Source organism: Pyrus communis, chromosome 7 (genome assembly GCF_963583255.1).
Source record: "Pyrus communis chromosome 7, drPyrComm1.1, whole genome shotgun sequence".
Taxonomy (NCBI): Eukaryota; Viridiplantae; Streptophyta; class Magnoliopsida; order Rosales; family Rosaceae; genus Pyrus; species Pyrus communis.
The window spans coordinates 22,029,993-22,174,171 of record NC_084809.1 but is presented as its reverse complement, the minus strand read 5'-3'; the positions used below and the strand labels follow the sequence as shown (position 1 = coordinate 22,174,171).

Genomic DNA, 144,179 nt, shown 5'->3' with positions numbered 1-144,179 from the left:
GTTTTGTTTTTATAACTCCGAAAAGCACATAAAAATTTGAAAAATTGTTTTGAAAAGCCTAAAAAGAGTGTTTTGAGTCGTTTTTGTGAGTTTGTGTCTTAGGGTACCTTCCAACACAATGATAAGGATTTGGTTTGTAATTGCATGACTGTTAAAAAGAGTTATGAACATAGAGAAAAGTTTGATTTACTCTTGGTTTATGCTTAGTTATGGTTATAATGTATGACTTCACATGCAATCATAAAAGAAAAATTCGTTTTTGTAACATGCTTGAAGGAAGGAACTCAAACAAACGCTACAACCCTGTGAGACTCGAGACATTACCTTCTTTGGAGAGTTATTTTCTGTGATTCTTTGTTTTCTAAAGTTGTTGAATGATCTCATTATTCCTTGCTTGGTTGCTACTTAGAATGCAATTGTATCATGATAGAACTAAATGCTAGAACTTATATCCGTTTCATTCAAAGCATGACATTGAAATTGCATAACATATATCAAGATGAAGTTGTGTAGTTGCCACCATAGCCAAATAGCGTTACTTCCCATATTTCGTATATGTTGTAAGTTTTACCCCCGTTGAGCCTTGTTTAGCCTTTATTCTTTGTTTACCCACATTATCCTCACCTAGCCTAGTGTAGGACAGTCCACACCCTTGTTCTTAATTGATAGTGAGCATGACTAAAATGAATTCCTTTTGAGTACATTATGCAAGAAAATGAGTGTGGGGGAGTAAAAGTTTGTTCTTACGTTTATATGTATGTTTTGAGATTCAAAAGAAAAAGAAGAAAAAAAAAAAAAAAAAAAGGAGTGAAAATAAGTAAGAATGAACTCACGAGCGTTGATGGTTGAAGAAAGGGTCCAAAAAAGTTGAATATGGCCCTAAGTTTTGTGTGACTTTCCCTTGGGTGTTCAAAGTTGACTTCTGCGTTCTTAAGGGAATTCTAAGTGCCTAATTCAATACTTTGCTCACTATTGCTTTAAGAATGTTTGTTTATCCTTCACCTTTCATTGTTAGCCAACACCTTTAGCCCCGTTACACCCCTTTGACTTCTATCTTGATCGTTATGTGTTCAATAATGTGGAGTTTGAAATTGATATGAGCTTATGGAATCACTGGTTCTCATTCTAAGTAGTAGCATTCCATTCATGAGATCATATTCATGTCATTATCGTAAATCCAGAAAATGCTTTCCTTGTTATAACATATGTGAGTGTTCGTCTACATGTTTACATCAATCTTCTCACATATAACTAGTGTAGGGTGTGTAGTCAGAAAATCTGTGTGAAAAACGAGTGCATATCTTGTAAGGATTTGAGCAATTTCTCTAAGGCATGTTACTGCATTCGAAATGTGTTTTAAATGTTTAATTGTGAACTAGTATGTGGTGACTATGATTAAGAATGTACTTAAGTGTAATGATGGCTAAAATCTGTGGGAATAATGATTTTTAACTTGTCATGTGCTTTGGAAATCCCTGAGACGTTTGTTGGAAGGTTTAGGTTGTGTTTTACTTGTTCGTTTTGTTTTGTTTCTGGTTTCTTTTGTTTTGTTTTGCTCGAGGACTAGCAAAAGATAAGTGTGGGGGTATTTGATAGGAGCTTATTCATGCGACTTAAATGGCTTGTTCTCGTGCATTTACGTTATGTTTCTTTAGTTATTTTAGTACTTTAAGCTATTTTCGTGTGTTTGTAGGCCAAAAGGGCTAAAGGAGCAAAAAGATGCATTTTGGAGACGTTTGGAGCACTTTTGGGCTAAGGATGGAAAGCTTATGCTTGGAGCCAAAGTGTTGGACGAAATTGAAAACCTAATTGAAGACCAAAGTGTTGGAACCTTGTTCCCTTTAGTTTTAGGATATTTAAACCTTTCCTATATCCTTAGTCGTGCATAACATTCCAACATTCCACTCCTTCATTCACCACTTATCATATCATACACTTATCTTATCATCACCACATATCATTCATTTATTACTTATCATATCATTCATTCATCTACATATCAATAACCACTTATCATTCATTTATTACTTATCATATCATTCATTCATCTACATATCAATAACCACTTATCTTATCACTCAACATATCATTCATTTATCACTCAACATATCATTCACTTATCACTTATCTTATCATTCACTTACCACTCAACATATCACTCAACATATCATACACTTATCACTCATCACACTTCATCATTACACCACCTTCTCCATCTTTATTCCACATGCATTCATCATAATTCACCCTAGCTACCACCATTCACACACACATGCACTTATTCTTTCATCATTGCACCACCATTCACCATTCACACACACATGCACTTACTCCTTCATCATTACACCACCTTCTCCATCTTTATTCCACATGCATTCATCATAATTCACCCTAGCTACCACCATTCACACACACATGCACTTATTCTTTCATCATTGCACCAACATTCACCATTCACACACACATGCACTTACTCTTTCATCATTGCACCACCATTCACACACACATGCACTTACTCTTTCATCATTGCACCACCAATTCAACACATGCATTCACACACCAACAACCTAGCTCTTTTTCCATCATTATTTCATCCACATGCACTCTCAATCATAACAACCACATTCACTCTTAAACAATCACCCACATATTCCCCCATTCCCCCTATAAAAACCCATGCATTCATACACAAAAATCACATCTCATTTCATACACAACACACCACAAACACTTCCATTCCTTCTCTTTGCCGTGAGTCCCCTTAGAATCCAAAACCATCTTTCCATTTCCATCACTCCTCACTCCATTCCACATTTCCATAATCCCCCAAACCTCACCTTAGACCTTGTGCTACAACAACGAGGAAGAGAAGAGGACCTAAACGTTCATACAATTCAAGTTTGAGTTGTTGGAATGTTTAGGTGATTCTTTGATTTCAATGTTTCATTTTAATTCTCTTTGTTTTGTACGTATAAGGAATGGAAGAGAAGAGTGCCTAAACGTTCATACAATTCAAGTTTGAGTTGTTGGAATGTTTAGGTGTTTCTTTGATTTCAACGTAATGAGGAACTAAAACCCCCTTTAGCTAGGGGGTGATTCGAAATAAATGTTTATGCTTGCATTTTGATTTGATTACTTCTAATTGCGTTTCATAAGTTGTGGTTCAATTTGTTTAACCGTTTGATTGATAACTTATTTATGTATGTTTATTGAGAGTGTACACTTAATTTTCATGCATGAATATGACGCTAGAATATAAGTGAGTTTCACCTAATAGTTACGAACTTATATTCACAAGTAGTGGAGGTTGCTTATAAACAATCGCGTTAAATGAATTCTTGGCATAAGTTTCATGCGTATTCCATAGTAACGAATGCCTCGTCAACACTTAAAGTTTTCATGATGCTTAATGATTTTTGATTGTATCTTTATTGTGCTTTTCACGTAAAGGACTTTTGGAGAATGTTGTGAATTGCGTTGCGCTAACCCATCCAATTCATTAACTTAAGGAAAACTTGACGGTTAATTTAAGCGGACCTAATTGACCCGGGGCGTTGAGAATTAATGATTTGTTGAAATGCAATTGGAAATCTTTTTATTATGCAAGTGTAACATGTATGGAGATGAACCCCTTAGCTATTCTATCATCCATTCATTCCATTTCATCAATTCCATATTTACATTCTGTTTTAATTTGTTCATTTAATTTAATTTCGTATAAACTTAAATCCCCCTTTACTTTAATGTCAATTTAGTTAGAAATCATTTTAGTTTGTGTTTTTTTTAAAGCATTTTGAGTTTTTGGTTTGTCTTAGTGTTTTAAACTTTAATTTTGCATTCTTTGAGTCTAGTTTAGTGTTTTAAACTTTATTTTACATTTTTGAGTCAGTTTCCAAGAGATTTGCATTCCCTCCTAATCCCCGGTCCAGAACGATCCCTACTTATACATATACTACAATTGATAAAAAGAGGGTTTAATTTGTGTGCGTATAAATCTCGCATCAAATTTTGGCGCCGTTGCCGGGGATTAGCAACTTTGCTAATCCCTTGGTTCTTTTCTTTTTTTTTGGTTTAGTTGTTTTCGTTTTAGTTTCTAACTTAGTGTTGTTTTCTTTGTTTGTTGTTACTTTTGATTTTTGATTTAGTTCTCTTTCTTTGATTTTAGGTACGAGAGAAGTAAGATATGGATTTTGCTAGCATTCAAGCTCAATTGTTAAATCTTACTTCTAAATTGTCGCCGTATGCCGAAAGGACCACAATGCAGAGTGTCCCTACATTTGGTGCTTCATATAGGCAAGGATTTCAAGCCAATCAATGTCCACAAAGAGATTGGAGGGATCATTCAAACTCTATATGGTGGGAAGATCAACAAGTTCAACGTGAAGCATATTGGCAACCATATGAGGAGTTCTATTCAACACCTATGCAGCCACCACAACTTCATATGCAATATGCTCAATTAAATTCAAGTTCGCCAGTAGATTATATTCAAATTCTTAATGAAATAAATTCTTTGGCGCAGGGGTCACAAAATCAAGCCAAGGAGGCTCAACAAGAAGCATATTGGCAACCATATGAGGAGTTCAATACAACACCTATGCAGCCACCACAACCTCCCCCACAACAATTCCAATCAAGTTCAAGTATGTCCATGGATAATGATAAAAATTTTCAATTACTAACCTCTTTGACGCAGGACGAACAAAATCAAGACAAGAAGTTGGGTAAATTGGACGAGCAATTTGGGCAGATTATGGAGTTCATGAAACAAATTCAAGAGCAAAGTGAACTTTCCAACTCAACTATTGAAAACTCGAAGGAAGATTTTGAAATCCATAATGCTATCACTTTGGGAAGTGCTATGGAGGTTGGAGCTGACCTAAAAATGTCCAAACATAGCCTAGAAGTGGATGAAGAGCTGCTAATTGAGGAGGAGGAAGAAGACATGCACACGGCAAGGGTAGAACAACCCTTGCCGCAGCCCCCTAAGCCCTCTAAACCACCCACCACCAGTAAGGACGTCCCAATTTCATGTTATTTTGATGTTATTCCACCCAATGTCCCTTTTCCTAGCAGGTTTTTGATTCCCAACCAAGAAGAGAGTAAAAATGACATCGTGGAAGCCTTCCCAAAGGTGCAAAATGCTATTCAAATTCTTGGTGCAACACAGCAAGTTTTAGATGGTGTTGAATTCTTCAAAGGACTTTGTACACCAAGAAGAATGATTCAAGAGAAGGTAGTGGCTGGAGAAGATGTAGAAGGCATCAAAGAGGACAAATTTGAAACCACAATTCCCAAGGAAGTTGGATTTTATGACACGGGACAAGTCATAACTTTCGAAGGGGTGTTTATTCTGGAGTTCATTTTGGAGCACACAGGTAAGCCGCCTCCCCGAATTTCAATTTTCTTTTATACTAACATGTGGTTAATGATTCAGGCACCCAAAATGGAATTTAAACTATTACCGGATCATTTCAAGTATCACCGCCCATTCAAAGATAAATTCCATGCCGTTTGATTTTATTTATGTTAATAAAAAAAAAAAAAAAAAAAATTTGAAAGAAAGATACTAAACATGGAGAAAGGTGGAGCTTCACAAAGGTTGTTTACGTGAAGCCCCACTACGAGGCGCAGAAGCGGAAGGCGCAGAAGCGGGAGGCATAGAAGCGGGAGGCATCGGAGCGGAAGCCATCGGAGCGGGAGGCATCGGAGCTAGAGCATTCCAGGCCTCAATACTTGGCCAAGCGCTGGATGACCCAGGAAAAAGGTGCCTCTGGAGATAAGACGCAAGCCTTTGACGGTCACTGTGAATTCGACCCTCAGATTCTTGCAGCTCATCAAGCTTCCTTTTCATCCCCGACGAATAGTTATTTGCAAGCACATGCAAACTTCTATTCTCGTACTTAAGCTGCTGGATCTCTTGCTTAAGTCTTTCCACCTCTGCCATCAACGATTCCACCTGACGAGAGCGGGCAAGCAGGCGTAGGCCCATGTTGGACACAGAGCTCGCACACTGAACACTAAGTGCGAGGGACTCTTGAACGGCCAACTCATCAGACCGTCCTGACAGCAGCCTACTATCTTTTGGTGTGAGAAGGTTTTTAGCTACTATTGTAGCTGTTGTGGCGTCCTGCATCACAGAGTCTTCACCTGAAAGAGGACCGTTAGAAGATAAAAAAGAAGGGCGCCATACATTACCTTGACGCGGCGCGCCCGTATCACTGCTAAGGCTCAATTCCAAGCTAAGGTTCGATGAGTTTGCCATTTTTTTTTTCAAAGGTGTTCAAAGATAGGGGTTGATGGAGTAAATTTTCAAAGGGTCGGAGTCGATTTTCAAGAATGGGAATTCTTCAGAGTGTGTTTGTTGTGGTGATCGATAGCTCTATAAGAAGCCAAGGCGACGCGTCCACCAATTCAAAAAGCCGGAATTTCCGGCGTAATTTAGGCGACGCGTTCTCGGCTTTTCAGAAGACGCGTTCAACTTTGTCAAAAGATTTCTGACAAAGCTGAAAACACGTGGAGGCCATCATCGCAACTACACATCTTTAGCCGACAAGCGCAAAGTTCGGCGACGCTTTCTCTGCTTTTCGGAAGACGCGTGCAGCTTTGTCAAAAGGAGTCGCATCTGCACTACCACGTGTCGTTCAGAAAGCGAAGGGGCGTCGTTCAGAAATCGAAGGGGCACCTGCTCAGAAATCGAAGAGGCGTATTCAAAGATCGAAGAGGCGCCACTATTTCAAAAAGCCGGAATTGCGGGATCAAAACGTTTGTCGACAAGGGTAAAAAGTACCACCACTTGATATTATCTCTATATATGTCGACCTTCGTCTTTTATGGCAGGGCAAACCTGAAGAAAATGCCCAACTCTCCCTCACCTCTGAGGGCGCACTCCCAGCAAGGCCTTTCAAAATACTCAATTCTTTCTTCTTCCCCAAAGATGATACCAGATGCCTGGAGTACATATGACCCAGGAGGAAACGGCGGATTGAAGCATGTGCTGATTCATCCACCGCTTCTTCAAAGCAAAGGTATCTCATATCATCAAGGTCAAAAGCAAAAGTATCTCATATCATGCTCTTTCCCTGTCTTTTTCTTTGTCCTTGTTCTTACTCGCATGGCAAAGTAAAAGAAGCAATCAGCCGGCACTTGGAGTCAATCTTCCGATCTGGAGCCAACTGCCTGGAATCTATTCCTGATTGCTTACCTAGCGTTGCTCTCGAGTAGTCATCTTCAACGGTTGATACACTTCCGGAGAAGGGACCACTTCTGCAAAGGGGAGCGAGTAAGGCAAGTGAAAACGATACATTGAAGCATGTGGAGACAAACATAGGCTGAGTTATCCTCCAACCCTTTTCAATACGAATTGGAAAGATTGAACAAAGAAACAGACCAAAAGGGTATGCTCAGACCTTCGGGGGAGACCAAAAGAACCATCCTGCTGCCCAGTTCAAGAAGTAGCACAAAGGAAAATCAATGATGGGCGGAAACCAGTTCGAGAGTAAGCCTGTGGAATCATCAAGATCAAGCCTCAATGCAATCAACAAAGAGAAGAGGGAATTTACACTCCATAACCAGATTTGCGTCCCTAAACTCTTCTCTTTGTTAATTACATTCTGCCATGTTTAGTATGTTAGTTGTTGTTTGTGTGTTTACTTATGTTTTGTGTGAATCTATGCTTAAAACATTGAGGACAATGTTTGATTTAAGTGTGGGGGGGTAACTAATGTTGTTAATGCAAATTCGTGGGATTTTATCACCCATAACTTCAAATGTTGTTCCTTGCTGTTTTAAGGTGTTTTTAAGTTGTTTTAGAGTGTTTTAGTATGTTTTGTTTTTATAACTCCGAAAAGCACATAAAAATTTGAAAAATTGTTTTGAAAAGCCTAAAAAGAGTGTTTTGAGTCGTTTTTGTGAGTTTGTGTCTTAGGGTACCTTCCAACACAATGATAAGGATTTGGTTTGTAATTGCATGACTGTTAAAAAGAGTTATGAACATAGAGAAAAGTTTGATTTACTCTTGGTTTATGCTTAGTTATGGTTATAATGTATGACTTCACATGCAATCATAAAAGAAAAATTCGTTTTTGTAACATGCTTGAAGGAAGGAACTCAAACAAACGCTACAACCCTGTGAGACTCGAGACATTACCTTCTTTGGAGAGTTATTTTCTGTGATTCTTTGTTTTCTAAAGTTGTTGAATGATCTCATTATTCCTTGCTTGGTTGCTACTTAGAATGCAATTGTATCATGATAGAACTAAATGCTAGAACTTATATCCGTTTCATTCAAAGCATGACATTGAAATTGCATAACATATATCAAGATGAAGTTGTGTAGTTGCCACCATAGCCAAATAGCGTTACTTCCCATATTTCGTATATGTTGTAAGTTTTACCCCCGTTGAGCCTTGTTTAGCCTTTATTCTTTGTTTACCCACATTATCCTCACCTAGCCTAGTGTAGGACAGTCCACACCCTTGTTCTTAATTGATAGTGAGCATGACTAAAATGAATTCCTTTTGAGTACATTATGCAAGAAAATGAGTGTGGGGGAGTAAAAGTTTGTTCTTACGTTTATATGTATGTTTTGAGATTCAAAAGAAAAAGAAGAAAAAAAAAAAAAAAAAAGGAGTGAAAATAAGTAAGAATGAACTCACGAGCGTTGATGGTTGAAGAAAGGGTCCAAAAAAGTTGAATATGGCCCTAAGTTTTGTGTGACTTTCCCTTGGGTGTTCAAAGTTGACTTCTGCGTTCTTAAGGGAATTCTAAGTGCCTAATTCAATACTTTGCTCACTATTGCTTTAAGAATGTTTGTTTATCCTTCACCTTTCATTGTTAGCCAACACCTTTAGCCCCGTTACACCCCTTTGACTTCTATCTTGATCGTTATGTGTTCAATAATGTGGAGTTTGAAATTGATATGAGCTTATGGAATCACTGGTTCTCATTCTAAGTAGTAGCATTCCATTCATGAGATCATATTCATGTCATTATCGTAAATCCAGAAAATGCTTTCCTTGTTATAACATATGTGAGTGTTCGTCTACATGTTTACATCAATCTTCTCACATATAACTAGTGTAGGGTGTGTAGTCAGAAAATCTGTGTGAAAAACGAGTGCATATCTTGTAAGGATTTGAGCAATTTCTCTAAGGCATGTTACTGCATTCGAAATGTGTTTTAAATGTTTAATTGTGAACTAGTATGTGGTGACTATGATTAAGAATGTACTTAAGTGTAATGATGGCTAAAATCTGTGGGAATAATGATTTTTAACTTGTCATGTGCTTTGGAAATCCCTGAGACGTTTGTTGGAAGGTTTAGGTTGTGTTTTACTTGTTCGTTTTGTTTTGTTTCTGGTTTCTTTTGTTTTGTTTTGCTCGAGGACTAGCAAAAGATAAGTGTGGGGGTATTTGATAGGAGCTTATTCATGCGACTTAAATGGCTTGTTCTCGTGCATTTACGTTATGTTTCTTTAGTTATTTTAGTACTTTAAGCTATTTTCGTGTGTTTGTAGGCCAAAAGGGCTAAAGGAGCAAAAAGATGCATTTTGGAGACGTTTGGAGCACTTTTGGGCTAAGGATGGAAAGCTTATGCTTGGAGCCAAAGTGTTGGACGAAATTGAAAACCTAATTGAAGACCAAAGTGTTGGAACCTTGTTCCCTTTAGTTTTAGGATATTTAAACCTTTCCTATATCCTTAGTCGTGCATAACATTCCAACATTCCACTCCTTCATTCACCACTTATCATATCATACACTTATCTTATCATCACCACATATCATTCATTTATTACTTATCATATCATTCATTCATCTACATATCAATAACCACTTATCATTCATTTATTACTTATCATATCATTCATTCATCTACATATCAATAACCACTTATCTTATCACTCAACATATCATTCATTTATCACTCAACATATCATTCACTTATCACTTATCTTATCATTCACTTACCACTCAACATATCACTCAACATATCATACACTTATCACTCATCACACTTCATCATTACACCACCTTCTCCATCTTTATTCCACATGCATTCATCATAATTCACCCTAGCTACCACCATTCACACACACATGCACTTATTCTTTCATCATTGCACCACCATTCACCATTCACACACACATGCACTTACTCCTTCATCATTACACCACCTTCTCCATCTTTATTCCACATGCATTCATCATAATTCACCCTAGCTACCACCATTCACACACACATGCACTTATTCTTTCATCATTGCACCACCATTCACCATTCACACACACATGCACTTACTCTTTCATCATTGCACCACCATTCACACACACATGCACTTACTCTTTCATCATTGCACCACCAATTCAACACATGCATTCACACACCAACAACCTAGCTCTTTTTCCATCATTATTTCATCCACATGCACTCTCAATCATAACAACCACATTCACTCTTAAACAATCACCCACATATTCCCCCATTCCCCCTATAAAAACCCATGCATTCATACACAAAAATCACATCTCATTTCATACACAACACACCACAAACACTTCCATTCCTTCTCTTTGCCGTGAGTCCCCTTAGAATCCAAAACCATCTTTCCATTTCCATCACTCCTCACTCCATTCCACATTTCCATAATCCCCCAAACCTCACCTTAGACCTTGTGCTACAACAACGAGGAAGAGAAGAGGACCTAAACGTTCATACAATTCAAGTTTGAGTTGTTGGAATGTTTAGGTGATTCTTTGATTTCAATGTTTCATTTTAATTCTCTTTGTTTTGTACGTATAAGGAATGGAAGAGAAGAGTGCCTAAACGTTCATACAATTCAAGTTTGAGTTGTTGGAATGTTTAGGTGTTTCTTTGATTTCAACGTAATGAGGAACTAAAACCCCCTTTAGCTAGGGGGTGATTCGAAATAAATGTTTATGCTTGCATTTTGATTTGATTACTTCTAATTGCGTTTCATAAGTTGTGGTTCAATTTGTTTAACCGTTTGATTGATAACTTATTTATGTATGTTTATTGAGAGTGTACACTTAATTTTCATGCATGAATATGACGCTAGAATATAAGTGAGTTTCACCTAATAGTTACGAACTTATATTCACAAGTAGTGGAGGTTGCTTATAAACAATCGCGTTAAATGAATTCTTGGCATAAGTTTCATGCGTATTCCATAGTAACGAATGCCTCGTCAACACTTAAAGTTTTCATGATGCTTAATGATTTTTGATTGTATCTTTATTGTGCTTTTCACGTAAAGGACTTTTGGAGAATGTTGTGAATTGCGTTGCGCTAACCCATCCAATTCATTAACTTAAGGAAAACTTGACGGTTAATTTAAGCGGACCTAATTGACCCGGGGCGTTGAGAATTAATGATTTGTTGAAATGCAATTGGAAATCTTTTTATTATGCAAGTGTAACATGTATGGAGATGAACCCCTTAGCTATTCTATCATCCATTCATTCCATTTCATCAATTCCATATTTACATTCTGTTTTAATTTGTTCATTTAATTTAATTTCGTATAAACTTAAATCCCCCTTTACTTTAATGTCAATTTAGTTAGAAATCATTTTAGTTTGTGTTTTTTTTAAAGCATTTTGAGTTTTTGGTTTGTCTTAGTGTTTTAAACTTTAATTTTGCATTCTTTGAGTCTAGTTTAGTGTTTTAAACTTTATTTTACATTTTTGAGTCAGTTTCCAAGAGATTTGCATTCCCTCCTAATCCCCGGTCCAGAACGATCCCTACTTATACATATACTACAATTGATAAAAAGAGGGTTTAATTTGTGTGCGTATAAATCTCGCATCACCCTTCCAAAGGTGACAAGTAGGGAATGTCATGAATCCATCAAAGAGGACGTTCTTGAAACCACAAAATCCAAAGAAGTTAAATTTGATGACATTGGACAAGTAATAACCATCACTTGCAATCTGGCCAAGTCCAATATCCCTGAAACTTTCAAAGGAGTAGTATTTGTCATTGAGTTCTTGTCGGACAAAACAAGTAAGTATTTTTTTCCAAATTCCATTAGATTTTATACTAACTTGCTATTTTTTTTGAATCAGGCACCTACACTAGAATTCAAACCAATGCCGGTTCACTTCAATTATCACCGTCCATTCAAGGACCAATTCCATGCCGTTTGATTTTATTTATGTTAATAAAAAAAAAAATAAAAAAAAAAAAAAAAATAAAAAAAAAAGAAAGATACTAAACATGGAGAAAGGTGGTGCTTCACAAAGGTTGTTTGCGTGAAGTCCCACTACGAGGCGCAGAAGCGGAAGGCGCAGAAGCGGGAGGCATAGAAGCGGGAGGCATCGAAGCAGAAGGCATCGGAGCGGGAGGCATCGGAGCTAGAGCATTCCAGGCCTCAATACTTGGCCAAGCGCTGGATGACCCAGGAAAAAGGTGCCTCTGGAGATAAGACGCAAGCCTTTGACGGTCACTGTGAATTCGACCCTCAGATTCCTGCAGCTCATCAAGCTTCCTCTTCATCCCCGACGAATAGTTATTTGCAAGCACATGCAAACTTCTATTCTCGTACTTAAGCTGCTGGATCTCTTGCTTAAGTCTTTCCACCTCTGCCATCAACGATTCCACCTGACGGGAGCGGGCAAGCAGGCGTAGGCCCATGTTGGACACAGAGCTCGCACACTGAACACTAAGTGCGAGGGACTCTTGAACGGCCAACTCATCGGACCGTCCTGACAGCAGCCTACTATCTTTTGGAGTGAGGAGGTTTTTAGCTACTATTGTAGCTGTTGTGGCGTCCTGCATCACAGAGTCTTCACCTGAAAGAGGACCGTTAGAAGATAAAAAAGAAGGGCGCCATACGTTACCTTGACGCGGCGCGCCCGTATCACTGCTAAGGCTCAATTCCAAGCTAAGGTTCGATGAGTTTGCCATTTTTTTCAAAAGTGTTCAAAGATAGGGGTTGATGGAGTAAATTTTCAAAGGGTCGGAGTCGATTTTCAAGAATGGGAGTTCTTCAGAGTATGTTTGTTGTGGTGATCGATAGCTCTATAAGAAGCCAAGGCGACGCGTCCACCATTTCAAAAAGCCGGAATTTCCGGCGTAATTTAGGCAACGCGTTCTCGGCTTTTCAGAAGACGCGTTCAACTTTGTCAAAAGATTTCTGACAAAGCTGAAAACACGTGGAGGCCATCATCGCAACTACACATCTTTAGCCGACAAGCGCAAAGTTCGGCGACGCTTTCTCTGCTTTTCAGAAAACGCGTGCAGCTTTGTAAAAAGGAGCCGCATCTGCACTACCACGTGTCGTTCAGAAAGCGAAGGGGTGTCGTTCAGAAATCGAAGGGGCGCCTGCTCAGAAATCGAAGAGGCGAATTCAAAGATCGAAGAGGCGCCACTATTTCAAAAAGCCGGAATTGCGGGATCAAAACGTTTGTCGACAAGGGTAAAAAGTACCACCACTTGATATTATCTCTATATATGTCGACCTTCGTCTTTTATGGCAGGGCAAACCTGAAGAAAATGCCCAACTCTCCCTCACCTCTGAGGGCGCACTCCCAGCAAGGCCTTTCAAAATACTCAATTCTTTCTTCTTCCCCAAAGATGATACCAGATGCCTGGAGTACATATGACCCAGGAGGAAACGGCGGTTTGAAGCATGTGCTGATTCATCCACCGCTTCTTCAAAGCAAAGGTATCTCATATCATCAAGGTCAAAAGCAAAAGTATCTCATATCATGCTCTTTCCCTGTCTTTTTCTTTGTCCTTGTTCTTACTCGCATGGCAAAGTAAAAGAAGCAATCAGCCGGCACTTGGAGTCAATCTTCCGATCTGGAGCCAACTGCCTGGAATCTATTCCTGATTGCTTACCTAGCGTTGCTCTCGAGTAGTCATCTTCAACGGTTGATACACTTCCGGAGAAGGGACCACTTCTGCAAAGGGGAGCGAGTAAGGCAAGTGAAAATGATACATTGAAGCATGTGGAGACAAACATAGGCTGAGTTATCCTCCAACCCTTTTCAATACGAATTGGAAAGATTGAACAAAGAAACAGACCAAAAGGGTATGCTCAGACCTTCGGGGGAGACCAAAAGAACCATCCTGCTGCCCAGTTCAAGAAGTAGCACAAAGGAAAATCAACGATGGGCAGAAACCAGTTCAAGAGTAAGCCTGTGGAATCACAAAGATCAAAAGCCTCAATGCAATTACCAAGGAGAAGATGGAATTTACACTCTATAACCAGATTTGCGTCTCTAAACTCTTCTCTTTGTTAATTACATTCTGCCATGTTTAGTATGTTTAGTTGTTGTTTGTGTGTTTACTTATGTTTTGTGTGAATCTATGCTTAAAACATTGAGGACAATGTTTGATTTAAGTGTGGGGGGGTAACTAAGTATGTTGATGCAAATTCGTTGAATTTTATCACCCATAACTTCAAGTGTTGTTCCTTGCTGTTTTAAAAATGTTTGAAACTGTTTTAGTGTGTTTTGACTAAAAAATTCGAAAATCCCATAAAAATTTGAAAAATTGTCTTGAAAAACCCAAAAAGAGTTGTTTTAAAGTTGTTTTTGTGTGTTTGTGTCGTAGGTCACCTTCCAACACAATGATAAGGATTTGGTTTGTAATTGCATGACTGTTAAAAAGAGTTATAAACATGGAGAAAAGTTTGATTTACTCTTGGTATATGCTTAGTTATGGTTATAATGTATGACTTCACATGCAATCATAAAAGAAAAATTGGTTTTTGTAACATGCTTGAAGGAAGGAACTCGTACAAACGCTACAACCTTGTGAGACTCGAGCTATTACCTTCTTTGGAGAGTTATAATCTGTGATTCTGTGTTTTCTAAAGTTGTTGCATGATCTCATTATTCCTTGCTTGGCTGCTACTTAGAATGCAATTGTATCATGATAGAACTAAATGCTAGAACTTATATCCGTTTCATTCAAAGCATGACATTGAATTGCATAACATATATCAAGATGAAGTTGTGTAGTTGCCACCATAGCCAAATAGCCTTACTTCTCATATTTCGTATATGTTGTAAGTTTTACCCCCGTTGAGCCTTGTTTAGCCTTTATTCTTTGTTTACCCACATTATCCTCACCTAGCCTAGTGTAGGACAGTCCACACCCTTGTTCTTAATTGATAGTGAGCATGACTAAAATGAATTCCTTTTGAGTACATTATGCAAGAAAATGAGTGTGGGGGAATAAAAGTTTGTTCTTACGTTTATATGTATGTTTTGAGATTCAAAAGAAAAAGAAGAAGAAAAAAAAAAAAAAAAAAAAAAAAAAAAAAAAAAAGAGTGAAAATAAGTAAGAATGAACTCACGAGCGTTGATGGTTGAAGAAAGGGTCCAAAAAAGTTGAATTTGGCCCTAAGTTTTGTGTGACTTTCCCTTGGGTGTTCAAAGTTGACTTCTGCGTTCTTAAGGGAATTCTAAGTGCCTAAATCAATACTTTGCTCACTATTGCTTTAAGAATGTTTGTTTATCCTTCACCTTTCATTGTTAGCCAACACCTTTAGCCCCGTTACACCCCTTTGACTTCTATCTTGATCGTTATGTGTTCAATAATGTGGAGTTTGAAATTGATATGAGCTTATGGAATCACTGGTTCTCATTCTAAGTAGTAGCATTCCATTCATGAGATCATATTCATGTCATTATCGTAAATCCAGAAAATGCTTTCCTTGTTATAACATATGTGAGTGTTCGTCTACATGTTTACATCAATCTTCTCACATATAACTAGTGTAGGGTGTGTAGTCAGAAAATCTGTGTGAAAAACGAGTGCATATCTTGTAAGGATTTGAGCAATTTCTCTAAAGGCATGTTACTGCATTCGAAATGTGTTTTAAATGTTTAATTGTGAACTAGTATGTGGTGACTATGATTAAGAATGTACTTAAGTGTAATGATGGCTAAAATCTGTGTGAATAATGATTTTTAACTTGTCATGTGTTTTGGAAGTCCCTGAGACGTTTGTTGGAAGGTTTAGGTTGTGTTTTACTTGTTCGTTTTGTTTTGTTTCTAGTTTCTTTTGTTTTGTTTTGCTCGAGGACTAGCAAAAGATAAGTGTGGGGGTATTTGATAGGAGCATATTCATACGACTTAAATGGCTTGTTCTCGTGCATTTACGTTATGTTTCTTTAGTTATTTTAGTACTTTAAGCTATTTTCGTGTGTTTGTAGGCCAAAAGGGCTAAAGGAGCAAAAAGATGCATTTTGGAGACGTTTGGAGCACTTTTGGGCTAAGGATGGATAGCTTATGCTTGGAGCCAAAGTGTTGGACGAAATTAAAAACCTAATTGAAGACCAAAGTGTTGGAACCTTGTTCCTTTTAGTTTTAGGATATTTAAACCTTTCCTATATCCTTAGTCGTGCATAACATTCCAACATTCCACTCCTTCATTCACCACTTATCATATCATACACTTATCTTATCATCACCACATATCATATATTTATTACTTATCATATCATTCATTCATCTACATATCAATAACCACTTATCTTATCACTCAACATATCATACACTTATCACTTATCACTTCCATTCACTTATCACTTATCACTTCCATTCACTTATCACTCACCACATATCATTCATTTATCACTTAACATATCATTCATTTATCACTTAACATATCATACACTTATCATAATCATTCACTTATTCTTTCATCATTCAACCACCAATTCAACACATGCATTCCCTTCACATTCACCCACATGCACTCCCACTCTTTAATCATATGCACTCCCATCATAATTCCACCACCAATTCAGCCACAAAACATTATCATTGCACCACATTCAACCACTCCACATCCCTCACCAAGAAATTATTCAACACACATGCATCCTGAAATTCTTTGCCATGCAATCACATGCATTTCCCTTGACATTTTCAGCCATCACACTTCATCATTACACCACCATTCACTCTTTAACCCACACACACTTCACACAAACAACATTCACATGCATTCACATGCATTTCCAACACAAAACACACTCAAAACCGTGGCCACCTTTGCATTTCAGGATTCCCATTTGCATTTTCAGATTTCCAGCTTTCCCTTTTATTTTCCAGCTTTCATTCTTCATCATTGCAGCCATTCCACATGCAATTCTCCATCATTCCTCCACACAAACACCTTAAACAAATAGCCATATACATCTCCACTCCTCCTATAACTACCCTTGCATTCCCATCATTCAAAACATCTCATTTCATACACAACACACCACAAACACATCCCTTTCTCTCTTAGCCGTGAGTCCCCCCTCCCTACTAATCCAAACACCAACCATCTTTCCATTTCCATCACTCCTCACTCCATTCCACACTTCCATTCCCCCAAACCAACTATCCTTAGACCTTATGCTACAACAACGAGGAAGAGAAGAGGACCTAAACGTTCATACAATTCAAGTTTGAGTTGTTGGAATGTTTAGGTGATTCTTTGATTTCAATGTTTCATTTTAATTCTCTTTGTTTTGTACGTATAAGGAATGGAAGAGAAGAGTGCCTAAACGTTCATACAATTCAAGTTTGAGTTGTTGGAATGTTTAGGTGTTTCTTTGATTTCAATGTTATGAAGAACTAAACCCCCTTTAGCTAGGGGGTGATTCGAAATAAATGTTTATGCTTGCATTTTGATTTGATTACTTCTAATTGCGTTTCATAAGTTGTGGTTCAATTTGTTTAACCGTTTGATTGATAACTTATTTATGTATGTTTATTGAGAGTGTACACTTAATTTTCATGCATGAATATGACGCTAGAATATAAGTGAGTTTCACCTAATAGTTACGAACTTATATTCACAAGTAGTGGAGGTTGCTTATAAACAATCGCGTTAAATGAATTCTTGGCATAAGTTTCATGCGTATTCCATAGTAACGAATGCCTCGTCAACACTTAAAGTTTTCATGATGCTTAATGATTTTTGATTGTATCTTTATTGTGCTTTTCACGTAAAGGACTTTTGGAGAATGTTGTGAATTGCGTTGCGCTAACCCATCCAATTCATTAACTTAAGGAAAACTTGACGGTTAATTTAAGCGGACCTAATTGACCCGGGGCGTTGAGAATTAATGATTTGTTGAAATGCAATTGGAAATCTTTTTATTATGCAAGTGTAACATGTATGGAGATGAACCCCTTAGCTATTCTATCATCCATTCATTCCATTTCATCAATTCCATATTTACATTCTGTTTTAATTTGTTCATTTAATTTAATTTCGTATAAACTTAAATCCCCCTTTACTTTAATGTCAATTTAGTTAGAAATCATTTTAGTTTGTGTTTTTTTTAAAGCATTTTGAGTTTTTGGTTTGTCTTAGTGTTTTAAACTTTAATTTTGCATTCTTTGAGTCTAGTTTAGTGTTTTAAACTTTATTTTACATTTTTGAGTCAGTTTCCAAGAGATTTGCATTCCCTCCTAATCCCCGGTCCAGAACGATCCCTACTTATACATATACTACAATTGATAAAAAGAGGGTTTAATTTGTGTGCGTATAAATCTCGCATCACCCTTCCAAAGGTGACAAGTAGGGAATGTCATGAATCCATCAAAGAGGACGTTCTTGAAACCACAAAATCCAAAGAAGTTAAATTTGATGACATTGGACAAGTAATAACCATCACTTGCAATCTGGCCAAGTCCAATATCCCTGAAACTTTCAAAGGAGTAGTATTTGTCATTGAGTTCTTGTCGGACAAAACAAGTAAGTATTTTTTTCCAAATTCCATTAGATTTTATACTAACTTGCTATTTTTTTTGAATCAGGCACCTACACTAGAATTCAAACCAATGCCGGTTCACTTCAATTATCACCGTCCATTCAAGGACCAATTCCATGCCGTTTGATTTTATTTATGTTAATAAAAAAAAAAAATAAAAAAAAAATAAAAAATAAAAAAAAAAGAAAGATACTAAACATGGAGAAAGGTGGTGCTTCACAAAGGTTGTTTGCGTGAAGTCCCACTACGAGGCGCAGAAGCGGAAGGCGCAGAAGCGGGAGGCATAGAAGCGGGAGGCATCGAAGCAGAAGGCATCGGAGCGGGAGGCATCGGAGCTAGAGCATTCCAGGCCTCAATACTTGGCCAAGCGCTGGATGACCCAGGAAAAAGGTGCCTCTGGAGATAAGACGCAAGCCTTTGACGGTCACTGTGAATTCGACCCTCAGATTCCTGCAGCTCATCAAGCTTCCTCTTCATCCCCGACGAATAGTTATTTGCAAGCACATGCAAACTTCTATTCTCGTACTTAAGCTGCTGGATCTCTTGCTTAAGTCTTTCCACCTCTGCCATCAACGATTCCACCTGACGGGAGCGGGCAAGCAGGCGTAGGCCCATGTTGGACACAGAGCTCGCACACTGAACACTAAGTGCGAGGGACTCTTGAACGGCCAACTCATCGGACCGTCCTGACAGCAGCCTACTATCTTTTGGAGTGAGGAGGTTTTTAGCTACTATTGTAGCTGTTGTGGCGTCCTGCATCACAGAGTCTTCACCTGAAAGAGGACCGTTAGAAGATAAAAAAGAAGGGCGCCATACGTTACCTTGACGCGGCGCGCCCGTATCACTGCTAAGGCTCAATTCCAAGCTAAGGTTCGATGAGTTTGCCATTTTTTTCAAAAGTGTTCAAAGATAGGGGTTGATGGAGTAAATTTTCAAAGGGTCGGAGTCGATTTTCAAGAATGGGAGTTCTTCAGAGTATGTTTGTTGTGGTGATCGATAGCTCTATAAGAAGCCAAGGCGACGCGTCCACCATTTCAAAAAGCCGGAATTTCCGGCGTAATTTAGGCAACGCGTTCTCGGCTTTTCAGAAGACGCGTTCAACTTTGTCAAAAGATTTCTGACAAAGCTGAAAACACGTGGAGGCCATCATCGCAACTACACATCTTTAGCCGACAAGCGCAAAGTTCGGCGACGCTTTCTCTGCTTTTCAGAAAACGCGTGCAGCTTTGTAAAAAGGAGCCGCATCTGCACTACCACGTGTCGTTCAGAAAGCGAAGGGGTGTCGTTCAGAAATCGAAGGGGCGCCTGCTCAGAAATCGAAGAGGCGAATTCAAAGATCGAAGAGGCGCCACTATTTCAAAAAGCCGGAATTGCGGGATCAAAACGTTTGTCGACAAGGGTAAAAAGTACCACCACTTGATATTATCTCTATATATGTCGACCTTCGTCTTTTATGGCAGGGCAAACCTGAAGAAAATGCCCAACTCTCCCTCACCTCTGAGGGCGCACTCCCAGCAAGGCCTTTCAAAATACTCAATTCTTTCTTCTTCCCCAAAGATGATACCAGATGCCTGGAGTACATATGACCCAGGAGGAAACGGCGGTTTGAAGCATGTGCTGATTCATCCACCGCTTCTTCAAAGCAAAGGTATCTCATATCATCAAGGTCAAAAGCAAAAGTATCTCATATCATGCTCTTTCCCTGTCTTTTTCTTTGTCCTTGTTCTTACTCGCATGGCAAAGTAAAAGAAGCAATCAGCCGGCACTTGGAGTCAATCTTCCGATCTGGAGCCAACTGCCTGGAATCTATTCCTGATTGCTTACCTAGCGTTGCTCTCGAGTAGTCATCTTCAACGGTTGATACACTTCCGGAGAAGGGACCACTTCTGCAAAGGGGAGCGAGTAAGGCAAGTGAAAATGATACATTGAAGCATGTGGAGACAAACATAGGCTGAGTTATCCTCCAACCCTTTTCAATACGAATTGGAAAGATTGAACAAAGAAACAGACCAAAAGGGTATGCTCAGACCTTCGGGGGAGACCAAAAGAACCATCCTGCTGCCCAGTTCAAGAAGTAGCACAAAGGAAAATCAACGATGGGCAGAAACCAGTTCAAGAGTAAGCCTGTGGAATCACAAAGATCAAAAGCCTCAATGCAATTACCAAGGAGAAGATGGAATTTACACTCTATAACCAGATTTGCGTCTCTAAACTCTTCTCTTTGTTAATTACATTCTGCCATGTTTAGTATGTTTAGTTGTTGTTTGTGTGTTTACTTATGTTTTGTGTGAATCTATGCTTAAAACATTGAGGACAATGTTTGATTTAAGTGTGGGGGGGTAACTAAGTATGTTGATGCAAATTCGTTGAATTTTATCACCCATAACTTCAAGTGTTGTTCCTTGCTGTTTTAAAAATGTTTGAAACTGTTTTAGTGTGTTTTGACTAAAAAATTCGAAAATCCCATAAAAATTTGAAAAATTGTCTTGAAAAACCCAAAAAGAGTTGTTTTAAAGTTGTTTTTGTGTGTTTGTGTCGTAGGTCACCTTCCAACACAATGATAAGGATTTGGTTTGTAATTGCATGACTGTTAAAAAGAGTTATAAACATGGAGAAAAGTTTGATTTACTCTTGGTATATGCTTAGTTATGGTTATAATGTATGACTTCACATGCAATCATAAAAGAAAAATTGGTTTTTGTAACATGCTTGAAGGAAGGAACTCGTACAAACGCTACAACCTTGTGAGACTCGAGCTATTACCTTCTTTGGAGAGTTATAATCTGTGATTCTGTGTTTTCTAAAGTTGTTGCATGATCTCATTATTCCTTGCTTGGCTGCTACTTAGAATGCAATTGTATCATGATAGAACTAAATGCTAGAACTTATATCCGTTTCATTCAAAGCATGACATTGAATTGCATAACATATATCAAGATGAAGTTGTGTAGTTGCCACCATAGCCAAATAGCCTTACTTCTCATATTTCGTATATGTTGTAAGTTTTACCCCCGTTGAGCCTTGTTTAGCCTTTATTCTTTGTTTACCCACATTATCCTCACCTAGCCTAGTGTAGGACAGTCCACACCCTTGTTCTTAATTGATAGTGAGCATGACTAAAATGAATTCCTTTTGAGTACATTATGCAAGAAAATGAGTGTGGGGGAATAAAAGTTTGTTCTTACGTTTATATGTATGTTTTGAGATTCAAAAGAAAAAGAAGAAGAAAAAAAAAAAAAAAAAAAAAAAAAAAAAAAAAAAGAGTGAAAATAAGTAAGAATGAACTCACGAGCGTTGATGGTTGAAGAAAGGGTCCAAAAAAGTTGAATTTGGCCCTAAGTTTTGTGTGACTTTCCCTTGGGTGTTCAAAGTTGACTTCTGCGTTCTTAAGGGAATTCTAAGTGCCTAAATCAATACTTTGCTCACTATTGCTTTAAGAATGTTTGTTTATCCTTCACCTTTCATTGTTAGCCAACACCTTTAGCCCCGTTACACCCCTTTGACTTCTATCTTGATCGTTATGTGTTCAATAATGTGGAGTTTGAAATTGATATGAGCTTATGGAATCACTGGTTCTCATTCTAAGTAGTAGCATTCCATTCATGAGATCATATTCATGTCATTATCGTAAATCCAGAAAATGCTTTCCTTGTTATAACATATGTGAGTGTTCGTCTACATGTTTACATCAATCTTCTCACATATAACTAGTGTAGGGTGTGTAGTCAGAAAATCTGTGTGAAAAACGAGTGCATATCTTGTAAGGATTTGAGCAATTTCTCTAAAGGCATGTTACTGCATTCGAAATGTGTTTTAAATGTTTAATTGTGAACTAGTATGTGGTGACTATGATTAAGAATGTACTTAAGTGTAATGATGGCTAAAATCTGTGTGAATAATGATTTTTAACTTGTCATGTGTTTTGGAAGTCCCTGAGACGTTTGTTGGAAGGTTTAGGTTGTGTTTTACTTGTTCGTTTTGTTTTGTTTCTAGTTTCTTTTGTTTTGTTTTGCTCGAGGACTAGCAAAAGATAAGTGTGGGGGTATTTGATAGGAGCATATTCATACGACTTAAATGGCTTGTTCTCGTGCATTTACGTTATGTTTCTTTAGTTATTTTAGTACTTTAAGCTATTTTCGTGTGTTTGTAGGCCAAAAGGGCTAAAGGAGCAAAAAGATGCATTTTGGAGACGTTTGGAGCACTTTTGGGCTAAGGATGGATAGCTTATGCTTGGAGCCAAAGTGTTGGACGAAATTAAAAACCTAATTGAAGACCAAAGTGTTGGAACCTTGTTCCTTTTAGTTTTAGGATATTTAAACCTTTCCTATATCCTTAGTCGTGCATAACATTCCAACATTCCACTCCTTCATTCACCACTTATCATATCATACACTTATCTTATCATCACCACATATCATATATTTATTACTTATCATATCATTCATTCATCTACATATCAATAACCACTTATCTTATCACTCAACATATCATACACTTATCACTTATCACTTCCATTCACTTATCACTTATCACTTCCATTCACTTATCACTCACCACATATCATTCATTTATCACTTAACATATCATTCATTTATCACTTAACATATCATACACTTATCATAATCATTCACTTATTCTTTCATCATTCAACCACCAATTCAACACATGCATTCCCTTCACATTCACCCACATGCACTCCCACTCTTTAATCATATGCACTCCCATCATAATTCCACCACCAATTCAGCCACAAAACATTATCATTGCACCACATTCAACCACTCCACATCCCTCACCAAGAAATTATTCAACACACATGCATCCTGAAATTCTTTGCCATGCAATCACATGCATTTCCCTTGACATTTTCAGCCATCACACTTCATCATTACACCACCATTCACTCTTTAACCCACACACACTTCACACAAACAACATTCACATGCATTCACATGCATTTCCAACACAAAACACACTCAAAACCGTGGCCACCTTTGCATTTCAGGATTCCCATTTGCATTTTCAGATTTCCAGCTTTCCCTTTTATTTTCCAGCTTTCATTCTTCATCATTGCAGCCATTCCACATGCAATTCTCCATCATTCCTCCACACAAACACCTTAAACAAATAGCCATATACATCTCCACTCCTCCTATAAATACCCTTGCATTCCCATCATTCAAAACATCTCATTTCATACACAACACACCACAAACACATCCCTTTCTCTCTTAGCCGTGAGTCCCCCCTCCCTACTAATCCAAACACCAACCATCTTTCCATTTCCATCACTCCTCACTCCATTCCACACTTCCATTCCCCCAAACCAACTATCCTTAGACCTTATGCTACAACAACGAGGAAGAGAAGAGGACCTAAACGTTCATACAATTCAAGTTTGAGTTGTTGGAATGTTTAGGTGATTCTTTGATTTCAATGTTTCATTTTAATTCTCTTTGTTTTGTACGTATAAGGAATGGAAGAGAAGAGTGCCTAAACGTTCATACAATTCAAGTTTGAGTTGTTGGAATGTTTAGGTGTTTCTTTGATTTCAATGTTATGAAGAACTAAACCCCCTTTAGCTAGGGGGTGATTCGAAATAAATGTTTATGCTTGCATTTTGATTTGATTACTTCTAATTGCGTTTCATAAGTTGTGGTTCAATTTGTTTAACCGTTTGATTGATAACTTATTTATGTATGTTTATTGAGAGTGTACACTTAATTTTCATGCATGAATATGACGCTAGAATATAAGTGAGTTTCACCTAATAGTTACGAACTTATATTCACAAGTAGTGGAGGTTGCTTATAAACAATCGCGTTAAATGAATTCTTGGCATAAGTTTCATGCGTATTCCATAGTAACGAATGCCTCGTCAACACTTAAAGTTTTCATGATGCTTAATGATTTTTGATTGTATCTTTATTGTGCTTTTCACGTAAAGGACTTTTGGAGAATGTTGTGAATTGCGTTGCGCTAACCCATCCAATTCATTAACTTAAGGAAAACTTGACGGTTAATTTAAGCGGACCTAATTGACCCGGGGCGTTGAGAATTAATGATTTGTTGAAATGCAATTGGAAATCTTTTTATTATGCAAGTGTAACATGTATGGAGATGAACCCCTTAGCTATTCTATCATCCATTCATTCCATTTCATCAATTCCATATTTACATTCTGTTTTAATTTGCTCATTTAATTTAATTTCGTATAAACTTAAATCCCCCTTTACTTTAATGTCAATTTAGTTAGAAATCATTTTAGTTTGTGTTTTTTTTAAAGCATTTTGAGTTTTTGGTTTGTTTTAGTGTTTTAAACTTTATTTTACGTTTTTGAGTCAGTTTCCAAGAGATTTGCATTCCCTCCTAATCCCCGGTCTAGAACGATCCCTCACTTATCCATTCTACTACAATTGTCAAACGAGGGTTTAATTTGAGTGTCAAGTAAATCACGCATCAGTTGCAAATGCTTTGTCAATGCTTATGGTTTTCATTATTCTTAATGATCTTCGATTGTATCTCTATTATGATGACATGTAGGGAACTTTTGAGAATGTTTTGGGTTGTCGAATGATGCCATCCAATCCAATAATATAAGGAAAATCTGAGGGTTAACTAGTGATGTCACGGTTAATTTGGGGCATTGTCGTTCATAATTCAATGAAGGAATAACTGGAAATTGATTCATATGCATAAATATCATGTGTAGAGAAAGAACCCTTAGCTAGCTTCCCATCCATTCATTTCCGTCAAATCCATATTTACAATTTGTTTTGTTTCCAAGTATTCATTTTAGTTTAAATTCGTCCAAATCCAATTCCCCCCTATTTCGTTGAAATCTTAGTCTTAATCTTTCTTATTTTTAGTTTTGCTTTCTTCGAGCATTAAATAGTGTTTTATATTGTGTTTTTATGTTTTTAAGTCAATTTAGAAGGTTTTAGCAAGCCCTCCTAATCCCCGGTCTAGAACGATCCCTCACTTATCCATTCTACTACAATTGTCAAACGAGGGTTTAATTTGAGTGTCAAGTAAATCACGCATCAAAAGCATACAAGATAATAAACTAAAAGTCCTTGGTCTTAAGGAACAGAAAATAACTTAATGTAGACTTCACCCATCTATGACAATCCTTTGATAACAAGAAGTCAGAATAACTTGGGGCGCAAGTAATCAACTTAAACACACTTGTTCTACATCTGCCATACTGAGATGGCAGTGACATGCCTAAGCACTTAGCTAGTTTTAATTGTGAGCCTCAAGGCCTACACCTTAGACCCTACAAAGGCACATTTCAGAACTAACTTTGTTGTCTTCTTTCAGCCTCTCAGCAAGAAGGAGCTCGACAACCAACTAAAGTGCTAACTCGTCGGGGAGCTGTGTGCTCGAGCCAGGGACCTTTCCCAGTGAAATTCCTGCCCGAACAGGTAGAATAGGCTTGTTTTAAGTCATTTACTATTAAGAGTGAATGGTAACTACCCTATCCTACCTCTGCCCCTTGCCATGACAAAACGGGCGGACTTGCTCTTATAGCAATTATTCAGTATTCGACTAATTCCCCTAGTAGTAGTTTGCAATTTGAGACATTTATGTGCAGCTATAGAAATAGAAGATACAAGTATAACTATGAACATTTTTTTTCCTTCTCAATATGATATGAGTACATATATATATGCATGCTAGAAGTCACGAGGGTCAACAAAAACCACCGATGAAGAAGATCGAGTGTTAATCCAATCAAACTGGCCGTCATCAGATGATGTCGTCTTCTCTCCTTGCTTTGCTTGATCAGCAAGCTTCTTAACGCACCACATATCTTCTTCCCACGACAACTTTCTCCAATGTGGGATTGCCTTTCTAACTGGGTCCCTCTGGCTCACCTCAGTCACCACAGCAGCACAACCATCGTCTTCTCTAGCCATGTTATGCACAAAGTTGCACAAAGCCTTCATGAGCCAATTTCCGTTTTTACCCTCCCTGTGTAGTCCGTACATGAAGTGGACCCCAAACTGCTTAAAAACGTTGGGAAACGAAGGCAATCGCAGCCATGGAAGCCATGCATCTAAAACCCTAGTCCCCACGCAGCATGCATACGTTAGGCTTGACACTCCCTTCACTTGCAACTTGAACACTTCTTTCGTGTTCCAAACACTGAGGATGGCAAAGTTTGTAGGCAGAGTAGTGTCCCTTTGTGGATCAAACTTGAGGAGGGACTTTTTCGGTAGGGCCATGAAAGTACCCAAATTGAGGTGACTAGATAAAATGGTGTGGATATCTTTGGGGAAAAATTCTGACTGGGCAAAGAGTTGGCAATAGATTGACTCGGCTAGCTTGGCTGGAATTTGAACGATTGCAATTTTGGTCGAGGATATTGGCTTCTTGTGTGCATGGACTGGTTGGACCAATATTGTGGGTGTGCGAAACTTTTGGTATGCACATTTTATTGTGAACAGATTGATAGAAGCCTCGTTTGTGCAGTCTGTGGCCATGTATGCATAGTTTGCTCCGTTTTGCTTGCACCATTCTTCCAAATGTGTGACCAGTTTTGTACCAATGCCTAGCCTCCTGCATGGAAATTAAATACGTCACAACAATAAGAAACCTTTTACACTCCTTAAGGGATTCCACTCGCGTAATAGATAGTACTCTCGTATTAACTGTTTCGTGACCACATTTTTTCCCGTAGAACACTTGTATATTGTGGATCCAAAAAAGGGCAAAAGTAATGAACTCTGAATGCTCTTTACGTAGCATGTACTTCGGCCACGAAACAGTCAATAGAAGGTCACAATCCTATCCCGCTCAACGAACAACGGATATGGAATGGGATATACCTACTATGAAGCTAATTTATAAGTATTGCAAATTAATCGGCAGTTTCTTAGCACTCTTATATGCTAAGATATCAATTTATTTTTTCAGCAGGCTCGCTTTACATCCAAGGGAGGCTTTGTCTATAGGTAGTGAAGAAAAAAAGAAAGAGAAAGAGGAATCACAAAATATTGATCAAAAGGTGGGGTGGATAGTAGAGCAAATGCACTGTGTGGATAAGGTAATATAGGAGAGGTTTCTTCAAGTATCGGTATTTTAGGGGTACACCACATGTTATAATACAATTGGAGAAGATAATTTTTTTAAGACGATGCACTTATTTTATGACACATGAAATATCTGGTTGAATATTGGACAATTTGAAAATTTTCTCGTAATATAATAGCTACGAGACAATATGGATGGTAGAAATAAGGGAATAGGGGGGAACTACATTCCATCTAAGATGTCATTTACTTTCTTTAATTTTTTTTTTTTTGTAAGGTCGCTGGTCGATGCATGTGTCGAGGACAGGCTAACTACCTAGCTAGTTGCATGCTTTTGCTCCTTTCCATGATACGAGGAACATCGCATTTCTCTTTTTGGTAGAATCTAATCTCCCTTTAAATCACTCTCACCTTATTCCTTTCTTTTTTTTTCTCTTTTTATTTATTTATTTTTTTGGTGGGTTGGGAATGAGATTAGAATCAACCACGTATCTATTCACATGAGAGAGAGAGAGAGAGAGAGAAGAAAATAGTGAAAACTACTGTTGTAATTTCTTGCCTTCATAGCTAGCAAAAATTCATGCAAATATTAACATGCCGATCGATACCAAGGTTTTGGTCACTCTTATCTTCCTAATACAATTTTGTGGTAAATGATATGCTTGTTCATGTAGTTAATGGATTAATGGAATCAACATATTGAAGTTAGAGAGAGAGAGAGAGAGAGAGGGAGAGAGAGAGAGAGAACCTGTGCGTGGGAGAGACCCTAAGTCCCAAAATATAAGCAAGGCTTACAAAAACTGAATTGCCTGATGTTGCCTCTTTTACACAACCCCTTATCACACCAACTATATTTTGTTCTCCGTACTCTGCAATCTGTTCACAACTGCGTTTTATTAATTTTAACGAAAAATAAAAAATGAACAAATATTAAAATTGTATTTATTTATATATATTGTCTATCATGCTCTAATTTTTTTTTTCTATTTCTTCGCATACAAGTAATTAAAAGATGAAATAAAATTAGGGAATTATTAGTGACACTTCAAAATTCTAATTGTGCATGCATTTGAGATTTTTTATATTTAGAAAGAAAATACACTAGTGACGAGTGCACAATGAAATTTTTGGAGTGTCAATAAAAGTTGTCTAACATTAAACAATTAAACTAGGGTTTTACTAGCTAGTAATTTACATATACCTAGCTAACCAATATGTTATGGAACTACCCAATCATATACAACCACATTATTTAGTTTGCAAATGTGGTTTAAAAATTTGGTCTACTTAGCATTACTCCATGTATATATATTATCTGTTTTCGAAATAAAGTGTTAATGACGTAGAGGTTAATTACCAGCATAACGTGTGTCGGGAAACGGCGAATGCGACATATAGGATCACCCATGAGATCAGTGACTAAAGAAGGATTTCCACGCTGCTCAAGTTCACACTTCCTTTCCATCTCCTCCACCGCCGTCTTATCACGTTCTTCATCCTACTCTCTCACCACCAGTTGAAGCAAAGGCACCCTTATTGGCGAGTTTTCAGCAGCTACCTTAGTTAGCACCATACTGGCTAGTAGTTTTAGTAGAGAAAGAAATTACAAATGCTCGCAATAGGTCTTCTATTGTGTTTCTCTGTGACTCTCTCTCTTCTTATTTATAAGTAGAGGTATGCTGATGGCACCGATAAGTTTTTGTACTGGGTACAGCCGCATGCATGATATATGTACTATACTTCATTTGGTGATTGACCACATGTTGTACCAATTATTGGCTTATAAGGTACATGATGACCATGCATATGCAGCGCACACAAAATATAATAATTATAATAATGAAATCAACATCAATATAGAAACTTAAAGGAACGAGAGAGAGAGAGAGAGAGAGAGAGAGAGAGAGAGAGAGAGAGAGAGAGAGAGAGAGAGAGAGAATGAATGGTATTTAGCATGTGGCGTGTCAGCTGGGGATTATATTATGATAACTATATGATGGTGAGTGATAATCAAACTGATGAAAAATACTACTATTAATATAGGAGAGATGATTCTCTGTGAACTGTGGTTATGACATCCACTTTCACTCGTGTATGTACGCAAAATTATGTTATGAATATAGTTGGACAGTTGTGAGCGACTGTTAACCGAGTGTTACAATTTAAATTCTGGTACATGAATAGTTAACACCGTATGTATATGTATAACTATTGCTAGCACAATTTTAAACAAAATATCAACATTTAGCGTATGTGCTCTTTTTCTAAACGAAAATAGTGAGAGTATGATCTAGATGTAGTATAAAGCTAAATAAATAAATTATACTAAAGCATCCTATCTTTGTGAATGTGGTCAGTAATACCTAATATATATGGTTAATGGATTAATACCCATATGTACGATACTGATATTCTTTCACCAATTATTGGTGTAGGTAGTGATAGAAGCATGCTAGTACCACGTAATTGTTGAGCATGTGAATGGTCCTGTAAGTGATCATATCCACAACCAAAAAGAATGTTTTTTTATACAAGAAACAGAGTATATACTAAAGCAAAGGGGTTATAAGCTAAAGTTTTATCTGGTGTTCCTTTCTTGGAAGTTTACTTGGCCCTTTTACATGTGAATATGTAATTTAAGGGCACTTAGCAAGAGACACGGTGTCTATCTGTGACCTTGTGCGTTGTGTAACTGATTTGGTGTTTGACATATTTACTAAGATTGTTATAGGCTATTGTTCAAAAATAAAAATGACATCAACCAAATATGGAAGGCAAGAAACTCAATTACCTTGTCCACATTTGACCCCGAGTTGTATAGAAAACTCGGATTGCATGTGAATTAACTATATGTTTACGATTTTGAATCGATGAACAGTTTCCTTATTGTACTCTCGATTTGCATGCGAAAAACTATGTAAACAGCATACCAAGATAAACTATTGTTGGTGCCATAATCGGACGGAGGCTCTATTTCGTCAACACGAAGTTTGCTTCGAGTGTTTCCTTCAATCTCGGCGCCAAATGAAGGCTTGAGCAAAAGAAGATTGCATCCACGCCACTGTTGGAGGCCACTGTTTGTGTAATGATGTCGTAGATTTTTGTGATTATACTTAACTTCTAAACCAAAGATTGAGTGCCGAATGGGACTCAAAGTTCTTTTCTATACCTCGATGATTGAGGAATTGAAATTGTTTTGTTTTGTTTTTGTACCTACCTAAAACGTAATAACGAAAGAAGATGAAGAAAAACTGATCTTAATCACTCCATAGCTAAAAGAAGAATACAATTCATAGAAATGCAGAAACTATTAACTAGATTCAAAGAAAATACACTTGAAATGGAACAAGCCGTGAAACAAGCAACATTCAAGCCATGAGAAGCAGGCGCGATTCATGATATCAGGTTAAACTAAGTTGAAAATATTTGTCATCAATGAGGAAACTTAGTTGGGAGAGACATTAACTAAAATCATACTACAAGGTAGCAGAGCAATAAACATTGAGGATCACTTCGATCGATTGAGGATTGGTTTTGAAGAACACTTTTGGATTGAGCTGAACGGCTTTTGAGAGTTTGGTTCAGCTCCGATTTGAATTTGTAGATTTGGTGTTTGAGCTCCGATTTGGACCCGTGATACTTTTTCAAAAACAGAATTACGCCATGGTCCAAACTCACCACTATGATGTGGCATAAGATGGATTTTGGCCATCCATAGTCGTTTTAGTCTCCAAAACGTAGTTTAAAGTTTCGTAATAAAAATTGGACCTTCGGCTTCCGTTCGATTAATGTTGTTTTTGTTGTAGTCCTATTAGATTATGAATGTTATTGTGTAAATCCTAGTGTATCTAGGGATATCAGATATTATTCTATTAGAGTTGTAATCTTATTAGGGCAATGAATTAACCTTCCCGAATACTATAAATAAAGGCACCATGAGGTGGAAAAGAACACACCTCACAATAACACATCTCTTTCTTTCTCTCTACTATGCCGCACCCCCTCTCTCTCTGTCCTTTATATGATTAAGTAAATTAGGCCTACAACATGTTATCAACACGCTTTTGACGATGCGCTAAAGAGAGTTTGATCTTCAATCAGGGGAGTATTAAGTTTTAATCATTCTTTTTATGATTAATTTATTATTTTATTGAATTGATCTACATGCTATTGATTCAATTTAATTTTTCTTTGTTGAACGTGATACAGCGCATTAAAGATGCAATTCCAGCTTTCAGAGAAATTCAAAGGCTCAGTTGTTTTCTACCAATCAGGTTCCTTTAAAATAAATTAAAATATTTGAAAAAACCTTGAAGCATGAAAACATTCCCCATGATGCATGAACCCCCTATATTCATATTTTCCTTCCAATTATACATATTGTATATGTGTTCATATATTTTGTCAATATATATACTTGTTCATGCAATACAAAATTATGCTATGTGGAATTTGTGAGTCAAAGCATCAAAATTAATTTATAAGCAATTAGGGTTTTTAACCCTAGAGTTTGAAATATATATATATATATATATGGGATTTTTTTTGCTGCCAAGCCACGGCTCCATGCTGTGCCGCCGTTGGCACCGAGCCGAGTTGGCAGGCTTGCAATCATGCCACCACCTTGGGACAACGTCGTTTAACGTCCTGGACCTCTGTAATAGCCCTTTGGGCTTTGCTGCACGCACTAGACAGCCAGGCCGAAGGCCTGATTTGGGTTTATAAAACGGGCCTGCAACCCTAGCCCACTCCAGCACAGCCCGAAACTTTGTTGGGCTTGTCCCTGAGCCTTAGGCCTATAACCAGCATGCCTGAAGCCTGCTGGGCTTATTCCATTGCCCTGGCCCTCCTGCAGCAGCTTTCATGGCTGCTGGGCTTGCCATGTCACGGCCCGACCACAAAGCCAACTTCAGCTAGGCTTTGTAGCGCCGCAACCCAACCAGGGAATGTTGGGCTTGTTGGTGCTCCAAATCGAGACCACAACAAGCCAGCCCTTGCGATTAGGCTTGCCCAAAAAATGCCCATGGCCTGCAGCCATGATTGGGTTGCCCTGCAACAACCCATGGACTACTAAGCCCTTTTAAGGCCTTGCCCTACACACGACACCCAAGCCCACATATATTGGGCAATGGTTTTTTGAATCCAATGCTATTTTTGGCATTCTCTATAATTTTAACTTGAATGTTATTATTCTTTTTGCTTCTACAATCAAACCTAAATGGTTACGATCTACTGAATTAATTAAAGTGACCAGCAGTCCATTAATCTAACAATTAATCCAAAATTATTAACCTGAAGTTCACTTTTTGGCAATTAATGATTCAATAAATTATTTCATTTCTTTGAATCGTTGACCAGCTTTCATAGTCCCGAAGCTCCTGAATCAACCCAAATCCACTGCACTATATATTGTATTCTGTGTTCTTACAGGTACCTCCTTTTATGAATCGAAAGTTCATAACTAAACTCGAACCTGTAGTTTCAAATTTAGTGCCTTTGAAACCCAAAGTTTTCTTAAAACAATACACCCATGTAAACCTGACGATTTTCATGTAAACCATGTCTTAGAACCCGAATGTTCTAACTTTGATGCTTATGGATATCTTATCTTCATAGCACCAATTACAATATTGTTCCCTCCATTTAGTGGGTTGTCGAACCATAACAAGTTTGATTTCACTGATTTGGACCATTCTTGACCTAAACGGGTACAAGACATGAATCTCCACTTGACTATCAAGAAGCTGAGAAACCATTGTAGCCAACAATGGCATGGAAGAGCTGAATAAGCCTCTGCCATGATCTTCATGTGAAGACTTATGCCTGAAGCATTATAAATGGAAATACCTCCCAAATGAGGATTCCATGGCTCTTTGGCTCGCTTCTACGACCTATTTAATCATGAAAGATATTGCCTGAAGCACACCATAATTACGTCAATGAATGAGTACAATTCTGAAGTTTATAAATCCGATAGAATTTCGACCCGAGAATAATTTTTCTCGTCTTTCCATATTTCTAACTCGCTTCTGAAGCAGCAGTGTAAAGAGTGGAAGTTTACCAAATTCTCAAATCTGATTACTACCACACTAGTGAGAGAAAGGTACCCCAGTAATTCGTCTGAGAGGTACTGAACGGTATAGACCTAGTTTTGGCTGGAGTCTAGTAAATGGTGGTACCCTGCTTAGGCAAGGATGCACCGAGGAGCATGCTCTACTTCGGCAAAGGTTCATCGAATGGTATTGCTCTACTTCAATAGAGGCTTACTAAACAAACCCTTCCAACTTCGGCTGGAGCCTACAGAACCTAAATCTAGGTTTCTCTCTCTCACGATCCAATTTCAAGTTTATTTTTACGACCTATGGTAGAATGAGGTCCTGGCAAGGTGTGGCATCATGCTCGAAGCGTGATCCTTGGCACCTAAGACCTAAAACTTCAAGAATAAGGGATAATATTTCTAAACCTTAACCTTGCAGAATCTACTTCCGTCTCAACAAAATAGATCATTGGTTAAGCACCTGTTTCTGCCCCTACCAATGTCGTTAAGCAGTACCATTCTAGTAGTCAATATGTGAGACGAATTTTGCTTTATCAAACACCGTTGGAAAAGAAAAATTTTGACATGGATGGCCACGTTGGCCGAATCCCCTCAGTAAACCATTTAGTTTGTGAACATTTTTCTATGTTCTTGGATTCAAGTTTGGTGTATGTTTTAGTTATGGATAATCTTATTGATATCGTCCTCGAATATGAGTTAATTGAATCATGTTTCTTGTATACATGTGATTGAATTTAATTAAACACGTGATTAGGTATGAATGTTGGAAGGTTTGTTGTCTAGATGAATGCAATACTACGCACACTAACTTTATACCTAAATCACATCTCTAACAACGACTTCAGGTCAATCCAACTTGATTAAGAGCATTGACACGCTCCTCGTTGTATGAATGGTACTAAATTACCATTTAAGAGAGACCTTATATTTTCCCTATTCTGGAAGAACGTCGTTGAGTTTTAAGGATATTTGAGAGAATAATGATCATGAATAAAACCATTAAAGAAAATAGAGTGGAATATCTTTTCACCACCACCAAAAATGAGCCTAAAGCTTTACTTTGCGGCAAATAGGTTGCCTCCCAACTGGTAACACACCATATGTAGTCGGGTGATTCGAGCAGTTTACTTGCTTTGGCATGACCTTTTAGGACACTTAAGTCGAACAATGATGCCACAACGTATCTCCTTACCCGAAGTAAAGATCTTGTGCCTACAAGCACACTTTGCCAAGCTTACTCATTAGGGAAATTTTTTTTCTAAATTATCTCTCGCAAAGATACGAAATCACTCATTTTCACAATGGATTTAAGGGAATATATGTGGACTAATCCAACCAAAATGCAAACCATATAATACTGACGGTTTTGGTTGATGAATCGATAAATTGGTCATATGTTCGTCCACACACAATGCTGCTAAACCTCTTGGCCGATTTTAAGGGTTTACCACCGTACTTATCCCATAAAGTCTGGAAGACTGGATAATACCAGAGAGTTTATAATGACAGTTTTTTATAAGTATTGCATGTCTTTTGGGTTTATAATTGAGCATCGAATTCCTATGTTCACCCCAAATAGCCTTGCAGAGTGATCATCAAGCGCAACTTCAATGATCGCCTGGACCTTGGTGAACTCACAAAGCTTTCGATTTCTTCCTAGGGCTATGAAATCTTGTACGCAGTTATGTTGGTCCGCCTTGAGGCCTATTGCCACCCAACCATTTTTGATGTTACAACTGGTTACTGGTACTAACCTGACGTTTTGTATTTACGCATTTGGGTGTGCATTCCATGTGCCAAGTTACGCCGCCCTAATGTACCAATATGGGTCCTCAAAAGAAGGATGTGAATCTTTGTCAATTACGATTCTCCTTCACACTAGCTCTCTTAGAGCCCTTGCATGCGATCTCTTTACCGCTCATTTGCGGATTGTCACTTTAATGAGATAGTCTTCCTGCCGTTAGGGGAAGATAAGAACGTCAATGTTCCTGTAGGAACACTGCCTCATTAAAGTGACAATCCTTATACCGCATAAGTGTGATAAGTAAGTGCGATGAATTCTAACTTTTAGAATGTTGCTTCAGATGCATTCCTTTGATCTAGCTAAAGTGACGAGATCATATACCAATTGCGAACATGCTTTCAAGGATAGACTTACTTAATGAACATCGAATAAATATCCCCAAAGGATGTGCTTCCCCTATTGAACGGTTTAGCACCCCATGTTGGACAGTTCGGTACACCGACGGATAACCAATCAATCTATCTCGGCCTGAAGCATGACAGATCACTCAGTTCATAGGATTCACTTCCCTAGAAGAGGAAGGTCACGACACAAAATGAATCTGTACTCGATCGCTGTCTCAAATCATTTCTATCTCATGAGATTAATCTTGGATTACTCCCGAGACTTGAAGTTCTTGGTCCAGTATACTAGTTTGGCTGAGATAATGGAATTGGAATAAAATTATCATCAATGATATTTTCACTTATATGGTAGCAACTGACATAAATGAAAAGCAACGATATCGAACCATGTTCTGTTAGGGATATTGCAATATCTTGGACGTCCACGATATAACCTTAATTTCAGAATCTTTGAATCATTTCCAAGACTCACCTCACTTCATTACGCCACAAGTGGGACATGGTTAGAAGTTCTTGTTAAGTATATTCGAAGTACTTGTTGTTTTCATCCATCGTTGAGTCCCAACGACGATCCAAGAAGACTATGCTGCATATATCAACCCAACCAAGACATGATACATCAACGAAGTCAACACCAAGACATATTGCGTCTACATCTACATTAGCAAAGCATCAACATATTGAAGTCATGCAAGCCAATCTCAAACAACCTTACCGACCTCTGCACGACGTCACTATTGAAGTTAACCTTGTAGAAGCTTGTCTGAGGAATTGGTATGCCTAACTATTCATTTGCAATGCTTGTAGTTCTCATTTGGAAGTTCTGTCAAACTTAGGGGGAGTATCCAGAAGTATACTCACTTGATCTTAATGTACTCTTTTTCCCTACAATTAGGAGCATTTTTCCCATTGGGTTTTTGCTACCTAACTAGGTTTTGATGAGGCACCCATCTTAGGCTGATCATACCCCTGTGAGCTCTTGTACTTGTGTCCAGAAGACGTATAGTTTTGACTTAATGCAACTTCTCACTTTTCTCCTTAGTCTATGAGTTTTTTCTCCCACCTTGGGTTTTACTATAACGAGGTTTTGTGAGTTTTACCTTTTATGGATTCTTCTGTTGATCTGAGACTCACATTTACTCATTGTGCCGATGACTTCATCAACTATACTTACTTAATCGTTGAAGACCTAATGCGCGATTTAGTTGAGTATTTACACACTCAAGGGGGAGTGTTGCAGTCCTATTAGATTAGAAATGTGAATGTGTAGATCCTAGTGTATCTAGGGATATCTTGGAATATTTTCTAGGGTTAGATATTATCCAATTAGATTTGTAATCTTATTAGGGTAAGGAATTAACCTTCCCTACTACTATAAATAAAGGCACAATGAGCTGGAATAGAACACACCTCACAATTACACATCTCCCTTTTTCTCTCTACTGTGCCGCACCCCTCTCTATGTCCTTTATATGATTCAGTAAATTAGGCCCACAACAGTTTTTAATTTTTTTGGTCAAATGTTGTTTTAATTATCAAGGTTTTTTGAGTTATTCCAAACGGTTGTAATATTTTATATATCATTGGAAGTAACAATTGTAATCATTCAATCATTAATCAATTTCATCCCTTTGGGACTCCAAACTTTGTTTCGAGGGATTACGTTGGTAACCCTTTTAATTGCTTCGTACTATAGAAAAAAAATTCATTTTTTATCAGTTAAGAAACCTAGAAATAAAGCAAACCCTACTTTGAGTTTTTAGCCTCCCCTGTCCTCCTTTTTATCTTTCCATTATAGATTTCAAACCCTGCTTAACAATTCAATTCCCACCATCGATCAGACTTCAATCAATAACATGAGTCGCCAATGTGAACAATTGACATGAAAAATTGTTACTAACATGAAAATTGGTTCTGAGTTCAGACCCATATGCCAAGAATTTTCATAGTTTCTTTGTTGTCCATGGCTTTGAAAATCATACTCAAAACCCTAGATCTAGTTGAAATTTTTTGTTGCAAGAGTGCTTTTTGGAAGTTCAGACATGGAAAGAAAGGTGTTAGGAGTTTCAATTCACAAAAAAAAAAAAAAAAAAAAAAAAAAATAAAGGTTCTTTGGTATGATTTACTTGAATAAATTTCTCTTCTTCTGGCGAGTTGTGGGAGTCGGTTGTTCATTGGGAGGAGGGCAAAGTATCCTTCGTTCGATGGGTGCGTTGTTAAGAGGGGTCTAGAAAGTGGGTGGAGGTGAGGTTTTTTTTTTTTTTTTTTTTTTTTTTAAGTAATAATGAATAAACACTATTGACTTCTCTTAAAAAAAATAAAAGAGTCATAAAATAAATAAAAGAACATAACACATTTGGCGGTACAGTACATGGTAAGCCTAACATTACACTTTTAGCATTGTATGAGAATCACCCTGCCCTTAGCCTTGTCGATGGGTTTTTTTAGAACTTTAATTATCAAGGGAAGGGAAGAGAGTTCAAACAGAAGTTCGAACTCGAAAGGCAAGGATAGAAATTCAATACCTTATTCACTAAGATATTGTACCAAATATTGTTGGCTTACATGATTTTTGTAACATTGAATGAGCATGAGATTTTTTAGGGCTGGTTGCTCCTACACGGAAAGATCGATGCGTCTGGACGTTGGACTTTGGTCTTACATATGTTAATACAATAACAAGTAATTAAATTTTTGGTCAAAAATTTAATTGCAAGTTGGGTTAACAATATTCTTCTATACTTTACAATACTATTCCACATTATCTAGAAGCAAGGTGAAACAAAAGGTATATAGGAAATGGAACAAATGCTTCGCTATATGTATAAATCTTTAAAGTTGAGAGTGAAATTTTTTTGTAAGTATAAAAAGGAAAATTGTCATGGAATTATTCAAGTTTGCTTAATAAAAATGAGCCTTTGCAATATTTAATCGCATGGTTCAGTTCCTTGGTTCTTAAAGGGCATGTTTAGACAAAATCCCAAGAGATAAAATAAATAATTGAATAAAGTAGATTTATTTTACCTTGCTAAGAATTTTTGGAGGATAATTCAGCAAGATTTTGGCCTTTGGATGCATATGCTATGTGATAAATATCTAGCAGGAGGGGAGGGAATGAACATTGTTTAATATTGTTATATGGAAGGAGGCTTCTAGTATTTGCAAAGGCTTCATTGATGGTGCTCAGTTGTTGAAAAAATGTTTGGTTTGGCATATCAAATTTGGTGAGAAAGTTAGATTTTGGAATTATTGGTTAAATTATAGGCTTCTTTTAAAATTTTCTCTTCAACGACTTCTGCCAACTATGCTTATGTCCTACGTGGCTGATTTTTATTATAGTGAGAACTGGGATATATATAGAACATTGATCTATTTCCTTCCTAAAGTAATTGTGGAAAACATTGTCACTATTTTTGTGGATAATATTGGTGGCTCGTCGTACAAGTGTACATATAGAGACTAACTAATGATGGTAACTTTACTGTGAATTTCGCCTATGTGTTGGACCTAGACGCTAAGATGAACTCCTAATGATGATGGATATTTATCTCAGAGTCGTATCTTCCTCCTTAAGTGCTCTCTTTTCTTTGGATTTTGTTGCTAGACAAAATATTGACCAATGAACAATTAGTTAGACAGGATTGGCTGCGGATTCTTGATGCGGCAGATGTTAGGGTGCTTTTAAATAAAGTATTTATGTCTTCACAAACTGTTTCGCTAAGATTTGGAGAAGTTTTCCTATTCTTGATTAGTTTTTCATTGATGCATACTGTTGAGTAAAAAATAATCCCAAAAATCCAGAAGGAGACACTTGAACTTCTTCTCAAGAAAGATAAGATTGTCATCATTAAATGGGAAAGCTATCAAATATTTCCACATGTAGCTTAGCATCCTTGGAAGTTCAAACAATGAACACCATCATTAAATCAAATATTTCCACATGTAGCTCAGCATCCTTGGAAGTTCAAACAACGAACACGACTGTTCAAAGCTCCCCAGCTCATGACATGGAAAAGTCAAGGACATTAAAGATAGGATTAATTATTAAATCCTATCTTTAATACATTCTCAATTGAAGGTCAACTTAATCAAGTAAGCTCACGTGCGAAATTATGTCAGATCCCATTTAAGATCAAACAATTCCATCTAATTGAGTAAGATTGTATGTGTGATAGCATCTACTATACCAGGAATATCAATGAATCCTTATCACAATCAATCAATCAACAATATCTCCATCATCCTACGGATGACATAACCTTGGCCAATGGGAACATCGCCACGTGTAGGGCGAAACCCTACACCTAGGCCAGCCACCTCCCTATAAATATTTCATCTCCACCAAACTTTGATAAGCTCTTTCTACTCATACAAACCCTAAACACTTACTAGTTTCAAAGATATTGACTTAGGCATCAAAGATCCATTGGCCAACCCGGCCCCCCCCACCCTCCCTCCACCTTATGGTCATGTGCGGCTTTGGTCTTTGATCAAAGGTCTTAATTGTTTTGTAGGTACAAATTCGTCAAGACTAAAGACGACAGATTATTGCTACCACAAGTTGGTGCTTTCATTGAGAACTTGATTTAAACACTCGACGAAGGTTCTCGCATTCGTGTTTCGAATTTTTTCATTATATAAGTAAATTTTTCCACACATTCCTATGTCTAGAATTTTTATATGTTCTTTGAATAACTTTGAGGAAGAAATACAATGGCATAAAATTATGAAACCACTACCAACTATACATCCTACATTCAAGGATATGGACCTAATGATGGAGATTGTGATGTGGCCCCACACCGTCGCTCCTCGAGGCTCACCATGCCGAGGGGAGCAACGTTACTGGTCCAGTGTACCCCCTGACTGAGCTCAGATTATTGCCTGTGCAGTGGCATCAAGATATCCCCTCCAAAGCCCAATTCAAGATGCTATAGCAGTAGCTAGGGACCAAGGCCGAGCCCAAGCCCACCCTGCATAACGGCAAGACCAGGCGCCAAACGAGGCAGCTCAAGCCGAGCTAGGAGCAACCAGAGCCCAAGCCTAGCTGTAGGCCCCCATGCTTGAGCCTAGCTTGCCCAGCCTATTCCAGTAGCCTAGCCTGTATTCCAGACCAGTCTTAGACAAGTTTAATTGACCTAGCTCCAAGTTCCCAGACCAGCCGGACAAATCATCTGGCTTGCGATTAAACGAGAGGTATTTTCTCCATTTGTTTTTTGGAAGATTTGACTCGTACCAGCTCGAATTTTGTACTCAAAGTTACACTTCCACTTTTTATTGAGATGTTACCACCTAAGATTTTTGACCCCGAATGGCGAACAACACCTGTCTTGATAAGTCGCATATTTGACAAGTGCCCTCGTGCAACATATAACCTTGGTGAATCAGCTCTTGAAGCACATCGAGACTCAGCGCACTCTTGACGATGTATCCCAAAGTGGGACAAGGGTAGGTGACCACGTTTTGTTCCACCAACGTCTCAATAAGCAGCCACGAACTTAGCGTTCTAACAGTGTGCACTCTCGCTTGGGTCCTTAAGTTAACATCTCGCCTCAGCCTACAAATAACCATTCACTCCCGACTAGGTCCATGGGTGAATGTGTATTCATGGTTAGGTGCACACTTTGATGACCATCCCAGGCAAAATTTCAAGCAAAACGTTGGTTCGCAGCTTGGCCCACAAGGAGCATCCTCTGAAATTGTTACCAAGTGGAATAACCTACAATTTAAAATCTATATATGTGCTTGCCTGATGAGTCAGCAACACTCATCAACTAAGATTAGATATGTTAGTTTACTCACAGCGAAAGTAGTTAATTCAAGACTTAGTTTACTAAAGTGTTCCTAGTTAACTAAGATCCAATTCATTGCACATTTTAACTCTGACAATCTGAGTTATATGGACTTATCTATTTGCCAATAATGATGAATATATATCACAATCAAAGAGTAAGATAAGTAAACTTGAAAAGCGATAAATTGCACGGGAGGTTTTTGGCCGGAAAAACCCACTTCTTGGTTAAAAAACCGAGGACTCTCCACTAAGTCCAATCCTAAGTCCAATCCACTAATGTAAACAAGGTTTATACAAAGACCACACAAGCTCATTTCCTAGACCCCTATCTACGGAGCAGCATTATCTTTGTGCAACCTTGCTTTACAAGAGATGAACTCTTTCGGTCTTCATTAAGTGGTAGATTCTCCTGAGTTCTTCACCTTGTGGCACTAATATTGACTCAAATCCTGAAATGATATGATATGATATGCATATAAAATCTGGATTTAAATAACTAGTCAGATTATCCAGTCAAACAGTTGAAGGAAGAAACTAACTTGAATCCAAAAGCTTGGTCTAAAAATGGATTTAAAGCTTAAAACCAGACCAAGAACATAATGCAAAACCTTAAAACAATGCAACCCTAATATACAATGATTGGGTGTTTTATGCATGAAGTTGGTTTTGCAGCTAGGGTTCCATAAATGAAGAAGAGGCAAGCTCAAAGCTTTGAAGGTACTCTCTCTCTAAAATAAATTAGGAGACCCCAAATTGAAAACTGAAACCTTAGAGACAAATATACCAAAGGAAATCTGATTTTTCATCAACCAACTTGTCCCAAGGACAATTGTCGACTCCAAACGAAATCTAGGCAAATTAATAGCTAGAAACTGACTACCATCAGAAATGTGTCAATCAGCCCATGTGGGCTATCTTAATCTATATGCCTAGATAGCTGGAAGTCAGCATGGAAAACTGACTAGACAATTAACCTAGATAGAATGCAACACAGATAGAGATATGAGATGGACATGCATGAACAAACCTTAGACGTGAGGTGAGCCATGTCCTTGAACGTTTAATCCTAGTAGCATCATCCCATAATCAGATAATGTAGTCTAGAACTAAATTAAGCATATGGTACACAAATACAATGTTTGCCAACGAAAGCCAAACACTTAAAACTAGACTTTACGTCATCCACCTCACATCGAAGTAGGCAACACACCAGATGGAGAGAAAAAGTAACCCAATCGGGCTCAAGTTCAACTAGTAGCTTGCACCAAGCCCAACCACGAGCAGCCCGCTTGCCAGGCAAAAATGAATCCTTCATGTGTAAGACTTGGCACAGATGAGCAGAACACGAAGAAGAGCTGCGCAGACCCGCAGGTCACCACCAAGGGCAACTGAAAGCTCTGCTGCCCCAGCAGAGGCAAATTCAGGAAGAAGTAGAGAAATTACCTGCTGCCCAAGTTTAACATGCCGTATTTCACCATTTTAAGAGTGACGAAGACTTAGAGAGGCACTTAAAGCACTACCACAACGCGATAATCATTTATAGGAACAATAACTCCTTCATGTGTAAGACTTTCGCCACTACTCTACAAGGTGAGGCTCGAGATTGGTTTCACACCCTGCCACCACATAAAGAAAAAGAGAAAAAAATGAAACGTTTCTTGACTACGTAAAGAGGTTGAAGGTTGAGAAGGCCGAGATTGTCAGCTGCAAAACTCAATAGCCAATACAACCTTCCAGAAGAGACTCACACCAGACCACTTGTTACTTGAAGAATTGATCATAGGAAAAGACTTGACTCTAGCAAACTCGTTGGCTTTGGTAGAGAAGCATGCACTTTGGGAGAAAGAATGGCGAGCCAACAAAGCACCCGAGTAGCCTCAAAAGGAGCCAGAAGTAGCCCAAAAAAAGGTAGACTGGAAGTAGTCTAATGACAAAAACAAGTCATAAGCCAAGCGCAAGGACCACTCCTTGACAAGTGGAGGCCCGATGCCCAAGAACTACACATAGTTCTCAATTCCAATCTACTAGATCCTCCGCGACCTGAAGAATGAACCATGGTTCTTGTTGCCATGACCAATGAAGAGAGATACCTCCAAGTTGGATCACACTAAATATTGTGTATTCTACCAAGCTCTCGGTCACACGATCGAAACTTGCTTTAAGTGGAAAAACTACCTTGAGAAGCTCATGAAAATTGGCAAGTGCGACAGATACTTGAACAAGCTAGCAGTGCAGCCTAGGAAGAACACAGATCCATACGTAAAGTAGCCTGCCAAGACAACTAAATCCATGGCATTTTTCCTAAATTCGAATACTTGGGGGCCACCAACAAATCCAAAAAGGGAAATATCCAGTAGGCGAGATCAATCTCCTAGGTTAAGGTAATAAGCGTCGAGCTAGGACCAATCATCGGCTTCATTGAGCAGGACGCCAAAGGTGGATTTCCCTTTGACAACGCCCTGGAGATATTTGTCCAACTAGCCTACGTCATAAGTGTTTAGTAGTTCATAAGATGGGCTTGAAAAGTATGATCATAAGCTGAATAGAGGTTCTTACTAAATTTAACGGCTACACTTCGATTGTCGTCGATAACATCATGCTTGACTTGAGAACCCTTTCAATCATTTATTCGTGGACATTCAAGATCATTGACGACTCATTTCCCTAAATTGGGATTCTAGGTTGGGCCTGGCTAATGAAGTTGGGTAGGGTAACCTTTGTCGAGTATCAGAAAATCTGATTTTGCATCTCGAGAAAAAGAGGATGAGAAATCAAGTCAGACCAAGTTGCATCTTGACGATGCACTATACAAGTCCTGGATGAGTCAAAGAAGAAGTCTTTTACCCTAGTAGAAGCCATTAAGGTGCACAAGGACGTCCCAACTACCAAATAACAATTACAACCAACATATCAAGAAGATGGCATCCAAGTCGATGTATCAATAAACAAGACAAGACAGATTCCCTAGGAAGATGCCGAGTACATGATTTGTGATCCCTAGCAATCCGAGAAGACCGCTAGGATTGGCTAACGTCTAAGCCCGACAGAAAATAAGGAACTCACGAGTTTCCTTAGGGAAAGTCGTGATGTTTTCACATGGTCACATTCTAACATGGCCGACATCGACTCCAAGATCCCAAGATAGCTTGCCACAAGCTCCACGTCGACCCTACTACCAAACAATGATCTAGAAAAGATGACATTTTGCTCCTGAACATGTGGCGATTATTGAGGTGGAGATTGACAAGCTATTGAAGGTTGGATTCATCAAAGAAGTAGCGCACTAAGCATGGTTGGCAAACGTCGTGCTAGTGAGGGAGAAAGAGAAGGGCAAATGGCAAGTTTGCATAGACTATACCAACCTCACCAAAGCATGCCCTAATGATCCCTATCCAGTTACCAGAATCGTCCTACCGGTGGACTTAGCTATAGGGAACAAGTTACGCAATTTCTTGGATGCATACCTAGGCTACAATAAAATTTCCATGTATGAGCCTAACAAGGAGAAGACCGTATTCATGATCTAGAGGGACACCTATTGCTATAGGGTCATGCCCTTTTGGTTCTTAAGAATGCAGGAGCAACTTACTAGCGATTAGTAAACATGATCAATGGCGGAGCCAAGATTTCACGTGAGGAGGGGCCTCTCATAAATGTTAATGGATGTGTGGATTACCTATCCAGAAATCCATTTTTACCTCTCATACACATCTCTCAATTTCTGGCAGTTTAAGAAGAGTGTGTGAGATGTAAAAAAGATGTGTGAATAACACTACCCCAAATGTTAAAAATATTAATTCTAAACGGATAGTATCTACAAAAGTACAAACAAAAACAAAATATAATATGATACGAGTCCAAAATAACAAATTCATCGATAGCATTACCAATTCACAACAATTACAATTGTACTCGAAGAATTTTCATATTTTAAAACTGTATAATGATAGGCTCGTCATCTATACTATTTAAATATCTTTATCAATATAAGCAACCAAACAATTATTCGTCCACAAATCACACATTCGATTGTATAGGTTTTGATTATATAGGCTGGTCTTCATAATATAGCAAAAATACTTGCTCATGCTACAGACTCAAAACAAATTTGATAATCAATTAAAAAACTTGCAATAGATCAATTTAACAAAAACAAATTCATAATTTAAACAAATTATTTGCAAGATAGATGACAAAGTAAAATACAAATACTAGTATAAAAACTGGGACGCGAAACGGATTTGTTGCGACCTAGGCGGTGGAATTTGAAAGACTGCAGTATAGAACAAGTATGCTAAAAGTAAAGTGAGGATGGCCTATCCCCACCCTAGTCCCTTCTTCCCTCTGCCACTAAACATGACGTTTAAGAAGAAGATTGGAGTAACTATGGAGGTCTACATCGACGACATCATGGGTAAATACATATGAAATTCTCAAATTAAAAAGTGGATCTTTTTGCATACGAGGTTCAAAACTTCAAATCCCCTTCATCCGATATGTGCTTCTGAAGATGTGATAGCTCAAAGCCATGCTAAGTATCGGGCTGTAAGCATGGGCCTGCCACCTACCTCAGTACGACATTAAAATCAGCTTGAACAATGCATCTAAACCAAACATGTTTAATGTTCAAGCTAACAATGGCAAATATTAGAAGAATTTTAAGTCAAAAGGAAAACAGTGGAGTAATAAGACTGATTAGAGTAATAAGGTTGTTGTTCCTATGAAAAATGATGCAAATAACACTGGGGATAAGTGCAGATTATGTGATAGGCTTCACTATGGGGAGTGTTGGGTTAAGAACAAAGTTAAGTGTCACAAGTGCACCAAAATTGGGCATATTGCAAGATACTGCAATGTAAACAAGGCTATGCGACAAGTAAATTTTGCTAATCAGGTTGAAGAAACTGGTAATCTATTTTATACTAGTCACTCTAGTGAAGTGAAGAAGATGAATGGTGTGTGGTACATAGATAGTAGATGCAGTAATCATATGACAGCCAGAGAAGATTTACTTGTTGATATTGATAGAAATGTGAAAGCCAAAGTCCAAGTAGGCACTGCAGTTTTGGTTGATGTTGCAGGAAACAGAACATTAGTTATTGAGACAATTAAGGGCAGGAGATATATAAGGGAATTGATGCTTGTACCTAGTCTTGCAGGGAACTTGCTTAGTGTAGGCCAGATGACTAAGCATAGTTCTTTCTTATGTTTGGAGACTATAGAGTGGATGTGTTTGATGACAGGTCTCTAAGTAATCCGGTGATTAGTGTGAAACAGAAGGGAAATAGGTGTTTTCCTTTGATTTTTAGTACAAACAAGGAGCTTGCATTGAGTACAAGTGTGTAAGATGTGCAAAGATGTGGCACAAGAGATTTGGCCACTTGAATTTCAGGAGCCTCAAGCTATTGCAGAATCAAGGAATTGTGTTGGGACTACCTGAAATCCAAGATAGTGATGATGTGTGCCAAGGGTGTGTACTTGGTAAGCATCACAGGGAGTCATTTCCTAAGGAGACTACTTGGAAAGCATAAGAACCACTGGAATTGGTGCATTCTAATGTTTGTACACCTATTTTGGTTCCAACCATGAGTGGAAACAGGTATTTCCTCACATTCATTGATGATTATTCAAGAATGTGTTGGATTTACTTTATGAAAAAAATAAAAAATGTTTGGGATATTCAAGAAGTTTGGAGCTATGGTTGAACTGTAATGTGGTTACTCACTGAAGAAACTGAGAACTGATAGGGGTGGAGAATTTACTTCCATTAAGTTTAATGCATTCTCTGAATCAATTGGCATAGAAAGGCAGCTCAATGTGTCCTACACTCCACAACAAAATGGAGTGGCAGAAAGGAAGAACAGAACAATAGTGGAAATGGCTAAGAATATGCTGCATAAGAAGGAGTTACCCTATAAGCTATGGGGAGAGGCAGTCAACACTGTAGTCTATTAATTGAATAAATATCCTACAAGTGCATTAGACAATATTACATCATTTGAAGCTTATAGTGGAAGAAGACCTGGGATTAAACATCTTGAGGTATTTGGTGATGTGTGCTATTCTTTAATATCTAGAAATCTGAGACATAAGTTGGAAGCATCAAGTGCAAAGGAAAGCACCTATTTCCCCTCTGTTTCACAATAACTACTAGATTACTTAGAGACTTGTCATCAAACACATCCACTCTATAGTCTCCAAATAGAAGAAAGTAACCATGCTCAGTCATTTGGCTTACACTAAGCAAGTTCTCCGCAAGACCAGGTAGAAGCATCACTTCCCTTATATATCTCCTGCCTTTCATTGTCTCAATAACCAGTGCAATAATCACAAATGATTTCAACGTGATAAGATGGGATGATGCATCACTTTTCTTTGACGTATTCTCTGAAAATTTTATGCAGTCTTAATAACTTCTGTTTTAGTCTTATGACCTTAAAATGAGCTGAGGAAAAATTTAAACAAACTTCTCGCACGTTTATATTTTAATGCAACGGGAAGTATAGAAAATCCTTAGTCTGGTCTAAAACGAGGAACACATGATTGGAATCCACCAAACTAATATGTCTCAAATTTGTGATGATAAAACTGAAATTTGAATAATAGAACAGACAACTAGGCTTCAAATGGGCATCATAAACCTATTCCTACTAGAAAACTTAATGATGTACCCACCTTAGCCACTATTGATATTGGTAATTTCCATGGAATTTCAAGGTCGGCCCTTGTTTAAGAAACTAGAAATATGATTTTAATGTAAAATGACATTAGAAGGCAACTGAAAGCCTTCTAACTTGCAAAAGAGAAGGAATGATGCACATGCTTTATCCACTTGTTTGGGTTGTAGTTCTTGCTGATGCTTGCTATGACATTTGTACTTGTCATGCTCAACATAATGCTACTTTTGCAAGGAACTGTCAAGCATGGAGGAAAATACTGAAAACCTTTAGCACCAGATACCAGTAATCATGGAAGTAAGAAGAACAGTTAATTGTCTCATTGTAACCAGCATTGTTGCTCGGACAGCAAGCTATAGAAGTTGTAAACATCAATTGTGTTCTCAGAGTAACAGGATGCCAGCCTAGTCCTTTTGATTCAAGCTCACTAAACAATGTGATCTCGCCAGCAGGAAAATAACTAGTTCTAATATTTTGTCCTCTCTTAATGTATCCTTGCAGTAGGAATGTCCTTAAATTATATTGGTGTCGAATTCATACTTGTGTATGGAATTCCATTGTCTGTTTAAACGATTTGGGACTATCAGACTATGTTAACACTTAGAACGTCGATAACAGAAAAAATATATCCTACATGTATTAATCAACATTGCCTTAATGGTCCGTTATACAAATTGGGCTTTAGATTGGCTTTAGATTGTGTAGTAATACAAGAACAAAAGTAATTAAATCACTAATCAGGGTGAGCTTTAACCCCTCTTAGACTAGAGCTAGGGACACATTGAAATTGGAAGTGCATTTTAACAGCTTCAGTGTCAATATGATTTAACTTTTTTGTCTTGGATGAAATAATAACACAGTTCTTCTCTTCTGCTTTAGGGACGAATAGTTTCCCCTTGTCTACAGAGCCAAATAATGCAATGCTGCAAAACAATGACATTATGAGTTGAAGGGTATCGATGTGTTTTAGAAGCAACTGATTTGAAAATCAAAATCCAATGGTGAGAAAAATAAATCCCACGATAAAAAGGAAATGCAGTATATACGCATATGTTCAAAGTTCAAACAAGTACTTATCTAACGCAAGCAAACAAGTATTCACATATGTAATTTACCAGGGTTTTTGGCATGCATTTGCAAGTTGGATAGCTACGGTGTTTGTAGTTATCACACCAGCTGTGTCATTGATAAAGAGCAGAAAGTTAAAAAGATAAAAAGGAAAACTATTAGAAGTTGATCACGCTTCATTCATTGACTATTTTGCAAGAAAAACCGCAAAAGTCCTTGATAAAATTTAACCATTGCTTTTAATGAAGGAGGATCAAGATCACGAAACAAAAATGATTTCATTTTGGCAGCCGGAGACATCAGGAATCTTTTGTAGAAAGCTACAACTATGCAATGTTTAACAAGAGGAATCTTTTGTAGCAAAAAAACAATCAAGAGCATTCTCAAATCTGTAGTAAGCACTTAATAATATAGTTCTAGTTTACTCAAGTATGAAGCTGCGCCTCACTAAATCCTTAATTGCTCACATGCAACATTGTAGAAAAGAACCATAAAGATCATTCTTGTCGACAATTTTCTTTGCATTATTGTTCTGTGATTCAAGAAGCGGGACTTATTCGGCTACTTTTGAAATTTGGTTGAAAATTTGAAAAAACTGTATCTGTTATCCAAGTAGCAAAACACGTTTAGTATGAGAAACCAAGTACGTAAGGAAGACAGTGAAAGAGAACACCTTCATAAATGACCGAAATTACAATATTTTACCAGACACATTCTTGAGTCTTGAAAATTCAAATCCATTTTCTCGTTATCATTTTATAAAATATTCTCCAAAAACGTTACCAGACAGGCCCTAATCCTTTTAAATAACATGGAGGTACACAAATTGCCTAAATGATTTTAAAGAAAAATAATAGAGATATTTGTGCCAATGATAGGAGCATATTTATGCGACTTAATTGGCTTGTTCTCGTGCATTTATGTTGTGTTTCCTTAGTTATTTTAGTGTTTAAAGTCACTTTTGTGTGTTTTCAGATTATAAAGCCAAAGTGTGCAAGAAGATGCAAATTGGAGTCTTTTGGAGCAAAAGAGGAATGAATGAGTTGAAGACTTGAAGAAATATGAATTCCTAATTGAAGATGGATTCCTACTCACATGAGGATTCCTAGAAGAACAAGGATTCCTACTCCAACAAGGATTCCTACTTGAAGTAGGAAAGTTAAGCCAAGGTTTCCCATTTTGGTAACCTTTCCTAATCTTAAAAGTCCTTATTTTCCAGCCACTTTGAAGGCCTCGTATGCACTTTAGGACACAAAACAAAGGCCCTAGACCCCTTAGGGACCTTTGCCGCTCATTTCCCTTTCTCCCCATCCCTTGCCGTGCAAGGGACCCCTTTTCCCTTCAGTTTTAGGACACTTCACCTTTCCTAAAGCATTAAGCCGCACCTCTTAACCTTTCCTTTTCCCTTGCCGTGCAAGGGGGGTCCTTATTTCCTATTTTCTGCACTTAAACACATTCCCCTTTCAAATAAAACCCTAGCCGCATATTTTAGCCAATTTCCTTTTAGTTTCTGATTTGATTTCCTAATTCTAGAAGCCTTTGACTTAATTTTAGTTAACCAAAAAAAGTTAGGGTTTTAATTTCTGAAAACCCTTTTAATACTTCGACTTAAGCCGCACCCTAGGATCATTCTTTGATCATTCCATACATTGCCGCAGCCACCATCATTCTTCCACCTATAATCCGCAACCTTCCATCCATTCCAGCCACCATTCTACACCTCCATACACTTACACACCATTGCAGCCACCTTCCACCTCTCTGCCGCAACCCTTTATCATCCTAAATCCCTTCCTAAACCAAAATCACATCCAAAATCACCCTAAGACCTCTGTGCCGCAGCAAGGAGAAGAAGAAAGAGGAGCTTGAATGTGCAGAAATTCAAAGTGGAATCGTTGGGCGTTCTAGGTGTAATCAATCTTTTGTTCTCTATGTTTAATTTCAATTTTGTTTCTATTTCTGTGAACATGAGAGGCTAAACCCCTAGTTAGCTAGGGGGTGATTCAAAACCATGTATATGCTTGCAATATAAATTGATTACCTTCAGTTGGAATTTCATGAGTTGTGGATTCAATTTGTTTAACTGCTTGATTGATAACTTATTTGTGTATGTTTATTGAGAGTGCACGCTTAGTTTTCATGCATGAATATGATGCTAGAATATAAGGGAGTTTCACCTAATAGTTACAAACTTATATTCACAAGTAGTGGAGGTCGCTTATAAACGATCGCGTTAAATGAATTCTTGGCACTAGTTTCATGCTCATCATAGTAACGAATGCCTCGTCAACACTTATAGTTTTCATGTTGCTTAATGATCTTTGATTGTATCTTTATTGTGCTTTTCACGTAAAGGACTTTTGGAGAATGTTTTGAATTGTTGTATGCGCTTTCCCATCCAATTCATTAACTTAAGGAGAACTTGAAGGTTAATTTAAGCGAACCTAATTAACCCGGGGTGTTGACTTTCATGATTCATCGAAAGACCAACTGAAAATCATCTTGTATGCAAGTGTGACATGTGTGGAGAAGAACCTTCTAGCTAGCATTCCATCCATATTTTCATCAAATTCGTTTTTACAATCTGTTTTCTTTGTTTTAATTTCGTCAAAACTAAATCCCCCTTTACTTTAGTGTTTCAATTTAGTTAGAAAGTGTCTTAGTTTGTGTTTCTAAGTGTTTTGATTCAAGTTATAACCCAAATTCGTCCAAATTAGTGTTAGGTGTTCAAAACTGCCCAGATTGTGTTTTTAAGGCAGTTTTGAGTGTTTTGTTGCTGTTTTGAGTCTTTTGGTTTGTTTTAGTGTTTTAGTGTTTAGTTTTGCATTCTTTGAGTCTAGTTTAGTGTTTTAACCTTTGTTTTACGTTTTTGAGTCAGTTTTCAAGTGATTTAGCAATCCCTCCTAATCCCCGGTTTAGAACGATCCCTACTTATATATATATACTACAATTGTCAAAAGAGGGTTTTAATTTGTGTGCTTATATATTTCGCATCAGCCAACCAACATTAAGGAGTCTAACCATGTCAACATAGTCAGCAGGCTCAGGAAAATGATCATTAAGATCATAAAAATCAGCCTATCCCACATTCTTATTCAACTCATAAGCTTGTTATTGAATTAATATCTTGTTTTCTCACATTCTTATTCAACTCGTAAGCTTGCTGTTGAATTATAATCTTGTTTATGGTCCAAGGAGATGATCCAACACATAGAAAAGCTTATGAATGTGCTACATAATTCTAGCAAAAGGTGGTCTGTGCATCACACATGCATATAAAAAATGCTAGAAAGTTCTAGCAATATTTAAATCAAATGGTGGCAATTAGAAGTATCTAGAACCACAAACTTATGACTATGATGAATTAGTCCAATTCCACCGACTTAGTAAGTCGGCTGATCATGGCTATAAATATGAGTGTGTGTGATGCTATGTAAACTAAGTAAGAAGTAAGAAGAGTATTCTTGTGTAATACTGTGAGTGTTCCTCCTTTCTCTTGCCTATCAATTTTCGTTGTGTTACAAACATTCTTCTTTGTGAGATAAACATATCCAAAGTAGCGAAGTCTCTTTAAGCCCCAACAAAGTGGTACCAGAGCTATGGCTAGCAATGTTATGGCAGCCTTCCAAGTTCCAGCACCAAACAACAATTTTGATTATTGGAGTATCAAAATGAAGGCCTATTTGGGTGCACACGATGTTTGGGAAGTTGTGGAGAAATGTTACAGTGAGCTAAATGATGAAACTACTCTATCCCAACCCAAGAAGAAGAGTTTGAAAGATTCAAGAAAGGGAGACAAGAATGCTCTCTATCTCATTTCCCAAGCATTGGATGACAACAACTTTAAGAAAATCTCGAGTGCAACCTCCGCCAAGCAAGTATGGGAGAAGCTTTAAATCTCTTACAAATGAGCTGACCAAGTGAAAAGGTTCATCTTCAAGTATTGGGAGGTGAGTTCGAATCTCTACAAATAAAAGTGTCTGAATCAATCTCCAATTATTTTTCAAGAGTCTTAGCTATTTCCAATCAATTAAAAAAAAAACGGTGAAAAGTTGGAAGATGTTAAAATAATGGAGAAGATACTACGCTTGCTAGATCCCAAATTCGAGCACATCGTCGTGACAATTGAAGAAAACAAAAAAATGGAAGAAATGGCTATAGAGTAACTAATGGGTTTCTTGCAGGCATACGAAGAGAAACACAAGAAGAGACAAGGGATTGATGAACAACTCCTCAAGCCATAACTCCACCCAAAGAAGAAAGAAGAAAGCTTCAACAATTAGAGAAGTCAAAACGTAAGAAGTCGTGGCCAAGGTTGTTGACGTGGACGTGGTTGGAACTTCAACGACCATAACAACTATGAAAAAGGAGAGAGCTCAACAAGAGGTCGTGGAAGAGGACACTTAAATTTAAGGTATGATAAATCTCAAGTTCAATACTATAATTGTCAGACACTCAAATTTGAGGTATGATAAATCTCAAGTTCAATGCTATAATTGTCAAAAGTTCAGGCATTATGCTTGGGAATGTAGAGTTCTAAACAACAGACTTGATGAGGCAGTCAATTATGTGAAAGAGAAAAAAGAGAATGGCATTGTGCTACTAGCATGCAAGAACAATGATGATGACCAAGAATATACATGGTACCTTGACACCGGTGCCAGCAACCACATGTGTGGAAGAAGAAGCATGTTCATAAAGGTCAATGAATCAGTGAGTGGCAACGTTTCTTTTGGAGATGAATCCAAAATACCCAGAAAAGGAAAAGATAACATCCTTATTCCCATGAAAATGGGCAGTCACCAATTAATTTCAAATCTTTGTTACGTGCCAAATATGAAAAGCAACATTTTGAGTTTGGGTCAACTCTTAGAAAAAGGTTATGATATTCAAAACAATGTTGCAAAGTGTCTCAAGGCATTTTACAAAGACATAACCTAGCTTTGGCATCTTCATTTTGGGGATCTTAACCTTGGAGGATTAGAGTTATTATCTAAGAAGGATATGGTGAGAGGCTTACCGTGCATCAATCGCCTTGATCAAATTTGTGAAAGATGTTTACTTGGAAAACAGTTCAGGAAAAACTTTCCAAAGAAGTTGAAGATAAGAGCTCAGAAGCCACTCAAGCTCATTCATACCGATGTGTGCGGTCTAATAAAACCAAGCTTTTTTGGTAAAAAAAATAAATTATTTCCTTCTCTTCATTGATGATTTTTCAAGGAGAACCTAGGTAAATTTCTTGAAGTAGAAATTAGAGGTCTTTGGAGCATTCAAGAAGTTCAAAGCCACTGTAGAAAATGAGAGTGGTTGCAAGATCAAATCCATGAGATCTGATCGAGGAGGAGAATTCATTTTGAAGGAATTTCAAGAATTCTTTGAAGCCAATAAAATTCATTGACCCTTGACAGTTCCAAGATCCCTTCAACAAAATGGAGTGGTAGAAAGAAAAAAAATCAAACTATCTTCAACATGGCTTGAAGCATGCCCAAAAGCAAGATATTGCCTAAGGAGTTATGGGCGGAAGCTATAGCATGTGTTGTCTACCTATCCAATCAATCTCCAACAAGGAGTGTGTGGGGAAAGACTTTGTAAGAAGCATGGTGGAAGAAAGCCAGGTATTTCCCATCTAAGAGTTTTTGGAAGTATAGCCCATGTACATGTACCAAACAAGAGAAGAACCAAACTCGATGATAAAAGTGTGAAGTTCATCTTTATTGGCTATGAATCAAATTCAAAAGGCTACAAGTTGTATAATCCGAACAATGGGAAAACAATGACCAGTCGAGACGCAACATTCGATGAAGAATGAGAATGAGATTTTGGATCACATGCAAGTGATCTCAACTTCTTTCCTCAATTTGAAGAAAATAATAAACAAACAAAGATGGATCAAGCCAGAGAAGTTCAACAATAACCCACTACTGCATCTCCTTCACCAACATCAACCATTCATGGAAACTCACCTGCATCAACATCATTAAGTAGGAGTCTAAATGAAAGAGATGAACCAACCAGAAGTATATGAGATCTTTATGAGGTCACTGAAAGACTTGATAATTCAACATTTTTCTATCTCTTTGCTGACTGTGAACCAGTCAACTTCTAAGAAGCAGTGCAAGATATTAAATGGAAAAAAACGATGGACGAAGAAATTGAAGCAATCTAGAAAAATGATACATGGGAACTCCCTCTTTTTCCGAAATGACACAAAGCCATTGGAGTCCAGTGGGTGTACAAGACAAAGAAAAATTTCAAGGGAGAGGTCAAAAGATACAAGGCAAGACTAGTGGTGAAAGGCTGTAGTAAAAAACCTGGAAACAAGGTTCTAAAGTTGAAGAAAGCCCTCTGTGGTTTAAATCAAGTGCCAAGAGCATGGAATAATTGCACTAACAAGTACTTCCAAGAAATAACTTCACCAAGTGCCCTTATGAACATGCTCTCTACGTCAAAGTGAAAGATGGAGATATTTCCATTGTGTGCTTATATGTGGATGATCAAATCTTCACTGAAAGTAATCCAAACATGTTTGAAGAGTTCAAGAGAATGATGACCAAAGAATTTGAGATGACCGACATTGGGCTAATGGCATTCTACCTAGACATTGAATTTAAGCAGAAGGAAGAATGCTTTTTCATCCCCCAAGAAAGCTACACAAAGGAGATGCTGAAAAAGTTCAATATGGATGACTGGAGGTCCATAAGCATGCTAGTGGAGTGCAGAGTCAAACTAACCAGGCAAGACGAAGGAAAAAGTGTAGATCCAACATTTTTCAAAAGTCTTGTTGGAAGCTTGTGCTACTTGACATGCACAAGACCAAACATTCTCTATGCCATTGGATTAGTCAGATGCTACATGGAGAATCCCTCAATTACACATTTGAAGACCACCAAAAGAATTCTTCGATACCTTAAAGGTACAGTTAACTTTGGCTTGTTCTATTCAAGTTTTGATAACTACAAACTTGTTGGATATAGAGACAATGATTGGGTAGGAGATTCTGATAAGAGAAAAGTACTACTGGCCTTGTATTTTTCATGGGAGACACTGTTTTCACATGGATGTTGAAGAAGTAACCGATTATCACACTCTCTACATGCGAAGCTGAATATGTAGCTGCTACCTTATGTGCCTGTCATGCAATTTGGCTGAGAAACTTGTTGAAATAATTAAGCATGCCACAGGAACGACCAATTGAGATATATGTCGACAGCAAGTATGCAATAGCTCTGGCAAAGAATCCGGCTTTCCATGACAACAGCAGACACATAGATACCTGATATCATCACATAACATAGTATATTATGATGTGAAAATTATGTTGACACACAAATTAAACCCTATTTGTGACAATTGTAGTAATGAAGTAAGTAGGGATCGTTCTAACCGGGGATTAACTAGGGGTGCTAATCTAATTTGAATTGACTCAAACAGAAACTAGAACTTAATTGGGACGAATTTGAAAGTGTTATGACTCCAATTGCTTAAAAACACAAAATAAAACAAATACGAATGACTACGACTCAACAAAATATGAGGGAATTGTGGTTGGACGAATTTAAACTAAATGGGCAGATTGTAAAGAAAACAGATTTTAAGACAAAATTGTGATGAATCAATGGATGATGGGATAGCTAAGGGGTTCTTCTCCACACATAAAATATATGCAACGTAAATCAATTTCCAATTATCAATCCAATAAGTTATGAACCTCGATACTCCAAGTTAATTAGGTCCGCTTAAATTAACCTTCAGATTTCCCTAGAATCATTGAATTGGATGAATATGCATCGCAAACAAATTATTCCTAACAAATTCTCTATATGAACAGCATGATAAAGATATAAGTTAGAATCATTACGTTCTTTGGAAATCATAAGCATCGACAAGGCATTTGTAACTATGGAAAGCATGATACGCTTGCCAGGAATCTACTTAACATGATCGTGACTAGCAACCTTCACTACTTGTGAATATAAATTCATAACGATTAGGTGAAACAAACTTATATCCTAGCATCAAATTCAAGCATGCAAATTAAGCGTGCACTCTCAATCAACATACAAGAATAAGTTCTAAATCAAACGGTTAAGCAAATTGTATTCAAAACTTATGCAACGATAACTGGAAGTAATCAACTTATTTCACATATATAATAATGGTTTCGAATCACCCCCTAGCTAACTAGGGGGTTTAGCCTCTCATGTTCACAAAAAGAGAAATACAATTGAATTTAAACATAAAGCACAAAGGATTGATTACACCTAGAACGCACAACGAATCCACTTGAATTTCTGCGCGTCGAAGCCCCTCTTTCCTCTTCTCCTTGCTGCGGCAGAGAGTGTTTAGGTTACGGTTTGGAGAGTGAATATGTGTGAAGGGGCTGAATGAATTGAATGGTTTATGGGTGATAGTGGTTGCGGCACAAAAAGAGAGAATGGAATGGTGCTGCGGCTGTTTGGTTTTTGGGTGATGGGATGCTGGAATGGATGTATTCGCAGCGGCAAGGATGAATGAATGGGATAATGGGATGGTGGCTGCTAGGTTTTTTTGTGTGTGAATAAACAAGAGTTTTTTTATATGGTGAATGAGTGGAGTGACGGCTGAATGATTATGGAATCTGGGTGATAATGGCTACGGCACAAAAGAAAGAAATGGGAGAGAATGGGTAGAATATTAGGGTGAATGGTAAAATGGGGGGGGGGCACGGCTTAGAGTGAAAAGATTAGGTGCGGCTTAGAGTTATTTTTGGTTTATTAGGGTCCATCATAAAATGGGAGGCCACGGCTTAGTAAAGGAATTAGGTTTTTGTGGCTGTTTTGTTTTATTTATTTTTTTGCTGAAAAATATGAAAAGAAAAATAATAAGAGGTTCCTAAGGTGCGGCTAAATGGTGGAAACCCTAGGGTTTAGAAATTCAAACCCTCTTTTATTTTGGTGAATTAGAATTAAGTTAAAAGCTTCTAGAATTAGGAAATAAAATCAGAAATTAAAAGGGATGGCTGCAAGGTGCGGCTAGGGTTAGGTTAGGAGAGGGAAATAGGGTTTAAGTGAATGACAATGGACTTAAATACCCCCCCTTGCACGGCAAGGGAAGGAAAAGAAAGTGCAAGGGCACGGCTTGGGCTTTAAAGTGGGCTAGGGCCATGGTTTTGTGTCCTAAAATGCATACAAGGCCGTCAAAGTGGCTAGAAAATACGGACGTTTAAGTTTAGGAAAGGTTACCAAAATGGGAAACTTAGGGTTAACTTTCCTACTTCAAGTAGGAAACCTTGTTTGAGTAGGATTCCTCGTTTTGGTAAGAATTCATCGTTGGAGTAGGAATTCGTCGTTTCTTCAAGTCTTCAACTCATTCATTCCTCTTTCGCTCCAAAATACTCCAATTTGCATCTTCTTGCACACTTTGGCCTTATAATCTGAAAATACACAAAAGTGGCCTTAAACACTAAAATAACTAAATAAACACAACATAAATGCACGAGAACAAGCTAACTAAGTCGCATGCATATGCTCCTATCAAATTCCCCCACACTTAACTTTTGCTAGTCCTCGAGCAAAACAAAACAACTAAACTAAACAAAACGAAACAAAACAAACAAAACATAACCTAAACCTTCCAACGTTTGCCTCAGGGATTTCCAATGAAACATGACATGTCAAAGATCATTACTCACATAGCTTTTAGTCTTCCTTCCCCTCAAGCACATACTTAATCATAGTCACCATTCACTAGCTCGCATTTAATCAATTAAAACACATTTTGAATGTAGTAACATGCCTTAGAGAATTCCCTCAATTCCTCACTAGTTATGCACTCAATTTTTACTCAGATTTTCTGACTACACGCCCTACACTAGTTATATGTGAGAAGATTGATGTAAACATGAAAGACTAGTACTCACATATGTTATAACAAAGAACGCAATTTCTGGAGTAATTAAACATGTTTAGATATGATCTCATGAATGGGATGCTACTACTTAGATGCGAGAACCAGTGACACCATATGCTCATACCAAATTCAAACTCCACAATTGAAATGCACAACACTCAAGATAGAAGTCAAGGGTTGTAACGGGGCTTGGGGTATTGGCTAACAACGAAAGGTAGGGATAAACAAAAGTTCTTTAAGCAATAGCAAGCAAAGTAATGAAATTAAGACCTAGAATTCCCTTAGAATGCAGAAATCAACTGTTAGACAAATAGGGGAGATTCAAACAACTCTTAGGGCCTAATTCATTGTTTTGGGCCCTTACTTCAACAACCAATACTTTTTAACTATTTTCAACTCTTTTTTCACTTTTTTCTTTTCTTTTCTTTCTTCTTTTCTTTTTGTTTTTTTTTTCTTTTTTTTTTCTAACCATGCCTATGGCACATAAACTCATATCAATAATCCTTCCCCCACACTTATTTTCTGCAACACATTAATCAAAGGGAATTCATTCATGCTTACTATGCTTCAAGAACAAGGATACGGATGGTCCTATTCTAGGCTAGGTGAGGATAATGTGGGTTAACAAAGAACATGGGCTAACACAGCTCAATGGGGTTAAACTTAAACACAAAATGAGTGAAGGGCACATGGCTGTTTGGCTTTGATGGTGGTCACTACACAACTTCATCTTGAATATGTGGTATGCAAATCAATAACATGCTTTGAATGAAATGGGCATGAGTTCTAGCATTTGGAACTAAGTGATGAAACGCCTTCTAAGTAGTAACCAAGAAAAGAATAATGAGATCATGCAACAACTTTAGAAAACAATGATGCACAGATTATTACTCTCCAAATAAACGTTTAGGCTCAAGTCTCACAGGGATGTAGCGTTAGTTTGAGTTCCTTCCTTCAAGCATGTTACAAAAACTGATTTTTATCATTTGTGATTACATGTGAATTCGTAAACTATAACTACAACCAAGCATAAACCAAAGAGTCTATCAAACGTCCATCCATGTTTGTAACTTTCTTAACCATCATGCAATTAAAAACCAAATCCTCATCATTGTGTTGGAAGGTAACCTACGATACAAACAAACACACAAAAACAACTCTTTTTGGGTTTTTCAAAACAATTTTTCAAATTTTTATGGTATTTTCGGATTTTTAAGTCAACACACTCTAAAACACTCTAAAATAGCCTAAAAACACTTAAAAACAGTGGGACACAAGTTTAGACATGTTAGGTGGTAAAACCCTACGAATTTCATGCAAAAATATCTCAAAACAGAATGTTACCCCCCCCACACTTAAACTAAACATTGTCCTCAATGTTTTAGACACAATTGAACACAATACACATAACATAAAGTAAACAACAAAGGAAAGGGTTTAGGGACGCAAATCTGAGTGTGGAGCGATTCCCAAGTTCTTCCTTTGTTGATTGCATGGGTTGCCTCCCAAGTAGCGCTTGCTTTAACGTCTTCCAGCCGGACGAGTCCTTCTTTTCTCACTTAGGACCCACGGCATGCCATGGGATCTCCTCCACAACATGCTCCATGAATTTCTCGTAGTATGGCTCGATGAATGGGAGGGGATAGTGATCCTCCCTGATTTTGGTGGTTGGGTTCCTAAAATCCATATAAATGCTCCCACCACCTTGAAATTGATTGGGTACCTGCACCAAAGAAGGTAACAACCTATTAGTTGAAATGGGAATTGGAATTGGGCTTGGTGACTTACAAACATATTGTATTGAAGGCTCAAAATCGGCAGCCCTATCAACAATGTCCCCATTTGAAGTTTCGGCCATATTGGGTGGTTGTAGGGCAATCACTCCAAGTTCTTTTCCCATGGTGGTGCTTGACACATCCTTCGTGGTAAGTGTGGATCCTTTCGGTCCTTTATCCTTATGCACATCTACGACAAAACAAGAATGACTATCGTTAGGATTCTTAACAGAGTCATAAACATTGAATTTAATTACGTCACCACCAAACTCCATTGTTAGTGCTCCTTTGGCCACATCAATCTTGGTTTGGGCCGTTTTCATGAACGGACGGCCTAGCAAGAGTGGCAATGATGGAGCATCGCTCGAATCCTCCATTTCTAGGACATAAAAATCTACAGGAAAGATGAGATGATTGACCTGCACTAAAACATCCTCAAGGACTCCCTTGGGATAAACATTAGAACGATCGGCCAATTGAATTATAACGCCATCTTGTTTTAACTCACCCAGGTTCATAGATGCATAAATGGAATATGGCATGACATTAATAGAAGCACCTAAATCTAACATGCATTGTTTAAATCTAGTGTTTCCAATTGTGCATGGGATGGTAAAGCTCCCTGGATCCTTACATTTTGGAGGCAACTTTCGTTGCAAAACCGCCGATACATTTTCACTCACTTTCACAACTTCTTTGTTTGGAATTCTTTTCCTAGTTGTGCATAACTCTTTTAAAAACTTTGCATACCTTGGGACTTGCTTTATGACATCAAGTAAAGGAATGTTTACTTGGACCTTCCTAAACGTCTCCAGAATGTCCTTCTCCTGCTCCTCCTTCTTTGTTTGCATGAACCTACTAGGAAAAGGCACATTGAAAGGAAAAACATTAGTAGGAACCGAATTTGACCCATTCTTACCCTTTTTGGCCGAATTAGACAATTTTGAGTCATTTGAAGCTTGCGGCAAAGGTGTTTCCACCTTTGCCGTGGGTTGGCTTGCTTCTTCCTCTTCAATTCTCCGTTTTTCATCCTCTTCGGGGCTTGATGGTGATGGTTTGGATGGAATGCTAACTTCTTTTCCACTTCTCAAGGTGATTGCATTGGCCGTTTCGAACCCTCCCTTGGGATTGACTACCGTAATGCTTGGTAACTTACCATTTTCACGAATTTGTCCCAAAAATTCGGCCATTTGGCTCATTTGCTTCTTCAGCTCATTAACCTCCTTTGCTTGGTTCTGCATTCCCTGCGCCATTGTGGTTAGTAACTGATATGTTTTATCGTCATTCATAGACGTACCTGAGTTGGTTTGGGATGATTGTGCTTGAGGAGGTGGTTGTGGTGCCATTGGCCTTGGAAAGAAACCCGGGGGTTGTCGGAATCCACTTTGTTGGCCATATTGTGGTGCATCTCTCCATCTGAAATTGGGGTGGTCATGCCATCCCTGATTGTATGTATTGGAGAAAGGATCACCCCTTGGTTGATTCTGATTCCCATAGCCCACGACATTGGCAGATTCCCACCCTCCGTTCTCAATTAATTGAGGGCATTGATCAGATTGGTGTCCTTGAATGGAGCATACACCACAGATTGTACTTCCTTGCGTTTTAGGGCCTTCAACAAACTGCGATAACATAGACGTAAGGTTAGCCATTTGGGATTGTAACTCAGAAATAAAACTTACCTCATTTACATGTTGTGGCCGTGGGGTGTCTCTCTGCCCAACACCTTCATATTGTTGTGCATTGAGTGCTTGATTGGCAATGAGAGTTTTGGCATCCCTAGGTGTCTTGTCCACTAGAGCCCCTCCCGCGGATGCATCCAACATTTGCCGTTCAAGTGGTAAAAGGCCTTCGTAAAAATATTGGAGAAGTAGCTCCTCCTTCATCTGGTGCTGTGGACATGAAGCAACAAGAGATTTAAAACGTTCGTAATACGTAGGAAAAGATTCACCTTGGCTTTGCTGAATTCCACTAATCTTCTTACGAAGAAGAATGACTCGTGATGTCGGAAAGAACTTCTCTAAGAAGGCTCGCTTCATACTCTCCCATGATGTGACAATTCCGGGAGCCAACTCATACAACCAATCCTTGGCCTTCTCCACCAAAGAAAAAGGAAAAGCCTTCATCTTCAATATGTTGCTGTCCACGTTCACCGGTGTCATACTTGAGCATACGACTTCGAACTCCTTTAAATGCTTATTGGGGTCCTCCATTGATAACCCATGGAACTTGGGTATGTGATGTAGCAAACTGGACTTCAACTCAAATTCATCGGTCTTCTCAGGGGCTGCCCTAGGGTATTGGATGCAAATAGGGGCTGCATTCGCCAAACCCGAGGCAGAAAGCTCCTTGATGGTTCGATTGTCCACTGCCATGGTTGGTACTTCCTCTTCAACCCAATCTGTGGCCTCCTCTTCAACCTCAACTTCAACTTCTTGCTCTTCTAATTCAGGTTCGGGACTAGGAGGATTAGACGCTTGCGATTTCTTTTTCCTTCTCAAAGTCCTCTCGAAATCACCGTCAAAGTCGGAGATATGCTCACGAACAGGTTGTGAGCCACGGGTCATAAACTAGTATTTGCACACAAGAGCAAACAAGGCTAGCAATCAATCTAATAGACTCGGCACAAGTAAGGAAATAAGGTGCCACACACGGCACAAAAAAAACAAAACACACACACACGGTGCAAAAATTAAAACAAAACAGAAACTAAACAATTTAAACAAGACTCAAGACAAGGGATTAGCAACTTTGCTAATCCCCGGCAACGGCGCCAAAATTTGATGTGAAAATTATGTTGACACACAAATTAAACCCTATTTGTGACAATTGTAGTAATGAAGTAAGTAGGGATCGTTCTAACCGAGGATTAACTAGGGGTGCTAATCTAATTTGAATTGACTCAAACAGAAACTAGAACTTAATTGGGACGAATTTGAAAGTGTTATGACTCCAATTGCTTAAAAACACAAAATAAAACAAATACGAATGACTACGACTCAACAAAATATGAGGGAATTGTGGTTGGACGAATTTAAACTAAATGGGCAGATTGTAAAGAAAACAGATTTTAAGACAAAATTGTGATGAATCAATGGATGATGGGATAGCTAAGGGGTTCTTCTCCACACATGAAATATATGCAACGTAAATCAATTTCCAATTATCAATCCAATAAGTTATGAACCTCGATACTCCAAGTTAATTAGGTCCGCTTAAATTAACCTTCAAATTTCCCTAGAATCATTGAATTGGATGAATATGCATCGCAAACAAATTATTCCTAACAAATTCTCTATATGAACAGCATGATAAAGATATAAGTTAGAATCATTACGTTCTTTGGAAATCATAAGCATCGACAAGGCATTTGTAACTATGGAAAGCATGATACGCTTGCCAGGAATCTACTTAACATGATCGTGACTAGCAACCTTCACTACTTGTGAATATAAATTCATAACGATTAGGTGAAACAAACTTATATCCTAGCATCAAATTCAAGCATGCAAATTAAGCGTGCACTCTCAATCAACATACAAGAATAAGTTCTAAATCAAACGGTTAAGCAAATTGTATTCAAAACTTATGCAACGATAACTGGAAGTAATCAACTTATTTCACATATATAATCATGGTTTCGAATCACCCCCTAGCTAACTAGGGGGTTTAGCCTCTCATGTTCACAAAAAGAGAAATACAATTGAATTTAAACATAAAGCACAAAGGATTGATTACACCTAGAACGCACAACGAATCCACTTGAATTTCTGCGCGTCGAAGCCCCTCTTTCCTCTTCTCCTTGCTGCGGCAGAGAGTGTTTAGGTTACGGTTTGGAGAGTGAATATGTGTGAAGGGGCTGAATGAATTGAATGGTTTATGGGTGATAGTGGTTGCGGCACAAAAAGAGAGAATGGAATGGTGCTGCGGCTGTTTGGTTTTTGGGTGATGGGATGCTGGAATGGATGTATTCGTAGCGGCAAGGATGAATGAATGGGATAATGGGATGGTGGCTGCTAGGTTTTTTTGTGTGTGAATAAACAAGAGTTTTTTTATATGGTGAATGAGTGGAGTGACGGCTGAATGATTATGGAATCTGGGTGATAATGGCTACGGCACAAAAGAAAGAAATGGGAGAGAATGGGTAGAATATTAGGGTGAATGGTAAAATGGGGGGGGGCACGGCTTAGAGTGAAAAGATTAGGTGCGGCTTAGAGTTATTTTTGGTTTATTAGGGTCCATCATAAAATGGGAGGCCACGGCTTAGTAAAGGAATTAGGTTTTTGTGGCTGTTTTGTTTTATTTATTTTTTTGCTGAAAAATATGAAAAGAAAAATAATAAGAGGTCCCTAAGGTGCGGCTAAATGGTGGAAACCCTAGGGTTTAGAAATTCAAACCCTCTTTTATTTTGGTGAATTAGAATTAAGTTAAAAGCTTCTAGAATTAAGAAATAAAATCAGAAATTAAAAGAGATGGCTGCAAGGTGCGGCTAGGGTTAGGTTAGGAGAGGGAAATAGGGTTTAAGTGAATGACAATGGACTTAAATACCCCCCTTTGCACGGCAAGGGAAGGAAAAGAAAGTGCAAGGGCACGGCTTGGGCTTTAAAGTGGGCTAGAAAAGCTCATGAATGTGCTAGAGAATTCTAGCAAAAGGTGGTCGGTGCATCATGCGTGCATATCAAAAATGCTGGAACGTTCTAGCAATATTTAAATAGGATGGTTGCAATTAGAAGTATCTAGAACCACAAATGTACGGCTAGGATGAATTAGTCCAATTCCACCGACTTTGTAAGTCAGTTGATCACGTCTGTAAATGTGTGTGTGTGTGTGTGTGTGTATGTGTTGCTATGTAAACTAAGTAAGAAGTAAGTAGAGTGAGAAGTGAGAAGTAAAACGAAGCGACAAAGCTTCTAAGAGTGTAAGAAAAGTTAGGCGAGTGTGTTCTTGTACTTGTTTGTTGTGTGAGAGTAAAAATTCTTGTGTCATACGTTGACTGTTCCTTTTTTCCCTTGCCTGTCAATTTTCACTGTGTTACAAACATTCTTCTTTGTGAGATAAATATCTTCAAAGTATTGAAGTCTCTTTAGCCCCAACAAGTAATAAAAACAACTATGCATATTCTTATTTTATCATGGTTATTATTATATTTAAATATACTTTATTGCATATTTTACATGTTTTATGTATGTTACCTATTCTCATCGTTTGAGTAGTGGTTATTCGTTATGTTACGCACATTCCTTTTAGGTTCATTACAATAATATATAGTTGTTGTTGTGCCTAATGAGATGGGCCTAAAGAATGCCCACTAGAGAATGAGAAAGATCATGACTTTGAGCCTATAAGTCAGCCCACAGAACTCAGAAGATAGACCACTATCTCAATAGGCAGACCATGCAAATAGCCATGTGCAAATGTCACTTCCTCCACCGTATCAAATGGATAATTTAGACGTAGCTTATAATCTGAGCTTACATGTTCGATTCATTAAATGACAAAGTGGTGAGAAAATTAAGAACCCAGGACCTTTGGGGCTCACTCGGGACCTATGTAAAGGGACTAACTACCCTTTATAAGCGGCCGATTCCAAGAGAAAAAAATTACATAATATTATAGAATGTAGAGGGGAAGAGTGGGTCTAAGATTTTTCAATCCCAACTATCAAAATCAATTTTGAAAATCTTCAAAAAGACGGCATTTGAGTTCACAAATACATTGGTGAATAGAAAAGAACTCTCTGGACACTTATGAACAACTCTGCATGTTTGATGAATTTCCCATATATGAAGGGAAACTGCAAATTTGTGACACGACAAGTTTCAGTTCCACTATCATCCTGCTATTCTGGTAATCTCTCCTTTCTTTTACTCTACTTATTCATTCACTTATCAGTTTAAATTAATTTCATATATTTCCTTGTATGTTTGAAATAGTTGTTTCGTGTGATTGAACTTTTTCCAAATAACTCCGGATGATAAATTTATCATATTTTTATAAATTTCTTGTTTGAGTCCCTAATTGCCAAACTAGTCGAGAGTATCTCCGGTCGAATTAATGTAAAGTTAAATGTCATGGTTCTCAAAAAGGATGGTTTTTAAACTGTATTCTACTTACTAAACTTGTTTCACACCCATACTGAAGTTTTACTGCAAACCTCATAGTCTAGTCCCTATTAAAAGTTAATCTTTGTAGGATTGTAGAACCAATCAGCAATTTTATGTCAAATGTAATTTATTAACGCTCTGTCCTCATTTTTAGCTTTCTAATCCTTTCTATGATGAATCATTTTTTTCAAATAATATTTGAAACTTTATATGCAATGTAGTAAAGGAAGACCTAAAGACTTGGAAGACTTGGAAAGAGACTCTAAGAAAAGACATGGAGTATATGGAGCTAATGGAAGACTTGTCACAAAACCAAGCGCAGTGGCGTTCTACGATTTATACAGTCCATCCTATTTAGTGGTATAAGGCTTTGTTATTGTTTGTATGCAGTGAAGTGTAGTACATGCTCAAGGAAACTGTTCTAATAATCTTGAGGTATTACCGTTTTGGAAGATTGTGAGATAGAAACAATAGTCATGGAGATGGTGGCTAATGTATCATCAAATTCCTTGCTTTGCTCAAAAGATGGCTGAAAATTGTCTGAATCACGCCTAGAAGTCTCGACCCAAACCCTTTTCTTCGAACTCGTGTTTCGGGTTTGTTTTCAATGAAACAAAAATTACAACGAAGTTTATGATGGTGAGGACATGCAGATAATGGTGGTTTTGGTGTTCAAGAAGCCAAAATTTTTGGTGGTGGTGGTAGTTTGTTTCGCGGGAAGAAAGGGAGAGCCGAGAGAGAGTAAGAGAACTCTCGAGAGAAAGAGAGAACTGGAGAAAAAAATGGAGGAGAGAGAAAGAGAGTTCCAGAATTTTTGGGTGCCCACGTGGCACTCACCCAATAGTTAGACAAAAATATCACATGTCTAATTAATTATCAATTTACCAAAATATCTTCGACGTTCAAAACCTAATAAAATCTTCGTTATAATTTCAAATCACATTTTGTTTGCGCTCACGCGTTCGTAGCAACGAATACTACGAGGATACTCCAAGAAAATAGATCTTACTTGGTGGTCAAACAAAGTCAACGCATTTGTCTCGAAGAGCATTTTCGTAAATTCACTTATTAAAATTATAAAAATCGTAAAATTGGGAACGGACCGTTACACGCGATATAGTTGAATCAATTTTGTTGACTTATAGTTATACTAGCCTTCATGCATGCGCATTACTTATATTTATACTAGCCTTCATAGTGCGTGCAAAAAACATTTTTTGAATCACGACGAGCTACGTGTGACTTACATATTTTAAATGTATTTATATGCGTGAATTGCTTCAATATTTTTTTTATGACAGAAAGAAAGTCAAATATTTGGACTAAATGAATAATATTAGTTCATGCTAGAAGAAACTCCTCATAAACCAATCAAAGCCACTGAATCCACATAATAAATTTTCATCTATATTCTATTGAATTTACATTAAAAATAAAAAATAATAATATTTAATAAACAACTAATTGAATCACTTTATTGTTAACCTATTGTGAGGCTAAACCCACTCCTTCTCCCTTAGTGTAGATAACGTTGTTCGTTCAAAAAAAAAAAAAACACAATCATTTGACAACTAATTGAATCACATTATTATGCGCGTACGAAAGATCTTTTTTTAATACCCGGCACTACATGCCTCTTAAGATATTTTGAACGTATTTAAAAATAGAGAAAATAATATTTAATAAACAACTAATTGAATCACATTATTGCTAGTCCATTGTAAGGCTAAGCCCACCCTTCCCCCTTAGTGTAGATAATATCGTTTGTTGAAAAAAAATTCATTTGATAACTAATTGAATCACATTATTATGCACGTGCAAAATATCTTTTTTTATAACAGGCACTACGCGCCTCTTAAGATGTGACAACCCATTCCAAATGTTACATTTTTATTTTATTTTATAAGCGTGAATTTACGAAAATGCCATAAAGGCAAAGATTTTGACTTATGTTGACCATCATCTAGAGAGACGTATGACTTATTCTTTTAACATATTCTTGTAGTACTCGTTGGTGTGAACGCATAGGCGAAAGCCGTTTGCGAGTCTAGATTATAACGGTATAGTTATGGACGTTTGAAAATGGTTATTTAAAGTGTAGTTATAAATTATTTGAATTCCCACCTTGTGGGAAAGTGGCCAATCAGATTTTAGGCACAAATAGGAAGCAACCAATTAAAATTAGAGGGAGAGGGTGAGACCCAATCAGAAAAGAAAGAAAGAAAATAAATAAATAAATGGGAAAGCTTCCCGTGCACCCGTGCCCGACCCTGTGTGACCACCCATATTCCAAGGCCGATTCTGGCCAACTCCGATGGAGTTATCTTGAAGCTCTCATTCCCCTCTACAAAACCCACCCAAGAACCACCTTGATTAACCATGGTATGTGGCAGTTTGAGGCAACGAAAGTTGGCAGTTCTCATGGTGCTTCAGGCACCCTTTTTGATTTTTCGGTAAATCGGCAAAGTGATGGCCGATGCCACCACTTGGGCTTTGTAGCCCATCATCCCAGGAGCAAAACCCAACCAACCTTGACCCCGTTGGACCACTGTAGAAGACGAATCGACACCGGGAAGTTTTAGGCACCCGTCGGCTTTGTGGGCAAAATTGACCATCTTCTGTCCACTTTTGGACTTCGTGACAGGTATGAAAGTTGCTCCACTCACTGAGATCTTCATTTCTAGGAAGTTTGAGAATTTTTGGAAATAGTTGGACTTTCCGGCGAGTCGAGGTGGCCGACTGCCACCCGCGGCGGCGCGTGCGGCCACGAGTGGCCAGTCGGCCGCCAATGCTATTTTTAGGCTATGTCGAATGTCTTGAATTCAGCTTTGTTATTTGAATGACGTAGGTTGATCGTTGGAACCTAAATTCGTTACGATACGTTACTTGATAAAAATATGAATCGACGATCCGACCGTTGGATTGTCACCAAAATTGGATACATTATAATACGTAATATTTAAAGATCATAGAAATTTATGGATCGGGAATCCGACATACGGATCTTTCCGAATTGGATTTGTAAGTCAGTAAAATAAATGTTCACGGCCAATTGTTTTAGGCAATTGGCGAAGATCCGACCGTTGGATCGTAATGAAATTTTAATATGTTATTCTTGAAGCATATTGTGGATCTTTGGGAGTTATGGATTGGAAATCTATATGCGGATCTTCCGAGTCGAGTTATATAGGGTTGTAGACCCTACCGTTGATCTTTGATCGACTGTTGACTTGTGGTCAATGGGTCTCAAACTATTTTAGAATGCCTTTGAGGTTGTGTTTTATGTGAATTATGTATTCTACTGATAAGAGTTCTGAGATGTGATTTGATAACGGGTCACATGCACCAATCATTCAGTAAGCCTCGATGCGTGCGCTAGAGAATCATAGCGTGAACTCCAGGTGAGTGGATCTTTTCTTTTTTATCGTACATATTATTGAGAGTTCTATCGACACTTTTAAATTGATTAGGTATATTACTTCATATAATTATTGTGACTGCTTGAAGTACTATATGAACTACGAATGGCTTGATCCCTATTTAGGGTAGGTAGTCTAACGAGACATTAGATGCAGCCATAAAATATTTGAGACAAAAGCCTTATTTGGGAAATTGAGTAATGCGAAGGAAATTGGTAAAGGCAAGTTTTAGTTTTGTGAATTAGTTAGTTAAATTAGTGTTAATTGGGTTGTCATGGATAATTATCCCTGAAAATAAGTAGTTCGGGAGTGAGTGGGATTTTGGTTTTCAGTATATACCTATATACTTGTGTTTTTCCCAGAAAGTGAAATGAAACGTTTATACGTTTATATGCCATGCATTATGTTTGTCGTTTAATTATGCATTATTGTTGCATATATACATATGTTTGGTGCTGCAGACGCCCAGGTAAGTGCCAGGTAAGTTATGGTTTATGTTTATGCTTAGTGGTGATATGAGATGTACAGAGAGCTCATAAACCTACACCCTGATGTTAGTGCTCCCGCCCGTGGTCAGGGCACAGTCTTTCACATGATGTTCACCTCTCGCACCTTACACTCACCTTGGACTCAAGGTAGGTGCACAGGCCTGTCGTACAGACCACTATAGGTGGTTCCGACTCGTAGGTGGCCCGTGATGCGAGATGTATAAGTAGGGATCGTTCTAGACCGGGGATTAGGAGGGATTGTTAACCACTTGGATTTGACTCAAAAACGTAAAATAACAATATGAAACACTATACTAGACTCAAAGAATGCAAAACTAAACTTTAAAACACTAAAACAAACCAAAAGACTCAAACATCACCCAAAACACTCAAAACTGCCTTAAAAACACTTTCTGGGCAGTTTTGAGCACTTTGGTGAATTTGGACGAAATTGTGTAATAAATTGAATCAAAACACTTAGAAACATAAACTAAGACACTTTCTAACTAAATTGGATTATAAAGTAAAGGGGGATTTAGATTTATACGAAAATTGAAATAACAAAACAAGTTAATAAACTAAACAGATTGTAAAACGAATTTGATGGAATGGAATGAATGGATGATAGAATGGCTAAGGGGTTCATCTCCATACATGTTATACTTGCATAATAAAACGATTTCCAATTGCATTTCAATAAATTATGAAACTCATCACCCCGGGTTAATTAGGTCCGCTTAAATTAACCGTCAAGTTTTCCTTAAGTTAATGAATTGGATGATTGCATACGACAACCCAAAGCATTCCCCACAAGTTCCCTACATGAATTGCATAATAGAGATACAAGCAAGAATCATTAAGTTCTTTGAAAACTATAAGTGTTGACGAGGCATTCGTTACTATGATTGCATGAAACTTATGCCAAGAATTTATTTAACGCGATTGTTTATAAGCAACCTCCACTACTTGTGAATATAAGTTCATAACTATTAGGTGAAACTCACTTATATTCTAGCGTCATATTCATGCATGAAAATTAAGCGTGCACTCTCAATAAACATACATAAATAGGTTATCAATAAAACAGTTAAACAAATTGAATTCACAACTTATGAAACGTAATTAGAAGTAATCAAATCAAAATGCAAGCATAAACATATATTTCGAATTACCCCCTAGCCAAGGGGGTTTTAGTTCCTCATGGTACAAAACAAAGAGAATTGAAGAAACACCTAAACATTCCAACAACTCAAACTTGAATTGTATGAACGTTTAGGCCCTCTTCTCTTCCATTCCTCATTCGTACAAAACAAAGAGTATTGAAATTAAACATTGAAATCAAAGAAACACCTAAACATTCCAACAACTCAAACTTGAATTGTATGAACGTTTAGGCACTCTTCTCTTCCTCTTCGTTGTAGCACAAGGTCTAAGGATAGTTTGATGGTGTGAATGGTTTGGGTAGTGGTGGAGGAATGGAAGGATGGTGGTGTTTGGATTTGTAGGGAAACTCACGGTCAAGGGGATGTTTCTTGGTGTGAATGGATGATTTTCTGAAATGTGGAAGAATGAATGAGAATGAATGCAATGGATGCTTATTTATAGGTGAAATGGGGGGAACATGACAGCTAGGAGGGAATGTGGCTGCATGTTTGAATGATTAAAGGATGCATGTGGGTTGGAATTGCATGTGCAATGAATATGAATGATTAAAGGGAGTGCATGTTTGAATGATTAAAGGGAGTGCATGTTTGAATGATTAAAGGGACATGTGGGGGTAGAAATGATGAATGAAATGCATGTGAATGACAACTAGATTGAATTAATTAAAGGGAGTGCATGGCAAGGTTGTTGTTGGTGCAATGATGGAGGAACAAGTGCATGTGGCTGAAATGTGGAAGGTGTGTGGCTACTTCAAGTAGGAATCCTTGTGACATCAACTCTTCAATTTCGTCCATTCCTTTTGCTCCAAGTATAAGTTATCCCTTCCAAGTCCAATTTTGCTCCAAAATGCTCCAAAATGCATCTTTTTGCTTCCTTAGCCACATGAACCTAAAAACACATGAAAATGGCTTAAACGCCAAAAACAACTATGAATTAACAATATAAATGCACGAAAACAAGCTAAGTAAGTCGCCTAAATATGCTCCTATCAAATTCCCCCACACTTAGCTTTTGCTAGTCCTCGAGCAAAACAAAACAAAAGAAACCAAAAACAAAACAAAACGAACAAAACACAACCTACACCTTCCAACAATCGTTTCAGGGATTTCCAATGCACATGACATGTTAAAAATCATTATTCCCACAGATTTTGGTTATCTTTACACTTAAGTACATACTTAATCATAGTCACCACATACTAATTCACAATTAAGCATTTAAAACTATATTTTGAATATAGTAACATGCCTTAGAGAATTTGCTCAATTCCTTACAATATATGCTCTCAATTTTCACTCAGATTTTCTGACTACACACCCTAAACTAGTTATATGTGAGAAGATTGATGTAAACATAAAAACGAACACTCACATATATGTATTTCAAAGGAAGCAATTTCTGGAGTTAATAAGCATGTTTAGATATGATCTCATGAATGGAATGCCACTACTTAGAACGAGAACCAGTGATTCCATAAGCTCATATCAATTCCAAACTCCACATTATTGAACACATAACGATCAAGATAGAAGTCAAAGGGGTGTAACGGGGCTAGGGTATTGGCTAACAATGAAAGGTGAAGGATTAACAAACATTCTTAAAGCAATAGTGAGCAAAGCATTTGAATTAACGTAGAATTCACTTTTGAATGAAAACTCAATCTTTTGAACAACAAGGGGGAACAAGCTCTTTTTCCTTTCTTTCTTTTCTTTTCTGTTTTTCTTTTTCATATGTTTTTCACAATTTTTTTTTTCTTTTCTTTTGACTCTCAAAACATACATAAACACTTAAGAACAAAACATTCTCTCCCCCACACTCATTTTCTTTCATAATGTACTCAAAAGGAATTCATTTAAGTCATGCTCACTGTCTTTTAAGAACAAGGGTGTGGACTGTCCTATACTAGGCTAGGTGAGGATAATGTGGTTAAACAAAGAATAAAGCAAGGAATAATGAGATCATGCAAAAACTTTAGAAAACAAAGAATCACAGAAAATAACTCTCCAAAGAAGGTAATGGCTCGAGTTTCACAGGGTTGTAGCGTTTGTTTGAATTCCTTCCTTCAAGCATGTTACAAAAACGAATTTTTCTTTTATGATTGCATGTGAAGTCATACATTATAACCATATCCAAGCATATACCAAGAGTAAATCAAACTTTTCTCTATGTTTATAACTCTTTTTAACCATCATGCAATTACAAACCAAATCCTTATCATTGTGTTGGAAGGTACCCTAAGACACAAACACACAAAAACGACTCAAAACACTCTTTTTAGGCTTTTTAAAACATGTTTTTCAAATTTTTATGTGATTTTCGGAGTTAGAAAAACAAAACATACTAAAACACTCTAAAACAACTTAAAAACACCTTAAAACAGCAAGGAACAACATTTGAAGTTATGGGTGATAAAATCCCACGAATTTGCATCAAATATACTTAGTTACCCCCCCCACACTTAAATTAAACATTGTCCTCAATGTTTTAAGCATAGATTCACACAAAACATAAGTAAACACACAAAAAGCACTTAAACATACTAAACATGGCAGAATGTAATTAACAAAGAGAAGAGTTTAGGGACGCAAATCTGGTTATGGAGTGTAAATTCCCTCTTCTCCTTGGTGATTGCATTGAGGCTTTGATCTTTATGATTCCACAGGCTTACTCTTAAACTGGTTTCCGCCCATCATTGATTTTCCTTTGTGCTACTCTTGAACTGGGCAGCAGGATTCTTTTGGTCTCCGCCACTTGTTGATTTTCCTTTGTGCTACTGGGCTGGAGGATTCTTTTGGTCTTCCCCGAAGGTCTGAGCTTACCCCTTTGGTATGTTTCTTTGTTCAATCTTTCCAATTCGTATTGAAAAGGGTTGGAGGATAACTCAGCCTATGTTTGTCTCCACATGCTTCAATGTATCATTTTCACTTGCCTTACTCGCTCCCTTTTGCAGAAGTGGTCCCTTCTCCGGAAGTGTATCAACCGTTGAAGATGACTACTCGAGAGCAACGCTAGGTAAGCAATCAGGAATAGATTCCAGGCAGTTGGCTCCAGATCGGAAGACTGACTCCAAGTGCCGGCTGATTGCTTCTTTTACTTTGCCATGCGAGTAAGAACAAGGACAAAGAAAAAGACAGGGAAAGAGCATGATATGAGATACTTTTGCTTTTGACCTTGATGATATGAGATACCTTTGCTTTTGAAGAAGCGGTGAATGAATCAGCACACTTCAATCCGCCGTTTCCTCCTGGGTCATCTGTACTCTAGGCATCTGGTATCATCTTTGGGGAAGACGAAAGAATTGAGTATTTCGAAAGGCTTTGCTGGGAGTGCGCCCTCAGAGGTGAGGGAGAGTTGGGCATTTTATTCAGGTTTGCCTTGCCATAAAAGACGAATGTCGACATATATAGAGATAATATCAAGTGGTGGTACTGTTCTTTTACCCTTGTCGACAAATGTCTCTTCGATATCAGAACGACGCCCCTTCGATTTCTGAGCAGGCGCCCCTTCGATTTCTGAACGACGCCCCTTTGCTTTCTGAATGACACGTAGTAGTGCGGATGCGGCTCCTTTTGACAAAGCTGCACGCGTTTTCTGAAAAGCAGAGAAAGCGTCGCCGGACTTTGCGCTTGTCGGCTAAAGATGTGTAGTTGCGATGATGGCCTCCACGTGTTTTCTGAAAAGAAAAAATCTTTTGACAAAGTTGAACACGTCTTCTGAAAAGCCGAGAAAGCGTCGCCAAAATTACGCCGGAAATTCCGGCTTTTTGAATCGGTGGACGCGTCGCCTTGGCTTCTTATAGAGGTATCGATCACCGCCAACATACACACTTTGAAGAATTCCCATTCTTGAACATTGTCTCCGGCCCTTTGAAATTTTAACTCCATCCACCCCTTCTCTTTGAACACTTTTGAAAAATGGCAAACCCATCGAACCTTAGCTTAGAATTGAGTCTCAGCAGTGAAACGGGCGCGCCGCGTCAAGGTAACGTATGGCGCCCTTCTTTCTTATCTTCTAACGGTACTCTTTCAGGTGAAGACTCTGTGATGCAGGACGCCACAACAGCTACAATAGTAGCTAGGAACCTCCTTACTCCAAAAGATAGTAGGCTGCTGTCAGGACGGTCCGATGAGTTGGCCGTTCAAGAGTCCCTCGCTCTTAGTGTTCAGTGTGCGAGCTCTATGTCCAACATGGGCCAACGCCTGCTTGCCCGCTCCCGTCAGGTGGAATCATTGATGGCAGAGGTGGAAGGTCTTCCGACGCTCACTTAGCTAAATCTTCTTCTTCAAAAGAACTTGTTTTAAGTCTTTTAGACAAAATTAGAATTAGAAAATGGTATTCTAAAATCAAGATAATAATTGACGATTTTCAGTTAGAAACCATTGCTTTAATTGATTCAGGTGCAGATTTAAATTGTATTCAAGAAGGGTTAATACCGACTAGATATTATCATAAGTCTACCGAAGTACTCAGTGCGGCAAACCAATCCCCAATGAAGTTAAAATATGAAATTCCCAAAGCTCATGTTTGTCAACAGGAAGTTTGTTTTAAAACTCCATTCGTTTTAATTAAAAATATTTCTGATCCAGTTATTTTGGGACTCCCTTTCATTGCATTAATTTATCCTTTCAAAGTTCATCATAACTGTATTTCTACCAAGGTTTTTGGCCAAAAAATTACTTTTGACTTTTGCATGGAAACAGATCTTAAAAAGTTAAAACAACTTCAAAAAGATAATGTTTCAAAAACCCTCAACCAGATTACCGCAAAATCCCAACAAATTGCATTTCTACAAGAAGAAATTATTCACAAAAGAATTGAAGAACAGTTGACAAACAAATCTTTATTAAATGCTATTCGTTAGTTTTCTGATAAGCTTACTAAAGAAATTTGTTCCGATCTTCCAAATGCTTTTTGGCACAGAAAACAACATATTGTTAAACTCCCTTATATTAAAGATTTTGCTGAATCAAAAATTCCCACAAAAGCACGACCGATTCAAATGAACCAAGAAGTTTTAGAGTTTTGTAAAACAGAAATTAATCAACTTTTGGAAAAAGGAATTTTCCGTAAAAGCAAGTCTCCATGGTCCTGCCCTGCTTTTTATGTCCAGAAAAATGCAGAATTAGAACGCGGCGTTCCACGATTAGTTATTAACTACAAACCCTTGAATGATGTTTTAGAATGGATCCGATATCCAATTCCTAACAAAAGAGATTTGATAAAAAGGCTTTCTCAAGCAACTGTTTTTTCCAAATTTGATATGAAATCAGGCTTTTGGCAAATCCAAATTCATGAATCTGATAAGTACAAAACTGCTTTTGTAACTCCTTTCGGACACTATGAGTGGAATGTAATGCCCTTCGGCTTGAAAAACGCACCAAGTGAATTTCAAAATATCATGAATGAGATTTTTAATCAATACAGCCATTTTTCGATTGTTTATATTGATGACGTATTAATTTTCTCAAAATCAATAGATGAGCATTGGAAGCATTTGCATGCATTTGTTAGGATCATTAGGTCTAATGGGTTAGTCGTCTCGGCATCTAAGATTAAGTTATTTCAAACCAAAGTTAGATTTTTAGGTTACCATATTTACAGGTCTACCATCCAACCAATTGATCGAGTCATCTAGTTTGCTGATAAATTTCCAGATCAAATTATTGATAAAACCCAGCTTCAAAGATTCCTTGGATCTCTCAATTATGTTTCAGAGTTTTATCCTCATCTTCGTCAACAATGTAAACCTTTGTTTGATTGTCTCAAGGAGAATCCTCCATCATGGTCTCAAAATCATACTTCCATTGTTAAACAGACAAAAAATCATGTCAAGACTTTGCCCTGCCTTGGCATTCCAACTCCCGACTCTCTCAAAATAGTCGAAACCGACGCATCCGATATCGGTTATGGAGGTATCCTCAAACAGAAAACTTCTTCCGAATCTCCTGAACAAATTGTTCGTTTCCATTCAGGAATTTGGAATCCGGCTCAAAGCAACTATAGTACTATTAAAAAAGAGATTTTATCAATTGTATTATGCATTAGCAAATTCCAAGATGATTTATTAAATCAAAAATTTTTAGTTCGTGTTGATTGCAAATCTGCAAAACATGTTTTACAAAAAGATGTTCAAAACATTGCATCAAAACAAATTTTTGCACGCTGGCAAGCCATATTAAGTATTTTTTATTTTGAAATTGAATACATTAAAGGCAGCCAGAATTGCATACCAGATTTTCTAACCAGAGAATTTTTGCAGGGGAAGAATGGGTACTAATCCTACTCAGCAACGAAGGCTCCCAGCCACCCTTACCCAAACCCCAGCACCAGTAAAACAAGAGTCTATTCCCGACTCTTCATCGGCCCTCGCTATTACAAACAGATTTACTCCCTTAGGATTAACAGTAGGAAATATCTGACCAAATTACCAAATGGCCTTAGCCACCCCTTATGATCCCTACTCTTCAGTTCGTTCTCCAGCACCTTCACAACCAAAAACACCTAGCTATGCTAAAACATCTCCATATGTCCAAAATCCCAATTCAGAAAAGCTTTTTAGCATCCCTCTTCACATTGACAAAAACCAACCCCCAGAGTGCATTGCCAAATTACTCCTTCCACCAAATTTTCATTTCTTACCAACTGAATCCTATAAAAGCCTAAAATATTACCACGCTATCCTTTCAGAAACAGAAAGCATTGCTATTAAGCCAATTTACAGTACCACTCACCAAAACAAAATATTGTATCATTAACTCCATATTGGAAAATTCCTTACCGAACTCGAATGGGGAATTCCCCTTTATCACACAAAACCCCTTCATACTCAGCATGTTCTCATCCCAAACAATCATTACAATTACTATGATTATATCCAAGCATGGACCAACATTTTTCTCCACCAGACAGAAGACTTTAGTCATTCATGGTTCATAACCTTTGATAAGAATTTCAGATTGCGGTTTCCTGCATGGTTTCCAGATTGGTGGGCTTCCCATGCCCAAGCTCTTCTATCATTCCAGATGACCTTCGTCATGTAGTCACAAACAACTTCCAGCCCAGTTTTGACAGAAGTCGTTTCGACAACAGAGTTACTATTTTTTCACTGCTCATGGCCAAGTACAAGATCCCATGGATTCTCAAATGGAACTTTGAAGTGGACACTGGTGGTATTTACAGAACCCGATGGGTAAAATTGTGGGATAAATTCAACCACCAAAAAATTATTGATCTTGTAAAAGTGGAATTTCCCCATGCATCTTCTCAGGCACTGCCAATCAAAGTTTCAACTTCGTCCTCACAAGCTTTGCCAGTTCATCAGCAATTTCCTGAGTTGCTAATAACCCAGGAGCCTGCGAGCTCCACCTTGTTTACTTGTTTCATCTGCCATTAGGCAACATCTGTTTGTAATCTGCATTGCAGTAAGTTTTCAATAAAACTTATTTTCAAGATATATTTGCATTATTTGCATCATTACATTTAATTCATTATTTTGATATGCTACTCTGTTTTTATATGTTTACTTCCGCACTTTAAATTCTATGGACAGCTTTGCCGCCTGCTGTTGTTAGTTTCGCCCCATTTGGTATCAGAGCCAAGTGGTTGGTAATTGCATTAGCATCTATCTAATCTGTTCATTGCTATCCACATACTTGTATCTTATCTGCATTTCTTAATCGTCAGTCCTCAGTTCTTCTTTCTTCCAGCCAAACAGTAAGACGTGGCCCAAACAATAAGTCTCAGGAGAGGCATGAGCAGAGCGCATGAGCGGGGGAAGAGTCTAGACATACGAGGAAGGTGAATCTTTTAAGTCTTGCATATAGTATACTTGTTTTGTGCATATCATGAGTAGATTATTTAGATCTAGTTCAATGGCCAGCACTAGCTCTAGATCCAACTTAGGAACTATACCTGACATTGTCAATGAAGAACAAAAACTGGATTTTTGATGCGTGATTTACTTGACACTCAAATTAAACACTCGTTTGACAATTGTAGTAGAATGGATAAGTGAGGGATCGTTCTAGACCGGGGATTAGGAGGGCTTGCTAAAACCTTCTAAATTGACTTAAAAACATAAAAACACAATATAAAACACTATTTAATGCTTGAAGAAAGCAAAACTAAAAATAAGAAAGATTAAGACTAAGATTTCAACGAAATAGGGGGGAATTGGATTTGGACGAATTTAAACTAAAATGAATACTTGGAAACAAAACAAATTGTAAATATGGATTTGACGGAAATGAATGGATGGGAAGCTAGCTAAGGGTTCTTTCTCTACACATGATATTTATGCATATGAATCAATTTCCAGTTATTCCTTCATTGAATTATGAACGACAATGCCCCAAATTAACCGTGACATCACTAGTTAACCCTCAGATTTTCCTTATATTATTGGATTGGATGGCATCATTCGACAACCCAAAACATTCTCAAAAGTTCCCTACATGTCATCATAATAGAGATACAATCGAAGATCATTAAGAATAATGAAAACCATAAGCATTGACAAAGCATTTGCAACTATGACATCATGTTACTCATGCTAAGAATTAAACTTAACGCGACCGTGACAAGCGACCTTCACTACTTTCAAGTATAAGATAGTAACGATTATGTGAAACCTTCTTAAACTTTAGTCACATATTCATGCATGCTAATTAAGTGTCGACCCTCAATCAACAAACACAAATAAGTTAATCATCAAATAGTTAAGCCAATTGCATTCACGAATCAAGAGTTCATAACCGGAATTCATCAATTCATATCACATAAATAAACATGGTATTGAAATCACCCCTAGCCAAAAAGGGTTTAGTTCCTCATAACTTTGAAATCAAAGAAACACCTAAACATTCCAACAACTCAAACTTGAATTGTATGAACGTTTAGGCACTCTTCTCTTCCATTTCTCATATTACAAAACAAAGAGAATTGAATTTAAACATTGAAATCAAAGAAACGCATAAACATTCCAACAACTCAAACGTGAATTGTATGAACGTTTAGGCCCTCTTCTCTTCGTCTTCTTTGTAGCACAAGGACTAAGGGATGTTGTTGGTGTGTTAAATGGATTGGGGGATTATGGAAATGGAAGAAATGGAGGAGAAAGGGAAGGGAATGGTGCAGAAAATGGAGAGACTCACGGCTAGGGAGAAGATGGAAGTGTTTTGTGGTGTGTTGTGTATGAAAATGAGATGTTCTTGAATGAATGAATGCAAGGGTATTTATAGGAGTAGTGGAGGGAACATATGGTTGTTTGTTTAAGATGCAAGTGGCTAATTAATGATGGAAAAGTATATGATTGAATTAAAGGATGCAAAGTGAATGAATCATGAATCATTGTGGATGAAAGGTGGAAGTGCATGTGTTGATGACTAGGTTAGTGGGTGGAAATCTGAAAATGGCATATAGGAATGGGGCTCACGGTTTGAATGTGTAAAGTGTGTGTGAATGCATGTGAAGATGCAATAAATAATGCATGTAGGGTTAGGAAATAATGAAGAAATGCATGTGAGATGTTTGGAAAGGAAATGGGAACCCACGGCAATGAAGTTGTTTTGTGTTGTGAATTATGATGAATGCATGTGAGTTAAAGAGGGAGAATGTGGTGAAATGATGAAGTAGGAAGGTGGAAATGCATGTGAGATGTTTGGAAAGGAATAAAGAATGAATGGTGGAAATGTGAGTGAATGATGTGCATGTGTGAGAATGCATGTGGAATTAAGAGGAGTATGGAAGTGAAATAAATGAATGATATGTTAAGTGATAAGTGAATGATATGTGGTGAGTGATAAGTGAATGGTTTGATAAGTGATAAATGAATTAGTTTAAAGGGCTAGGGTTTAAGTACATAGAATGGGCCTAAAATAGGTTGGTTTGTATGGCATAATGTGTTTGATTGGGCTAGAGCCATTGTTTTGTGTCTTCAAGTGCATACAAGGCCTTCAAATTCGTCCATCCTCTTGGCTCCATGGATAAGCTATCCAATCCATGCCCAAAAATGCTCCAAATGGCCTCAAAATGCACTTTCTTGCTCCCTAGGCCCTTAGAACCTGAAAACACACAAAAGAAGCATAAAGGACTAAAATAACGAGAGAAACATAACGTAAATGCACGAGAACAAGCCATTTAAGTCGCATGAATATGCTCCTATCAAATACCCCCACACTTAGCTTTTGCTAGTCCTCGAGCAAAACAGAATAAAAACAAATAAACAAAACGACACTAAACACGTAAAACACAACCTAAACCTTCCAACAACCGTCTTAGGGATTTCCAATGCACATGACAAGTTAAAAATCATCATTCTCACAGATTTTAGTCATCTTCACATTTAAGTACATTCTTAATCATAGTCACCATATACTAGTTCACAATTAAGCATTTAAAACCATGTTTTGAATGTAGTAACATGCCTTAGAGAATTTGCTCAATTCCTTTCAAGATATGCACTCAATTTTTACTCAGATTTTCTAACTACACACCCTAATCTAGTCATATGTGAGAAGATTGATGTAAACATGAAAACGACACTCACATATATGTATCACAAAGAACGCAAATTCTGGAGTTAATAATCAAGTTTAGATATGATCTCATGAATGGAATGCTACTACTTAGACGCGAGAACCAGTGACACCATAAGCTCATACCAAGTTCAAACTCCACAAATTGAAATACACAACACTCAAGATAGAAGTCAAGGGTTGTAACGGGGCTTGGGGTATGTGGATAAAGAAGGGATATGGAAAACAAAGGTTCTTAAAGAAATAGTGAGCAAAGCATTTTAATCAACTTAGAATTCACTTTTGAATGAAAACTCAACTTTTGAACAAAAAGGGAGAATTTAGACAATTTACGCCCAGAATTGGTGTTTTGGAACCTTTCTTCAATCACTTATTCTTTTCTCTTTTTTTTTTTTTTTTTTTTTTTTTTTTTTTTTTCTTTTGAATCTCAAAACAAAAACACTTAAACATTCTCTCCCCCACACTTATTTTCTTTCATAATGTAACTCAAAAGGAATTCAATTAAGTCATGCTCACTATCTTTTAAGAACAAGGGTAAGGACGGTCATATTCTAGGTTAGGTGAAGATAAAGTGGGTTAACAAAGAACATAGGTTAACATGGCTCAACGGGGGTAAAACTTACAACATATACGAAATATGGGAAGCGAGGCTATTTGGCTATGGTGGCAACTACACAACTTCATCTTGATATATGTTATGCAAATCAATAACATGCTTTGAATGAAATGGGCATGAGTTCTAGCATTTGGAACTATATGATGAAACGCCTTCTAAGCAGTAACCAAGCAAAGAATAATGAGATCATGCAACGATTTTAGAAAACAAGAAATCACAGATTATACTCTCCAAAGAACGTTATAGGCTCAAGTCTCTCAGGGTTGTAGCATTTGTTTGAGTTCCTTCCTTCAGGCATGTTACAAAAACTAAATTTTCTTTTATGATTGCATGTGAAGTCATACATTATAACCATAACCAAGCATATACCAAGAGTAAATCAAACTTTTCTCTATGTTTATAACTCTTTTTAACAGTCATGCAATTACAAACCAAATCCTTATCATTGTGTTGGAAGGTATCCTAAGACACAAACACACACACAAAAACAACTTTAAAACAACTCTTTTTGGGTTTTTCAAAACAATTTTTTCAAATTTTTATGGGATTTTCGAATTTTTAAGACAAAACACACTAAAACAGTTTTAAAACAGTGAGAAACAACATGTGAAGTGATAGGTGATAAAATCCAACGAATTTGCATCAAATATACTTAGTTACCCCCCCACACTTAAATCAAACATTGTCCTCAATGTTTTAAGCATAGATTCACACAAAGCATAAGTAAATACACAAAAAACACTTAAACATACTAAACATGGCATAATGTAATTAACAAAGAGAAGAGTTTAGAGACGCAAATCTGGTTATAGAGTGTAAATTCCATCTTCTCTTTGTTGATTGCATTGAGGCTTGATCTTGATGATTCCACAGGCTTACTCTCGAACTGGTTTCCGCCCATCATTGATTTTCCTTTGTGCTACTGGGCTGGAGGATTCTTTTGGTCTTCCCCGAAGGTCTGAGCTTACCCTTTTGGTCTGTTTCTTTGTTCAATCTTTCCAATTCGTATTGAAAAGGGTTGGAGGATAACTCAGCCTATGTTTGTCTCCACATGCTTCAATGTATCATTTTCACTTGCCTTACTCGCTCCCCTTTGCAGAAGTGGTCCCTTCTCCGGAAGTGTATCAACCGTTGAAGATGACTACTCGAGAGCAACGCTAGGTAAGCAATCAGGAATAGATCCCAGGCAGTTGGCTCCAGATCGGAAGACTGACTCCAAGTGCCGGCTGATTGCTTTTTTTTACTTTGCCATGCGAGTAAGAACAAGGACAAAGAAAAAGACAGGGAAAGAGCATGATATGAGATACTTTTGCTTTTGACCTTGATGATATGAGATACCTTTGCTTTTGAAGAAGCGGTGAATGAATCAGCACATGTATTTGTTGTGCTGCTTCCTCCTGGGTCATATGTACTCCAGGCATCTGGTATCATCTTTGGGGAAGAAGAAAGAATTGAGTATTTCGAAAGGCTTTGCTGGGAGTGCGCCCTCAGAGGTGAGGGAGAGTTGGGCATTTTCTTCAGGTTTGCCCTGCCATAAAAGACGAAGGTCGACATATATAGAGATAATATCAAGTGGTGGTACTTTTTACCTTTGTCGACAAACGTTTTGATCCCGCAAATCCGGCTTTTTGAAATAATGGCGCCTCTACGATCTCTGAACACGCCTCTTCGATTTCTGAGCAGGCGCCCCTTCGATTTCTGAACGACGCCCCTTCGCTTTCTGAACGACACGTGGTAGTGCAGATGCGGCTCCTTTTGACAAAGCTGCACGCGTCTTCTGAAAAGCCGAGAAAGCGTCGCCGAACTTTGCGCTTGTCGGCTAAAGATGTGTAGTTGTGATGATGGTCTCCACGTGTTGTCTGAAAAGAAGAAATCTTTTGACAAAGTTGACGCGTCTTCTGAAAAGCCGAGAACGCGTCGCCTAAATTACGCCGGAAAATCTGGCTTTTTGAATTGGTGGACGCGTCGCCTTGGCTTTTTTATTGAGCTATCGATCACCACAACAAACACACTCTGAAGATTTCCCATTCTTGAAAATCGACTCCGGCCCTTTGAAATTTAACTCCATCCCTTCTCTTTGAACACTTTTGAAAAATGGCAAACTCATCGAACCTTAGCTTGGAATTGAGCCTTAGCAGTGATGCGGCCGCGCCGCGTCAAGGTAATGTATGGCGCCCTTATTTCTTTTCTTCTAACGGTCCTCTCACAGGTGAAGACTCCGTGATGCAGGACGCCACAACAGCTACAATAGTAGCTAGGAACCTCCTCACTCCGAAGGATAGTAGGCTGCTATCAGGACGGTCCGATGAGTTGGCCGTTCAAGAGTCCCTCGCACTTAGTGTTCAGTGTGCGAGTTCTGTGTCCAACATGGGCCAACGCCTGCTTGCCCGCTCCCGTCAGGTGGAATCATTGATGGCAGAGGTGGAAAGTCTCAAGCAGGAGATCCAGCAGCTGAAGTATGAGAATAGAAGTTTGCACGTGCTTGCAAACAACTATTCGACGGGCATGAAGAGGAAGCTTGATGAGCTGCAAGAGTCTGAAGGTCGGATTCACAGTGACCGTCAAAGGTTCTCGTCTTTCCTCCAGAGGCACCTTTTTCCTGGCTCATCCAGCACTTGGCCAAGTATTGAGGCCTGGAATGCTCTATCTTCGATGCCTTCTGCTCCGATGCCTTCTGTTCCTACGCCTTCTGTTCCTACGCCTTCCGCTCCGATGCCTTCTGTTCCTACGCCTTCCGCTTCAAGAGTAAAGCCACGTAGTGGGGCCTCAAGCAAACAACCTTTATGAAGCACCATCTTTCTTTGTTTAGCAGTGCCTATCAATAAATCAAACATTTTCTCAATGTTACAATCATAGACTTACACAATTAATAAACAAACAAACAATAACAACTAAACAACCTAACAAGGCAGAAATGAAATAGCAACAAAGAAAAGAATTTTTTTTTTTTTTTTTTATTATTTATTTATTTATTTATTTAAATTTTTATCAAATTTTCGGAGTTTTATACCAAGACACTATAGAACACACTAAAACACTCTAAAAACGCTTAAAACAGCAAGAAACAACATTCTAAGTGATAGGTGAATAAATCCCACGAAATTCATGCAAATACAAATTGTTTACCCCCCCCACACTTAAATCAAACTTTGTCCTCAATGTTTTAAGCAGAAAGTCACAACAGAGCAAGCAAATAAACAAATACGAGAAAGAAAGCAAAGTAAAGGCAGTAAAGAAAAAGAAAGGAATAAAAATAAGTCTCTTAAAGGGGTTTCCAAGTTCTTCTCTATTCGGATGCATGGGTTGCCTCCCACGAAGCGCTTTCTTTTACGTCCTTCAGCCGGACGAGTACCCTCTTTTAATCTTCATTTGAGCCCACGGAATGGAAAGGAATGTCTTCCACCACTTGCCCCACACCATGCTCGTAATATGGCTTCAACCGATGCCCGTTCACTTTGAATTCTACGCCATTCCTTAAGCTTTTTATGTGGACTGCACCATAAGGTAAAACGTTAGTAACAACAAACGGGCCAATCCATTTAGAACGCAACTTACCAGGAAACAAACGTAGGCGAGAGTTGAAAAGTAACACTTTCTGCCCAACTGTGAAGGTCTTGGTTCGAATCATTTTATCATGGAATGCTTTGGTCTTGGCTTTGTACATCCGGGCATTCTCATAGGCTTCATTCTGAATCTCCTCAAGTTCATTCAATTGGAGCTTCCTATGAACTCCCGCTGCATCTATGTCCATGTTGAAAGTCTTCACGGCCCAATGTGCCTTGTGCTCTAACTCTACGGGCAAATGACATGGCTTACCATAGACGAGCCGAAAAGGTGACATCCCAATGGGTGTTTTGTACGCCGTACGATATGCCCACAGTGCATCATCTAAACGTAAGCTCCAATCCCTCCTTGTTGGTCCAACGGTCTTCTCCAAAATTTGTTTGATTTCTCGGTTAGACACCTCGGCTTGGCCATTTGTTTGAGGATGGTAAGGTGTGGAGACCTTATGGTTGACATGGTACTTTCTTAGCAACGCCTCAATGGTCCGATTGCAAAAGTGAGACCCTCCATCACTTATGATTACTCTCGGCATTCCAAACCTAGCAAAAATGTTAGTTTTCACGAAATCTGCAACCACCTTAGAATCGTTAGTACGGGTGGCTTTTGCTTCCACCCATTTAGAAACATAATCAACGGCTAGCAAGATATAAGTGAAACCATAAGATGGAGGGAAAGGGCCCATGAAATCAATGCCCCAAACATCAAAAATTTCAACATTAAAGACAGGGGTTTGCGGCATTTGGTCCTTGGTACCTATGTTACCCATTCGTTGGCAACGATCACAAGACATACAAAAGGTTCTAGCATCCCTAAATATAGTCGGCCAATAAAAACCACACTCTAAAACCTTGAGGGCAGTGCGTTGTGTGCCAAAATGACCACCACATGCATATGTGTGACAAAAGCTTAGAATTGAGTGAAATTCAGAATCATGCACACATCTACGTATAATTTGATCTGAGCAATACTTCCACAAATAAGGGTCATCCCAAACATAGAAACGTGCATCATTTTTAAGCTTATCACGTTGGTGCTTGTTTAGTTCATTTGGAATTTGTTTAGCCACCAAGTAATTCACTAAATCTGCATACCATGGTTCACTTACCTCAATGGAAAGCAGCTGCTCATCGGGAAAAGTTTCAGGGATAGGTACGGCATGTTCATGCTCCTCGTGGATCATTCGGCTTAAATGGTCAGCCACTACATTCTCGCTTCCTTTCTTATCCCGGATTTCAATATCAAATTCTTGAAGAAGAAGAATCCAACGGATAAGCCTCGGCTTTGCTTCCTTTTTCGTGAGCAAGTACCTCAAAGCTGCATGATCAGAATAAACGATTACTTTAGTACCAATTAAATATGAACGGAATTTATCTAAAGCAAAAACCACAGCTAGAAGTTCTTTTTCCGTCGTGGAGTAGTTCAATTGGGCATCATTGAGAGTCCGAGAGGCATAGTATATGACATGCGGCCGCTTGTCTCTTCTTTGTCCTAAAACAGCTCCTAATGCATAGTCGGATGCATCGCACATAAGCTCGAATGGAAGGCTCCAATCTGGAGGTACAATAATGGGGGCCGAGACTAGCTTCTCCTTGAGTTGGTTAAATGCCGAATTACACTCTTCATCAAACTTGAATGGCACATCTTTTTGAAGCAATCGGCAAAGAGGGTTGGACATCTTGGAGAAGTCCTTGATAAAACGCCTATAGAACCCTGCATGGCCAAGAAACGAACGTACCTCTCTAACCGAAGTAGGAGAGGGTAAGTGACGTACAAGGTCTATTTTCGATTTATCTACTTCAATTCCTTTTTCTGAAACAATATGTCCTAAAACTATACCTTGTTTCACCATAAAATGACATTTCTCCCAATTCAAGACAAGGTTAGTTTCAACACATCGTTTCAAAATTAAGGTCAGATTATCCAAGCAATTATCAAATGAACTCCCAAATACACTGAAATCATCCATGAAAACCTCAATGATCTTTTCAACAAAATCGGAAAATATACTTACCATACACCTTTGGAAAGTGGCCGGTGCGTTGCATAAGCCAAATGGCATGCGACGATAAGCAAATGTTCCAAAGGGACATGTGAATGTGGTCTTCTCTTGATCATCCGGGGCTATCACAATTTGGTTATATCCAGAGTATCCATCAAGAAAACAGTAAAAAGCATGACCGGCTAACCTTTCGAGCATCTGGTCGATGAATGGCAAAGGAAAGTGATCTTTCCTAGTCATGGCATTTAGCTTCCGGTAATCGATACATACTCGCCATCCAGTCTGAATGCGTGTAGGCACGAGCTCATTCTCATCATTCTTGATAACAGTTACTCCGGACTTCTTGGGAACGACTTGAACTGGAGAGACCCAACGGCTATCGGAGATAGGGTAGATCACTCCGCAATCCAAAAGCTTGATTATTTCTTTCTTCACCACTTCCATCATCGGAGGGTTGAGACGGCGTTGAGCCTCTCGAGTTGGTTTAGCCCCCTCCTCAAGAAGTATACGGTGCATGCATGTGGTAGGGCTTATTCCTTTAATGTCGGCCAAAGTCCACCCTATGGCCGTTTTGTGCTCTCGCAGCACCCTCACAAGCTTCTCCTCCTCCATTGCCGTGAGACTTGATGAAATGATGACGGGCAATGTTTCGCCTTCTCCCAAAAACACATACTTCAAATGGTCCGGCAACGGCTTAAGTTCAAGCGATGGTGCCTGAACAACAGAAGGTAGCATCTTAGTGGAAACTGAATTTGAAAGTGAGAGTGGAACCTTACCATATTGTTGTGGCAATGACTCAAGGGCTGCCACAACCTCAATTATTTCTTCACTAGAACCCATTGCAAAGAATTCCTCCTCCTTGCCGTGGCCTTGCATTGGCCAAAATCCTTCATTTTTGCACTCTATGGCCTTAGTGATGGTTGTTTCCAGGGCGTCCTCGTTCAATTCTTCAAGGTATACCTGCGCCAAAGAATCGATAACATCAATGGAAAAACAAGAATGGTCATCAATGGGATATCTCATAGTTTCAGAAATATTAAAATCAATCACTTCCCCATCGAATTCCATTGTCAAGGTGCCTTTGTATACATCAATCTTCGTTCGGGCCGTCTTCATGAATGGCCTACCAAGGAGAATCGGAAAAGATGTAGAATGGGCTGAATCCTCCATGTCTAGGACGTAGAAATCAGCCGGAAAAATTAAATGGTTCACCTGCACAAGCACATCTTCCAAAACTCCTTTTGGATACGCGTTAGAACGATCGGCCAATTGTATAATTACACCATCTTGTTTTAATTCACCCAAATTCATAGATGCATAAATAGAATAAGGCATGACATTTATGGATGCACCTAAATCAAGCATGGCATGTTCAAAACGATTATGTCCAATCACACAAGGAATCGTGAAACTACCGGGGTCTTTGCACTTGGTAGGCAGTTTACGTTGCAAAACAGCGGACACATTCTCGCTTACCTTCACTACCTCTTTGTTTGCCCTTCTTCTCTTTGTATTGCATAGGTCCTTGAGGAATTTAGCATACTTTGGAACCTGTTTGATTGCATCGAGAAGCGGTATGTTCACTTGCACCTTCCGGAACGTTTCAAGAATGTCCTTCTCGCTTTCTTCCTTTTTTTCTTGCATGAACCTGCGAGGAAAAGGTACATTGGGCAGATTAGGACGTGAAGTACATGAATTTGAACTTAAATTACCTGATTTGGCCGAGTTAGGGTGATCTGCCTCAGGTTGTGTCGTCTCTTCATCTACTTTCTGGGCAGATTTGGGATTGTTTGGCTCGGTCCCAACTTCTTTTCCACCCCTTAGGGTGATGGCCTTGGCGGATTCGAATCCTCCCTTTGGATTGACTGTGGTTGAGCTAGGAAGCTTTCCTTGCTCTCTAATCTATCCAAGGAACTCAGAAATCTGCCCTATTTGTTTCTTCATATCCGTCATCTCCTTCTCGTTATTTGCTATTCGGTTGTTTTGATTTTGCAACCCCTGCGAAATAGAGGTTAGTAATTGCATAGCTTGATCACTTTCCAAGGACGTACCTGAATGAGATGATGCTGAAGGTTGTTGGGGTTGTTGGGGTGCATACGGCTTCGAATAAAAACCAGGGGGGTTTGGCCTAAATCCTCCTTGTTGGGCAGCTTGTTGTGGCTCCCTCCATTTGAAGTTTGGATGGTCCCTCCATCCGGCATTGTAAGTGTTCGAGTATGGGTTGTTTTGATTTTGTCCTTGGAAACCAATTGCATTGGCAGATTCCCACCCACCATTCTCGATTAGTTGAGGGCACTTGTCGGATGGATGCCCTTGAATTGAGCACACGCCACAAACTTGGTGTTCTTGTGCTTTTGGACCAATCACAACCTGAGAAACAAGAGAATTAAGATTAGCAAGTTGTGATTGAATTTCAGAAATAGCACTCACCTCATTTACACTTTGTTGCCGTGGGGCTTCCCTTTGGCCCACTCCTTCATATTGTTGAGCGTTGAGCGCTCGGTTGGCTATGAGAATCTTGGCATCCCTTGGTGTTTTGTCCACCAATGCTCCTCCCGCTGATGCATCAAGCATTTGACGTTCGATAGGAAGGAGGCCCTCATAGAAATATTGAAGGAGAAGTTCCTCCTTCATTTGATGTTGAGGACATGAAGCTACAAGGCCCTTGAAGCGCTCATAATAAGCCGGGAATGTCTCACCATGATTCTGTTGAATACCACTAATTTTCTTCCGTAGGAGAATCACTCTCGAAGTAGGGAAGAATTTCTCCAAGAAAGCACGCTTCATACTCTCCCACGAAGTCACAGTTCCCGGGGCTAGTTCGTAGAGCCAATCTTTGGCCTTGTCCATAAGTGAAAATGGAAAGGCCTTCATCTTCAATATACTCCCATCCACATTGACGGGGGTCATGCTCGAACAAACCACCTCGAACTCCTTCAAGTGTTTGTTGGGGTCTTCCATAGACAAGCCATGGAACTTCGGAATATGGTGTAACAAACTAGATTTGAGTTCAAATTCCTCAGTCTTCCCCTCTGCAGCCGTGGGGTATTGGATACAAAGAGGCAATGCATTATCCAAACCTGAGGCCGAAAGCTCCTTGATGGTTCTATTATCTGCTGCCATGGCTTGTTCTTCTTCAAAAATCTGATCCGTGGGCTTTTCTTCTACACCTACTTCGTCTTCTTCAAGCCCAGGTTGTGGTGGAGGTTGTGGTGGCTCTTGTTGACTTCTCGTTCTCCTCAAAGTGCGCTCAAAATCACCGTCAAAGTCGGAGATGTTCTCTATAATAGGCCGAGAGCTACGAGTCATACACAGTACCTAAAAAAACAAGGAAACAAACAAACTAAGAATCTGAAATAAGAATGCACGAAAAACAAAAAAAATAATATAAAAATAAAGACAAAGGATTAGCAAAGTTGCTAATCCCCGGCAACGGCGCCAAAATTTGATGCGTGATTTACTTGACACTCAAATTAAACCCTCGTTTGACAATTGTAGTAGAATGGATAAGTGAGGGATCGTTCTAGACCGGGGATTAGGAGGGCTTGCTAAAACCTTCTAAATTGACTTAAAAACATAAAAACACAATATAAAACACTATTTAATGCTTGAAGAAAGCAAAACTAAAAATAAGAAAGATTAAGACTAAGATTTCAACGAAATAGGGGGGAATTGGATTTGGACGAATTTAAACTAAAATGAATACTTGGAAACAAAACAAATTGTAAATATGGATTTGACGGAAATGAATGGATGGGAAGCTAGCTAAGGGTTCTTTCTCTACACATGATATTTATGCATATGAATCAATTTCCAGTTATTCCTTCATTGAATTATGAACGACAATGCCCCAAATTAACCGTGACATCACTAGTTAACCCTCAGATTTTCCTTATATTATTGGATTGGATGGCATCATTCGACAACCCAAAACATTCTCAAAAGTTCCCTACATGTCATCATAATAGAGATACAATCGAAGATCATTAAGAATAATGAAAACCATAAGCATTGACAAAGCATTTGCAACTATGACATCATGTTACTCATGCTAAGAATTAAACTTAACGCGATCGTGACAAGCGACCTTCACTACTTTCAAGTATAAGATAGTAACGATTATGTGAAACCTTCTTAAACTTTAGTCACATATTCATGCATGCTAATTAAGTGTCGACCCTCAATCAACAAACACAAATAAGTTAATCATCAAATAGTTAAGCCAATTGCATTCACGAATCAAGAGTTCATAACCGGAATTCATCAATTCATATCACATAAATAAACATGGTATTGAAATCACCCCTAGCCAAAAAGGGTTTAGTTCCTCATAACTTTGAAATCAAAGAAACACCTAAACATTCCAACAACTCAAACTTGAATTGTATGAACGTTAGGCACTCTTCTCTTCCATTTCTCATATTACAAAACAAAGAGAATTGAATTTAAACATTGAGATCAAAGAAACGCATAAACATTCCAACAACTCAAACGTGAATTGTATGAACGTTTAGGCCCTCTTCTCTTCGTCTTCTTTGTAGCACAAGGACTAAGGGATGTTGTTGGTGTGTTAAATGGATTGGGGGATTATGGAAATGGAAGAAATGGAGGAGAAAGGGAAGGGAATGGTGCAGAAAATGGAGAGACTCACGGCTAGGGAGAAGATGGAAGTGTTTTGTGGTGTGTTGTGTATGAAAATGAGATGTTCTTGAATGAATGAATGCAAGGGTATTTATAGGAGTAGTGGAGGGAACATATGGTTGTTTGTTTAAGATGCAAGTGGCTAATTAATGATGGAAAAGTATATGATTGAATTAAAGGATGCAAAGTGAATGAATCATGAATCATTGTGGATGAAAGGTGGAAGTGCATGTGTTGATGACTAGGTTAGTGGGTGGAAATCTGAAAATGGCATATAGGAATGGGGCTCACGGTTTGAATGTGTAAAGTGTGTGTGAATGCATGTGAAGATGCAATAAATAATGCATGTAGGGTTAGGAAATAATGAAGAAATGCATGTGAGATGTTTGGAAAGGAAATGGGAACCCACGGCAATGAAGTTGTTTTGTGTTGTGAATTATGATGAATGCATGTGAGTTAAAGAGGGAGAATGTGGTGAAATGATGAAGTAGGAAGGTGGAAATGCATGTGAGATGTTTGGAAAGGAATAAAGAATGAATGGTGGAAATGTGAGTGAATGATGTGCATGTGTGAGAATGCATGTGGAATTAAGAGGAGTATGGAAGTGAAATAAATGAATGATATGTTAAGTGATAAGTGAATGATATGTGGTGAGTGATAAGTGAATGGTTTGATAAGTGATAAATGAATTAGTTTAAAGGGCTAGGGTTTAAGTACATAGAATGGGCCTAAAATAGGTTGGTTTGTATGGCATAATGTGTATGATTGGGCTAGAGCCATTGTTTTGTGTCTTCAAGTGCATACAAGGCCTTCAAATTCGTCCATCCTCTTGGGTCCATGGATAAGCTATCCAATCCATGCCCAAAAATGCTCCAAATGGCCTCAAAATGCACTTTCTTGCTCCCTAGGCCCTTAGAACCTGAAAACACACAAAAGAAGCATAAAGGACTAAAATAACGAGAGAAACATAACGTAAATGCACGAGAACAAGCCATTTAAGTCGCATGAATATGCTCCTATCAATTTTCAAACAGACGAAAGTATTGATTTTTCTGACTGGAACATTCCAAAAGTTTCAACCCAAAATATTTACAAGAAAAAATGGTCTTTGACCTCTTTTAAATCAGAACATCACGTTAAAACAGTTGAGAAGGCTTATGCTATTAGCAAAGAACATGAGACTTGTCAATTATTTTCTCCAGAACAAATCAAAGCGCATCGCAAAAACGGTCATAACTATCTTCACATTGGTTTAGTTCAAATCGTGGTTAAACCTTTAACACGAAAAGGTCTTAATACGTCTATTCTTTTATGTCTTCGTGACGCCCGATTTACTGATTTTAACGATAGTATTCTTGGAATGATTGAATCAAGTCTTTATAACGGACCTATCCATTTTGATTGTTTTCTCGATCTCACAATAAGTCTTTCAGATCCACAAGTTTTAAAAGCTCTTACTCTTAATATCAAAACCTCTGGGTACCAAGTCCTGGAAGGAACACAACCTTTGGCACTTATTTTTAGAATTTATTATAAAGTCACTGGCACAAACATGAATTTTCAAGCTTTGAACAAAAGTCCTCGCGACCACACTCTTTTGATCCAAACAACCCAAGAAAATGCAAACATAAGAGTACCGAGAACCATTAGGTGGTCAGACATCAGTCTCCCTTCAGATTGGTGTTTAATCAACAAAAGTAAGCCGGTTTCCGTTCAAAACAGCCTCGTTAATCTCGACAACATTGAACAATATTTTGACAGCACAGTTAAAATCAATTTTGATCGTCCAGCAAGAAAATCTTGTGAATCGGTTTTTTCACACAAATCTTTTGCTCCTAGCAGACAGTCTTTTTCTGGATCCACGTCAACCGATAGACTGGGTCGAGATCAAGATTTGATCAAATCTTTAGTAAACAAAAAACTAAAAGAGCAGGAAGCTGCACAACAAGATTTAGTCAATGATTTACTCAAATTAAAGTCTGTCGACACTTCTTCACAAGTTGCACATCCTGTTTATCATCCTCCAAACCAAGAAGAACCCATTTCTCCAACTCCTTCTGATTTTGAAACAACATCGGTGAATCACCAATTACTTGTTTTAAACAAACCACATAAAATACGATGGAGGAAGCTTAAAGCTGACATCGCTTCTGAGGAAAACATCCCCAGAAGAAATATTTTTAGAAGAAAGTATTGTGATGAAGAAAAGCTAGCCATATATGCCGAATGGAAAGCTTTTGTAAAACAATACCAATTTGAAATATCTTTCTTTGATTTTATTGAAAAACATTATGAAACAAAAAATAAAGTTACGGTTGTTACCAAAGAAAATTGGGTTAAGGAAGACAAAACTTTGATTTCTTCTAGTCATCCTCCCAAAGAAACTATTTTGATTTCCACCGGTAATAACAACATTCCCGCAACTCCTTTCAAAATTCCAAAAGAAGATTCTGGTTTTAAACCTGTCATTGAACAGAATAATTTTACAAACCAAAGTCTTCATACTATTGGAAAACAGTTAGACAAAATTGAAACCAAAATCGACAAATTGTCTCAACCAATTTCTTCTCCAAAAGAAAAACCTTTAGTAAATTTTACTAATACTTCTTCAAGCTCTACTGCTTTAAAGTCTATGATTACTTTACAAAGAATTGATCATATGCTCACTGAGCTCAAAAAAGAGAAAGTTGTTAATGTTTTGCAAAACAATGATGTTTCTGTCGAAGAAGAAAATACATCTGATCCAGATACTTCTCAGGACACGGAAACTAGTTCTGCTATTCAAAATATTGAAAATGTTTTTCAAAACATTGATCTTCAACCAACTTTTGATTTAAAACGTATTCGTACTCATTCGGTCAACCCTACTTCTCTTACAAAAAACTGGTATCCCAGGCCAACTCCTCCTGACCTTCAATTTGAAGAACGAAATATCCAAAATCAATTTTCGGTTTCAGCTGGCAAACTTTATGAATGGAATATAGACGGTTTGTCAGAACAAGAACTTTTGAACAAACTTCAACACATGTCCATGGTTGCTAATAGTTACATTTCAAATCACAGTTTTACACAAACACAAATCGTTGATCTTCTCATCACTGGTTTCACTGGAATGCTTCATTCTTGGTGGGAGAAGCACTTAACTTCTCAGTCCAGAGATGAAATACGCTTTGCGGTCAAAAAAGATGAGGAAGGATTTCCCATTTTTTACGAAAAGATAGGACAGGGAATACCCGACGGAGTAAATACTTTACTTTATACGATTATAGAACACTTTATAGGAACACCCAGCAACGTTACTACGCGTATTCACGACCAACTGAGTAATTTAAGGTGTCCAACCTTAAGTGATTTCAGATGGTATAAAAATGTTTTCATATCCAGAGTTATGCTTCGGGAAGATAGTAATCAACCTTTTTGGAAAGAAAAATTTATCAATGGTTTACCAAATCTTTTTGCTCACAAAATTCGAAATGTTTTAGTAAATGAAGAAGGTGTCATACCTTATCATACCCTTACTTATGGTAACATAGTTAATGTTATTCAAAAGGAAGGATTGAAAATGTGTATCGACATGAAGATTTCAAAACAAGTTCATAAAGATAAATCTATTGCTAAATACGAACTTGGAACATTTTGTGAACAATATGGTTTACCTCCAATCGCTCCTTCGAGTAAAAAGAAAAAAGCCCAACAAACCAACAAGTTTTCTAAACATCAATCCAGATTTTATAAAAACAAAAGATCTTCCAACAAACCTTTTCAAACAAATAAATTTTATGAAAAACCATCTTCAAACAAAAAACCTTTTCGAAAGTCTAATAAGGATTTTCAAAATAAAAAGGGAAAGTGTTACAAGTGTGGTAAATTTGGTCATTATGCAAATGAATGCAAGGTTAAAAGGGTTATTGATAGGAGCATATTCATGCGACTTAAATGGCTTGTTCTCGTGCATTTACGTTATGTTTCTTTAGTTATTTTAGTACTTTAAGCTATTTTCGTGTGTTTGTAGGTCCAAAGGGCTAAAGGAGCAAAAAGATGCATTTTGGAGACTTTTGGAGCACTTTTGGGCTAAGGATGGATAGCTTATGCTTGGAGCCAAAGTGTTGGACGAAATTGAAGACCTAATTGAAGACCAAAGTGTTGGAACCTTGTTCCCTTTAGTTTTAGGACATTTAAACCTTTCCAATTTCCTTAGCCGTGCATAACATTCCAACATTCCACTCCTTCATTTCAGCCACACTCCCACATATCATTACTTATCATCACATATCATATCACTTATCACTTATCACTCATCACTTATCTTATCATTCACCACTTATCATATCATACACTCAATCACTTATCACATATCATTCACCACTTATCATATCATACACTCAATCACTTATCACTTATCATCATCACTCTAGCTTTAATTCACATGCACATTCACTCACCACAAACATTTCACATGCACTTGTTCCTCCATTAAATCAGCCACATGCACTTCCCACTCACCATAACCTAGCTGCACAAGCCACCCCACATGTCCCTTTAATCATTCAAACATGCACTCCCATTAATTAAACCATGCAGCCACACCTTCACCCACATGCACCATTCAAACATACACCCAAACACCACCAGAAATCATCATTGCCGTGGGTACCTATCCCATTTCAGATTGTCATTCCACTTCATTGCACATGCATTTCATAATTCAACACATGCATTCATTATTTATTTACTTTGCATCCTTTAATTTAATCACATGCACATTCAAACAAACACAATCATTCCAGCCATACCTTGCATTTTCAGATTGTTCCTCCATCATTGCACCACAATGCAGCCACATGCACTTGTTCCTCTAACATTTCAGCCACTTGCACTCCCATTCTCTCCCAAAACCGTGCACATGCATTCTCCTTGCATTTCCAGCCATTCCACATGCTATTTCAGCCACATGCACTCATAATCATTCAACCAACTTTGCACATGCATTCATCATCATAACCTAGCTGTCATGTTCCCCCCATTTCACCTATAAATAAGCATCCATTGCATTCATTCTCATACACATCCATTCACCACAGAAATAAGGCCTTTGTGCCAGAAATTCATCCATTCCAAACACTCTTCCATAAACTCATCCATTGCAGAAATGTAGACATCAAACCACCCTTGTGCCGTGCCTTCCCTATTAATCCAAACACCACTCCCCAAACCATTCACACCATCAAACTCACCTTAGACCTTGTGCCACAACGAAGAGGAAGAGAAGAGTGCCTAAACGTTCATACAATTCAAGTTTGAGTTGTTGGAATGTTTAGGTGTTTCTTTGATTTCAATGTTTAATTTCAATGCTCTTTGTTTTGTACGAATGAGGAATGGATGATAAGAGGGCCTAAACGTTCATACAATTCAAGTTTGAGTTGTTGGAATGTTTAGGTGTTTCTTTGATTCTCTTTGTTTTGTACCATGAGGAACTAAACCCCCCTTGGTTAGGGGGTGATTCAAATATATGTTTATGCTTGCATTTTGATTTGAATACTTCTAATTGCGTTTCATAGGTTAGGGGGTGATTCAAATATATGTTTATGCTTGCATTTTGATTTGAATACTTCTAATTGCGTTTCATAAGTTGTGGATTCAATTCGTTTAACTGTTTGATTGATAACTTATTTATGTATGTTCATTGAGAGTGCACACTTAATTTTCATGCATGAATATGACGCTAGAATATAAGTGAGTTTCACCTAATAGTTACGAACTTATATTCACAAGTAGTGGAGGTTGCTTATAAACAATCGCGTTAAACAAATTCTTGGCATAAGTTTCATGCGTATTCCATAGTAACGAATGCCTCGTCAACACTTATAATTTTCATAGAGCGTAATGATTCTTGCTTGTACCTCTTCTATGCATTCATGTTGAGGACTTGTGGGGAATGTTTTGAATTGTTGTATGCGCTAACCCATCCAATTCAATAACGTTAGGAAGATTTGAAGGTTAATTAGTGCATCACGGTTAACCCGGGGTGTTGAGTTTCATGGTTTATTGAAATGCAATTGGAAATCATTTTATTATGCAAGTGTAACATATGTGAAGATGAACCCCTTAGCTAGCATTCATTCATTTCAATTCCATTCAATTCTATCACACATTCACATTCACATTTTGCTTTAATTTACAATCTGTGCAATTTAATTTAATTTCGTATAAACCTCAATCCCCCTTTACTTTATTGTCCAATTTAGTTAGAAAGTGTCTTAGTTTATGTTTCTAAGTGTTTTGATTCAATTTATTTCCCAATTTCGTCCAAATTCACCAAAGTGCTCAAAACTGCCCAGAAAGTGATTTTAAGGCAGTTTTGAGTGTTTTGGGTGATGTTTGAGTCTTTTGGTTTGTTTTAATGTTTTAAGTGTTTAGTTTTACATTCTTTGAGTTAGTTTAGTGTTTTATATTGTGTTTTTACGTTCTTGAGTCAAGTTATTACATAAATTCGTCCAAATTTGTGTTTGTGCTCAAATCTGCCCAGAAAGTGGTTTTTAGGCAGATTTGAGTGTGTTTGTGTTGTTTTGAGTCTTTTGGTTTGTCTTAGTGTTTTAAAGCTTAGTTTTGCATTCTTTGAGTCTAAGTTAGTATTTCATATTGTTATTTTACGTTTTTGAGTCAAATCCAAGTGGTTAACAATCCCTCCTAATCCCCGGTCTAGAACGATCCCTACTTGTACATATACTACAAATTTGACGAAAAGAGGGTTTAATTTGTGTGCGTATAATTCTTGCATCAAATTTTGGCGCCGTTGCCGGGGATTAGAAAATTTGCTAATCCCTTGGATTGTTTTATTTTCGTTTGTTTTTATTTTTCCAGATTCTTAATTTTGTTTTGTTTCTTGTTTTAGGTACTAGTTCATGACTCGGAGTTCTCATCCGATTCGTGAACATATCCTGGAGTGATTGGGTTCTTCGTCCGGCTGCAAGACGTAAAAGAAAGCGCTACTTGGGAGGCAACCCAATGCACTGAATAAAACAAAGCATGTTCATAAAAAAAATTAAAAAAAAAAAAAAAGAAAAAAAAAAAAGAAAAAGAAAAAAAAAAAGGATACTAAACATGGAGAAAGGTGGAGCTTCACAAAGTTTGTTTACGTGAAGCCCCACTACGAGGCGCAGATGCGGAAGGCATAGAAACAGAAGGCATAGAAGCGGGAGGCATCGGGGCGGAAGCCATCGGAGCGGAAGCCATCGGAGCTAGAGCATTCCAGGCCTCTATACTTGGCCAAGCGCTGGATGACCCAGGAAAAAGGTGCCTCTGGAGATAAGACGCAAGCCTTTGACGGTCACTGTAAATTCGACCCTCAGATTCTTGCAGCTCATCAAGCTTCCTCTTCATCCCCGACGAATAGTTATTTGCAAGCACATGCAAACTTCTATTCTCGTACTTGAGCTGCTGGATCTCTTGCTTAAGTCTTTCCACCTCTGCCATCAATGATTCCACCTGACGGGACCTAGCAAGCAGGCGTTGGCCCATGTTGGACACAGAACTCGCACACTGAACACTAAGTGCGAGGGACTCTTGAACGGCCAACTCATCGGACCGTCCTGACAGCAGCCTACTATCTTTTGGAGTGAGGAGGTTCTTAGCTACTATTGTAGCTGTTGTGGCGTCCTGCATCACGGAGTCTTCACCTGTAAGAAGGCCATTAGAAGATAAGAAAGAAGGGCGCCATACGTTACCTTGACGCGGCGCGCCCGTATCACTGCTAAGGCTCAATTCCAAGCTAAGGTTCGATAAGTTTGCCATTTTTCAAAAGTGTTCAAAGAGAAGGGATGGAGTTAAATTTCAAAGGGCCGGAGTCAATTTTCAAGAATGGGAAATCTTCAGAGTGTGTTTGTTGTGGTGATCGATAGCTCAATAAAAAAGCCAAGGCGACGCGTCCACCAATACAAAGAGCCGGATTTTCCGGCGTAAGTTAAGCGACGTTCCCTCGGCTTTTCAGAAAACGCGTTCAACTTTATCAAAAGATTTCTGACAAAGATGAAAACACGTGGAGGCCATCATCGCAACTACACGTCTTTAGCCGACAAGCGCAAAGTTCGGCGACGCTTTCTCTGCTTTTCAGAAAACGCGTGCAGCTTTGTCAAAATGAGCCGCATCTACACTACCACGTGTCGTTCAGAAAGCGAAGGGGCGCCTGCTCAGAAATCGAAGAGGCGTCGTTCAGAAATCAAAGAGGCGTATTCAGAAATCGAAGAGGCGCCAGTATTTAAAAAAAGCCGGATTTGCGGGATCGAAGAGACGTTTGTCGACAAGGGTAAAAGAACAGTACCACCACTTGATATTATCTCTATATATGTCGACCTTCATCTTTTGTGGCAAGGCAGACCTGAAGAAAATGCCCAACTCTTCCTCAACTCTGAGGGCGCACTCCCAGGAAAGCCTTTCGAAATACTCAAATTCCTCTTCTTCCCCAAAGATGATACCGGATGCCTGGAGTACAGATGACCCAGGAGGAAACGGCAGATTGAAGTGTGCTGATTCATTCACCACTTCTTCAAAAGCAAAGGTATCTCATATCATCAAGGTCAAAAGCAAAAGTATCTCATATCATGCTCTTTCCCTGTCTTTTTCTTTGTCCTTGTTCTTACTCGCGTGGCAAAGTAAAAGAAGCAATGAGCCGGCACTTGGAGTCAGTCTTCCGATCTGGAGCCAACTACCTGGAATCTATTCCTGATTGCTTACCTAGCGTTGCTCTCGAGTAGTCATCTTCAACGGTTGATACACTTCCGGAGAAGGGACCACTTCTGCAAAGGGGAGCGAGTAAGGCAAGTGAAAATGATACATTGAAGCATGTGGAGACAAACATAGGCTGAGTTATCCTCCAACCCTTTTCAATAAGAATTGGAAAGATTGAACAAAGAAACAGACCAAAGGGGTAAGCTCAGACCTTCAGGGAAGACCAAAAGAATCCTCCAGCCCAGTAGCACAAAGGAAAATCAACAAGTGGAGGAGACCAAAAGAATCATCCAGCCCAGTTCAAGAGTAAGCCTGTGGAATCACAAAGATCAAAGCCTCAATGCAATCACCAAGGAGAAGAGGGAATTTACACTCCATAACCAGATTTGCGTCCCTAAACTCTTCTCTTTGTTAATTACATCCTGCCATGTTTAGTATGTTTAAGTGCTTTTTGTGTATTTACTTATATTTTGTGTGAATCTATGCTTAAAACATTGAGGACAATGTTTGATTTAAGTGTGGGGGGGTAACTAATGTTGTTAATGCAAATTCGTGGGATTTTATCACCCATAACTTCAAATGTTGTTCCTTACTGTTTTAAGGTGTTTTTAAGTTGTTTTAGAGTGTTTTAGTATGTTTTGTTTTTATAACTCCGAAAATACCATAAAAATTTAAAAAAAAAATTGTTTTGAAAAGCCTAAAAAGAGTGTTTTGAGTCATTTTTGTGTGTTTGTGTCTTAGGATACCTTCCAACACAATGATAAGGATTTGGTTTGTAATTGCATGACTGTTAAAAAGAGTTATGAACATAGAGAAAAGTTTGATTTACTCTTGGTATATGCTTGGTTATGGTTATAATGTATGACTTCACATGCAATCATAAAAGAAAATTCATTTTTGTAACATGCTTGAAGGAAGGAACTCAAACAAACGCTACATCCCTGTGAGACTCGAGCCATTACTTTCTTTGGAGAGTTATTTTCTGTGATTCTTTGTTTTCTAAAGTTGTTGCATGATCTCATTATTCCTTGCTTGGTTGCTACTTAGAATGCAATTGTATCATGATAGAACTAAATGCTAGAACTTATATCCGTTTCATTCAAAGCATGACATTGAATTGCATAATATATATCAAGATGAAGTTGTTGCCACCATAGCCAAATAGCCTTACTTCCCATATTTCGTATATATTAGTTTTAACCCCGTTGAGCCCCGTTAAGACTATTTTCTTTGCTAACCACATCACCCCTTACCTAACCTAGAGTAAGACTTTCCTATACCCTTGTTCTTGAAGTATAGTGAGCATGACTTAAATGAATTCCTTTTGATTAATATGTTGCAGAAAATAAGTGTGGGGGAAGGGATTTTTGTGAATATGTATGTGCCTAAGTCTTAAAGGAGGCAGGGCAAAAAGAAAAAAAAATGTGAGAAAAAGAAGAAGAAAAGAAAGAAAAAGAGTGAAAATAAGTGAGAATGGACTCACAAGTGTGATTGTTGAAGAAAGGGCCCAAAAAGTTTGAATATGGCCCTAAGTTTTGTGTGACTTCCCCTTGGGTGTTCAAAGTTGACTTCTGCGTTCTAAAGGGAATTCTAAGTGCCTAATTCAATACTTTGCTCACTATTGCTTAAAGAACGTTTGTTTTCCCTATCCTTTCATTGTTAGCCAACTCCCCAAGCCCCGTTACAACCTTTGACTTCTATCTTGATCGTTATGTGTTCAATAATGTGGAGTTTGGAATTGATATGAGCTTATGGACTCACTGGTTCTCGTTCTAAGTAGTAGCATTTCATTCATGAGATCATATATATACATGTTAATAATTCCAGAAAATGCTTTCCTTGTTATAACATATGTGAGTGTTCGTCTACATGTTTACATCAATCTTCTCACATATACCTAGTGTAGGGAGTGTAGTCAGAAAATCTGTGTGAAAAACGAGTGCATATCTTGTAAGGATTTGAGCAAATTCTCTAAGGCATGTTACTACATTCAAAACATGGTTTTAAATGCTTAATTGTGAAATAATATGTGGTGACTATGAGTAAGAATGTACTTAAGTGTGAAGATGACAAAAAATCTATGGGACTAATGATTTTTAACTTGTCATGTGCATTGGAAATCCCTGAAACGATTGTTGGAAGGTTTAGGTTGAGTTTTTCTTGTTTAATGTCGTTTTGTTTTTGGTTTCTTTTGTTTTGTTTTGCTCGAGGACTAGCAAAAGATAAGTGTGGGGGTATTTGATAGGAGCATATTCATGCGACTTAAATGGCTTGTTCTCGTGCATTTACGTTATGTTTCTTTAGTTATTTTAGTACTTTAAGCTATTTTCGTGTGTTTGTAGGTCCAAAGGGCTAAAGGAGCAAAAAGATGCATTTTGGAGACTTTTGGAGCACTTTTGGGCTAAGGATGGATAGCTTATGCTTGGAGCCAAAGTGTTGGACGAAATTGAAGACCTAATTGAAGACCAAAGTGTTGGAACCTTGTTCCCTTTAGTTTTAGGACATTTAAACCTTTCCAATTTCCTTAGCCGTGCATAACATTCCAACATTCCACTCCTTCATTTCAGCCACACTCCCACATATCATTACTTATCATCACATATCATATCACTTATCACTTATCACTCATCACTTATCTTATCATTCACCACTTATCATATCATACACTCAATCACTTATCACATATCACTTATCACATATCATTCACCACTTATCATTCACCACTTATCATATCATACACTCAATCACTTATCACTTATCATCATCACTCTAGCTTTAATTCACATGCACATTCACTCACCACAAACATTTCACATGCACTTGTTCCTCCATTAAATCAGCCACATGCACTTCCCACTCATCATAACCTAGCTGCACAAGCCACCCCACATGTCCCTTTAATCATTCAAACATGCACTCCCATTAATTAAACCATGCAGCCACACCTTTACCCACATGCACCATTCAAACATACACCCAAACACCACCAGAAATCATCATTGCCGTGGGTACCTATCCCATTTCAGATTGTCATTCCACTTCATTGCACATGCATCTTCATAATTCAACACATGCATTCATTATTTATTTACTTTGCATCCTTTAATTTAATCACATGCACATTCAAACAAACACAATCATTCCAGCCATACCTTGCATTTTCAGATTGTTCCTCCATCATTGCACCACAATGCAGCCACATGCACTTGTTCCTCTAACATTTCAGCCACTTGCACTCTCATTCTCTCCCAAAACCGTGCACATGCATTCTCCTTGCATTTCCAGCCATTCCACATGCTATTTCAGCCACATGCACTCATAATCATTCAACCAACTTTGCACATGCATTCATCATCATAACCTAGCTGTCATGTTCCCCCCATTTCACCTATAAATAAGCATCCATTGCATTCATTCTCATACACATCCATTCACCACAGAAATAAGGCCTTTGTGCCAGAAATTCATCCATTCCAAACACTCATCCATTGCAGAAATGTAGACATCAAACCACCCTTGTGCCGTGCCTTCCCTATTAATCCAAACACCACTCCCCAAACCATTCACACCATCAAACTCACCTTAGACCTTGTGCCACAACAAAGAGGAAGAGAAGAGTGCCTAAACGTTCATACAATTCAAGTTTGAGTTGTTGGAATGTTTAGGTGTTTCTTTGATTTCAATGTTTAATTTCAATGACTTTGTTTTGTACGAATGAGGAATGGATGATAAGAGGGCCTAAACGTTCATACAATTCAAGTTTGAGTTGTTGGAATGTTTAGGTGTTTCTTTGATTCTCTTTGTTTTGTACCATGAGGAACTAAACCCCCCTTGGTTAGGGGGTGATTCAAATATATGTTTATGCTTGCATTTTGATTTGAATACTTCTAATTGCGTTTCATAAGTTGTGGATTCAATTCGTTTAACTGTTTGATTGATAACTTATTTATGTATGTTCATTGAGAGTGCACACTTAATTTTCATGCATGAATATGACGCTAGAATATAAGTGAGTTTCACCTAATAGTTACGAACTTATATTCACAAGTAGTGGAGGTTGCTTATAAACAATCGCGTTAAACAAATTCTTGGCATAAGTTTCATGCGTATTCCATAGTAACGAATGCCTCGTCAACACTTATAATTTTCATAGAGCGTAATGATTCTTGCTTGTACCTCTTCTATGCATTCATGTTGAGGACTTGTGGGGAATGTTTTGAATTGTTGTATGCGCTAACCCATCCAATTCAATAACGTTAGGAAGATTTGAAGGTTAATTAGTGCATCACGGTTAACCCGGGGTGTTGAGTTTCATGGTTTATTGAAATGCAATTGGAAATCATTTTATTATGCAAGTGTAACATATGTGAAGATGAACCCCTTAGCTAGCATTCATTCATTTCAATTCCATTCAATTCTATCACACATTCACATTTACATTTTGCTTTAATTTACAATCTGTGCAATTTAATTTAATTTCGTATAAACCTCAATCCCCCTTTACTTTATTGTCCAATTTAGTTAGAAAGTGTCTTAGTTTATGTTTCTAAGTGTTTTGATTCAATTTATTTCCCAATTTCGTCCAAATTCACCAAAGTGCTCAAAACTGCCCAGAAAGTGATTTTAAGGCAGTTTTGAGTGTTTTGGGTGATGTTTGAGTCTTTTGGTTTGTTTTAATGTTTTAAGTGTTTAGTTTTACATTCTTTGAGTTAGTTTAGTGTTTTATATTGTGTTTTTACGTTCTTGAGTCAAGTTATTACATAAATTCGTCCAAATTTGTGTTTGTGCTCAAATCTGCCCAGAAAGTGGTTTTTAGGCAGATTTGAGTGTGTTTGTGTTGTTTTGAGTCTTTTGGTTTGTCTTAGTGTTTTAAAGCTTAGTTTTGCATTCTTTGAGTCTTAGTTAGTATTTCATATTGTTATTTTACGTTTTTGAGTCAAATCCAAGTGGTTAACAATCCCTCCTAATCCCCGGTCTAGAACGATCCCTACTTATACATATACTACAAATTTGACGAAAAGAGGGTTTAATTTGTGTGCGTATAATTCTTGCATCAGTTATTAACCAACTAAAAATCTCTGAAGAAGAGAAAGTTCAACTTATTCAGGCTTTAGAAATTAGAAATACCGACTCTAGTCAATCAGATAAAAATCCCGATTTTTCCGTCTCCGACTCTAGCAGTTCTAGCGACGTCTCCTCACCAAACATTAAGTTTGGGTGCACGGACACTTGTTGTAATAAAATTTCAGTGCTTAATAAGCAAGAAGAACAAGGAGATTTTTTAATGGAATTAATTAGTAAAGTCGATGACCCTGATTTAAAATCTTTTTACTTGAAAAAACTCAAAATTTTGATTTCTCCTCATGAACCTGGCACTAGTCAAACTTCTTCTCAAAAGATTTCTCTCAGCACCACTTTGGAACGGTTTAATAAACCAAAAAAGGATTTAACCATCAAGGATTTACAAAAAGAAATTAATCAAATTAAATCAGAAATTAAGTTTTTAAAAACAGAGAACACTGAAATTCGTTCACAACTCAGTAGAGTACGTACACAAGCGCTTGTAGAAGAACAAGGTAATTCTTCCTCAAATTCCGATTCCGACGCTCACTCAGCTAAATCTTCTTCTTCAAAAGAACTTGTTTTAAGTCTTTTAGACAAAATAAGAATTCGAAAATGGTATTCTAAAGTTACGATAGTAATCGAAGATTTTCATTTAGAAACCATCGCTTTAATTGATTCAGGTGCAGATTTAAATTGCATTCAAGAAGGGTTAATACCTACTAAATATTTTCACAAGTCTACGGAAACACTTAGCGCTGCAAATCAATCCCCGATGAAATTAAACTATGAAATTCCCAAAGCTCACGTTTGTCAACAAAATGTTTGTTTTAAAACTCCATTTGTTTTGATCAAGAATATTTTTGATCCGTTCATTTTGGGACTCCCTTTCATTGCATTAATCTATCCTTTCAAAGTTCATCATAACTGTATTTCTACCAAGGTTTTTGGCCAAAAAATTACTTTAGAATTTTGGATGGAAACAGATCTTAAAAAGTTAAAACAACTTCAAAAAGATAGTGTTTCAAAAACTCTCAACCAGATTACTGCAAAATCCCAACAAATTGCCTTTTTACAGGAAGAAATTCTTCACAAAAGAATTGAAGAACAATTAACAAACAAATCTTTATTAGATTCTATTCGCCAGTTTTCTGATAAGCTTACTAAAGAAATTTGTTCCGATCTTCCAAATGCTTTTTGGCACAGAAAACAACATATTGTTAAACTACCTTATGTTAAAGATTTTATTGAGTCAAAATGAAGGATTATTTTGGAAGATGACATGTTCATTTAAGCAACATCATTAGCATGCAATTAACAAATTAAAGGCGGAATCATGCTAGCATGCACTTAAAAACAAAACATTACCCATGAATGTTCAAAGCCTAGTAAAATGGTGAACCAATAATCAACTCAAAACAAAGTGAGTTGAAATATATAGCTTTGTAGATTCCTCTTTGTATTTAAACAAAGGCTAATCACCCAAAGAGAGGGCCTTCATTCCTTGCATCTTAGATCTATGGATTTGGATGGATGAAAAAGGTTTCTCCAAAGTTCCCAAAATTGAGAACCTCTAATGATTCATCACCAAGGCATAATGAAGAAGAAATGAGTGACCTTGGAAGAGTTTGATTGCTAGATGATCCCTCCAAGGTGGCCGAAATTTTAGAGAGAAAGGAGAGCTTGTGTTCTCATCCTTTCCCCAAAAACAACCCTTAATGAATTTTAGGCTATAAAGTCCTTTATATAGTCCCTTCAAATAAGTGACCTAATGGACCAAAAGCCCTATTCTTCTAACATGGCCGGCCTATAGGGTTTATTGGGCTTTCAAGCTCTTTGTTTATTCAAGTTGTCATACAACTTGAGTTAATGGGCTTGACATTCAAATCCCATTGGGCCTTGCGGCCCAAAACTAACCCGAGGTCTTTAACGAACTTATTCGTTTGATTAATTAACATATTAATTAATCCTAGCCTTAGATAAATAATTAAACCATTTAATTATTCTTACTCATCTCCGTTGTTTCTTCAAACTCTACCTTACTCGGTGAACGATCCATTAGGTTCCTTTTAGCAAGGCAGTGGGCGATTAAAACTCTTTCTAATCGATTGTGAATTGAAACTTACTTTCAATTCTCCCGTTAGTGATAATACACTTTTAGGGCTTCCACAAACCATGGTTGACGCCTAGCAGCATGTCATGGTTACCCAAGCTAATCAGAAGAGGTGGTGAACCTATTCAGTTTTAGGATTACAAATGCAATACGGTCTTTCTCTAATACAATACTCTTGACCACATTGTTTGGTTTGATAGTTTATTCATGTCTACTATCCAATGTGAGTCTTGTGCTTATATGATTACCTTGAATGTGATTTGGAACACATTCCTAAATCTCATTCATACTTTGGCCAAAGATTCTTAATCATATCATAGAGTATTCTCCCTCAAACAGTTTGAAGGTTAGAGATCCCTTGTTGCGCATTCACTTGCCTCCATGGCTAAGTGGCTTAACCCCAACGATGCCGTGGACACCCTCCTGATGGAGTGACTTTGACATAATCAAAGATTAAGGACCTAACCACAAGACAACTGTGATGCCTCAGGTCAAAAGACTAATTTGCATTATCCCAACCATGAGTTCTCATGTGACATGAATATGAGAACTCTTCGTTGATCGTGTTCAGTGAACTCATTCTCTATTGAGCACCTACGTACTTGTCTTGATGTCACACACACCAATGACTCGAGACTAGTCACTCTCCCTGAGAGAAGACATAGCACGTACTGATCTTAACGGACTGTCAATGCCCAATTGACAATCCTATGATCAGGAACGTTTAGGATGTGTCAACGAAAGAATAGTCTCATGAATCTAACTTCTTTAGATCGCATTCTTCCAATCACATATTCCTTGGACTTATCGTTTAAGCATATAACATTTATATGAGACGGCTCAAACAATAATCCTTGCCCTTTACATTTAAACTACATTAGTTTAACTTTGTGAAATGTCCGTAAAGTATCATCATATGATTGGTTTTAGGGCACATTTCCAACACAAAAATCCCCACAAAAGCACGACCGATTCAAATGAATCAAGAAGTTTTAGAGTTTTGTAAAACTGAAATTAATCAACTTTTAGAAAAAGGAATTATCCGTAAAAGCAAATCTCCATGGTCTTGCCCTGCTTTTTATGTCCAGAAAAACGCAGAATTAGAACGCGGCGCTCCACGACTGGTTATCAACTACAAACCTTTGAATGATGTTTTAGAATGGATTCGATATCCAATTCCTAACAAAAGAGATTTGATAAAAAGACTTTCTCAGGCAACTGTTTTTTCTAAATGTGATATGAAATCAGGCTTTTGGCAAATTCAAATTCATGAATCTGATAAATACAAAACTGCTTTTGTAACTCCTTTTGGACATTACGAGTGGAATGTAATGCCTTTTGGCTTGAAAAATGCACCAAGTGAATTTCAAAATATCATGAATGAAATTTTTAATCAATACAGCCATTTTTCGATTGTTTATATTGATGATGTATTAATTTTCTCAAAATCAATAGATGAGCATTGGAAGCATTTGCATGCATTTGTTAGGATCATTAGGTCCAATGGGTTAGTTGTTTCGGCATCTAAGATTAAGTTATTTCAAACCAAAGTTAGATTTTTAGGTTACCATATTTACAGGTCTACCATCCAACCAATTGATCGAGTCATTCAGTTTGCTGATAAATTTCCAGATCAAATTATTGATAAAACCCAGCTTCAAAGATTCCTTAGATCCCTCAATTATGTTTCAGAATTTTATCCTCATCTGCGTCAACAATGTAAGCCCTTGTTTGATCGTCTCAAGGAAAATCCTCCATCATGGTCAAAGAAAGGTAAAGTAAAACAAACATTCTTAAAGCAATAGTGAGCAAAGTATTGAATTAGGCACTTAGAATTCTCTTAAGAACACAGAAGTCAACTTTGAACACCCAAGGGAAAGTCACACAAAACTTAGGGCCATATTCAACTTTTTGGACCCTTTCTTCAACCATCAACGCTCGTGAGTTCATTCTTACTTATTTTCACTCCTTTTTTTTTTTTTTTTTTTTTTTTTTTTTTCCTTCTTCGTTTTCTTTTGAATCTCAAAACATACATATAAACGTAAGAACAAACTTTTACTCCCCCACACTCATTTTCTTGCATAATGTAACTCAAAAGGAATTCATTTAAGTCATGGTCACTATACTTTAAGAACAAGGGTATAGGAAAGTCCTACTCTAGGCTAGGTAAGGGGTGATGTGGTTAGCAAAGAAAATAGGCTAAACGAGGCTCAACGGGGTTAAAACTAATATATACGAAATATGGGAAGTAAGGCTATTTGGCTATGGTGGCAACTACACAACTTCATCTTGATATATGTTATGCAATTCAATGTCATGCTTTGAATGAAACGGATATAAGTTCTAGCATTTAGTTCTATCATGATACAATTGCATTCTAAGTAGCAACCAAGCAAGGAATAATGAGATCATGCAACAACTTTAGAAAATAAAGAATCATAGAAAATAACTCTCCAAAGAAGGTAATGGCTCGAGTCTCACAGGGTTGTAGCTTTAGTTTGAGTTCCTTCCTTCAAGCATGTTACAAAAACGAATTTTTCTTTTATGATTGCATGTGAAGTCATACATTATAACCATAACCAAGCATATACCAAGAGTAAATCAAACTTTTCTCTATGTTACTAACTCTTTTTAACCGTCATGCAATTATAAACCAAATCCTTATCATTGTGTTGGAAGGTACCCTAAGACACAAACACACAAAAATGACTCAAAACACTTTTTTTAGGCTTTTTAAAACATGTTTTTCAAATTTTTATGTGATTTTCGGAGTTATAAAACAAAACACACTAAAAACACTCTAAAACAACTTAAAAACACCTTAAAACAGCAAGGAACAACATTTGAAGTAATGGGTGATAAAATCCCACGAATTTGTATTAAATATACTTAGTTACCCCCCCCCCCCCCCGCCCCCACACTTAAATCAAACATTGTCCTCAATGTTTTAAGCATAGATTCACACAAAACATAAGTAAACACACAAAAAGCACTTAAACATACTAAACATGGCAAAATGTAATTAACAAAGAGAAGAGTTTAGGGACGCAAATCTGGTTATGGAGTGTAAATTCCCTCTTCTCCTTGGTGATTGCATTGAGGCATTGATCTTGGTGATTCCACAGGCATACTCTTGAACTGGGCTGCATGATTCTTTTGGTCTCCTCCACTTGTTGATTTTCCTTTGTGCTACTGGGCTGGAGGATTCTTTTGGTCTTCCCCGAAGGTCTGAGCTTACCCCTTTGGTCTGTTTCTTTGTTCAATCTTTCCAATTCGTATTGAAAAGGGTTGGAGGATAACTCAGCCTATGTTTGTCTCCACATGCTTCAATGTATCATTTTCACTTGCCTTACTCGCTCCCCTTTGCAGAAGTGGTCCCTTCTCTGGAAGTGTATCAACCGTTGAAGATGACTACTCGAGAGCAACGCTAGGTAAGCAATCAGGAATAGATTCCAGGCAGTTGGCTCCAGATCGGAAGACTGACTCCAAGTGTCGGCTGATTGCTTCTTTTACTTTGCCATGCTAGTAAGAACAAGGACAAAGAAAAAGACAGGGAAAGAGCATGATATGAGATACTTTTGCTTTTGACCTTGATGATATGAGATACCTTTGCTTTTGAAGAAGCGGTGAATGAATCAGCACACTTCAATCCACCGTTTCCTCCTGGGTCATCTGTACTCCAGGCATCTGGTATCATCTTTGGGGAAGAAGAAAGAATTGAGTATTTCGAAAGGCTTTGCTGGGAGTGCGCCCTCAGAGGTGAGGGGGAGTTAGGCATTTTCTTCAGGTTGCCTTGCCATAAAAGACGAAGGTCGACATATATAGAGATAATATCAAGTGGTGGTACTGTTCTTTTACCCTTGTCGACAAATGTCTCTTCGATATCAGAACGACGCCTCTTCGATTTCTGAGCAGGCGCCCCTTCGATTTCTGAACGACGCCCCTTCTCTTTCTGAACGACACGTGGTAGTGCAGATGCGGCTCCTTTTGACAAAGATGCACGCGTTTTCTGAAAAGCAGAGAAAGCGTCGCCGAACTTTGCGCTTGTCGGCTAAAGACGTGTAGTTGCGATGATGGCCTCCACGTGTTTTCAGCTTTGTCAGAAATCTTTTGACAAAGTTGAACGCGTTTTCTGAAAAGCTGAGAAAGCGTCGCCTAACTTACGCCGGAAATTCCGGCTCTTTGAATCGGTGGACGCGTCGCCTTGGCTTTTTATAGAGCTATCGATCACCGCCAACATACACACTCAGAAGATTTCCCATTCTTGAACATCGTCTCCGGCCCTTTGAAATTTAACTCCATCCCTTCTCTTTGAACACTTTTGAAAAAATGGCAAACCCATCGAACCTTAGCTTGGAATTGAGCCTTAGCAGTGATACGGGCGCGCCGCGTCAAGGTAACGTATGGCGCCCTTCTTTTTTATCTTCTAACGGTCTTCTTACAGGTGAAGACTCCGTGATGCAGGACGCCACAACAGCTACAATAGTAGCTAAGAACCTCCTCACTCCAAAAGATAGTAGGCTGCTGTCAGGACGGTCCGATGAGTTGGCCGTTCAAGAGTCCCTCGCACTTAGTGTTCAGTGTGCGAGTTCTGTGTCCAACATGGGCCAACGCCTGCTTGCTCGGTCCCGTCAGGTGGAATCATTGATGGCAGAGGTGGAAAGACTTAAGCAAGAGATCCAGCAGCTTAAGTACGAGAATAGAAGTTTGCATGTGCTTGCAAATAACAATTCATCGGGGATGAAGAGGAAGCTTGATGAGCTGCAAGAATCTGAGGGTCGAATTTACAGTGACCGTCAAAGGCTTGCGTCTTATCTCCAGAGGCACCTTTTTCCTGGGTCATCCAGCGCTTGGCCAAGTATTGAGGCCTGGAATGCTCTAGCTCCGATGCCTCCCGCTCCGATGGCTTCCGCTCCGATGCCTCCCTCTTCTATGCCTTCTGCTTCTATGCCTTCCGCTTCTGCGCCTCGTAGTGGGGCTTCACGTAAACAAACTTTGTGAAGCTCCACCTTTCTCCATGTTTAGTTTTTTTATTTTTTTTTATTTTTTTTTTATTTTTTTATGAACATGCTTTGTTTTATTCAGTGCATTGGGTTGCCTCCCAAGTAGCGCTTTCTTTTACGTCTTGCAGCCGGACGAAGAACCCAATCACTCCAGGATATGTTCACGAATCGGATGAGAACTCCGAGTCATGAACTAGTACCTAAAACAAGAAACAAAACAAGATTAAGAATCTGGAATAAAATAAAAAAAACAAACGAAAATAAAACAATCCAAGGGATTAGCAAATTTTCTAATCCCCGGCAACGGCGCCAAAATTTGATGCGAGATTTATACGCACACATATTAAACCCTCTTTTCGTCAAATTGTAGTATATGTATAAGTAGGGATCGTTCTGGACCGGAGATTAGGAGGGATTGCAAATCACTTGGAAACTGACTCAAAAACGTAAAAACACAAAATAAATGTATTTCTAACTAATCTAACACTTTAAAATAAATGGGGGATTGGTTTTGGATGAATTTAAACTAAAACAGAAACTTGGAAACAGATTATAAAAACGAAATTGATAAAATAGAATGATGAAAAACTAGTTAGAGGGTTCCTTATCCACACATGAACATAAGCATATAATTTGACTCCCAGTTATGACTTCAACAAACGATGAATGACAATGCTCCAAGTTAATTAGGTCCGCTTAAATTAACTTTCAGATTTCCCTAGATTCATTGGATTGGATGATTGCATACGACAATCCAAAGCATTCCTAATCAAAGTCCCTAACCATGGAATACGCATGATAGAGACATTTAACAAAGATCATTAAGTTCAACGGAAATCATAAACATCGACTAGGCATTCATAACTATGGAAAACGCATGTTAATCCAGCCTAGGGTTTACTAAACACAATCGTGACTAGCGATTTTTTATTACTCATGAATATAAGTTCATAACGATTAGGTGAAATTCCCTTATATCCTAGCATCAAGTTTAGGCATGCAAATTAAGTGTCGACCCTCAACCCACATACATAAACAAGTTCTTAATCAAAACAGAAAAGTAAACCACATCTAAAGTTCATGAGTTCATAACTGGAGTAAATCAAATCATAACCAACATATGTCCATGGCTTCAAATTCGCCTCTAACTAAAAAGAAATTAGTTTCACATGTTTAACATAATTGAACAAGAAGTTAAATTAAACATGAAAACAGAAACAAGAAAAGAAAGAACAAATGGATGGAAAGTTAGCTACGGGGTTCATCTCCACATATGTTATACTTCCATAATAAAATGATTTCCAATTGCGTTTCAATAAATCATTAATTCTCAACTCCCCAAGTTAACCGTGATGCACTAATTAACCTTCAAATCTTCCTAACGTTATTGAATTGGATGATTGCATACGACAACCCAAAACATTCCCCACAAGTCCCCTACATGATTGCATAATAGAGATACAAGCAAGAATCATTACGCTCTATGAAGATTATAAGTGTTGACGAGGCATTCGTTACTATGATTGCATGAAACTTATGCCAAGAATTCGTTTAACGCGATTGTTTATAAGCAACCTCCACTACTTGTGAATATAAGTTCATAACGATTAGGTGAAACTCACTTATATTCTAGCGTCATATTCATGCATGAAAATTAAGTGTGCACTCTTAATAAACATACATAAATAAGTTATCAATCAAATAGTTAAACAAATTGAATCCACAACTTATGAAACGCAATTAGAATTAATCAAATCAAAATGCAAGCATAAACATATATTTCGAATCCCCCCCTAGCCAAGGGGGGTTTAGTTCCTCATACAAAACAAAGAGAATTAAAATTAAACATTGAAATCAAAGAAACACCTAAACATTCCAACAACTCAAACTTGAATTGTATGAACGTTTAGGCCCTCTTCTCTTCCTCTTTATTGTAGCATAAGGTCTAAGGGATGTTGTTGGTGTGTTGAATGGATTGGGGAATGATTGAAATGGAAGAGGAATGGTGTTTGGATTATAAGGGAGAGATGGGAAGCCACGGCAAAGGAAGTTTGGTGGTGTGTTTGTGGTGTGTTGTGTATGAAATGAGATGATATTGAATGAATGAATGCAAGGGTATTTATAGGAGTAATGGAGGGAACATGACAGCTAGGAGGTGGGTGGAAATGTGGCTGCAAGTTTGGTGGATGATTATGAGTGAATGCATATGAATGTGGCTAGGTTGGAAAGCTGGAAATCTGAAAATGCAAATGGGAATGCTGAAATGCAAAGGTGGCCACGGTTTTGAGTGTGTTTTGTGTTGGAAATGCATGTGAATGCATGTGAATGTTGTTTGTGTGAAGTGTGTGTGGGTTAAAGAGTGAATGGTGGTGTAATGATGAAGTGTGATGGCTGAAAATGTCAAGGGAAATGCATGTGATTGCACGGCAAAGAATTTCAGGATGCATGTGTGTTGGTGTGTTGTGTGATTGTTTTGTGGTTGAATGATTAAGTGGCTGAATTAAAGAATGGGAGTGCATGTGGCTTAGGTGGTGTAATGATGAAGTGGGAATTGAAAGAATGTGGTTGGAAAGTGGAAGGGAAGGCACGGCACAAAGGGGGAAGTGTTGGAAATGCATGTGATGCATGCCAATGTTGTCTTTTGGTGCATGTGTGTGTTGAATGGTGTCCTTTAATTATGCACGGTTTAGGGCTGTTAAGGGGAGAGAAATGGGAGTGAATGTGGCTTAATGATGAAGGGGGAAAGCTTGGAAAGCATGTGGCAAGGTTGGTTGCATGATGATGATGCATGTGAGTTGAAATGCATATGTTTAAATGGTTGAAATGTGTAGATGATTATGAGTATGATAAGTGATAAGTGAATGATGTATTAAGTGATAAATGAATGATATGTTAAGTGATAAATGAATGATATGTGGTGAGTGATAAGTGAATGGAAGTGATAAGTGATAAGTGAATGGAAGTGATAAGTGAATGGTTTGATAAGTGAATGATATGATAAGTGAATGCTTATAATAAGTGAATGATATGATAAGTGAATGCTTTAAGTGTTTAAAATAGGGAACAAAGCCCTTCCTTGCATGGCAAGGAAGGGAGACACAAGGAAACACACGACAATGTCCTAAGGTTGCAAGGAATGTTGTTTTTGTGTTCTAAAATGCGTAGGAGTCTTCAATGATGCTTAAACATGAGGTCTTTTAGGATTTAACTTTCCTACTTCAAGTCTTTAATTTCGTCCATCCTCTTGGCTCCAAGCATATGATATCCATTCCAATCTCTAATTTGCTCCAAAAGGCATCCTTTTGCATACCTTGCCCTTAGAACCTGAAAACACACAAAAGAAGCATAAAGGACTAAAATAACTAGAGAAACATAACGTAAATGCACGAGAACAAGCCATTTAAGTCGCATGAATATGCTCCTATCATCTGCTCAAGCTAATTATAGTACTATTAAAAAGGAGATATTATCTATTGTATTATGTATTAGCAAGTTCCAAGATTATTTATTAAATCAAAAATTTTTGATTCGGGTCGATTGCAAATCTGCAAAACATGTTTTACAAAAAGATGTTCAAAATATTGCATCAAAACAGATTTTTGCACGCTGGCAAGCCATATTAAGTATTTTTGATTTTGATATTGAATACATTAAAGGCAGCCAGAATTGCATCCTAGATTTTCTAACCAGAGAATTTTTGCAGGGGAAGAATGGGTACTAATCCTAACCAGCAAAGAAGACTTCCAGCCACCCTTGCCCAAACCCCAGCACCAGTAAAACAAAAGTCTATTCCCGACTCTTCATCGGCCCTCGCCATTACAAACAGATTTACTCCCTTAGGATCAACAGTAGGAAATATCCGACCAAATTACCAAACGGCCTTAGCCACCCCTTATGATCCTTACTATTCAGTTCGTTCTCCAACACCTTCACAACCCAAAACACCTAGTTATGCTAAAACATCTCCATATGTCCAAAATGTCAATTCAGAAAAGCTTTTCAGCATCCCTCTTCACATTGACAAAAACCAACCCCCAGAGCGCATTGCCAAATTACTCCTTCCACCAAATTTTCATTTCTTACCAACTGAATCCTATAAAAGCCTAAAATATTACCAGGCTATCCTTTCAGAAACAGAAAGCATTGCTATTAAGCCAATTTACAGTACCACTCACCAAAACAAAATATTGTATCATTCACTCCATATTGGAAAATTCCTTACCGAACTCGAATGGGGAATTCCCCTTTATCACACAAAACCCCTTCATACTCAGCATGTTCTCATCCCAAACAATCATTACAATTACTATGATTATATCCAAGCATGGACCAACATTTTTCTCCACCAAACAGAAGACTTTAGTCATTCATGGTTCATAACCTTTGATAAGAATTTCAGATTACGGTTTCCAGATTGGTGGGCTTCCCATGGTCCAAGCTCTTCTATCATTCCAGATGACCTTCGTCATGTACTCACAAACAATTTCCAGCCCAGTTTTGACAGAAGTCGTTTCGACAACAGTGTTACTATTTTTTCACTACTCATGGCCAAGTACAAGATCCCATGGATTCTCAAATGGAACTTTGAAGTGGACACTGGTGGTATTTACAGAACCCGATGGGTAAAATGGTGGGATAAATTCAACCACCCAAAAATTATTGATCTTGTAAAAGTGGAATTTCCCCAGGCATCTTCTCAGGCACTGCCAATCAAAGTTTCAACTTCGTCCTCACAAGCTTTGCTAGTTCATCAGCAATTTCCTGAGTTGCTAAAAACCCAGGAGCCGATTCAATCCCTATCAGACATTAGTCCGTCATCTTCCCTCAAAGGAAAACCTTCTAAGTCCTCCAGCTCAAAGAAAAAGGAGAATTCTGATAAGTCCTCCCAGCTTCTGGACTTGGCTCAACAGCTCATGGCTGAAGCAGCAAGGCTACAGAAAAAGAAAGGTTCTGACTCGGACTCTGACGCTTCTGATGCAGGGTCTCAGCGTCCCGCCAATTGGGCTGATCAAGTGGACCTTCAAGATGCTCAAGATCCGTTTGATTATTGAACTGCATTATTTGCCCATGTGATTGTGTCAGCCCAACAACATCATCAGCAGTAGCTGCTATCATCTCTTCTGCAAAAGACAAGGCATTATTCTTCAATAGTGAAAAACAAAAATGTCACTATTCACAATAGTGAAAAACAAAAAAGTCACTATTCAACTTTTGTAAAAGAATCAAAGCATCTTTACTATTCATTCAGCTTTTGTAAAAGTAACAACGTGACTCCACAGTAGAGAATCATCAGTCAGCCAGCTTTGCCAGCTTTCTTCTCTTGCCAGCGGGATTCCCGGATCAAAATGGCATTCTTCAATCATTCTCCTCCCTCTATAAAAGAGGAACTTATCTTCAGAAGAAGCATATATGTTTTTAACTCAAGAACTCAGTTCAACCACATCTCTCTGAGATTATTTTCCAAACACTTGTAATACATATATTATTCAGGATGCCTGCGAGCTCCACCTTGTTTACTTGTTTCATTTGCCATTAGGCAACATCAGTTTGTAATCTGCATTGCAGTAAGTTTTCAATAAAACTTATTTTCAAAATATATCTGCATCATTACATTTAATTCATTATTTTGATATGCTACTCTGTTTTTATATGTTTTACTTCCGCACTTTAAATTCTATGGACGGCTTTATATATATATATATATATATATAACAATAAAGGGGGAGAGGGCATGCTTAACCTCACAATGGTTAGCAATAATGTAGTTCAAATTTGTCTTTGACAAGAATCGAATCTAAAACTTTTCATTTACAAATGAAGAGGAATATCACTAAACCGTAGTACTAAGTGGCTATATATACGGATTATTACTAATGAAGTTTATTTTTATTAAGGGTAGCATTGTAAATCCCAGTTAATATTTTCTGTTTGTTTTCCTAGCTGTAATTAGTTAGATGAGCTGTCATTTACTAAAAGGATATTCTCTTGTATATATATATCAGAATCACAATGTAATCTAATTCATTAAGAAATACAGAAAGATATTTTCTCTATCATGGTTTCATCGCCATTTGTTTAACGACTTCCCGATCCTAACTGCTTCAGCACCGCCTCTCTTTGGCGCTTTTACACCCCCTTTCTTCGGCATCTCTATGCTAAAACCTTAACTCTCACCGTCATCAATGGCTGCTTGTTCGTCTCCCTCTGCTGATGCTTCGTCTCCCATCTCGTCCCTATGCCCTAATGTTTCCAACTCTTCAACTTCCTCAATCATGATTCAGAATATTGGTTTTATGTTGCCAATCAAACTCACCACCACCAATTATCTTACCTGGAGCGCTCTCTTTGCTCTGATCTTGAGGAGGTATAATCTCACTGGAATAATTGAAGGCTCTCAGGCTGCTCAGCCTAAGTATCTCTCTGATGCATCTAGAAATTCTTCTTTGAATCTGGCATTCATCGCCTGGTATGAGACTGATCAGAACATTCTCATCTGGCTCAACTCTACTCTCTCTGATTTTGTGATTCCTTACACTGTTGGTGTGAATTCTTCTCGATAACTCTGGTCCAAACTCGAATCGAGACTTGCAACAGCTTCGCAATCTCACATTCATGAACTCTTTTCAAGACTTTGTTCAATAACCAAGGGTGATTCATTTGCTGCCTCATATCTTCAAAGAATTGAAGAAATTGCTGATGCTTTGGCCAGCGTCGGTGCTCCGGTCGATGATTCTGAGCTGATTTCAGTAACTCTTCACGATCTACCTCCTGAGTTTGACTCTTTTTGTTGATGCGGTTCAATTTTGAATTAGATCCACAACCATTGATGAGCTCCATGGCATCTTACTGAGTAAGGAAATCCAAATCGAAAATCACAAGGAGACTACATCTGCACCAATTCAGGCATTCAATACCTCTATTGGACTTCTGCCTCTACCTTTTGATCCTCCAATCTCTAAGGCCTACACTGCTCAGAATTTCCCTAACTCCAATTCTCATCAAGGTCATGGTTTTGATCAAAATTTCTCAAACCTAAGAAATTCTTCAAATTGAGGAAATTTCAGGAACAATTCTCAGAGAAACAATTTCAATCGATTTAACAATTAGAGGTATAATCAAAATTGTAGCTCCAGATTCAACAACTCTAGCAGAAGAATTACTTGTCAAATCTGCAAACAATTTGATCATGAAGCTATTGAGTGTCCTCAACGCCTGAATCCTAACTTTGGCACTTCTTCTCAAGTTGCATTCTATGTCAATACTTCTGCTCCTCAGCACATTTGGCTGCTTGACTTTGGCGCATCATCACACATGACAAATTCCTATGCAAAATTGAACAATCTAGAATCATACACTAGACCTGAGCAAGTCTACATTGGATATGGCAAAGGTTTGCCTATATTTCATCTTGGTTCTTCAAGTGTCCCTACTATTACTCATTGTTTTGATCTTAAGAATGTTTTACATGTCCCTGCATTAAAGCAAGATTTTCTATCTGCAAACGAGCTTATTCTTGATAATCAATTATCAATAAATCTATATCTTTCTCACTTTGCTGTGAAGGATCTTTCTTCGAAGAAAGTGCTTTTCAAAGGCCCTGTACAAGATGGTTTTTATCTATTTTACACCACAACTTCCGTTGCTGGACAACAACATGCCTTTGCAACAACTTCAAAAGTATCTCAGGATATATGGCATCAAAGACCTGGCCATCCCTCATTCAAAATACTTAATAAAGTTGCATCTCATTCTTGTATTTTAGTTTCTGGTGATATTCATAAGTATTTGTGTTCTAGTTGTGCTATGGGCAAATGTTCGAAATTGCCATTTTCTGTAGCTTCTTGTTCTACAACTAAACCATTAAAGCTTCTACATACAGATAAATGGGGACCTTCACCAACTGTTTCTATACAAGGTTTCAAATATTATATCATCTTTGTTGATGATTTTACCAAGTATTGTTGGTTCTTTCCACTTAATTACAAATTTGAGGCTTTCTCTACTTTCATTCACTTCAAGTGTATGGTTGAGAACCTATTGTGCACTAAGATTGTTACATTGAGATATTATTCTGGTGGAGAGTTCATTAGCACTCAATTTTCCACATTCTTAAGGGATCATGACATTATTCATCAACTCAGTTGCCCCCATACTCCAGAGCAAAACAGGTGTGCTGAAAGAAAGCACAAACACTTGGTTGAAGCTGCGAGAACTTTACTTACAACTTCCAAGGTTCCATATGAGTTTTGGGTTTATGCTTTTGCCACAACCTTATATCTTATTAACAGGCTTCCTACTGCAACCAAATGTTCTTCTTAGGAATCTCTTTTTCACAAGACTCCAGATTACAACTCTTTCAGGGTTTTTTGCTGCAAATGTTTCCCCTTGCTCAAGACATATACAAACTCCAAGCTTGATCCCAAGAGTCAACCATGTGTTTTTCTGGGATACAGTTTACAACACAAAGGTTACAAGTGTATGTCCCTTGTAACTAGGGAAGTATACATTTCCAGGCATGTGCTCTTTGATGAAACTCAGTTTCCTTTTCATCATATTGTTACTTCTCCAGATCTGCACCAGTCATCTAGTTCCAATTTTAATCCTATTGCTACATCATTAACCTTCCCTACACCATCATCCCTCTCAACCACTTCTTCATCTACATCACCTATCTCTCTTCTTCCCACAACTTCACCTATATCTTCATCACCTCCAATTCCTTCATCCCTTAACAGTTAACAAATTAGTACTACTTCCTCTGCATCCCTATAAACCTAATTGCCAATCAACACTCATCCTATGCAAATCGGGTCTGAATCTGGCATTGTCAAACCTAATGCTCTTAATGCCACCAAACATCCTCTTCCTTCTCACCTTGCTCCAGACTATATCCCAACCATCTACTTTCAAGCTTCTAAACACCCTCACTAGAGACAAGCAATGCAGGAAGAATTCAATGCATTACTTAGCACTGGTACCTGGTCACTTGTTCCACCACATTCCTCTCAAAATCTAGTGGGATGTAAATAGGTTTAAAGCCCAGCTTGTTGCCAAAGGGTTTCACCAGCAACAAAGTTTAGACTACACTGAGACATTTAGTCTAGTAGCTAAACCAGTTACAATTCGATTGCTTCTTACATTAGCTGCTCACTTCAACTAGTTTCTCAATCAATTGGATGTGAGCAATGCTTTTCTGCATGAAACATTATCTGAATCTGTCTTTATGGTTCAGCCTTCGGGATCTGAAGATCCAACCAAGCTTAACTATGTTTTTCAACTGCACAATTCTCTATATGGACTCAAACAAGCCCCTAGGGCTTGGTATGAAAAGCTTCACATTGCTCTCTTTTCTATGGAATTCACTGGTTCTTAGAATGACCATTCATTATTTGTCAAAAAGGATCCAGCTTTAGTATTCATCTTAGTGTATGTTGATGATATACTAGTCACAGGTCCAAATCCTCAAGCTTGCAAGGATACTATTTCTCAACTCAGCAACCTCTTGCCTATCAAAGACTTGGGACCTCTTCACTATTTTGTTGGCATTGAAGTCAAAAGGTCAGTATTAGGGATCGTTATATCTCAAACAAAGTACATTCTTGATTTGCTTGAAAAATGAAATATGCTTGGTGCAAAACCATGTGCCACCCCTCTTAGCACTTCTTCATTGGATCATCAGTCTTCATTATTATCAAATCCATTAGAGTATAGATCCTTGGTTAGAGGATTACAATACCTCACTTAGTCCAGGCCTGACCCTTCATTTGCAGTCAATCTGGTATGTCAGTTTATGCATCAACCAAGGGAATCTCATCTTCAAGTTGTTAAAAGGATTTTGAGATACCTTAAAGGAACTCTGGATCTTGGTCTCTGGTTTCCTAAACATTCAAACTTCAACATTAATGCCTTTTCAGATGCTGATTGGGTAAGCTGTCATATAGATAGACGATCAACCGATGGATTTTGCATATTTTTGGGTAACCAACAGTGCCCAGATCTTCTACTAAAGCTGAATACAGGTCCTTGGCAAACACTGCAACTAAATCAAACATTGTCCTCAATGTTTTAAGCATAGATTCACACAAAACATAAGTAAACACACAAAAAGCACTTAAACATACTAAACATGGCAAAATGTAATTAACAAAGAGAAGAGTTTAGGGACGCAAATCTGGTTATGGAGTGTAAATTCCCTCTTCTCCTTGGTGATTGCATTGAGGCATTGATCTTGGTGATTCCACAGGCTTTCTCTTGAACTGGTTTCTGCCCATCGTTGATTTTCCTTTGTGCTACTTCTTGAACTGGGCAGCAGGATTCTTTTGGTCTTCCCCGAAGGTCTGAGCTTCCTCCTTTTATCTGTTTCTTTGTTCAATCTTTCCAATTCGTGTTGAAGAGGGTTAGAGGATAGCTCAGCATATGCAGTTGTTCCTTGTCTCCACATGCTTCAATGTATCATTTTCACTTGCCTTACTTGCTCCGTTGAAGATGACTACTCGAGAGCAACGCTAGGTAAGCAACCAGGAATAGATTCCAGGCAGTTGGCTCCAGATCGAAAGACTGACTCCAAGTGCCGGCTGATTGCTTCTTTCACTTTGCCATGCGAGTAAGACCAAGGACAAAGAAAAAGACAGGGAAAGAGCATGATATGAGATACTTTTGCTTTTGACCTTAATGATATGAGATACCTTTGCTTTTGAAGAAGCGGTGAATGAATCAGCACATGTATTTGTTGTGCTGTTTCCTCCTGGGTCATCTGTACTCCAGGCATCTGGTATCATCTTTGGGGAAGAAGAAAAAAATGAGTATTTCGAAAGGCTTTGCGGCCTCAGAGGTGAGGAAGAGCTGGGCATTTTCTTCAGGTCTGCCTTGCCATAAAAGATGAAGGTCGACATATATAGAGATAATAGCAAGTGGTGGTACTGTTCTTTTACCCTTGTCGACAAACGTTTTGATCCCGCAAATCCGGCTTTTTGAAATAGTGGCGCCTATTCGATCTTTGAAGACGCCTCTTCGATTTCTGAGCAGGCGCCCCTTCGCTTTCTGAACGACACGGAGTAGTGCGGATGCGGCTCCTTTTGACAAAGCTGCACGCGTCTTCTGAAAAGCAGAGAAAACGTCGCCGAACTTTGCGCTTGTCGGCTAAAGATGTGTAGTTGCGATGATGGCCTCCACGTGTTTTCAGCTTTGTCAGAAATCTTTTGACAAAGTTGAACGCGTTTTCTGAAAAGCAGAGGGAGCGTCGCCTAACTTACGCCGGAAAATCCGGCTCTTTGAATCGGTGGACGCGTGGCCTTGGCTTTTTATAGAGCTATCGATCACCGCCAACATACACACTCTGAAGATCTCCCATTCTTGAAAATCGTCTCCGGCCCTTTGAAAATTTACTCCATCCACCCCTTTTCTTTGAACACTTTTGAAAAAATGGCAAACTCATCGAACCTTAGCTTAGATTTGAGTCTCAGCAGCGATCCGGTTGCGCCCCGTCAAGGTAATGTATGGCGCCCTTCTTTTTTATCTTCTAACGGTCTTCTTGCAGGTGAAGACTCCGTGATGCAGGACGCCACAACAGCTACAATAGTAGCTAGGAACCTCCTCACTCTAAAAGATAGTAGGCTGCTGTCAGGACGGTCCGATGAGTTGGCCGTTCAAGAGTCCCTCGCACTTAGTGTTCAGTGTGCGAGCTCTGTGTCCAACATGGGCCAACGCCTGCTTGCCCGCTCCCGTCAGGTGGAATCATTGATGGCAGAGGTGGAAAGTCTTAAGCAAGAGATCCAGCAGCTTAAGTACGAGAATAGAAGTTTGCATGTGCTTGCAAATAACTATTCGTCGGGCATGAAGAGGAAGCTTGATGAGCTGCAAGAATCTGAGGGTCGAATTCACAGTGACCGTCAAAGGCTTGCGGCTTATCTCCAGAGGCACCTTTTTCCTGGGTCATCCAGCGTTTGGCCAAGTATTGAGGCCTGGAATGCTCTAGCTCCGATGCCTTCCGCTTCTATGCCTTCTGCTCCTATGCCTTCCGCTTCTATGCATTCTGCTTCGACGCCTAGTAGTGGGGCTTCACGTAAACATCCTCTGTGAAGGCTCCATCTTTCTCCATGTTTAGTATCTTTTTTTTTTTTTTCTTTTTTTTTTTTTTTAACATGCTTTGTTTTATTTAGTGCATTGGGTTGCCTCCCAAGTAGCGCTTTCTTTTACGTCTTGCAGCCGGACGAAGAACCCAATCACTCCAGGATATGTTCACGAATCGGATGAGAACTCCGAGTCATAAACTAGTACCTAGAACAAAAAAAAAAACAAAACAAGATTAAGAATCTGGAATAAAAATTTGATGCGTGATTTAAACGCACACAAATTAAACCCTCTTTTTGTCAATTGTAGTATAAGTATAAGTAGGGATCGTTCTGGACCGAGGATTAGGAGGGATTGTTAATCTCTTGGAAACTGACTTAAAAACGTAAAAACAATATAAAACACTAAACTAGACTCAAAGAATGCGAAACTAAACGTTAAAACACTAAGACAAACCAAAAGACTCAAAATGCTTTAAAAACACAAACTAAATTGATTTCTAACTAAATTGAACATTAAAGTAAAAGGGGGATTGAGGTTTGACGAAAATTGAAATAACGAAACAAGTTAATAAACTAGACAGAATGTAAATATGAAATTGATGAAATGGAATGAATGGATGCTAGCCAAGGGGTTCATCTCCACACATGTTACACTTGCATAATAAAAAGATTTCCAATTGCATTTCAATAAATTATGAAACTCATCACCCCGGGTCAATTAGGTCCGCTTAAATTAACCGTCAAGTTTTCCTTAAGTTAATGAATTGGATGGGCTAGCGCAACGCAATTCACTACATTCTCCAAAAGTCCTTTACGTGAACAGCACAATAAAGATACAATCAAAGATCATTAAACATTATGAAAACTATAAGTGTTGACGAGGCATTCGTTACTATGATGAGCATGAAACTCGTGCCAAGAATTCATTTAACGCGATTGTTTATAAGCAACCTCCACTACTTGTGAATATAAGTTCATAACGATTAGGTGAAACTCACTTATATTCTAGCGTCATATTCATGCATGAAAATTAAGCGTGCACTCTCAATAAACATACATAAATAAGTTATCAATCAAACGGTTAAACAAATTGAATTCACAACTTATGAAACGCAATTAGAAGTAATCAAATCAAAATGCAAGCATAAACATTTATTTCGAATCACCCCCTAGCTAAAGGGGGTTTAGTTCCTCATAACTTTGAAATCAAAGAAACACCTAAACATTCCAACAACTCAAACTTGAATTGTATGAACGTTTAGGCACTCTTCTCTTCCATTCCTCATACGTACAAAACAAAGAGAATTGAATTTAAACTTTGAAATCAAAGAAACACCTAAACATTCCAACAACTCAAACTTGAATTGTATGAATGTTTAGGCCCTCTTATCTTCCTCGTTGTTGTAGCACAAGGTCTAAGGTGAGGTTTGGGGGATTATGGAAATGGTAGAGGAGTGGTGTTTGGATTATAAGGGAATGGGAGCTCACGGCACAAAGGAAGAATGGATGTGTTTGTGGTGTGTTGTGTATGAAAATGAGATGTGTTTTTGTGTATGAATGCATGGGTTTTTATAGGGGGAATGGGAGAATGTATGGATGATTGTTTAAGAGTGAATGTGGCTGTTATGATTGAGAGTGCATGTGGATGAAATAATGATGGAAAAACAGCTAGGTTGTTGGTGGAAAGGCAAGGGAATACACGGCAAGGTGTGTGGAATTGCATGCGAATGCTGTTTTGGTGCTGAAAATGCATGTGAGTGCATGTTTTGGTGCTGGAAATGCAAAGGGGAGCTGGAAAGGCAATGGGAGTGCACGGCATTGAGTTATTGTTGGTGTGTGAATGCATGTGTTGAATGATTAAAGTGCATGTGGGTGAATATGTGGCTGAAATGATGAAGTAGGAAGGTGGAAATGCATGTGAAATGCTGGAAAGGGATTGGGAATGCACGGCATTGAGTTGTTGTTGGTGTGTGAATGCATGTGTTGAATTGGTGGTGCAATGATGAAAGAGTAAGTGCATGTGTGTGTGAATGGTGGTAGCTAGGGTGAATTATGATGAATGCATGTGGAATAAAGATGGAGAAGGTGGTGTAATGATGAAGTGGAATGGCTGAAAATGCAAGGGGGAGTGCAAGGCACGGCAATGGGTGTTTCTTGATGGTTTTGGGGTTGTGATGCATGTGAATGCATGTGGCTAAGGGTTGTTGATTGGGCTAGAGGTTTTGCATGGCTCAAAGGATTGTTTGATTGGGCTAGGCCCTTTGTTTTATGTCCAAAGTGCATACAAGGCTTTCAAATTCGTCCAACACTTTGGCTCCAAGCATATGCTATCCATTCCAAGCCCAATTTTGCTCCAAAATGCTCCAAAATGCATCTTTTTGCTTCCTTAGCCATATGAACCTAAAAACACACGAAAATGGCTTAAACTACTAAAACAACTATGAATTAACAACATAGATGCACGAAAACAAGCTAAGTAAGTCGCCTAAATATGCTCCTATCAATGCTTCAATGTATCATTTTCGCTTACCTCATTTGTTCTCCAGGCAGATGTGGTACCTTCTGCTGCCTTGTCTATTTCCTCAGTATAGCAATGCTAGGTAAGCAATTAGGGAAGGGTTCCAGGCAGTCGGTTCCTGACTGGAAGTTTGACTTCAAGTTCTGAATGATTCCTCTCTTTCTCTTTATCCTGCAAGTAAGAACAAGGACAAAGAAAAGAACAGGGAAAAAGCACGATATGAGATACTCTTGCTTTGATTAGAGCAATGATGCCGAGCTTGGTTTTGACTTAAACTCCTCCATCTGGATATGCCATTCTGCAGGGAAGGGCGTTGTGCTATGGTGATCTGTTCCAGCTCATCATTGATCCTTATGCTTCAATCTCTTGTTGTATTTGTTCTTGATGCAGGAGTTGAATGCAACCTTTGCATTTAAATGGTGCTTCACAACACTACTTCTCAGTGACGATGAGTACTCGAGAGCAATGCAAGGTAAGCAACCAGGCAAAGGTTCTAGGCAATCAGTTCCAGGTCGAAAGTTTGATTTTAGGTCCCAACTGATTACTCTATTTCCCCTTGTCCTGCAGGTAAGAGCAAGGGCAAAGGAAAAGATAGGGAAAAAGCATGATATGAGATAGTTTTGCTTTCAACCCTGATGATATGTGATACTTTTGCTTTGGTGTCATTTGTTTGCAAAGGTATTCCTGGAGAGGAAGAAAACTGAGCATTTCGAGAGGCTCTGTTGGGAGTGTGCTCTCGGAGGTGAGGAAGAGTTAGGCATGTTTTTTTTTTTTTTTTTTGCAGGTCTGCCTTGCCATGAAAGACGAAGGTCATCATATATAGGAATTTCCCAACAACCAGTAGTGGCACTATTCCTTTACTCTTGTCGGCAACCGTTGGGTAATTGAAATAGTAAGATTCATGCATTTTCAACTTTGTCAGAAATCTTTGACAAAGTTGCCTGTGATTTCTGCAAAGCTGGGGTTGCGTGTGAAAGACGATGACAAATCTGGAAAAGCCCGACTTTTGAAATTCAAAGAGTGATGACTTTTCGATCCTTGAACGAGCGGCCCGGCTTTTGAGGTTTGGAGGGTGATACTTCTTTGATTTTTGAACAAACGCCTATTTGATTTCTGAGCAAGCATCTCTTCGATTTCTGAATGAACAGCCCTGTTCCCCCTTCTTTTTTTTATAGAAACAACAATTGTGTTTCAAAAGAACGCTTAAGAGTTGCTGTCTGTAGAAGCTACCCTCTTTGTATTTCTGAGATTTTGATTTACCTGACCTTTTCTTCCTTCCTTATTTCTGCAAATGGCTTGCCCGTCTGATCGTCGTCTTAATTTGAATGTTGGGGAAGATGCCGACATGCATTCTCAAGACAACATATGGCACCCATCCTTCGTATCCCCTAACGGTCCTCTTACAGTTGGGGATTCTATGATGAAGAACGGCATAACCGCTATGGTGGTTGCTAGAAATCTTCTCACCCCCAAGGATAACAAGATCCTTTCCAAGCGGTCTGATGAGCTGGCTGTTCAAGACTCTTTGGCTTTCAGTGTTCAGTGTGCGAGCTCTGTATCGAACCTGGGTCAACATCTTCTTGCTCGAACTCGTCAAGTTGAGTCACTTATGGCTGAGGTGGCGAGTCTTAAGCAGGACATTAAAAGGCTTAAGCATGAAAATAGAGACTTGCACATGCTTACCAATAGTTACTCAACGAGCATGAAAAGAAAGCTTGACCAGCTTCAAGAATCCAAAAGTCGGATTCAGAGTGACCATTAGATGTTTATGGCTTTACTCTAGAGGCACCTATTGCCTTCGACCTCTGGAGTTTTACCGAGTGTTGAGGCTCCAAACAATTAACCTTGGCACCTCTTCTTCCTAGAGTTCCGCCGAGTGATGAGGCTCCACCTGATCAATGAAGGCTCTTTTCTTTTTTCTTTTTTTTTTCTTTTTTTTATTTTTTTTATTTTTTAACTCATGTACATGTACATCCACATTTCTGTAATTTTCCAGAAAAGTCAATAAATGAGCTTTTATTTTGCCCAAAAGGCACTTACCCTTTATATATATATATATATATAGGTGCTCTTTGCATTTTTGGATTTCTTTACTATTTTGACAGATTACCCATGTTCACAATTGGTGGCAGCTTCTTGCGAATTTGCAATTAGTGACGAAGTGAGCAGGATGTGGGTGCAACTGTGCTCTTTGCCACTACTGCTCGGAGCTTGTTCCAGTGCGTCACTTTTACTGTGTGGGGTTGTGCAAAAGACTGTAGCGATTTTATGCTGTGTAGTGCCTTTTGGTTACAACTTTCCTCAGTGGTGACGTTGTCGTGCACATTGACCTTGCTGCACTGTCGTCGCTGTACTTGTTCGCTGCACACCATTGCATTGTCCGTTGTCATGCTATTCATTTTTTTTTTTTTTTTTTTTTTTGAAATGAGGCTTTGTAACCAAATCTTTCCCTTAAAGAATAAAGCATTCATATTTTGAATCTGCTCTTTATTCTTTAAAGTGTTTGTGTTTTTGTTGATGATGTGATTGTACTTGAAGTTTTGAAGTTTCAAGTTGCCTACGTACCTTTGGTTGAGGAGGGATTAAGTCATGATGTAGTTCAAATGAGTGATGGTTTTGATGATGATTTTGCCGTACACAGTTTATGCTCTTGCAGGTCAGGAGCGTTTATTGTCACCTTTTACGCTCGTGCGGACAAGGAGCTTTTGGTGCCGTTTCCAGTTTCTACTCGTGCAAGGAGCTTTTGATGCCGTTTGCAATTTCAGCTCGTGCAGGCAAGGAACGTTTGTTGTCGCCTTTTAGGCTCATGTGAACGAGGAGCTTTTGGTGCCGTTTGCAATTTCAGCTCGTGCAGGCAAGGAACTTTTGGTGCCATATGCAATTTCAAGTCGTGTAGGCAAGGAGTGTTTGTTGTCGCCTTTTATGCTCGTGCGGACAAGGAGTTTTTGGTGCCGTTGCATTTTCAGCTCGTGCAGGCAATGAGCTTTTGGTGCCGTTTGCAGTTTCAGCTCGTGCAGGCAAGGAACGTTTGTTGTCGCCTTTTACGCTTATGCGGACAAGGAGCTTTTGGTTGTTGTTGTGGATTTATCAAGCGATCTGGGAGAGGCGTTCCTCGCAATCTTCATAGGAATGAGCCTTGACCGAGTAATTGAAGAAGTCTTCTGGGAAGAGGTCGCACATTGTGATAGGGATGGACAATCTTTGTGTCAAAATTTCATTATCGCCAACACTTTCACATTGTTCTGGAGGTTGACAAGAGTTGCTTTTCCCCCTTTTCAACTGATAAACTTGTGGACAAGATGGTTGCTGCTTGTCCAATTTCTTCAAAGCGATCTTGGAGAGGCGTTCCTCACAATCTTCATAGCAAGGAGCCTTGACCGAGTAATTGAATAAGTATTCGAGGAAGAAGAGATCACGCATGAACGATCTATATGTTGAAATTTTCTTATCTTCAACATTTTCCCATTGCTTTGAAGGTTGGCGAAAGTTGTTTTGCCTCTTTTCTGATTAGTGCACTTGTGGAGAAGACTTACGCTTCTCGTGCAGTTTCTTCAGAGTGACATGAGTCCATCCTTCAATTTCACTTGACTTCGAGCATGCCCCTAACTGTCGAGGTGAAGACTTTGAGTCGAAAGAGCCAGAAGTGACGTCTTTCTTAAGGATTTCATCTTCAGTGCCATCTTCTTGGGTTTGTTGGCATGAAGATTTGCAGTGTGGACGATGATGCGCCTCCTTACCTTCAGTGGTCCTTTCGTGTCGACCTCCAAGGTTGCTTGGTGTTTCATCCTTAAAGGAATCGAGCTTCGAACGTCGTCTTTTCCTGCTAGACCGTCGAGCTTTTCTTCATTTGGCGTTGTCTTCCTCTTTCTAGAAGGATTGTTGGTTTCTTCAAGTTTTTCCAAAGCCGATCGTTGTGAAGGAAAGCTAGCCTTGCTGCTTTGTTTCTTAGGTTTTGACAACCTTTCAAAAACAGAGCTTTGGGGTGTTGGCGTGTTATGCCATTTGAACACGGAAGTTCGGTTTTGCCCACCAATGCGATCAAGTGCCGAATTTATGGGTTTTGAATGATTCAGCCTATCGAAGACCGACACTCGAATGGGAAGTTTAGGCTCATCTTGATTTTGTTCAATGCTCACGCTGATGTGTTGAACGCTAGCGTTTTTCGCTTTGCTTAAAATTTCACAGGTGCATTTGGTGTGAAGCCAAGTCCAGCTTTGTTGTTGTCAACTCCGTAATCATGCTCCTTCAACTTCTTTTGAGTCTCTGTGAGGTCACGATCTTTGTCGTTGACGGTGTTTGAAACCTTCTTTCCAAGATTTGAAGAGGAAGCAAAGTCAGGCCCAGCCTTTGACATGAGTTCGTAGGCGTTTGGGTTGAATCCTTCTTCGGTCATCTTAGTTGGAAGAGAGCTTGGTTTCACTTTGACGCCATGCTGCTCCTCCAGACGGTTGATGAGTCCGGTGGTTTGCAAGTTTTTCTCTTCAACAGTCTTTATCAGCCTCGCAATTGTTTCCTTCATCTGAACCAGCTGTTTTTCAATGGAGGTAGTGACGATGGTCATGACTTGTTCTTTGTTTGAAGCCATGGAGAGTGCTTGAATATCTTGAACGGAGACAGAGATAAGAGGTAGCGATTGTTCCATTGGGCGTACCAAATTTGTAAACACGAAAATTCCTAATGACGAACGAGACAATAACACATGTACAAAGTAATATTTTGTATTAATGATTTTGGGGGTACAATCTCTTTGTAATTTGGTCCTCTGATTCGATCTCCGTAAGATGTTGGTTTGTTGACGTGTTGTTGATCCAAGGGCTGTCGAGGCTTGATCTTGGATGAACAGTTGGAAGTTTCTTCAAGGGCCGTCGAGGCTTTGATCTTGAAGAACAGGGATGAACAGATCGTCGAGGGTTTTTGGGCTTGATCTTGAAGTTGTTGATCCAAAGGGCCATTGGGGCTTGATCTTAGGATGAATAGGTGATGAACGATGAACACTTTCTTCAAGGGCCGTCGGGGCTTGATCTTGAAGGAGGATTTGACGAAGAATGAAGAGGGCTTTCTTGATCCTTCGGGATTTGCTTGAGAGCTTTAGAGTTTCAAAGCTTCAAGGTTTTGGTGTAATGTGTATTGGTCCAAAAAAAAAAAAAAATGAATGAAATTGGCTTTTATTTATAGAAATTTTTAAGGCTAATTTTGAATATAATATTCAGATGAAATAAATCATTTCTACCAGGTGTTGACACATGTCCCATTTGATGACTTTTCTGATTCATTTCGATTTTTCGTTGAGTCACACGCTACGTGTAAAATTTATATGACACGTGAGCGTTGAAATTTTATTTATTGGTTAACATTCATTTCACCGAAATTTCGATGTCTACATTTTGTCACTATCTTTGTAAATTTTTCCCAGTTTAGCTCAACTTCCTCATTGTTTTCTCTATTTCTTTTGAATCAAACACCAATGTGGTAATGGTAGGTTATGTCAGACATCTTTCACTTTTTGAAAGCCTCCATTGTCTATCATTGACCAAGAAATAAACACCGACTGACCGTCCACCGTTGAACTCAACAGCTTCTCTCTCTCTCAAAATTGGGATTCAACATGTAAAGAAAATTTTCGAGGGAAAAACTTGTATAGAGATAACAAGTGATGATGAAGCTCATCGTTTTATTTATTATTGTTGAATAATTTTGAATTTCGAAATCTATGTAATGAATAAATACAAATTAAAAAAATTAAACTTATTCAATAATAATAAATAGAATAGTGATCATTACCACCAAGTGAGCAAAAATACACTCACAATTTTTCTTAGACCATGGACGAAGCAGGCATTAAATTAGTGTTCTCGGAGATACAAAAGCCGGTTAGGCTGAAACCATAGGATTCGAAAGCTCTGGCTCTTAGTTCTACTCATTGTTACAATTGTGCAGATTAATGCATTTTAGCTGAACTTTTAGCCGAGCAAATTCCGAAGAAATTTTAAATCCCCTGCGGATTGGAATTAAAAAGAGTGTCCTTGTACTGGCCTCTTTTTCCATTGTTGTATTTACAAATACACCTAATCTTCAGAAACAGTCTAACTAGTGAAAGACCAAGGCTTTTAATTGACCTTCACCATTTCTTTTCTTTCAATAAATATTATGTTGAAGTATTCTTCCTGATATGGCTGCTGCAAGTGCTTTCGTGAAATCGGGATCCTTTGTCAAGGAAGAAGCCATCTGCTGCACCAAAAATTTGCGAACTTCGGGTGTTTCAGTTCTTGTTTTTGTGCTCTTGGCATCTGCAGTACTGGACTTGGATTTGGTCAAGTCAAGAGTAATTGTAGGTCCAGTTGAGCCAAGGGAGGTTGAGCAAGGGACGGATCCTATTGCCACGCAGTGGTTTGAGCCCGATGTTGCTTCAATTTGGGAAGGGTTGGGGTGGTTGTGTTCACCTTCATAAGTTGCCACCAAAATAGATTGGTCCTCAACACTTCTTTGAACCTGAAGAGGAAATTATAGACAAAATTACATTTAACTTATAAGAACAATGAAAAGCAAACGAAATCGTCTATTTACACTAAGTTTTAAGCAACAAGAAGGTTAAGGAATTCACTCACCTTCTTTTTGACAGGGCAGCTTGGAGCAAAAGAGCATTTGAAGTAAGCTCTAGGACAAGGATTATCCCTAGTAACTTTTTGGCCATATTTCCTCCATTGATATCCATCTTTCACAACCTATTAAAATACACATAAAATTGCTCAATACAACAACTCAAATAAATAAAATTGAGTTCATTGTAAGTGTGTGACATTGATTACGGATTGAGGACTAACTAATTACCAAGCTTGTATCAGATGCTTCTGTCTGGACACAAGCCCTTGAAATCTTAGCCTTGACGATCTCTTCTCTTGGTTTCTTGTAGGACTCTCCATCACTGGAACTGCTCTCCGAGTTTCTATTCACTGCTCCATTCATGATATTATTACTGTTTGTGTTGTTGTTGCTGCTTTCGGACTTTCTTTTCTTTGAAATTGGGCTAAGCTCCTTCTCAGGGTTCTTGCTCATGTACTCCAACAGTTGGTTTCTCAAAGCATTGTAGTTCTCTCCCATCACCGTCAACATTTCTGTTAGCTTCTTGTTCTCTGCACTCACTCGGTGCAATTCTTCCAATAGGGCACCGCTCTGAATCAAAGCAGATCATAAACCTTTTAGCTAGCCATAGAACCCAAGCAGTTATATTTCTTGATATCAAACTACATATGCTCTGATACCATATGTTAAGCTTCCAAATAGACGCTTCAGGGGTCTACTACTAATTAAACATTTATATTTCATGGTAGCGAAAATCCTAAGCGCGTGGTTCAACGGCCTACTACTATATATATAGTTCATGTTTCAAGTGTTAAAGAGGTTGTATATTGAAGTTTTATAAGCAGTAGGATCCTAAGCGCGTGCTTCAACGGCCTACTACTATATATATAGTTCATGTTTCGAGTGTTAAAGAGGTTGTTTATTGAAGTTTTATAAGCAGTAGATTAGTTCTTCCTAAAGAAAAAGATTGTGAAAAATAAATAGTAGAATATCCTTATAAACCATGAAGGCAGGTCTTCATTGGCAACCACAAAACAAGAAGATAGAGAAGATAAGGCGGAGAAAACTAAGAAACCAACCTCTTCTTTAGGTGAAAGCTGCCTCCCAAAGTCGATCAATATTTTGCTATGCACCTCTTTTTTGATCATCTGAAATTAATCAAAGCAAATATTTAGACTTCTATAAGTTCATGAGCAACTTTTATAAACAATTAAGCAAAGTGATATAACTATATATTCGTGAGATTTTTATACATATAATTTTCGACTTACCGGAGTGTCATTGAAAAGTCTGAGAGGCATGGAATTAAGATCCAAAGAAGTATCATCATATGCAGCTGAGTAGTCCATTTCCTTTGAAATTAACAACAGCTCTTCCTTCCTTGTAATAATCCTCAAGAAAATCTCTCAAGCCCTCAAGTTTGACCTAAATCTTGACCAAGTAGTTGTGTGAAACCGTCTGAGTTTTACCAAATGAAAGGCAGTTTAATATATAGAACCAGAGAAAGCTCTCATAAGAGATGAGAAGAGAGAAGGAAACTGGGGAGAAAGAGAGAGAGAAGGAAAGATAAGAGATGAGTAGTGTCAGTGAAGAGCTGTATATAGACTCGCTTTTGGTGTGCGTTTATAAGAGGAATAATTATATGTAAGAACTGCAAGCTGTACGACGTGTCGGTCGTCATGGAGTTTGAATTTCCTTATACTTGATTTTTCTAGTCAAGCACGCCACCCCAAGAATTAAATAAGTCATTTGAATTGTAGTGTGAGTGTATACTAATGAATTTATTTTATTTCTAATATTTTAATAATTTATTATTTTATTTTAAAGAATAGTGGAAGGAAGCAAGAGAAGTTCTATATTGACCCGATGATGTGTCCGTCATACTATTATAATAAGTTCTACTTTTTCTGTTTTTCTAAGGGGGGTAATGAATATCGTATCAATGAGTAATATTATGGGTTTGCTTTTCTGTCGCGTTTTGAACTTCGAAGCATTTTTTCCACGTTCCATGAATCTATGTATTGTTTTTTGTTTTTACGTGGATGAAAAATGCATATATCTTTAAAAAAAAAAAAAATTAGTGAGAAGGATTTGAAAATTTTAAGTTTTAACGATAAGGATAAAATAAAGGGTAAAATAAATAGTATAAGGATTGACTTTTTAGTATAAAAACGTGATTTTTCGTTAAAGTGAACAGTATTATGAGTTTTTCATTAAAATTCTCTATATATTTTTGTATTTTTTGATTCGCATGTCCAAACCTGTCAACATGTTTATTGTAAAATTTCAAGTGAAGGATATTTTACAGTTTTACAGAGACACAAGTTAAACTTTTGTTTATTAGCAATGATAACTTGAACTTGGAATTGGAATCACCTTCCATTTATCCAAGAACTAGTTGATTTGAAAAGAGAAAAAAAAGAGTTACATTAAACTAATATTTCATAAACAATCGATGAAGATCTACATTGGACAGTAGATTTAGAACTAACCATGAGGTGGATCACCATCTAGGCAAACCAACGTTCTTCATTCTCCCTGCAGCCAACTTTTACAACTTCTTTGTGCACATGCATGGCATATATGTTTTACGGACAACATTAGGGTTAGTTTACGGTACTTTTTAAGAAAAAAAAAGGTATTAGTATCTTTTAATTTGAACAAGAATTTTGTAATGCAATCACGTCTACGCATAATATCTTTACCTTAATAGTGCAATAAAACATTCACAACATACCTTATTAGAGCCTGAGAGTAATAACAAAGTCATTATTATGTATTATTAATTAACTAAGACTAGCAGATGCTCACACACACGGTGTGTAAACATTTTCATCTTATTTATTTATTTTATTATGAAAGTGTGATTAGTTTTAAAAAAAATTTAAAAAAAAAGTTATGAAAATTGGGACAATGATGAGCAATTGTGTTTTTCATTTTTTATTTTTAAATAGGGCATGTGATACTAACATGACTCTTATGTAACCTTAGGTTGGTGTAAAAAAAGGGTAAAATTGATGTTTATGTAATTACTAAATTGTCTATGTTTTTTTATTTTTGTTCAGTTTTGGTGAAAGGGTTGAAATAGTAATTTTTTATACGGTTTTAGTTGACAATTAGAAGTCTATTAATAAGTAGTTTAAATAATCATATTTTGACAAAAAAAAAAATTAAAAACATTAAAAAAAAACCTATAACCATATCATTATTAAGTAACTGTAGGTTGTAAAGTTTAATGATTCTTATGTAACCTTAGATTGTAAACTTTAACAACATTTTTTAAACTTTGTTAAATTTGAATGTTAACATCAATAGATCAATAGTCTTAATTATTATTATTATTATTATTATTTTAAAGAGGGACAACTGGTGGCAAGCCACAATTATCTACACCTTCCAGGCCTGAAGAGGCTATGGAGAATTTTCACTCTGCTCGTGGCCATAGGTAAGCAGACTCACCAGCTCAAAGCATTAAACTTGGGTGTCCGTAGAATTTATGACAATATTTCTTATATATATATATATATATATATATATATTCATGTGTCAGAAAACTAATTAGCAACATGGGGTGCCCAACTTCATAAAAGCACATAATGTTCCATAATTTTCAAATGTAGGATTTACATTCTTAGTATATTTGTGTGTGTGTGTGTAGAATTTTTTTTTTTTTTTGAAGGTAAGTAATTAAATTAATTAAGTAGCTGAGCTTCTTATAGGGTTGTATGACACACCCCGACCGAGATCAGGGCATGCTGGCCGTCACGTGGAAGTGACGTAGCCATGTGCACAGTGCGGAAGTTAAAAATAATAATAAAAGTACGAATAAATAAAAACCACCTATACACAAAGTAATAACATACATGTGCAAGCGAAAGTGTGAGAAACAAAGTTCAGAGCACGGAAGACCTAGTGCAGTCCGGGAGAAACAACACTAAATAAACACACCCGAGGGTGGTCCTACACTGGTGATAATCTGTCAGATAAGCCGGAAAAATCCTCTGGGGAGCCACCAAAAGCGCTAGCCAAACTAGAACCTGGAGGGGCGCAAAACAGAAAGCGTGAGTGGGCAAAAACAAAGCTTTTCAAAAACCATTTCATAAACAAAGTTCTAACCCCTTGCCGTAAAACCTGTATACTTCCCAGAAAATATAATATATACATACATATAAATCATGCTCGAAAATATGCCATGCCAAATGCCTCGAAATAAAATGCAAGTACTCAGGTAATGCCAAACAATGCCATGTAATCTGTCAGCTGGAGTCACCTAACGTGACCTGTACGACTGAACCTAGAGCTCAAATCTCCAACTCGCTAACTATATCTGCACACGAGTCGGAACCACCTAAAGTGGTATGTACGACAGGACTGGGTGTATAATAAGTACGCTCAAGTGCTACAATCACATGAAGGCTGGGCGAATAATCGCGGGTCACCCTACGAGTCGGAACCACCTAAAGTGGTCTGTACGACAGGATTGTGCACCTAACTTGGATCCAAGATGAGCGTGTGGTGCGGGAGGTGAACCTCACGTGAAGGACTGTGCCTTACTCTGGGCGGGAGCACTAACACCAGGGGTGCAGGTTATGAGCTCTCTATGCATCTCAAATCACTACTGAACATAAACATAAACCATAACTTACTTGGCACTTACCTGTGCTTCCGCAGCACCAACACACACACACACACACACACACACACACACACATATATATATATATATATGTAACTAATAATGCATAATTAAATGGGCAAACATAATGCATGGCATATAAACGTATAAACGTTTCATTTCACTTTCTGGGAAAAACATAACTATATAGGTATATACGGAAAACCAAAAGCCCACTCATTGGTATGTAGAAGGGTCATAACCCCCTTGCCTTGAGTGACCACGCTCGTCCTCGAGATAGGTCTCACCTATATGCGAAACAACTATAAATACGTTAATTTTAAAGCACATAACCAACATTACGAAATAACTTCTCATACAATGCTTAAATGGGGTGTATGAATACACCAACGTGATCTACTCAATCTCACGAACATCCTCATATTTTTAAAATAATTTTTCGACGCCGCACGCGCCCCCACGCGCCGGCCAAGGCACGGCCACACGCGCCGCCCACGCGCAGGCACGTGCCTGGCACACTGATGGCGTCACTTAACGCCGTCAGGAATATTCCGTTAAATCTAACTGATGCCGTTAACGCCGTTAGGAATATTCCGTCCAAACTGATGGAATATTCCGTCGTCTTCTCTAGCCAAACTCCGGCACCATCGCCGATGCCGGAAAACCGGGAAATTTTCAAAACTTTGTATCTTCTTCGTTTTTCAACCAAATTTCACAAAATTGGTACTGAAATGAAGCTTACAACAAAAGGAACAAATCCATACCACTTTCAAGCACTAAAACCCACGGAATCTCGCCGGAAAAACACCACCAACTTCGGCCAAACCTGCAACTCACGATCCTGACGTCCAAAACCTTCAAACGAACCACCCCGAGCCTCCTAAGGACCTCACCAAGCTTCCTACAAGCTTGAAATTCTCAAAAACACAAGAATTACCGTGTGCATGAACAGTGACCAAATCGGGGGATCCCGAGTTCGACGTTAAAACGAAGGTATCCTTACCTAAAATGGGTATGGTTGAACTCCTAAAGACCTCACGAGCACAACTGTGTAACTTGTTTCCTCGATCCGTGAAGATCTCGAGGGTTATGGTGTTGTCCGTACGAAAAGAATAGGAAAGGGAGAGAGAAAGAGGGACTCGGGACAGGGATAGGGATGAGGGTGGGTGTGGGGGTGTGTGTGTGGTGCAAACTCCACCAATCAAAACTCAAAAACAACCACACAACGAAAAAACCATACTAGGGGCAAAACCGTCATTTCACCTCTACGGTACTTTACGAAAAAACCAAAAAACTTAATCGTGAGATGATACTTTACGAATATTTCACATATTAAACTAATTTAATTTAAGGGAAAATGTTATTGTTAAATGTTATATGCTTAAACAATAAGTCCAAGGAATATGCAATAGAGAATGTAATCTAAGGAAGTTAGATTCATGATACCTTTCCTTCTCATACACATATCCTAAACGTTCATGATCATAGGATTGTAAATTGGGCATTGGCACTTCGATAAGATCAGTACATATTATGTCTTGTTTCTTTAGAGAGTGATTAATCTCGAATTAATGGTGTGAAAGACATCAAGATAAGTATGTAGCTGCTCAACAAAGAGTGAGTTCATTGAACGCGATCAACCATGAGTTCTCATACTCATGTCATATGAGATTTCACTAGTTGGAATAATGCGAAGTAGTCCTATGGCCTAAGACACCACAATTATCTTGTGGATACATCTTTGATTATTTGATGATGTGTCAATAACCTTATGGTTTGTTATGTGCATTGTTGAGATAATTGATTTATTCACAGAGGCATGTGAGTATACAACAAGTGATCTTTAACTTTCAACCGTTGAAGTACAATACTCTATGATATGATTGAAGAGTCTCTGGTCATAACACATGAATATGATTTAGGAATCACGCTCCAAATCACATGTCAATGTATAATAATGGATCTTTAACCTTCAAACAGTTGCAGGAGAATACTCTATATGATATGATTACGAATTGGCCATGGTACATGAATAAGATTTTTGGAAGTATGTTCCAAATCACATTCAAAGTAATCATATGAACAAGAGAGTCACATTGGATAGTAGACATGAATAAACTATCAACCAAACAATGTGATAAAAAATATTGATATAGAGAAACATTGTATTGCATTGTAATCTCAAATTGAATAGGTTATCCACTTCTTCTATTGAGCTTGGGTAGCCATGACATACTGTTAGATATCACTCATGGTTTGTGGAAACCCTGAAAAATAACAATCACTAATCTTCACTAAAGGGAGAATTAGAACAATCTTTCAATTCACAATTGATTAGCAAAAGTTCTAATTGTCAATTGCCTTACTGACTAGAACCTAATGGATCGCACACTGTGTAAGCTAATGATTGAAGAATACAATAGAGTTGAATAAGAACAATTAAATGGTTTATTTTCTTATGGCTGGAATTAATTAATATGTTAATTAAACAAATGAATAAATTCGTTTTAAACCTTAAGTTAGTATTGGGCCTCTAAGTCCCATGCACTTCGAACCATCATACTCATTAACTTAAATTGTATGACAACTTGAAACACAAGGGGCCCTAAAGCTCAATGACTTGACATGGCCGGCCATTAGAGAATGGAGAGGGATTTTCACTTAAGTGGAAAACACTATATATAAATGGCATTATAAACTCATCCCTCATTTGGGTTTTCAAGAGACGAAAGGGAGGAAAAATCTCTCTCTTTTCTCTATTGTAGGTCGGCCCTTAGGAGAAGAATCTCTAGCAATTTTCTTCTCCTAGGTCACTCATCTTCTTCCTAAATCAAACTTGGTGTCGAAATGTAAGCGTCACTTACTTTGGTGGGTTGGGGAATCCATTCAAGCATCAAAATCTAAGAATCCAAGGAGCCAAAATAATGAAGATGAAGGTTATGGAGTCCAAATCAAAGAGAGGAGTGAAGGCCCTCACTTTGGGTGATTATCCTTTGCCTATGCAAAGTGGATCTACAAAGGTATAACAAATCTCAGCTGAAATTGGTACCAAGTGGCATATCCTGCAAATAAAAATTAAGTTTAGTAGAATAGTCAGATGAGCTAGTCAACTAGTTACAAGTTTGTCAGTGACCTAAAGTATAGTTGCAAGAACAAAACTTAATTAACTAGTACATCTAACTAGTCAGAGTCTACCAAAATTTGTCTCACAACAACAATTTCCGAACTTGAACACATTGACATATCATTTCATTATGCCAATGATAATTACAAAGCAATTATGAATTAAAGTATGTTGGATTGACTAGTCAAACTCGCCAGTCAACAAAGTACAGATTCGCTAGTTAACCAAACACAAATCATTGAATCAAACTTAGTTTACTACAAGTTTTCCTAGTCAACAATTCAATTCATTACTCATAATATGCATTATAAACTTAGTCACAAACACATATCAAATAACAACCCATAGGATGCATGAAACATAGGTAATAAATAAGATATGTGGACAAGTTTAAGAAACAAAGAACACAATAAGTTTTTGGCTGGAAAAACCCACCTCTGGGTTAAAAAAGGGGGAACTCCATGGAGTCCAATTCACTAGTGCAAATAAGGTTCTTACAAAGTATCACAACGAGCTTAATTCCTAGATCTAGAGATGGAGACATCTTTAGTCTTCACAAGATGGCAATTCCTTTCCCTAAACTCTTCACCTTGTGACACCGAGACTAACACAAACAAAATAAAA

General features: G+C 38.1%; 1 protein-coding gene and 2 pseudogenes across 1 annotated transcript; 1 reads left to right on the top strand and 2 right to left on the bottom strand.

Moving 5' to 3' along the window:
- Window positions 1–26,429: 26,429 nt before the first annotated feature.
- LOC137739071 (probable N-acetyltransferase HLS1) lies at window positions 26,430–29,361 on the bottom strand (annotated as a pseudogene).
- Window positions 29,362–53,132: 23,771 nt separating this feature from the next.
- Window positions 53,133–119,678, top strand: LOC137740670 (uncharacterized; annotated as a pseudogene).
- A 15,361-nt stretch (window positions 119,679–135,039) lies between these two features.
- LOC137740214 (probable WRKY transcription factor 40) lies at window positions 135,040–137,395 on the bottom strand. Its single transcript, XM_068480051.1, has 5 exons — window positions 137,067–137,395; window positions 136,875–136,943; window positions 136,045–136,386; window positions 135,822–135,938; window positions 135,040–135,705 (listed from the first exon to the last, which is right to left on the bottom strand). The coding sequence occupies exons 1-5, from the start codon at window positions 137,142–137,144 to the stop codon at window positions 135,352–135,354; spliced, it is 960 nt and encodes a 319-aa protein (XP_068336152.1). The 5' UTR covers window positions 137,145–137,395; the 3' UTR covers window positions 135,040–135,351.
- Between the last annotated feature and the right edge of the window lie 6,784 nt (window positions 137,396–144,179).

Excerpts from the sequence above, each read along its gene's own strand:
- LOC137740214 (XM_068480051.1), bottom strand. The coding sequence starts at position 137,144 with ATGGACTACTCAGCTGCATATGATGATACTTCTTTGGATCTTAATTCC. Across the intron at positions 135,939-136,044 it reads AAGCATCTGATACAAGCTTG|GTTGTGAAAGATGGATATCA; the intron begins GTAATTAGTTAG and ends GTATTTTAATAG. Across the intron at positions 135,706-135,821 it reads GCTGCCCTGTCAAAAAGAAG|GTTCAAAGAAGTGTTGAGGA; the intron begins GTGAGTGAATTC and ends TTTCCTCTTCAG.